Source organism: Hyperolius riggenbachi, chromosome 5 (assembly GCF_040937935.1).
Source record: "Hyperolius riggenbachi isolate aHypRig1 chromosome 5, aHypRig1.pri, whole genome shotgun sequence".
NCBI lineage: Eukaryota > Metazoa > Chordata > Amphibia > Anura > Hyperoliidae > Hyperolius > Hyperolius riggenbachi.
Window position 1 is genome coordinate 61,866,365 of NC_090650.1, and position 144,179 is coordinate 62,010,543.

General features: G+C 45.2%; 1 long non-coding RNA gene across 2 annotated transcripts; it reads right to left on the minus strand.

The window, feature by feature from the left end:
* Nucleotides 1-19,932: 19,932 nt before the first annotated feature.
* On the minus strand, nt 19,933-72,242 carry LOC137519625 (uncharacterized). Of its 2 annotated transcripts, XR_011021042.1 has the most exons (3): nt 72,167-72,234; nt 52,958-53,003; nt 19,933-20,901 (listed from the first exon to the last, which is right to left on the minus strand). It is a non-coding gene; the product is annotated as an uncharacterized lncRNA (long non-coding RNA). The 2 variants fall into 2 exon arrangements; XR_011021043.1 differs by lacking the exon at nt 52,958-53,003 and having other exon boundaries at nt 72,167-72,242.
* Nucleotides 72,243-144,179: the final 71,937 nt, after the last annotated feature.

Genomic DNA, 144,179 nt, shown 5'->3' on the forward strand with positions numbered 1-144,179 from the left:
CCTCCTGTATACATAGAGGAAGTTGTATCCTGAAGCACAATTCCAGGTTTCTCCAATAGCCCCCTACTGTCAGGGCCGGCGCTTCCTTAGAGGCAAAGGGGGCAATTGCCCCAAGGGCCCCAGAGGCTGCAAGTTCTCTCCTCTCCTCTCCAGGTATGGTGACCCTATATATTCCTGCAGGAATAGATTAAGTCCAGAGCATAGAGCACGGTGCTGCCTCCTGTGTCCTGCCTGGATTAGATAAGACTCTGCTATGTTTACACTCTGCATTTGTAGGTTAAAAGAGAAGGGAAATAATGGGGACCCCAACAATGCTTTTGGGGACATATGATGGACACCTAATGATATTGTGTGACGGGTGGGGGGGAGGATTTGGCTTGGCAGCCAGCACAGGGGCCCAGGGTGGTGAATTTGCTGTGGGGGGTGGGGCTGTGCTGGGGAACCCCCAGGTTATTTTTGCCCCGGGCCCCATTGTAGCTTGAAATAGCCCTGCCTACTGTGGTGACTTCGATCCCCCTTATTCTTAATGTACTATACTTTTTTTTAGAATGGTTGGCACTTCGCTTTAATAGAGTAGGATGCCCCAGATCAAGGGCTCACTTTGGTGCAGTTGGTCATCTTATAGGAAACACTATAGCTATATATTGCTGTATATTGGTATGTAGCCCCGGAGCGGGAAAAATGGGCGCATGCAGCAAGTAGACTAAATGGGCGTCGCCATAGGCGCCAATACAAAATAGTGATCTTTGGGTGCCAGAGCAGAAATTTGAGAACCCAATATATAGCGGGCACTGACAGAGCTCCAGCTATATATTGGGCATCGCGGCACCCCAAATGACGCTGTTTTGTATTTGCGCCTATGGCATTGGCACTACCCATAAGTCGACTTGCCGATCAGCAGCAGCAGCAGCAGACAGGCAGTCTCAGGCTGTCTCCTCCTCCCTCCTCCTCCTCTCAGTCTGTCTCTCCCCTCTCCCTCTTGTCTCTCTACATCAGCCTCCAGTGACAGCGGAGCTGGGCAGATAGAGGGACGGATGGAGGCAGCTGCCTGAACTCTCTGCGGGGGAAGGGAGGATCTCACTGCATGGGGGGAAGGAGGCACCGGCACAGAGGGTGAGGCACGGGGGAGAGGAGGCATGGGCACATGAGAGTAGGATTAGGTTTGGCCATAGTAAAATATCGGTATTTAACCTCCTTGCCGGTTATCCCGAACACAGTTCGGGGTAACCTGCGCAGGAGGATTTCTCAGGCCCCGCTGGGCCGATTTGCATAATTTTTTTTTTGTTACAAGCAGCTAGCACTTTGCTAGCTGCTTGTAACTTGCGATCGCCGCCGCTCGCCGCCGATTCGCCGCTACCCGCCGCGCCGAGCCGCCCCCCCCCGCCCCAGACCCCTGCGCAGCCTGGCCAATCAGTGCCAGGCAGCGCTAAGGGGCGGATCGGGGTTCCCTCTGACGTCACGACGTCCATGACGTCGGTGACGTCATCCCGCCCGGTCGCCAAGGCGACCGGGGAAGCCCTGCAAGAAATCCCGTTCTCAACGGGATTTCTTGCATACTCTGATCGCCGAAGGCGATCGGAGTAGGTAGGGGGATGCCGCCGCTCAGCGGCTATCATGTAGCGAGCCCTTGGCTCGCTACATGATTTAAAAAAAAAAAAAAAAAAAAAAGTGCGGCGCTGCCTCCTTGCCGGATTTTTTAGACCGGCAAGGAGGTTAATATCAATATTTTCGTCTTAATAGTAAAATATCGGCCCTAACTACTTGCTCAAATTTCCAGGTGCCCTTCATTCACGTATGCATGTAGTCCTCCCACTGAGGTTTAGCCTAGGCTGTTTACTGTTTGGAAACCTCCCCCCCCCCCAGCTGACTACAGTTCCTCTTCAAGAAACACTACTGTGGACAATGGTTTAATGACTTTAAAAGACATTGAAGTAAGAGAACAATGGAAAGGGGTCATTGTTTGCTTCCTTTTTAAAATACTGCTTGTCTGATTGCTGAGCTGAGCCTCTGCCTCCAATATGCAATGAATCACTGATCCAGAATGAGTATGCAGATAAGACGTTCTAACTCTATTCTGACTCCACTGGCAGTGTGCTTGAGCCAGGCACATGCCCGAATTTACAACATCACAAGAACCTGTTCTATTTGGTCAGGAGTGTTTTCACCACCCCCATAACCATGTAGTGTTCTTTACAAAGAGAGCGGCCGCCTCCAGCCCAACTGGACACCAGAGTGGAGTTGGGTTTGTGCATCTCCACTTGCTTACAGTGGTCAGTTGCCCATCTGCAACCTTCTTTTGTGAGTACCACAATTTGCATCTTCACCATTTTACCACCGTTGTGACATACTGCACTATTTGGGCTTCCATTGTCTAAGTGTTTTTTTCCACCAGGGTGTTCTTTGATCACCGTATACACCTGCATATGGGGGAGGGAGGGGGAAAGCATTAGACATAAGGGAACTGTTTAGGGGTGGGAGAGGGACCACTAGACACCATGAAACAGGAGACAGCTTGGGGGGAAAAGGTCCTTAAGACATCACTGCACCATAGACGCGCCAGGTTCTCAGATTTTTTCCCTCTAAACCTAGGTGCGTCTTATATTCCAAAAAACGGAAGGCTCTGGATCTTACAGAGCCTTCTTGGTCCTCTCTTTGTGTGCTTGGTCCACCGCTGTCTCCCCATTGAAGTTAATCGACCTACTGGTGAATAGGCTTTTGGGAGTCCTCATAATACTTCGGAAGCACTCGTGACCCGAAGTGCTTTCGAAGACGGGTGTCTCCATATTGGGCATGTGTGAGCAAAACCTTCCAAAGACTCCTCAAGGCATAGTCTTTCACAAGGGTACAGCGGTGGACCAAGTGCACTGAGAGAGGACCATGGCCTTCCATCTCCAGGTCGCTTCACATTTACTTTTATTAGTGCATCCAATATGCCTAAACCTTGTGCCTAACCTTAACCACATTCCAGTCAAGTGCCAAAGCACAGCCATACCTTTATCAAAGCTTACCCCAACTTTTAACCATCTAATTGAAACCAAACCCTAATGTATCTCTTATAGTTATTGTTAAACCTAACTTAATGCATAGTTGAAGTGAGAAGAGTATGGAGGCTGACATTTAATTTCTTTTAACCTATGCAAATTTCCTGGCTGTCCTGCTGATCACCTACCACTAATACTTGTGGCCACAGACCCTGAAGAAGCATGCAGATCACTTTCTAAGACAGAAGTCTGGCTGGATTAGCTGCAGGGGCGTTGCTAGGATCCTAAGAGATCCGGGGCACTTTTGTTGAAAAATGAGTTGGGCCATGCACCAGAATGTGGGTGTGATCATGAGTGGAGCCAAATTTACATTAGCTTAACAGCGGTCTAAGGAAGCCTGCCCAGCAAAATGTTGGATGAACATTAATGTCTCCATTAAATGCAGCATATCACATAACTAAGCAGTGCCACTTAAACATAACTAGGCAGAGACAGAGTTACTTGGCTTCTGTGCTAGCTGGTTTGGCTTTCTGTTGGGCAGGCTGGGTCTGCTGCCAGTTTTGTCTGTCAGTCCTCCCCCCCCCCTAGCATTCCCTGACCTTCTAGTGGTTCCCCTCCCATGCTCACACGGGCCTCCCATTAAGGCACTACAACTCACAGCATGCCCCCATAAAGGCACCACAGCACCCAGAGTGACACCACAGCACCCAACATGCCTCCATAGAGGCACCACAGCACCGGGCATACCCTCCATTGACGCATCACAGCTCCAAGCATGCCACCATAGGGGCTCCACAGCTCTGACTATAGCCGGAAGACATCCGGGTATAGTCACGTGCCACTGATATTTGGGGCTAGCAACGTCCCTGATTAACTGCATGCTTGTTTCATAATTGGTACTCAGACACTTCTGGTACCATAAAATCAACAGGACTTTCAGCCAGCTGAAGCTGTTTAAGAGGAAATAAATATGGCAACCACCATATACCTCTCACATCAGATTCCCTTAGAGGTCAAGCCATCTCCTAACTCTTACTTCAAATCATAGCTGAGCCCTAACCTCACCCTATGACTGGCTGCCCAAAAAGTTTAAATTAATGTTCCCAAACACTAACCTTATCAAACTTTAGTGGGCTGGTGAGAACAAAACATGGGAGTGTAGGGAGAATTGCTGCAGTTCTATACACATGCATAACATCTGCTGCGCTTAGCGATCACGCATCGATCATTAGGATGGCAGTTCGGGATGTGAATGCTATACAGATGTGCTTCTCGAGTATAGCTGAGCAGGTTTGCTGTTTAATGGGGAGGAGAGGAAGGAGAGGAAGGATGATGACGTGGCCCATAAGTGGACAGGATGGAGTAAGTATAAATGTAGTGCACTTGCTCAATGGTGCCGGGACTGATGGATCACTAAACTGTGTTGGGGCCAGCTAATGCTAGATTCAGGGCTAGATTCAAATGCTAGATTCACGTCCTACACAGTCATTCTAATGTGTGCACAAGGCTTTACTGGGCAGGGGCAGGACTATTCCCAACCATTTGGAGTCTGGGGTAGAGTCAGAATTTGATAGCTTGCCCATAGAGTATATTTCTCATTTTCATGATGAAAAAAGAAAACTACTGAAAAAAAAGAACTAGTGAGAAAAAAAAGGAAAGGATAAACAATGGTAAAACAAGGCGGACATCTTCAGCTATGAATGTACCGCAGCTCTGGAGTCCAGACAAGTGGTTAAAGTAGGCTGACAGCCTCTTCTGACATGCCATATTTTAGGTGTAGCCCAGCTCACTAAGCTTCATGTCTAATGATAGACATCTCCCCGCAGTGTTTGGTTGGTGGTTTGGTTGATTCACTGAGACAGATGGAGAAAATAGGTTGCTCTTGGCCCACATAGCCATTTGACAGCAGAATTCTCTTGCATCGTGTGTTTATGTCCAGCCACAAAAATGCATTCATTTCCTATTTATCTTATTCCTGCCTCCATCATTTTTCTTAAAGCTTCTGCCAATCTGGGTCAACCAGTAATTTCAATTTTCATCCCTTAGATTTGGAAGACTTCAGCGTATATTCTTCAGTAAATAATCTCCCTAAAATGTGGAAGATTCAAATAAGTTAGAAATGAAAAATATGGACTTTTGGAAAAATAATGAGGCTATTAAAGGGTTGGTCCACTGAAAAACAGTACTTCAGTTTGTGTTGATGCCAGAGGGATGAGTCATTCACTCCCTGCATTTTCTTTTGCCTTGGAATCCCCCACATAGTTCCATGTAACACAGGCAAGAATAATGTGGTGACTTTGTTGGCCAGTCCACAGCAGGAGATGCAGTCTCATGTAGAAGCATTATTATAATTACTGTCATGGTGCCTGGCCTCCTCCCCATAGGTGTGCATGCCAGTCAGGCCGCGCTCTGTTGTTCCTCTCCCGTAGGGTGATGTTGTATGGCGTCACATCCGGTGGCCATTTCCGCATTGGCGCAAGCATGAACGCAGACGATTGTAAGCCTTCACACGTAATAACATACACGAATGCACATGTGCAAGATTTGAACTTGGTGCCCAAATACAGGGGCTGGCCTATTGCAGTAGGTGCTGTCAGTTCGTGCAGCTTTGTTGGCTCAGTCCCAGTACTCAGCTCGCAGTTCCTGATTGACTTCCCGTGTTTTGACTCCTGGCTTGTTCCTGACCATTGCTTGTTTTCCACCTGCACTGACCATTGGCTTGTCTCCAAATTACGCTTGTCTGCTGCCTGTCCTGACCCCTGGCTTGTCTTATGATTATGCTTGCTTCCTGTTCTTGTACAGTTCCACAACACGATGTCAATTCTTCTCTGAACCACTGTTAGGGTTTCTTTAAGTGCAACCTGATGGGCACTAGGCAGCGAAGTCCAGCGTTCCTTGCGGGGGGTCTGGTGAAGACCCGTGGTCACTCAGACTTTGTGCTCGGGGAGACTCTAACCTCAGTGGGGAGGTCAAGAATGTACCTGAAGCATAGGGTCAAAGGAGCCCTTTGATCTTCATCAGAGAACCCACAAAGAATGATGAACTGTTAACCCTAAAGGCTCTCGCTTCTACTGAGCGAATGCGGTGATTGGTCCAATGACAGAGCCATCGTCCCGCTTCTGAGACCATCGCTGGATTGGCCGCAGGGTGTCTGGAGGCTGAAGGATGTCCTTTCAAGCTGGAGCCCCCACCTGCACATGGAAGAACTCCCTGGATAGCTCAGCTACTCATTGTGGGACTCAACTGCTGCCACTACTTCATGCCGATTGGTACAGTAAGTATGTCACCTACTGGGGGGAAACAGGACATGGGGGCATAGACGGGCAAAAAGAGGACCCAGGGTGGGGGACAGGCCAAAGGAGGACATTGGGGGCATAGACGGGCAGGAAAAAAGGAGGACAAGGGGGGGGGGGGCAGGGCAAAGGAGGACATGGGGCAAGGAGGGCACAGGATAAAAGGAACACAGGATAGAGGACAAAGGAGGACACTGGGGGACACAAGAGACTTAGGGAAAGAAAGATACAGGGGGATAGAAGAGACACAGGGGAACTGAGGAGAACACAAGAGGTACAAGGGGGAAATAATTGACGGGGGTGTTATGGGGAGCAGATCCAAAAGATGCCCCTGCACCATGGACCACCGGTTTTAGTTTATTTATTTCCTACCCTGGTTTTCGTCCTTTAAACCTAGGTGCATCTCATGATCTGGGGTGTCTTAAAAAAAAAATCCGAATCCGAAAAAATATGGTACTAGTTTTTTTTTACAAAGATTATTATAACAAAAGATGAAAATTATCTCCTAGGAATAACTTAGGAGAGAAAGTGAATTGGTTTGGGCCCAAAGTGCAAGTCAAATTTGGACTATCTATTTAGGTGCTCTTTGGAAGTAAATAGAATTCTGTGACAAGACTGTTGCCACTGATGATGTCTCCTGAGCAGGGATGCTTATCACAACCTTTTTTTGCGATCACGAGGTCGAGAGCCGATCACTAATGCCAATTACGAATGCACTTGTGGTTGCACTCGTTACCCGACTTGTGATCACGAGTTATGACTTTAGCGGGTAATAGCAAAGCCCTTTTACATGCCATAAACACCAAATTTGCCAGCTATGTTAAAAAAAAGTATACACTTAAATGCGGTAAATGACAGTTAATGTATTTACCGCATATAAATGTATAATTTTTTCCTTTGAAACTTTAAAATCGATTTTCTCAAAAACTATAAGGTCTTTTTGAAAAAAAAATGTTCTTGTTAACATATCTGGCAAATTTCGCATTCCACATGTAAGGGGGCTTTGATATCAACCATTAAAGTCAGTGGGTGTTTAATCACGAATACCACTCAAAACCACTCAAAACTACACTCGAGTCAGCTATCCCTTTCTACTCGTGACCGTGATCACGAGTCAATTCGTAAGTGGGCGGAGTCGAATTCGTGATCACTCGAATTCATGATAGGGGGTATCCGAGCACCACTGGTCCTGAGAGCTGCAAAAGATACGTTAGGTTGTAAAGATGCTGGATATATACTGTACATCTTGGAGCATGAATTTTGGATTTTATTGGATAAATGGACTGATTTCAGAAGTTCTTGTTTAACCCCCTAAGCCCAGTACACACAGGGAAAGATGTCAGTTGAGGGATCATTGCCTGATCTCTTGGGTGACAGTACAGGGCACTGTACAGATCTTTTACTTGCCTGCAGTGATGCGTTCTGTTGCTATGTGGGGGTTGGGGGGGATGGATGACGGAGGAGACTGCAAGTGATGTCACAGGGAAACAGGGTGATTGGAGAGTACATTGCTCTCGGAAAGTGATTGGTCAATTTAATCTGCCTGATGGATCGCTGGCAGAGGTGTTGGGACTGCTGCACACAGTAATAAGCGAAAATGCCTTTAATCTTTTCGCATTAATTTTCACGAAAATAATGTTAAATTTGACTTTCAAGCAAAAATCCAACTTTAAATCATTTTGTAATAAGTTTGTGATTTTTTTTTTGTGAATTTTCATGCTAAAATAATCGTTTTTGCATTCACAGTAAAAATAAAGATTTGTTGTGTTTTTGTGAATTTTCGACATATTAACGTAAAATGTATTTTCGAAAATTTTTCTCAAAATCCAAAATGCCATTTTCATTGCGAAAGTGACTTTGAAAATTCTCGAGCAACACTGGTACACACGCTCGATACTTGGCCGAGGTGGTTGCTAAAACTAAGAAGAAAGTAAAAGTTATATTTTTGTTTGAAAGATGTTTATGGAGGTGTTTGCAGAAAATATTGGCTATAACTCCAGTAAAATACAAGCAGGGGCTGTGACATTATGTTACAACAGTGGCTTGATAGCCACAAAAGAAATCATTGAAAGAAAGAACAATGAAAATGACCTTGCACTTTAGAACACAAGGAACATATAAACTCAGGAGAAACATGTGAGTGGTGGACCAGAGTAGCAAATAAAGTAACTCAGAATGAATGTATATATAGGAGAGGCCAGTATTCTCTAGCCATTTGACCCATGTGTCATGGAGTCCATGGGCTCGATTCACAAAGCGGTGCTAACCCAGTTAGAGACTTTAGGCATGATAACCATTGCACCATGCTGGTGAAAAGCCAGTTTAGGTGTGATAAGTTTAGGCATGATAAGTTTAGGTGTGATAAGTTTAGGCATGATAAGTTTAGATAAGTTTAGATCGCTTGCAAAGTCCCGCACGCACAGCAGCGCCATTAAACTTTATACGAAGTGCACCAGACTTTGCTAGCGTAAAACTTTTGATCAGCTGTGCACTGCGGTGCTAACGCAGTTGGCGCTTAAACTTATCATGCCTAAACTTATCACACCTAAACTTATCATGCCTAAACTGAGTTTAGGCATGATAAAGGGCTTTTCACCAGCGTGCTAACTGTTAGCACCGCTTTGTGAATCAGGCCCCATGTGTCATGGAAGCTTCATATTATCAGTTACTTTAGCAGTGATATACTGTAGGTTGCTAACATTACTTCCGAGAGCAGATTTAAGACATCCTCTACAGGGGAGAAGTGAGGTTTTTCAGTTATGTGCCAGGACTTGCCTGGGTGATAAAGCAATATGCTGCAAGAGCCTATGAGCAGAATATTGCAATGTTGAAGATTTATCCCCAATAGGAAAATGCTAGGGCTAAAAGGGAATGAGTGGGAAAGTATCTGCTGGGCCTTGTTTCAAATGGCACGCCAAAATGTGCAGGCCCTTGGACACTCCCACCAAATATGCCACAGGGTTCCCTTAACATTGCAGCCTCTAAAACACCCAAAAGATCGAGTGGGATCAACTCTATGAAGTCTCGTAGGTGTATAGCGTGCTCATTGTAATAGCTTAATGGAGGTCTCTAACGTAGAATAATGCATGTAAAAGTTATATTTTATTAAGAAAGTGTTTTGTATCAATGTAATTTAAAGGGAACATGAAGTGAGTAAAATTATTTAAAATAAACACATGATGTATCTGTAAATTAAAATTACATACTTAACTCACCGTCAGTTCCTCTCAGAAGCTCACCATTTTCTTCTTACAGTGATCCCTTCCAGTTCTGACAATATTATGTCAGAACTGAAATATACCAGTTCCTTTCAGTTATATATCAGCTGCTGTCAGTTACAACTGAATGTGCAAGGTACTGTCCATTTTTCCCTATGGCTCAAGTGGGCAATATTACAGTTTCACCGTGTGCTGATCAGGAAGCTGTTATGGGGTAATGGTCATTTTCAAATGGAGGACAGAGAATTCCATTGATCACAGTGGACAAACAGGTTGCAGGCAAGGAGAAAGAGATTGATGAGTAGACTACACAGGAGGTAAGTATGACTTGTTTATGTTTATTTTGACTTTTCATTTTCAGTTCAGGTTCTCTTTAAATATAGCATCCATTGAAAACTCAATTGTTTTTTTGGATTAATAATTACAGTAATAGAAGATATGTAAAGCCTATATAATAATATCTGCAGTGTTAAAGACTTACCATCTGTCTAACAACATATATTTGAATTTGAAAGGCTCTCAGCAGGTTAAGAAGAGAAAACAGAAGAACATGTCAGTTGTCTGAACATTTCCTGTCTTAACTGCAGCTATTTTACAAATATCCTGCTAAACCCTGTAATTACCCAGCGATACACAGTTAGCGTTATAAATATCCCGCTGCGCGGTGAAGGTATTTAGTGGTGCAGCGCCATGCGAGGATTGCCCATGCTCGCCTACAGCTTTACTCTTCTACTCCACAAGCCTCCAGGGGTTTTATAAGGTTTACCAGCATCAGATTTATTCAGCAGCTCAGCATTAAAACACCCACTCAGAAGAGGCTGCTATGTAGAAAGGGGTACGATATTGCTTGCATGAATCCAGCTCTTATGAAACTGCTACATTTAATAAAATACAGTATATTAACAGAATTTTTATTGTCAAGAAGAAAACAACATCAGAAAATTGTGGATGGTCACCACAGGTCAAGCTTGGATTATGTTTCATTATATAATTATATGTATATATATATATATATATATATATATTTATTTATATATATTCCACTTCACACTCCTGTTTTACATTTACTTTGCACTTTTGATTTGCACTCCGGTTTCTGCATGTTCTGTTATTTTACACTTCCTGTGTCTGCTACGAGCGATTGTAATGTGCCAAACCCAATTCCGGGCAAGACCCAGTCATGCTTGGCGAATAAAATTATTTCTGATTCTGATAATTCAGGAGAAAATGCAGCATTAAGCACCAGTCACTACAATGGGCTTGATTCACAAAGTGGTGCTAACTGTTAGCACGCTTGTGAAAAGCCCTTTATCACGCCTAAAACTTCTTAGCGCGTGCTTATTAGCGCTCACGCACAAAATCCCGCGCATAAGCGACCTTATAGGTGCATAGGATGCGGCATTTTGCGCGCACCAGCCTTTGCGCGCGATCTTGTTCAGCTTGGTGCGTGCTAACTTCTTAGCACCCTAGTTAGCACGCCCAAAGCCTTAAGGCGTGCTAACTAGGTTAGCACCAAATAGTGAATCAGGCCCAATATATCTCCCAGGATTGTCACTGATGGGATATCTACACCTAAGCATCTACATCTGTCCACCTGTCATGGTCATTAATAAAGAGGCACTTTGCTGAATTTAACTTAATGTAAAAAAATTGCTTAGATTTAACAGTATCACTTTATAAATTATTAAGTCAATGTTTGCCCATTGCAAAATCTTTCTTTACCCTGATTTACTGTACATTTGTAACTTTGTCACAGATGGCGACATCTTTACTGCTGGCAGCATGGTGCATCACTGTGGGAAGTTTGTTGGTTTGTTCTTAAAGTGAATGTAAAGGCAGTGAGTATATACTGTATCTATATAAGTTTATCCTCCCTATACCTGACGATACTGCACCATTGGGCTTCCGGTCACTCCCTACTTCTCACCTAGGTATTCTTGGCTATTATGAGAATCACTAAAGGACAGTGATGGGACGAAATTTTGCATATGCAAAATTTTGCATCGAAATATGCATTTTCGCATTGTAATCGTTATGTGAAATTTCAGGGAAAATCGTAATTGATTTAATATGTAATAGTGGTATTTCATAATTTTGCGTAATTTTTCGCGTAAAGCCCCCATACATGCTATTGCTACCAAAATTGCTACATATGTTAAGGAGAATATTGAGTAGAAGTCAAAAAAAAGAATTTTTTAAAGACATTGGCCTCTATTCATAAAGCATTCCCGCATACGGTAATGCTCGAAACAGCTGATTTTACCGACCATTTAGCAAAGTGTCCATTCATAAAAGCTGTTTCCGCATGAAAAGCTACCATTCCTGAGCAGTGCTGGAAAATACCGCCTTGAGATTATCACGACACATGTCACTGAAGGTTAATTCATAAAGATTAGAGCAGGCGGAATGTGAGCGGAGAAACCCGGCTGTTTAGATAATGCGATAAACCAGCGATAACAAGCAAGCTAATGGAGAGACAGACCTCCCTGGCAGCTGCAGTGAGAGCAGAACAAAAACTGCATCCCAGAATACCAAGGCTGTGTTTTTTAACCCCCTGGGTACCTGTTTTCAGATAAATTTCACATCAGAAAGCCTGCATGTGTAACATTTCTGGAACTTCTTCTAAGCTGTGACAATTAAATGTTTAGAAAGACTATATATACAGATTCAGAGAAGATTCAGGGCAAACAGAGGCCGTTTTAAAAAGAATGCACATGTAAAAGGATGCTGGGGCTGCCTCCTTTACTAACTTTGTCTCTGCAGGAGAAAATGTATCAACTCAGCCAGCAAATGTAACAACTGCGGGAATTCCCTGACCTTTTATCGCAAGTGTAAACTTTTCTATGAATTAGCACACAAAAGTCTAAAATACGATGCAGTGTTTTCCCTCCAAGATTTTTTTTACCGCAAATGTTTTATGAATTTGTGGTTTGTGAGAAAATCGATTTTAAAAATGCAAAGGAAAATGGTAATTTTTTCCAAGTTTAAAAACCATTTTTTTTGCATTTTTAAAATCGGTTTTCTCAAAAAAACTATATGGTCTTTTTGGAAAATTATTTTTTTCCCTTTAACATAGGTAGCAATTTTGGTGTCAGTAGCATGTATGGGGGCTTTACTATTAACCTCCAAAGTCAGCATAAAATTATGTGAAATTTCACGAAATTACGTGAATTTTTATGCCAAATTACAAATGACACACCAAATCAATTTAGTTTGCAAACTGTAATTACGTATAGGCGTAATTGCGAAAATTTATGCAAAATTTAGCAACATCGTAATTTTGCTGATTACGATCATCACTACTAAAGGAAAAAAACTCTACACCTATAGACAGGGAAGGCTCTAGATCCTGTAGAGCCTTCCCTGTCTTCTCTTCCTCCCCTTGTTCCAGTGCCGTGACCCCCGTTGTATGTACTCAACCAATAGGTTGAATACACATCTGTGAGCCCTTGTGTGAGGAAACGCGGAAAAGCCGCCGTCTCTCGAGGTGAGGCGGCTGTTTCCGCGTCCAGCATGGCGTCACAACGCGGAAAAAACGCCGCATGCCGCATGGGCAGTGCGGCGGAATCCGCATTGGTAACGGCGGAATCCACATCAGAGGCGACCCCCGCATTAGATACATTGCAAAACAGTACTGGTGTGGCTGGGACTGATAGTCCACCAAGATTCAGACTTACACGCGCGCGAGCACAGAGGCAGAGTTTAAATAGCAGTTAGAAGGGTGTCGGCTGACCAGCTGGGTCAGCTGACAAATTCCACTGCTCCCATTGGACCAGCAATTAGGGAGGTCCTGGAAAGGTCCTAGAGTATATATACTGCTGGTTGTTCACTTGCTCTTTGTCTGGCGTGCGATCACATACGTGGGAGCACCCAGATCCGTAGTCAGATCCTGAAGTGTGCCGGGACCAGCTGGAGCTGTAATCCTACACTTAGCTAGATATTTGATAGCTAAAGTACTAGTTTGATTGTGATTATATGTTATGACTTTTGCCTGCCTCGACTATCCTCCTGAACTCTGATCTTGCACCTCGATATTTCTGATACTCTGTTGCCGAACCCCGGCTCGTTCCTTGACTCTGCTTCTGCCTCCTGATTTTGTACCCCGATATTTCTGATACCCCGTTGCTGAACCCTGCCTGTACTTTGACTCTGACTTTGCCTCCTGATCCTGTACTTTATCTGTCCGTGTGTGTACGACCTGGCTTGTCCGACCTCGAGAACCGACCTTACCGTTAGAGGCGGTTCCTCGCTCTGTTAGCGATCCTTCCTCCTGAGGGTCACTTTCAGATATCCCTTCCTACTATCAGTCTGACTCCTCCCGTCTTGGAGAGCTCAGGTCTGCGGAAGGAATCTGTGCAGTACTCCTTACTGCATTGAGGCCTTGTCCTCTTAGTGTTACAGTTACACCAAACACTACACTCTACTCGGGTGATCAGAGGTTAGTTTGTATATCGGATTATCGGTGAGACTGCAGTTCACTTATAATCTGGTATATATCTGTATTTCCGGTGATACTGCAGATCACCGGTAATCAGATACTCTCTGCGCCCACCGATCGTTACAGAACGCCAGACCAAAAAACAAAATGGACGCAAACACTGGTCGTCTGGGTATGCTTGCCACTTCGGTGGATAACCTTCATCAAGCACTGGGCCAGCACAAAGCTTTGATTGATGCCCTTTCAGGCTCTGTGCAAACCCTCCAGACGTCAGTTGATTCAGTGCGATCCCCTCCTAGTGATGACATACGTATGCCTGTACCTGATAAATTTTCCGGCCACAAGTCTGACTTCCGGAATTTCAAGAGTAGAGTGTTGTCATACTTCGAGTTAAGACCCCGATCCTTGGGGACTGAGACCCAACGGGTCATTTTCATTAAAACACTGTTAACTGGTGATTCCCAGTCCTGGGCATACAACCTGTCCCCCACTAGTTTAGCTCTGACCTCAGTCGAGGAATTTTTTAAGGCTATGGCCGTAATATACGACGACCCTGACCTTGCGGCAACTTCAGAGCGGAAGCTCAAACTTTTGCGGCAAGGCAGAGGGTCGGTCGAGGATTACGCAGCAGAATTTCGTAGGTGGTCTGTTACCGCCAGATTCGACAATTTTGCTCTGATGGATTATTTTCTATCTGGGTTGTCGGAGGAGGTCTCTGATTTGATGCTAACCTTACCCGAGCCCGCAACAGTCGATGAGGCCATATCATCGGCCATCAGAGTCGATCGTCGACTACGCCATCAGAGGCAGACTAGGGGCAGTCACCGGGTCAGGGTGACTTCGTATGTGGCACCTTCTGGTACGCCCGCAGTAACGGCATCTCCACCGGTGTCACCCTCTCCAGCCTCACCACCACCCGAACCCATGCAAATTGGTCGATCAAGATTGACCCAGGTGGAACGTAGGCAGAGAATAACAGAACAACTGTGCCTGTATTGTGCAGAAGCAGGGCACAGGGTGCGAAACTGCCCTAACAAGTCGGGAAACGGGTCTGCCTAGGAGTAGTGGGGGGTGACACCCTAGGCACTTCATTCTCACCCCAAAAAGAGAAGAAGTTACTTCTCCCCTGTACTATTACGTGGGAGGATAAGTCTGTGGACACTGAAGCTTTTATTGACTCTGGCTCAGCGGCCAATTTTATGAACCTTGAATTTGCTCGGGAGTTGGGTATTCCTCTCACTCCAGTAAGTCCCCCCATTCAGGTCACGGCAGTAGACGATTCCCCGCTGCAACGGGATCGTCCCCTGTCTCAGACTCCGCAGGTGAGGGTCACGATAGGGGTATTGCATGGGTAACAGCTACAGTTTTTCGTTTTGAACATGTCAACCTCCACTATTATCTTAGGTATGCCTTGGTTACAGGCCCACTCTCCACAAATCGACTGGGCCACGGGTCAGGTAACCAGATGGTCTGATCGTTGTCACCAACAGTGTCTAGGAAAGGTGACATTGGGTCAGACCAAGGTGTACGTGGAGGGTGTTCCCGAGGTGTATTCCGATTTTTCTGATGTCTTTTGTCCCAAGTCTGCTGATCAATTACCTCCTCATCGCCCGTTCGATTGCCCCATTGATCTCCGTGCTGGTTGTATGCCCCCTAGGGGTCACCTGTATAACTTGTCCGGTCCCGAGAAGTTGGCCATGCAGGAGTACATTCGTGACAACCTGGCCAAGGGGTTTATTCGGCCCTCTCGGTCACCTGCTGGGGCCGGTTTCTTTTTCGTTAAGAAAAAAGACGGGGGTCTTCGACCTTGTATCGACTACCGAGGTCTCAATAAAATCACGGTGAAGAATCGCTATCCGTTACCATTGATAGACGACCTATTCACGCAGGTCACTACTGCAAAGATCTTTTCTAAGTTAGATCTGAGGGGGGCATACAACCTAATCCGCATTAGAAGGGGCGATGAATGGAAGACGGCCTTTAACACACCCGACGGGCATTACGAATACTTAGTGATGCCCTTCGGGTTGTGCAATGCGCCCGCCGTCTTCCAGGAACTAATCAATGAGGTATTCCGGGAGGTATTGGGTAAATTCGTACTGGTATACCTCGATGATATATTAATTTATTCCAATAACCTCCTTGAACACAGGGTCCATGTGAAATTTGTCCTAAACAAATTAAGACAGAATAGACTCTACGCCAAGTTAGAAAAGTGTATTTTTGAGGTGACATCCGTCACGTTTCTGGGGTATGTGATTTCTACCTCAGGTCTGTCAATGGACCCTGCTAAAGTCACAGCTGTCCTAGAATGGCCGCAACCTGTGGGTCTGAAAGCCCTCCAGAGATTCCTGGGTTTTGCAAATTATTATAGGAGGTTTATAAAAGGGTACTCCACGATCATTGCACCCCTTACCAGTCTCACAAAAAAGGGGGCAGATACTACCCACTGGTCTCCGGAGGCTCAGAATGCATTTTCTAGTCTGAAAAAATTGTTTTGTTCCGCACCAATCCTGAGACATGTCGACACCGCTTATCCGTTCATTGTTGAGGTCGATGCCTCGGAGGTCGGGGTAGGGGCTGTGCTGTCTCAGCGATCAGGGTTACAGGGAAGACTACACCCCTGTGCGTACTTTTCCCGTAGGTTCTCTCCGGCGGAGAGAAACTACGATATAGGCAACAGAGAGCTCCTGGCCATTAAATTGGCATTTGAGGAGTGGCGCCACTGGTTGGAGGGGGCAGAGCACACGATCACTGTTTACACCGACCACAAGAACTTGGAGTACATCGAGGGGGCTAAGAGGCTTAGTCCTCGTCAGGCCCGGTGGTCCTTGTTTTTTACGAGATTCAGGTTTATAATCACATACACTCCAGGTAGCAAAAACATCAAGGCAGATGCCCTCTCCAGGTGTTTCGAACCTGAGACAGCACAGCCTCACACTCCTGAATCCATCATTCCGCAGAAACTGGTGTTAGCCGCCACGGAGTCTTGGGAAGAGTGGACAGAGATCTTGGGTCCCTTTCAGCAGGAGGTTCCTGAAGGGAAACCCGAAGGGGTCTTGTTCATACCACTACCATTCCGGTTACAGGTTCTGCAACTCTTTCACGCCCATAAGAATGCTGGTCATCCTGGAGCTGCCAGAACGCAGGATCTGATTGCCAGGTGTGCTTGGTGGCCTTCCTTGGCAACAGATTGCAAGGAGTATGTTAGGGAGTGTGCGGTGTGCGCCCGGAGTAAGCCCTCCCGGCTGGCATCTGTAGAAAGGTTGCAGCCTTTGCCCACCCCGAGTGAGCCATGGACCCACTTGTCCATGGATTTTGTGGGGGAATTGCCCAGGTCTGAAGGCATGTCGGTCATTTGGGTGGTAGTCGATCGGTTTAGCAAAATGGCCCATTTTGTGCCCCTGAAAGGACTCCCCTCGGCTCAAGAACTGGCTGAATTGTTTATCATTCACATCTTCCGGCTGCATGGCATTCCGGAAGACATCGTGTCTGATAGGGGAGTCCAGTTTGTGTCTGGATTCTGGAGGGCATTTTGCCACCAAATGGGCATGAAATTGTCTTTCTCGTCAGGCTACCACCCACAGACCAATGGGCAGACAGAACGCATTAACCAATCCCTGGAGCAATTTCTGAGATGCTACGTTTCTGAGGCGCAGAGTGACTGGGTGAAATTTTTGCCCTTCGCGGAATTCGCTCAAAATAATTTAAAGAATTCCTCGTCTGGGTTTTCCCCATTTCAGATTGTAACAGGGAGGTCACCCAAATTTTCCCCTTTTCCAGTTGTCTCGTCTCCATTTCCAGCACTGGAAAATTGGCAGAGATCACTCAGGGACAATTGGGGAATTGTTAAGGGGAATTTACAGAAGGCGTTCCAGAGTCAGAAGGGTCAAGCAGATAAGAGACGGTCCGTGGAATGGAAGTTTCGGCCAGGGGATCTAGTCTGGGTGTCCACACGTCACTTGACCCTGAAGCAGCCATCTGCCAAACTGGGTCCCAGGTTTGTGGGCCCATTTTCCGTGACCAAGAAGATTAATAATGTTACTTATTCCATTGACCTTCCCACCAGCATGCGGGGGGTGAGGTCCTTCCACGTGTCCCTTCTTAAACCAGCAGTCCAGGTAGGTCCTACTCCTCCTCCTCCCGTGTTGGTGGATGCCCAACCCGAGTACGAAGTGGAGAAGATCATAGATTCACGTACTGTACAGAACTCGGTACAGTACCTCGTACATTGGAAGGGGTACGGGATTGAGGAGAGGCAATGGGTACCTAGGAACCGCATGCATGCGGACGAGTTAGTGAAGGAATTTCATGCTGTACATCCCGAGAAGCCTGGTGGGAGTTGTCCGGAGTCCACTCCTCGGGAGGGGGGTACTGTGAGGAAACGCGGAAAAGCCGCCGTCTCTCGAGGTGAGGCGGCTGTTTCCGCGTCCAGCATGGCGTCACAACGCGGAAAAAATGCCGCATGCCGCATGGGCAGTGCGGCGGAATCCGCATTGGTAACGGCGGAATCCACATCAGAGGCGACCCCCGCATTAGATACATTGCAAAACAGTACTGGTGTGGCTGGGACTGATAGTCCACCAAGATTCAGACTTACACGCGCGCGAGCACAGAGGCAGAGTTTAAATAGCAGTTAGAAGGGTGTCGGCTGACCAGCTGGGTCAGCTGACAAATTCCACTGCTCCCATTGGACCAGCAATTAGGGAGGTCCTGGAAAGGTCCTAGAGTATATATACTGCTGGTTGTTCACTTGCTCTTTGTCTGGCGTGCGATCACATACGTGGGAGCACCCAGATCCGTAGTCAGATCCTGAAGTGTGCCGGGACCAGCTGGAGCTGTAATCCTACACTTAGCTAGATATTTGATAGCTAAAGTACTAGTTTGATTGTGATTATATGTTATGACTTTTGCCTGCCTCGACTATCCTCCTGAACTCTGATCTTGCACCTCGATATTTCTGATACTCTGTTGCCGAACCCCGGCTCGTTCCTTGACTCTGCTTCTGCCTCCTGATTTTGTACCCCGATATTTCTGATACCCCGTTGCTGAACCCTGCCTGTACTTTGACTCTGACTTTGCCTCCTGATCCTGTACTTTATCTGTCCGTGTGTGTACGACCTGGCTTGTCCGACCTCGAGAACCGACCTTACCGTTAGAGGCGGTTCCTCGCTCTGTTAGCGATCCTTCCTCCTGAGGGTCACTTTCAGATATCCCTTCCTACTATCAGTCTGACTCCTCCCGTCTTGGAGAGCTCAGGTCTGCGGAAGGAATCTGTGCAGTACTCCTTACTGCATTGAGGCCTTGTCCTCTTAGTGTTACAGTTACACCAAACACTACACTCTACTCGGGTGATCAGAGGTTAGTTTGTATATCGGATTATCGGTGAGACTGCAGTTCACTTATAATCTGGTATATATCTGTATTTCCGGTGATACTGCAGATCACCGGTAATCAGATACTCTCTGCGCCCACCGATCGTTACACCTTGGAAGGCTTCTGAAGCAATTGTGTCCCAGAGTTTTAACCGAAGACGGGCGGCTCTGTACTGCGCATGCCTGAGCGCGCTTGCACATGCACTTGCATATGCATTGTATGGAGCTGCCAGTCTTTGAAAGCACTCGGGGGAACGAGAGCTTCTGAAGCTGCCTGAACCGGTAAATTAAATGGGGATGAAAACAATGGAAAGCGGCGTACAAGAGAGGACAGGAAAGCGCTATAGGATCCAGCGCCTTAACTGTCCATAGGTAAGTAGCTAAGGTTCTTAGCTGAGTGTGCCTTGGGTGGAGCATCATTACTTACCTAGAGGGTGGTGCTCCTCTTGTCTCCCGGTCCATTTGGGAATTTTCATCTTCTTGTTGGACTTGCAGTGATTGCAGTTTGTATGTTCCCGGGAGTGTTGTGAGCGCACTGTGCATGATGGGAGATGCAGTCCGTGACTGTGAGTACAGAGTTGTGGTGAATTTGTGGACATATTTTTTTTCAAAAATGCACTACAAGGATAGTTTTTATTTATTTATTTATTTATTGTATTTATAAAGCACCAACATATTACGCATCTATACATTTAATGATTATTATACAGCTAAGTTGTACAATGACAAAGAGATTCTTAACTCCACTGTTTGTTGTTTTAACAAATATTGCATTGGCCTCATGGGGAGGAGTCCCACTAGGAGTCTCATGGGGAGGAGTCCCACGCCCAGATCTGTTTTGTCTATATGTAAACGATCCACTCACACTAGCCATCCTATTCTCAACACCTAACTCTAACCTCACCTTCATTGCACCAAATACTAACCCTCCTGCCGCTACACCTAACACTAGCCTGACTACCTCAACACCTACCATTAACGCCGCCTGCTGATTATCATAGCCGTGGCACTACTGATTGCACCAAATGTAATCTCCCTGGTGCATCACAGCCATAATTAATATGCCAGGCTATGGTGCTGCCAAGTGCAACATACTGAATGTTGGTTGCATTGAAAATAAGCACTACGCTTCTTTTATCCACAAGGGAGTGGCTGGGAGATCCATCAAAAATAAGTTATGAGGTTCCAGGATTTGCAGTTATGCCTCTGGTATGTCGACTTCAGGCCCGAACCTATTATGCGATTTTTATGACAATTTTTCCAAAGACCAGCGATTTTTTCATTGACGAGCAATTGTTTCCATAATCTCCAGATGTGGGTACAGGTGCATGGTTATGCAAATTAACTTTTGGCAACACGCGGTGATAATGATGATCACGACTGATCTTTAAGATGACTCTGCACAAAGTACCGTGGTCGCTTCACTTCCTGTTTTCATCCATCATGTGCAGTTGTGTGACGTCCTATATACCCGCCAGCAGGAAGATGGATCGGGAGTGCTCATCATCAGGGGACATCACTAGGATCCATCAGCATTAGATTCTTTGATGGAAAAAAGAACCATAAGGATGGCACATTCATACTCTTAAACGGTACCTGAGATAAAGAAGGGAAAAAATGATACATATATGGGGATTCCTCCGGTTCCTCCAGCCCCTTCCAGGCTTATAGCTCCCTTGCCGTCCTCCTCCACCTTTTGGTTCTTCTATAATTGGCCCTCCAGTCAGTCCCATTCAGCGCAGACCCACTCCGTCCGTGTGCATTCCCCCGTCCTGCTCTGGTAGCCGGGAGCATGACGGGGGCGCACTTCCGGGCCGTGCATGTGCAGTTGGCCCCAGATCAGACTTACTGAGACCAATTGCAGAAGAAGCAGGCGTGGAGAAGAACAGCAAGGGAGTGATCAGTCTGGAGGGGGCTGGAGGAAGCTCCAACTATTTATCATCCCCCCCCCCCCCCTCGTCTCAGGTTTATTTTAATCCACAGTAACAATCCACAAAAACAACAATAACAATAAGTGATGGCGGAAATACACAACACAAATGCAGTGCATTAAGAAAGAATTTTCTAATTTTCTGCTATACCAGGTTGCTATTCCTCTTATTCTTTCCTGCTCTGGGAAGATGGGATAGGCTGTATGTTTACCTTGCATTCCTTCCTGTCAACACTTAACTTATTTTAGAGCACCCCTATCTACTTTCCTCAAAAACTGCCTGCAGAAAGCAAGCGCTGTCATATGAATATCCTGTTCTAAATTTAGTGGCTCCCAGTTTACATCCTGCCAGCAATCCTGGAATCATATTTTGCTGCTGTTATTATTGTCTTCCAATTTTAAAGTTTGCAGAGGCTTCCCATTGCGGCATATACTGTATATCCAGAAAGAGAACTCCAAAACATTATCTCAGATCAAGAATCACACAATCCTTTTAGATTTGTCTTTTGCTTAAGAAGAGACAAGACAGTGAAGTAAAAATAAGTTTTGCAGCTTGTTTGAGAAAGGGGTCTACTAAATATTGTAGGAAACTCATCATAGATGTTTTGCTTTGATAAGCAGATAGTATTTTGACAGGTGTAAATAGTTACCATTTACAGAGGTATATACAAAGTCAAAATGCTCTATGGATCCAAGTTGGTATTCACAGCAGGCAAAAAGAGGGACGGTTCCCACATACATGAAAAAAGGGGGGGGCCTGGAAAAATATGTGATATTCTACTATTGGATTCCGATAGTAAATTTGGTAATCTTTACTGATATTTTACTATGGCTAAACTTAACACTACTCTCTCACAGAACTCGCCATTGCTGATGCCAAACCCAAAGTCCTCCCCTCCCCCCTGGTGGTGCCAAACCCTAAGACCCTGTCTGGTGGTGCCTAACCCTAAACTCCCCCTAGTGTTGCCTAACCCTAAGCCCCCCGGTACGGCGGTGCTTAACCCCCAGGTGGCACCTAACCCTATCTAAATTTGGATGCCCAGATCCACCATGTGGCCAAATATCCCTTCTTTGCCGCAAATTGCAGGTTTTATAATAGGCACCTTATGGCCAGGCCATCTGTCCTGCGCTGTAGGACTGTACATTGAGGGACAGTATTCTCGGGCCTGAGGTTCACTCACTTTATAGGCCGCTGCATGCTTGACTGGGTACGTTGATGCTCTGCCTGCCATGATGCTTCACACCTCCAAATCCCCTGATCTGTTGTGAACTGTTACCAGAGTGCACACCAGAAGGGGTGTAGTGTTGGTGGATAGTGGAACTGTATTTTAGAAAGAACATTTTGTCTGAAGCGCCATTTCTTTTGTGACTACCATTCACAGAGAAGGATACATAAACAGTTTAAAGAGACACTGAAGTCTCAAAAAAAGTATTTTTATTTAACAAATTGTAACGATCGGTGTCAGCAACCAGAGAGAGAATCTGATCCTTGGCGATCCGCAGTATCCCCAAGAATACAGATATACCCGATTATTGAGGATCTGCGGAATCGTCAATAATCAGATATGTCTAACCTCTAGACACCTGAGAGAGTGTAAGTGTTTGGTGCAACAGTAACAACTCTGAGTGAGGACCACCAGAGGAGCTGGCGGCCTGACTCCTGAGGAATTCACCCCTGACTGTGGGTGATATTCCTGTAGCCTGTGGACCCCTGAGCGAGGGACCGAGGCTGGGGTTGCAGGAAGCCCTGCTGCTAATATAAGGTCTTGCCCTGAACTGGGCTAACGAAATACAGTAGTAGCACAATCCTAGTCTTGGGTGTGAGGTCCGTATTCACAACACCCTGGAACTAGTCTGGAGCATAACATAAATGATAATACAATTCCCTAGTCTTGGGTGTGAGTTCCGTGATCATCAACACCCTGGAACTAGTCTGGAGTATAACATAAATGATAATACCATTCCCTAGTCTTGGGTGTGAGTTCCATGATCATCAACACCCTGGAACTAGTCTGGAATATAACACAAAGACAATACAGTTACCTAGTCTTGGGTGTGAGTTCCGTGATCATCAACACCCTGGTAGTGGTGCTCAGCAGAGCTCGAATATTCGAGTAGCTCGAATATTCGAGCTCTTTTTCAGCTATTCGAGCTCGGTATTCGAGCTCCGAATAGCTGGAGCTATTCGAATGGGCTATCCGAGTACACTCGAATAGCCCATTCACTATTCGAGCTATTCGAGCAACCCGGCGCTATTCGAGCTCGGTACCGAGCTCGAATAGCGTCATAGCCCAGATTGATGTCCTTAGAGCCAATCAGAGGGCTCCCAGGCCCTCTGACGGCAGCCAATCACAGAGGGGGACCCTGGCCAGCCCCTACCCTATAAATAGCGGCCGCCATGTTACGTTTCTCCGTCCTTGCCTGATACTTGTACAGAGAGAGAGTTGCTCCTTTGTGCTTTGGCTTAGCAAGTGCTCTATTGTGGTCATTTACCTAGCGTTTTTGCTCACCTACACCTGCCATATACACCTATATTGTTGTTAGTTAGATAGACATTGTATTTTAGTTAGTAGCTTGTGTGTTACATTAGAGAACTGCAGGCAGCTGCTGCAAGCTTACAGGTTTAGGCCTCAGGGGGGCCTTGCCTCTGTGGGCAGCTGTCCTCTGTTTATTTCTCTCATCTATACCAGTATTTCTGCTGTCCTTTACTAATAGTATTGTAGTTATACTGTACTAGGAGTAGGACACTCACTGACTGTCACTGTTTATAGGCTACTAGCTAGCTCCTGCGTGTGTGCACTCACTCACTGTCTGTGTGTACACACACTCTATTTCCTTCTGATTACTGATTGATTATTGTTAGTTGTACTTACTTACTACTTACTCTTACTGTACCCGTAGGGACACTCACTGTCACTGTTCATATAGGCTACTAGCTCCTGCGTGTGCGCACTCACTGTCTGAGTGTACACACACAACACACACTCTATTTCCTTCTGATCGCTGATTGATTATTGTAATTAGTTAGTTCTACTTACTGTTATTACTTACTCTTACTGTACTAGGAGTCTAGGACACTCAGTCACTGTGTTCATAGGCTACTAGCTTCTGCGTGCGTGCACTCACTGTCTGAGTGTACACACACCCACACTCCATTTCCTTCTGATCGCTGATTGATTATTGTAATTAGTTAGTTCTACTTACTGTTATTACTTACTCTTACTGTACTAGGAGTCTAGGACACTCAGTCACTGTGTTCATAGGCTACTAGCTCCTGCGTGCGTGCACTCACTGTCTGAGTGTACACACACCCACACTCCATTTCCTTCTGATCGCTGATTGATTATTGTAATTAGTTAGTTCTACTTACTGGTGTTACTACTTACTCTTACTGTACTAGGAGTCTAGGACACTCAGTCACTGTGTTCATAGGCTACTAGCTCCTGCGTGCGTGCACTCACTGTCTGAGTGTACACACACCCACACTCCATTTCCTTCTGATCGCTGATTGATTATTGTAATTAGTTAGTTCTACTTACTGTTATTACTTACTCTTACTGTACTAGGAGTCTAGGACACTCAGTCACTGTGTTCATAGGCTACTAGCTCCTGCGTGCGTGCACTCACTGTCTGAGTGTACACACACCCACACTCCATTTCCTTCTGATCGCTGATTGATTATTGTAATTAGTTAGTTCTACTTACTGGTGTTACTACTTACTCTTACTGTACTAGGAGTCTAGGACACTCAGTCACTGTGTTCATAGGCTACTAGCTCCTGCCTGCGTGCACTCACTGTCTGAGTGTACACACACCCACACTCCATTTCCTTCTGATCGCTGATTGATTATTGTAATTAGTTAGTTCTACTTACTGTTATTACTTACTCTTACTGTACTAGGAGTCTAGGACACTCAGTCACTGTGTTCATAGGCTACTAGCTCCTGCCTGCGTGCACTCACTGTCTGAGTGTACACACACCCACACTCCATTTCCTTCTGATCGCTGATTGATTATTGTAATTAGTTAGTTCTACTTACTGTTACTACTTACTCTTACTGTACTAGGAGTCTAGGACACTCAGTCACTGTGTTCATAGGCTACTAGCTCCTGCCTGCGTGCACTCACTGTCTGAGTGTACACACACCCACACTCCATTTCCTTCTGATCGCTGATTGATTATTGTAATTAGTTAGTTCTACTTACTGTTATTACTTACTCTTACTGTACTAGGAGTCTAGGACACTCAGTCACTGTGTTCATAGGCTACTAGCTCCTGCGTGCGTGCACTCACTGTCTGAGTGTACACACACCCACACTCCATTTCCTTCTGATCGCTGATTGATTATTGTAATTAGTTAGTTCTACTTACTGGTGTTACTACTTACTCTTACTGTACTAGGAGTCTAGGACACTCAGTCACTGTGTTCATAGGCTACTAGCTCCTGCCTGCGTGCACTCACTGTCTGAGTGTACACACACCCACACTCCATTTCCTTCTGATCGCTGATTGATTATTGTAATTAGTTAGTTCTACTTACTGTTATTACTTACTCTTACTGTACTAGGAGTCTAGGACACTCAGTCACTGTGTTCATAGGCTACTAGCTCCTGCGTGCGTGCACTCACTGTCTGAGTGTACACACACCCACACTCCATTTCCTTCTGATCGCTGATTGATTATTGTAATTAGTTAGTTCTACTTACTGGTGTTACTACTTACTCTTACTGTACTAGGAGTCTAGGACACTCAGTCACTGTGTTCATAGGCTACTAGCTCCTGCCTGCGTGCACTCACTGTCTGAGTGTACACACACCCACACTCCATTTCCTTCTGATCGCTGATTGATTATTGTAATTAGTTAGTTCTACTTACTGTTACTACTTACTCTTACTGTACTAGGAGTCTAGGACACTCAGTCACTGTGTTCATAGGCTACTAGCTCCTGCCTGCGTGCACTCACTGTCTGAGTGTACACACACCCACACTCCATTTCCTTCTGATCGCTGATTGATTATTGTAATTAGTTAGTTCTACTTACTGTTATTACTTACTCTTACTGTACTAGGAGTCTAGGACACTCAGTCACTGTGTTCATAGGCTACTAGCTCCTGCGTGCGTGCACTCACTGTCTGAGTGTACACACACCCACACTCCATTTCCTTCTGATCGCTGATTGATTATTGTAATTAGTTAGTTCTACTTACTGGTGTTACTACTTACTCTTACTGTACTAGGAGTCTAGGACACTCAGTCACTGTGTTCATAGGCTACTAGCTCCTGCCTGCGTGCACTCACTGTCTGAGTGTACACACACCCACACTCCATTTCCTTCTGATCGCTGATTGATTATTGTAATTAGCTAGTTCTACTTACTGTTACTACTTACTCTTACTGTACTAGGAGTCTAGGACACTCAGTCACTGTGTTCATAGGCTACTAGCTCCTGCCTGCGTGCACTCACTGTCTGAGTGTACACACACCCACACTCCATTTCCTTCTGATCGCTGATTGATTATTGTAATTAGTTAGTTCTACTTACTGTTACTACTTACTCTTACTGTACTAGGAGTCTAGGACACTCAGTCACTGTGTTCATAGGCTACTAGCTCCTGCCTGCGTGCACTCACTGTCTGAGTGTACACACACCCACACTCCATTTCCTTCTGATCGCTGATTGATTATTGTAATTAGTTAGTTCTACTTACTGTTACTACTTACTCTTACTGTACTAGGAGTCTAGGACACTCAGTCACTGTGTTCATAGGCTACTAGCTCCTGCCTGCGTGCACTCACTGTCTGAGTGTACACACACCCACACTCCATTTCCTTCTGATCGCTGATTGATTATTGTAATTAGTTAGTTCTACTTACTGGTGTTACTACTTACTCTTACTGTACTAGGAGTCTAGGACACTCAGTCACTGTGTTCATAGGCTACTAGCTCCTGCCTGCGTGCACTCACTGTCTGAGTGTACACACACTAAATTTACTTGTGATTACTACTGATTATTGTAACTGCTAGTTGTACTTCCTGACTGTTACTACTTACTTACTGTACTAGGGGACACTCACTCAGTCACCTCACCAACCAACCCACTCCATTAAAGTACCCCACTTTTCATCCGCCCTTTTAAAAAAGTTTTGTCTATACGCCCAAAACATTGAAGATGTCTGGAAGTGGCAGCCAGCGCGGTTTGGGCAAGGGGAAGGGCAGCAAGGGAATCAGGAGGAGAGGGAGCAGCATTGTGGCAAGCCGCGGCCGCGGGCGCGCCACCATGCACAGTTCCGCAGCAGCAGCAGCAGCGTCAGTGGCTAACATTCCTCCCATAGCCACTGGCCGTGGACGCCTTGGGCGCCGCCCAGCAGGAGCATCTGCAACTCACGCTGCAGAGACACAGCAGCAGCAGCGTGTAGCACCTGCTCCGATTTTCCTCCAGCCGGGTCGGAAACGTCCCATTGAGGAAAAGGATGCAGACACTGTGGTGCAACTCATGACGGAGGATGAGCAGCCCGCCATCAGCTCTGCATCCGAGGCCTCCACCCTCACCACCACCACCACCACCACCACCCCTGTTCGCAGCAGCCGCCCAGCAGGGTCTGGGGAGGAGGCCAGTTCACCGTCAGTCGCCGACCTGTCATTCAGCACTCTTTTGACCCCAGGCATGATGAGTCAATTGTCTGCTGTTGTTGGCGATTTTGAGGAGGAGATGCTGATGGGCACTTTGGGGGATGAGGGATTGGACAGCAAGACTGTGGCGACAGTCAAGCAGCCCATCCATGCATCAGGAGAGGAGTTTGGGGGGTCATCATCCCAGCAGGACATGTTTCAGGAGGGGGAGGATGATGGTGATGACCCGGTGACAGACAGAGACTGGGTGCCACCACCTCCAGGGGATGTCGTCCTCAGCAGCTCGGAGGAGGAGGAGGATGCGCTTGTGGGCCTTGCAAGGAGGCGCATCATTGCAAGCATTGGCAGCGTCCCACAGCCTGCTGGTGTCTCAGGCTCAGCAGCAGCAGCAGCAGCATCAGCCAGTACCACCACCAGCCGCACCCAAGCCCCCCCCCCAACCACCACAGGGAGACAGGCAGCAGCGCTTCCATGCCGTAGGGGGATGTTTCTGTCACCAATCTGGCGCTTTTTCACCATGCCCACTGTGTACAGCAAGTACGCCACTTGCAACCACTGTCAGCGGAAGTTGAGCAGAGGTGCAGACCCCTTAAAGTTCAGCACCAGCTCGCTCATCAACCACCTTGCGGCTTAACATTTCCACCAGCATGAGGAGTTCCAGAGGCTGAAGGCATCTGGTGCTGGCAGTGGCACCACACCCATCACTGCACAGCCTTCAGCAGCAGCAGCAGCAACAGCAGCCACCCGCCCTCCTGCTCCTCCAGCAGCACCAGCAGGAGTGCGGAAATGCACTGCTCCTCCCCCCTCTGCAACTCCTGCCGCCGACACTGAGGCCTGTTCTGGCAGCCAGTCCTCAGTGGCCTCCTCCGCTGTGTCTGCTGATTCCCGTGTCAGCAAAAGGCCACGCCAGAGCCTTTTGAGCGAGTCCTTCCAGGGGGTGGTTAGGGCTCTGCCTCCCAGCAGCCGTCGCGTGCGGCAGCTGAACGGCTTGCTGGCACGGGCCATGTGCTCCCAACTCCTGCCGTACACGCTCGTGCAGGAGGGGAGCAACATGCGGGCGCTGCTTGCTTGCGCAGCCCCAGACTGGCAGCTCCCCAGCAGACACTTCTTCGCCCGCAAGGCCATTCCTGCACTGCACCGCTTTGTGATGGCCAATGTGGAGCGAGGGCTGGAGCACGCGGTTGGTGAAAGGGTCCACGTCACCATGGACTCCTGGAGCAGCCGCTTCGGGACAGGCCGCTACCTGTCCTTCACTGTCCACTGGGTCAGCTTGGTGGAAGGGGGTGAGGATGGGAGAGCAGCAGCGGGCACAGCAGCAGCAGCAGCAACACAGTGGGTGGTGCCACCCCGCAGGGTCAGGGGAACTGCAGCGGGTTCCTCCGATCCTCTGCCATCCTCCGCCACACCTGGCCAAACCCCCCGCCTCAGCAGCAGCGTGAAGGCCCGCCACTGCCAAGCGCTGCTGCACTTGGTCAGCCTTGGCAAGACCAAGCTGACGGCAGCCCACGTGTTGGCCAAACTCCAGGAGCAGGAGAGGATTTGGCTGACCCCCAGAGGCCTCAGAGTCGGAGAGGTGGTGTCCGACAATGGGGCCAATCTGGTTGCTGCCATAGACAGGGGAAGCCTGACCCACATCCCCTGTCTTGCCCACGTGCTGAACCTGGTGGTGCAGAAGTTCCTGCGCACCTACCAGGGGATGGGCGAACTGCTGGAAACGGCAAGGAATGTTGTGCGTCACTTCCGGCGCTCGGCTGCAGCCTGTGCGAGCCTGGAAGACGTGCAAAAGGAGCTGGATCTGCCACGCCATCGGCTGATCCTTGACGTTCCGACTTGCTGGAACTCCACCCTGGCGATGTTGGAGCGTCTGGTTGAACAGAGGCACGCTGTCAAACAGTACCTTGCCCTGGCCACTGTTTCCGCAGCTCAGAGAAGGGACAAGACCAGCAACATCCCGTCCATCGTCCCCGATGATGACTGGAGGCACATGCAGCAGGTGTGCTTTGTGCTGGCTCCCTTCCTGCAGGCCACAAACATGGTGAGCAGGGACCATGCTATGGTCTGCGAGTGGGTGCCCCTGGTTTCTCTGCTGAACAGGGCCCTCGATGCTTTGCTGGAACAGGGAGCGGCAGCCTTGGACCAGCAGGAGCGGCAACCAGCTGCGCAGTCCACCTCTGAGGGGGAGGAGGAGGAGGACTTGGTGGAGGTCCCTGACCTGGCTGCTGATGAGGGGGATCAGCACAGCGCAGCTGAGTTGGTGCGGGGGTGGAGAGAGGATGAGGCGGCAGAGGAGGAGGATGAGGACAGCACTGACGTCGATGTGCCAGCAGACGTGGCCCGCCTCTTCCCAATGGCAGCGCACATGCTGACGTGCCTGCGCAGGGACCCCAGGGTGATCCAGATGAAGCAGAGGGAGGACATCTGGATCAGCATGATGTTGGACCCACGCCTCAAGGGGAAGTTGAGCCAGTTCCTGCCGCCTGCAGGAGGAGACCCAGCGCAACAAATAAGGAGCTTGCAGCAGGCCCTTGTTGAGCGCTTGGAGGAAGCCTTCCCCCAGCCTTCCACCCCCACTGTCCAGCAGCCAGCACAGAGGCAGCAGCAGGTGCCTGCATCCAGCAGCAGCAAGCGCCCCACAGACCTGCTGTCTCTCAGCCACGAGCTCTACAGGACTGTAGAGGCTCCGGCAGCAGTGACTAGAGAGGAGATGCATGCAGCAGCATCCTCCTCCGGTCACAGCCAGCGCCTGACCCGCATGGTGGCTGACTACATGGGGTCGTACAGCGGGCTTGACAGCGATGCCCCTGTTGATCCCATGGAGTATTGGGTCAAGCGCATGGAGATCTGGAGCGAGCTAGCGCAGTACGCCCTGGAAGTGCTGTCCTGCCCCCCTTCCAGCGTGCTGTCCGAGCGCTGCTTCAGTGCAGCTGGTGGCGTGGTCACCGAGAAACGCTCACGTCTGTCTCACAAGTCTGTGGACAGACTGACGTTTCTGAAGATGAACCAGGCGTGGGTGGAAGGCGAGTTCCTGGCCCCTGTTGTCGGCGAGAGGGGGACATGAACTGGCTGCCGGAACCATCGTTAATGTGCCTTACCACCCTTTACCACCTCCTGGCTCCTGCTCACTAAGCCAGCCTGGTTCACTTTGACTATTACGTCGCCTGCAGCCACACATTTTACACCTACAGTGGGCTGCTGTGTACTGCCCTTCTGCTGTCTGTCTGTGTTTCCCACTGCCAGGGTACACAGAATTACCTTCTTCTGCTGCCACTCTGCCACCAGCTATTACGTCAAACAATAGCTATATTGGTTGCAAAACCAAAACCAAACAAACCATTAAAAAAAAAAAAAGGTATTCTAGGTTTTTTGGCCCTCATTCTACGTGGAGATGGTAAAATTGGTCAACCAAAACTGATTATATTTAGGCACCTTTAGGCATCAGCAAAAAATACACAACCCAGAACATCACCAGGTATTTCCACCAAATATGTCTTGCATGACCAACAACTTCACACTCTCTACAACATTCACCATTGTAGACTGTTGACATGCAATGCTCTTGATGGAGCTTTTAAAAGTTTTGTCCTAGATTTCTTTCCAGGAATCCAGATGTATTTCTTGCTGGAGATCAGTTTTCCACTTTACTTGGGAGTTATGTTTGGAATCTAGATTAGGTGTAGCCAAGCTATCATATATAGCAATGAGTATTCCCTAGAGCCCGGTGTCAGGCATTATTCTTTTCTCTAGGGTTGAGGTGAGAGCATAGATGCTCTTAATACGTAGGGAAGTAACAAAGTGTGAGGTTTTTGAATACCTATAAAATTCCCCTTGTGATATATTGAGTATCTCAATTAGTTGCTGGAATGAGATTAATTTGTTCCATTTAACAAGCTAGGAGAAGCTTGTAAGACTGTTTGACCTCCAGCACTTGAAATCTCCTACATTAAAGCCTGGTACACACTTTCAATTATAATTGACCAATCAATGACCAATTTTCCCACCTCCATACAGTATAAGGGTCTACCTGCCCAATCTGCTCACAGTTTTCAATATCTCTTGACCCTCATACTACGTGAAGGTGGTAAAATTGGTCAATGATTGGCCAATTATAATCTCTTTATATAAATTCCGCGTGTGCGCACGCGGCGTGTGCGTGCGGGTGCAGCGAGCAGGTGCGCGCGCAGCAAAAAAGGGAGAGAGAGAGAGGCCAGTTCGGGAGGCACGGCCACAGCCTAGCCCCCTTTTTTAAACTGGCCTTAGGTCTAGTTGAATATAATAATCATAATTGAAAGAGCGTACCAGGCTTAAGACCTGGAGTGAAAAAAAAAAAAAACACGGTTAATAAGAATGGGACTATGTACTGGTGGCGATGAGCAGGATAATTTAAATTTAAATGCTAATCTGTCTATAGCTTTAGTGAATGAATTGTGAATGGACTTATCCCACCTCCCACAATCTTAAGGGGCCCATACACCTAACGATTTTCCCGCTGATATACAGCAGATTCGATCACTGTGACCGAATCTGCTGTGAAATCGCTGCACAAACGCTGACAGAACGATCGATTTTCGTCCGAAATCAATTGTTCCCATCGATCCGTCCATGCGGAAGATTTTTCTCGATCGCCGGCGGGTCGAGAGAGCGTCGATAGCGGCGTTCGAATGCCCGACGACCGACGCAATACAGTGGAGATACATTACCTGTTCTGGCCGGCGTGACTCCCCCGGTCTCCGCTCTCTTTTTCTCCGCGCTGGGCTCTGGGCTCCAGGGCTGCAGCTTCACTGAACTTCCTGTCCCGGCAGGAAGTTTAAATAGTAGAGCGCCCTCTACTGTTTAAACTTCCCCTGGACAGAAAGTTCAGTAAAGCAAGCCAGCCAGACCGGAGACCAGCGCGGAGAAGAAGACAGCGGAGATCGGGGGAGTCGCGCCGGCCAGATCAAGTAATGTATAGCTGGAGGGCAGGCGGCGGCAGCAGCTCCACAGATTGTGATCGGTTTCATGCTGAAATCGATTCACAATCTCTTTGCAGTAAAGGCAGCCATACAATCCCTCTCTGATCAGATTCAATCAGAGAGGGATCTATCTGTTGGTCGAATCTGATGGCAAATCGACCAGTGTATGGCTACCTTTATGCTAGGTACACACCATACAATGTTCTGTTAGATTTTCTGTTAGATTTACCTGCCAGATAGATAATTTCCAACATGTTGGAAATTATCTATCTAACCATCTACCTGTCTATCAATTAGGCATTGTTCTACTCAGCAGGCGATAACCAGAAGACAATGCATCAGAGATAATGACCAGTCTCTACCAGTACTTAAAGTAAGCCATACACTCGTTAGATTAGCAGCAGATAGATCATCAGATAGATTTCTGATCTATCTGATGTATTTAGGAACATTTTTTCCTAGGAACAGACTTCCAATAGATTTCAGTTTGAAATCTATTGAAAATCGATCTGATGACATTTGTTTGCCATCAGATTTCCATTACGTCCAATGCAAAACGATAAGCAATCTCTATCAAAAACGGCCACAAATCGATCGATTGGTAAATCGATTTGCGATCGATCGGCTGATAATCGGCTCAGTGTATTGGCACCTTAAAGAGGAACTGTAACATGAAAAGATCCCCTGGGGGGTACTCACCTCGGGTGGGGGAAGCCTCCGGATCCTAATGAGGCTTCCTCTGCCGTCCTCCATCCGTCAGGGGTCTCGCTGCAGCCCTCCGTGGAGTCCGTGCAGCGGTGACGTCAATATTTACCTTCCTGGCTCCTGCGCAGCCGCTCTGACGGCTGTCGGCTCCGAACTACACGGAAATACCCGATCGCCGTCGGGTCCGCTCTACTGCGCAGGCGCAAGTGTCCTGCGCTAGTGTTGGGCGAACATCTAGATGTTCGGGTTCGGGCCGAACAGGCCGAACATGGCCGCGATGTTCGGGTGTTCGACCCGAACTCCGAACGTAATGGAAGTCAATGGGGACCCGAACTTTTGTGCTTTGTAAAGCCTCCTTACATGCTACATACCCCAAATTTACAGGGTATGTGCACCTTGGGAGTGGGTACAAGAGGAAAAATTTTTTTAGCAAAAAGAGCTTATAGTTTTTGAGAAAATCGATTTTAAAGTTTCAAAGGGAAAACTGTCTTTTAAATGCGGGAAATGTCTGTTTTCTTTGCACAGGTAACATGCTTTTTGTCGGCATGCAGTCATAAATGTAATACATATAAGAGGTTCCAGGAAAAGGGACCGGTAACGCTAACCCAGCAGCAGCACACGTGATGGAACAGGAGGAGGGTGGCGCAGGAGGAGAAGGCCACGCTTTGTGAGACACAACAACCCAGGCCTTGCATGAGGACAAGAAGCGTGCGGATAGCATGCTTTGTACCGCCATGCAGTCATAAATGTAATAAAGATAAGTGGTTCAATAAACAGGGACCACGCGGCAACGCTAACCCAGCAGCAGCAGACGTGATGGAACAGGAGGAGGCGCAGGAGGAGAAGGCCACGCTTTGTGAGACACAACAACCCAGGCCTTGCATGAGGACAAGAAGCGTGCGGATAGCATGCTTTGTACCGCCATGCAGTCATAAATGTAATAAAGATAAGTGGTTCAATAAACAGGGACCACGCGGCAACGCTAACCCAGCAGCAGCAGACGTGATGGAACAGGAGGAGGCGCAGGAGGAGAAGGCCACGCTTTGTGAGACACAACAACCCAGGCCTTGCATGAGGACAAGAAGCGTGCGGATAGCATGCTTTGTACCGCCATGCAGTCATAAATGTAATAAAGATAAGAGGTTCCATAAACAGGGACCGGCAACGCTAACCCAGCAGCAGCAGCAGCACACGTGATGGAACAGGAGCAGGCGCAGGAGGAGAAGGCCATGCTTTTTGAGACACAACAACCCAGGCCTTGCATGAGGACAAAAAGCGTGCGGATATAGCAGCAATGCTTTTTGCCGCCATGCAGTCATAAATGTAATACAGATGAGAGGTTCAATAAACAGGGACCGGAAACGCTACACCATCCCAGATGTTCATTGGTCATGTTACTTGGTTGGGGTCCTGGAGTGTTGCGCAGTCATTTCCAATCCAGGATTGATTCATTTTAATTTGAGTCAGACGGTCTGCATTTTCTGTGGAGAGGCAGATACGCCGATCTGTGACGATGCCTCCGGCAGCACTGAAACAGCGTTCCGACATAACGCTGGCTGCCGGGCAAGCCAGCACCTCTATTGCGTACATTGCCAGTTCGTGCCAGGTGTCTAGCTTCGATACCCAATAGTTGAAGGGTGCAGATGGATTGTTCGACACAGCTACGTCATCTGACATGTAGTCCTTGACCAGCTTCTCCAGGCGATCGGTGTTGGAGGTGGATCTGCACGCTTGCTGTTCAGTGGGCTGCTGCTGCATGGGTGTCAGAAAATTTTCCCACTCCAAGGACACTGCCGATACCATTCCCTTTTGGGCACTAGCTGCGGCTTGCGTTGTTTGCTGCCCTCCTGGTCGTCCTGGGTTTGCGGAAGTCAGTCTGTCGGCGTACAACTGGCTAGAGGAGGGGGAGGATGTCAATCTCCTCTCTAAAGTCTCCACAAGGGCCTGCTGGTATTCTTCCATTTTGACCTGTCTGACTCTTTCTTCAAGCAGTTTTGGAACATTGTGTTTGTACCGTGGATCCAGAAGGGTATAAACCCAGTAATTGGTGTTGTCCAGAATGCGCACAATGCGTGGGTCGCGTTCAATGCAGTCTAGCATGAATTGAGCCATGTGTGCCAGAGTCCTACCAGAATCCTCATCATCCTCTTGTGAGCGTTGTGATAGTTGTTGTGATGCATCATAGTCGTCACCTTCCTCCTGGTCTGCTTCTGCTGACCATTCGCGCTGAATTGTGGAAGTCCAACGTGCACCGCTCTGGCCCTCGTCAGTGGTGGCATGAAATTCCTGCTCCAACTCCAGCTGTTCCTCCTTCTCTTCTTCGTCATAGCTGCTGGGGCCAGCGTTCCCTGAGGCGGATGGCCTGATGTTGGTACCATCACGCTGATCGTTTTCTCCTTCAGATTCCCCCAGTTGCATCATGACAGCTGTTTCCTTGATTTTCAACATTGACCTCTTCAGTAAACACAGCAGTGGTATGGTAATGCTGACTGAAGAGTTGTCACTGCTCACAAGCAACGTGGATTGCTCAAAATTTTGGAGGACTTGGCAGAGGTCCAACATGTTGGCCCAATCGGATCCACAGAAGCTTGGCAGCTGTCCGGATGCGCCTCGGTACTGCGCCGTCATGTACTGGACCACTGCACTCTTCTGCTCACAAAAGCGTGCTAGCATGTGCAGCGTAGAATTCCAGCGCGTAGGGACATCACACAGCAAGCGATGGTGGGGGAGATTGAAGCGCTCCTGCATCTTGGCGAGTGCCCCCGAAGCAGTACTGGAATTTCTACAATGTTTGGCCACTCGACGCACCTTCAACAGAAGATCGGCCACGCCTGGGTATGTCCTCAGGAACCGCTGAACTACTAGGTTCATCACGTGCGCCAGGCAAGGGATGTGTGTCAGCTTAGCCAACCTTAAAGCGCGAATGAGATTACTCCCATTATCACACACAACCATGCCCGGTTTCAGGTCCAGCGGTGCCAGCCACAAATCCGTCTGTTCCTTTATTCCCTTCCAAATTTCCTCCCCTGTGTGCTGCTTATCCCCAAGGCAGATCAGCTTCAGCAACGCTTGCTGACGCATGCCAACAGCTGTGCTGCACTGCTTCCACGATCCTACTGCTGCTGGGTTAGCGTTTCCGGATGAGGTACAGCTTTGAGATGCGTTGGAGGAGAAGGAGTCAGAGAGGTAGGTGCTGCTGTTGTTATCCAGTGGGAGGGACGGCGGTGCAGCTGTTTGCGGCGTGGGCAACACCCGTGCCGTAGCAGGTGAGGAATCGCTGCCAGGCTCCACAAGGTTCACCCAGTCCGCGGTAAGGGAGATGTATCGACCCTGTCCGAACGCACTCGTCCAAGTGTCAGTGGTGAGGTGAACCTTGCAGGCAACGGCATTCTTCAAGCTTCGGGTTATTTTGCTGACCACGTGCTCATGCAACTCAGGCACTGCAGAGCGCGCAAAGTGGTAGCGGCTGGGAACCACGTAACGTGGGATGGCCACTGACATCATGCCCTTGAAGCTGTTTGTCTCCACCACTCGATATGGCAGCATTTCGCAGGCCAGAAGCTTGGCTATGCTGGCTGTTACTGCTACGGCCCGGGGGTCATTTGCTGGTAATTTCCTCTTGCGCTCAAACATCTCCGACACAGACAACTGAACCGTAGCGCTGCACACGGAAGGGCTGTTGGTTGTTGTGTTTGATGAACACTGGGAGACCTCAAGAGCACTACTCCGGAAAGTGACAGTGTCAGCGTCGTCTGATGTTTGTGAATGTTGTGAACCACGCAATGGCTGGGCTACTGCTGCTGCTGAGGCGGGTCTGGTGGTGAGTCTGGTGAACCCAAGGGAGGCAGTGTTGCTGGTACCCTGTCCTGCCGCGTTTGCCCACAGAGTGGGATGTTTGGATAGCATGTGGCGGCTCATGCTGGTGGTGGAGAGGTTGTTAATACTTTTCCCCCTGCTCAGGCGGGTCTTGCACACCTTGCAAATCGCCATGGTAACATCCTCAGTGCAGTCTTCAAAGAAAGCCCAGACTTTGGAGCACCTGCCTCCTTGCTGGCGATTTCTGTTTGCTCCTCTTTTGCCTCTCACTTGAACTTCCACGCTTGTGGTGCCTGAAATTGCGCGCCGCCTACCTTGTGGCACAAGGCGAACTCGTGCAGCAGTGGGTTCTTCAACAGACTCATCTGTGCTGCTGCTACGATGGCGATGTTCTCGTTCAGAAACAAAATCTGGGTCTATGTCCACATTGTCCATACCCTCCTCTTCCATCTCCTCAAACTCGTCATATGTCATTGTGGGGGGCCGCCGCCGTGGAGTAGAGCTCCCCAGAACAACCTCTGCGCAGCTCACTCCAACGTCGTCTTCCAGATCTTGTCGGCCGACCTCCTGCAATTGCAACCCCTCCTGCCCAACTTGCTCTGGGATTTGGGTTTCCGAGTCCTCCTCGGACTCGCCTTGTATTTCAGTGCGCGGTGCATTTCCCACAGTTAATGGTTGTGAATCCGGGCAAACATTTCTGGCTGTTCCTCCATTGACCTTTGAAAGGTGGAAGTTTGTTGGGCTGGGAATAGCTCCTGCGAATACCCCATTGTGTCCTGAGGTAATTCATCGGACTGGTTATCTGGCAGTTGTGTGCGTGGTGTCGCTGCCGGTTGTGTCAGCTTTGTGCCCACTGGCTCCTTGTAACTGGCTGAGGACTCGGACCTCATGTGTGATGTGCTGGTGCTGCTTAACCCACTGCTGGACGCTTGAGAGGTCATCCAAGTAATTATCTGGTCCTGTTCTTTTGGATCTGTGAGGGTTGTTGTCCTGGACAACATGGGCGGTATTGAGTGGGTTTTCTTGGGTGCTCCCCTGTGGCCTGTACGTGAACCGTCAGGGGAAACACCTCTTCCCTTGCCCCTTCCTCTTTCACCGGATTTCTTCCTCATTTCACTTATCCTTACAGTACACGCTGACTGGCAGCAGTACAGTGGCAGTACAGAAATGCTATACAGTACCACTATTCCCAGCAGCGACACAGAGCACAATGCTATACAGTGGCGGGTGAGCGGTGTACCACTATTCCCAGCAGCGACACAGAGCACAATGCTATACAGTGGCAGGTGAGCGGTGTACTACTGTTCCCAGGCCCAGCAGACACAAAGTGGAAGTAAACACAATGCTATATAGTCTGGCTGAGCGGTGTACACAGAGTGGCAGTACACACAATGCTATATAGTCTGGCTGAGCGGTGTACACAGAGTGGCAGTACACAGAATGCTATATAGTCTGGCTGAGCCGTGTACACAGAGTGTCAGTAAACAATGCTATATATAGCGTGGCTGAGCGAGGTACACAGTGGCAGTACACACAATGCTATATAGTCTGGCTGAGCGGTGTACACAGAGTGGCAGTACACACAATGCTATATAGTCTGGCTGAGCGGTGTACACAGAGTGGCAGTACACACAATGATATATAGTCTGGCTGAGCCGTGTACACAGAGTGGCAGTACACACAATGCTATATAGTCTGGCTGACCCGTGTACACAGAGTGTCAGTAAACAATGCTATATATAGCGTGGCTGAGCGAGGTACACAGTGGCAGTACACACAATGCTATATAGTCAGGCTGAGCCGTGTACACAGAGTGTCAGTAAACAATGGTATATAGTCTGGCTGAGCGGTGTACACAGAGTGTCAGTAAACAATGGTATATAGTCTGGCTGAGCGGTGTACACAGAGTGGAAGTAAACACAATGCTATATATAGCGTGGCTGAGCGAGGTGCACAGTGGCAGTACACACAATTCTATATAGTCAGGCTAAGCCGTGTACACAGAGTGTCAGAAAACACAATGCTATATATAGCGTGGCTGAGCGAGGTGCACAGTGGCAGTACACACAATGCTATATAGTCAGGCTGAGCCGTGTACACAGAGTGTCAGTAAACAATGGTATATAGTCTGGCTGAGCGGTGTACACAGAGTGTCAGTAAACAATGGTATATAGTCTGGCTGAGCGGTGTACACAGAGTGGCAGTAAACACAATGCTATATATAGCATGGCTGAGCGAGGTGCACAGTGGCAGTACACACAATGCTATATAGTCAGGCTGAGCCGTGTACACAGAGTGTCAGTAAACAATGGTATATAGTCTGGCTGAGCGGTGTACACAGAGTGTCAGTAAACAATGGTATATAGTCTGGCTGAGCGGTGTACACAGAGTGGCAGTAAACACAATGCTATATATAGCGTGGCTGAGCGAGGTGCACAGTGGCAGTACACACAATGCTATATAGTCAGGCTAAGCCGTGTACACAGAGTGTCAGAAAACACAATGCTATATATAGCGTGGCTGAGCGAGGTACACAGTGGCAGTACACACAATGCTATATAGTCAGGCTGAGCCGTGTACACAGAGTGTCAGTAAACCATGGTATATAGTCTGGCTGAGCGGTGTACACAGAGTGTCAGTAAACAATGGTATATAGTCTGGCTGAGCGGTGTACACAGAGTGGCAGTAAACACAATGCTATATATGGCGTGGCTGAGCGAGGTGCACAGTGGCAGTACACACAATGCTATATAGTCAGGCTAAGCCGTGTACACAGAGTGTCAGAAAACACAATGCTATATATAGCGTGGCTGAGCGAGGTGCACAGTGGCAGTACACACAATGCTATATAGTCAGGCTAAGCCGTGTACACAGAGTGTCAGAAAACACAATGCTATATATAGCGTGGCTGAGCGAGGTGCACAGTGGCAGTACACACAATGCTATATAGCCAGGCTAAGCCGTGTACACAGAGTGTCAGAAAACACAATGCTATATATAGCGTGGCTGAGCGAGGTTCACAGTGGCAGTAAACAATGCTATATATATAGTGTGGCTGAGCGAGCGGTGTACTACTGTTCCCAGCAGCGACACACAATGACTGGGGGGGACCCTGGCTAGCGTGGCTGGAGAGCGAACTACCCTGCCTGCCTACCCAAAGCTAAACCCACAGAGAATTGGCGGAGATATGACGTGGTTCGGGTATTTATTTACCCGAACCACGTGACCGTTCAGCCAATCAGAGCTCGTTCGGGCCCGAACCACGTGACCCGTTCGGCCAATCACAGCGCTAGCCGAACGTTCGGGGAACGTTCGGCCATGCGCTCTTAGTTCGGCCATGTGGCCGAACGGTTTGGCCGAGCACCGTCAGGTTTTCGGCCGAACTCGAACGTCACCCGAACAGGGTGATGTTCTGCAGAACCCGAACAGTGGCGAACACTGTTCGCCCAACACTATCCTGCGCCTGCGCAGTAGAGCGGACCCGAATGAGATCGGGTATTTCCGTGTAGTTCGGAACGGAAAGCCGCCACAGCGCCCCCGCTGGAGCCAGCAAAGGTAAATATTGAACTGACAGTCGGCACAGTCGCCGGCTGTTCGGAGGGCTGCGGCGAGACCCCCGTGGGACAGAGGACGGCGTGGGAAGCCTCATTAGGATCCGGAGGCTTCCCCCAACCGAGGTGAGTACCCCCCAGGGGATCTTTTTAATGTTACAGAGTCTCTTTAACAGAAAATAATCTAAAGGGGCCCATACACTGGTGGATTTCAGCCATCGATCGATCGATTCTACAGAATCAAATTCCCCATTTGATCGATTTGCGGCCGATTTCAGTTGATTTCGATTGATTTGATCTATCTGACAGGATGGAAAATCTAGGTCGATCTGCTGCTGGCAGCAGATCGATGGCCCATAAAGTTGCATTGGGTTTAATGGTGCAGTAATGCCTTTAGATCGATTTTCAATAGATTTCCAATAGATTTAATTCTGAAATCTATTGGAAATATGTTCCTAGTATGTGGCACACATCAGATAGATTCCTGTCCGATTGAACCTGACAGGCATCTGACAGAAATCTATCTGATGGTTGAATCTGCTGCAAATCTATTAGTGTATGGCCACCTGTAGCCTAACTATTTAAAGTTTTCATTCTGCCGCTAGGAGATTTCTTGAATATTCATCTGCAAAGTGCAGACTACAACTAGAAAGGAAAGCAAAGAATAAAATCAGGAAATGTAAAATATCACAGATCCAACGCTCATTATTTACTGGGCGATGTAAACACTGAAGAATGGTTGTCTATTGATGTACCAACAAGCCATGCAGTTTTGTATTTATTTAACGAAAGGATATAGAAAAATGATTTACACTTTTGGCAGCGCAGCAAAATTCGAAATGAAATGAACACAGATATTGGCTGCCTTAGGTTCTTCTAAAAGCATTTTTGGACTTGCTGAGCAAAATAAGAAGCAGAAGATTTGAAAACATTTTATATACAAAGCAGAAGCATACAGTGAGAAGGCAGCCGGGACTTATGCATATCATTACGCAGTTTACACTGTCACCTGACTGACTAATCAACCCTGTAAAGATTAATATAAAGTCAGAAACTCCGGAAAACATTAAAGTATAAAGGCCTGGTCCCGTTACAAAATGCAGAGTGTACAGGAAATGCTCTAACATTGTTTTCTTTGTGTTATGTTCACTTGTGGAACCCTATTTGATTATAATGAAGAATAGGATATAAACACAAGAAAAACGCAGTACTTGTGCTTATAATCAGAGCAATCAGATTAGGATCATCCACCAGGCCAGTGGTGGGACAAAATTTTGCATATGAAAAATTTTGCTTCGAAATTACGCATCGTAATTGTAATGCGAAATTTCAGAGAAAATCGTCGTTAATTTAGTATGTAATAGTATTATTTCATAATTTAGCGTAATTTTGTGCCGACTTTAGTGGTTAATAGCAAAGCCCCCATACAAGCTAGTGCTACCAAAATATTCGCATTTACGCTTATACATAATTTTGGTTTGTAAATTCACTTGATTTCGTATAGTGATTTTTAATTTAACCTAAAATTTTGCGTAATTTTCACGTAATTTCATGCTGACTTGGGCAGTGAATAGCAAAGTCCCCATACATGGCAGTGACACTAACATTGCTACACATGTTAAGGGGAATATTGGGTGCAAGTAAAAAAAATAATTTTTCAAAAAGACCTTATAGTTTTTGAGAAAATCGATTTTAAATATGCAAAGAAAAATGGTTTTTAAACTGTCATTGTTTTATTTAAATACCATTTTTTCTTTGCATTTTAAAAATCGATTTTCTCAAAAACTACAAGGCCTTTTTGGAATTTTTTTTTTTTACTTGTACCCACTGTTTTCCTTAACATATGCAGAAATTTTGGTGCCACTACCATGTATGGGGGCTTTGCTATTCACCGCCAAAGTCGGCACAAAAAGACGTGAAAATTACGTGAAATTTTAGGCAAAATTACAAATCACTATACGAAATCAACTGAATTTACAAACCGTAATTACGTATAAGCGTAGATGCGAAAATTTACACAAAAATTTGCGTAATCGTAATTAGCTGATGGGGCCTAGTGGGTGTGAGGGGCCCACCTGTCACCTTCCTTGACCTCTCTACACTTTGGCTTACCAAAAGGACTACAAGGTGGTGGCAACTCTACTACCTTGCCTAGGGCCACATTACATCTGAATCCATCTCTGCTTATAATACTGCCATACATGGAATTAGTAAGAATGGTTAAATGGTCTTTCTATAAGGCCTGGTGCACACCAAAAACCGCTAGCAGATCTGCAAAATGCTAGCAGATTTTGAAACGCTTTTTCTTCTTTTTCTGTAGCGTTTCAGCTAGCATTTTGCGGTTTTGTTAAGCGTTTTTGGTGTAGTAGATTTCATGTATTGTTACAGTAAAGCTGTTACTGAACAGCTACTGTAACAAAAAACGCCTGCAAAACCGCTCTGATGTGCCATTTTTCAGAGCGGTTTGCGCTTTTCCTATACTTTACATTGGAGGCAGAAACGCCTCCGCAGTCCAAAATCTGCAGCAGCCCGGGAGTATGCGTTTCTGCAAAACGCCTCCCGCTCTGGTGTGCACCAGCCCATTGAAATACATTACCCAAGCGTATCCGCAGCCGCAAGCGGATCGCAAAACGCAGAACGCAGCCGAACCGCTCTGGTGCACTAGGCCTAAGAGCACATTATTGTGATGCGCAAACCGCATGCATTCCTGAAATCAGATCACGTTTATTTGGAACATGGCCGCAGTATACTATATATATATTTCATTGTTTACAATGTCTATAAATAGTGTAATAAACTTACATTATTCATGTTTGTTTAAAGAGGAGATGTTAGGTATAAGGTCTCAGAGAAAATAAACACATATATCAGTAGCTAAATATTGGCTGTACTTACATTACATATGCATTTCACTGTCCACGTTTGGATTTCACAGAATTTTTATATAGTATATGCAGAGATTGATGCTCCTGACAGCTCATGGCAGGTTCCATGTTTGTCTGTCTCCTATGAAGCCAAATGTGTCGTCATGTCCTGCCTACCTCCTGATGATCCCACTCACAGAAAAGCTCGTACTGAATAACACTACTGTGCAGTGAATATTAATTAGCCATGTGGCTAGGAACAATAGCGGACTCCTGCAATGTACTCTGCCCAGAGATTTATCAGTGCTGTGCGCTGGACTGAGTTACATGCTGTTGTAACTTGACCCTGTAACTTCTCACTAGCAGCCGAGGGGAGGGCCCCAGAATGCTTTGCTGTATGTTATGCGGCCTCTCGTCCTTTTAAGAGCTTGGGAATACAGAGCCTTGCTGTCAGCACACATCAAAAGTAAGAGAGATTTTTAACTTCAGTATTGCCTTTTTGGCTTGCTTCTAAACTGTTTAACACAGGAGAATAGAGGTTTAAATTAGCTTTTGCAGCCTGACAGTTACTCTTTAAAGATTTTGGAAAGTGAGCCCCCCCCTCCCCCACACACCTTCAACTATGTTCATTTTTAGTAGGGATGGGACGAATCCACAATTTCTTCGAATCCGAATCCGGATCCGAATCTAAAAAGGTTCTCAAATATCTCGAACCTTTCGAATCCCGAATCTAACGAATCCTGCACATACGAATTGTGTGATCCGTGGTATAGTTGCCCGCAGTATAGGTAGCGAGGTAAAGGTGCCTTCAGTATAGCTATCTAGGTATGGGTGCCTTCAATATTGGTAGCTTTCAGTATAGGTAGCAAGGTATAGAGGCATGCAGTATAGGTAGAAAGGTATATGGGCCTTCAGTATAGGTAGCAGGGTATATGGGCCTTCAGTATAGGTAACAGGGTATATAGAGGCCTTAAGTATAGGTAGGTATGTAGGTAGGTATAGGGGCCTTTAGGTAGGTAAAGGGACCTTCAGTATAGGTAGCAGGGTATAGGGCCTTAAGTATAGGTAGGTATGTAGGTAGGTATAGGGGCCTTTAGGTAGGTAGGTATAGGGGCCTTTAGGTAGGTAGGTACATATAGGGGGCCTTTAGGTAGGTATAGTAGCCTGTAGGTAGGTAGGTAGGTATAGTGGCCTGTAGGTAGGTAGGTATAGTGTCCTGTAGGTAGGTAGGTAGGTAGTTAAAGGGACCTTCAGTGTAGGTAGCAGGGTATAGGGCCTTAAGTATAGGTAGGTATGTAGGTAGGCAGGTATAGGGGCCTTTAGGTAGGTAGGTATAGGGGCCTTTAGGTAGGTAGGCACGTATGCGGGGCCTTTAAGTAGGTAGGTAGGTATAGAGGCCTGTAGGTAGGCAGGGACGGATCTAGGGGGGGGCAAGCGGGTCTCTTGCCCCAGGCGCAGTTTGTTGAATTCTTAAAAAGGCGGCAAAATGTGGGTGGGAAATGGCAGTTTAGGCGCCAAAACCTGACCTTGCCCCAGGCGCAACTTGGGGCAACTTGGTCTAGATCCGTCCCTGTAGGTAGGTATAGGGGCCTTTAGGTAGGTAGGTAGGTAGGTACGTATAGGGGCCTTTAGGTAGGTAGGTAGGTATAGGGGCCTTTAGGTAGGTAGGTAGGTAGGTACGTATAGGGGGCCTTTAGGTAGGTATAGTGGCCTGTAGGTAGGTAGGTAGGTATAGTGGCCGGTAGGTAGGTAGGTATAGTGTCCTGTAGGTAGGTAGGTAGTTAAAGGGACCTTCAGTATAGGTAGCAGGGTATAGGGCCTTAAGTATAGGTAGGTATGTAGGTAGGTAGGTATAGGGGCCTTTAGGTAGGTAGGTATAGGGGCCTTTAGGTAGGTAGGCACGTATAGGGGGCCTTTAGGTAGGTATAGAGGCCTGTAGGTAGGTATAGGGGCCTTTAGGTAGGTAGGTAGGTACATATAGGGGGCCTTTAGGTAGGTATAGGGGCCTGTAGGTAGGTAAGGTATAGTGGCCGGTAGGTAGGTACGTACGTACGTATAGGGGGCCTTTAGGTAGGTATAGGGGGCTGTAGGTAGGTAGATATAGTGGCCTGTAGGTAGGTAGGTACGTATAGGGGGCCTTTAGGTAGGTATAGGGGCCTGTGTATATGAACAGATTGCGCTTGTCAAATGGAAAATCTAAAAAAGAAACTTTAATATGGTTGTCAGTAGCACAACCCCAATTAAGTGTGCATGCAAACGGAAGAAATCTTCCTTTAAAAACTTACATAAAAAATTATATATAAAATTATATAAAAAAAAGTGTGGCATTTCTTCCTGAGGTAGCAATATAGGAGTGAGTCCTACAAGGTGTCTGTTTAAAGATATTCACTCCCAATGTCTATTCCTTGCCTGATACTATTTGTATAGAAGCCTCCAAACATATAACATCCAGTTTGTATTGCTTTGGTGTATTAGTGGTCTCACCCTCCGTGGTTTTCAATCCGGAAGCTGGTATAATCTTCAGAGGAGCCGCTCAATCTCACCTGCCCCGGCCGGCGGCAGAGTGAGAGAGACTGACAGCTGCTGGATGGCATGCAGTGTCGGGCAGGTTTGCCCGACTCCCGGGGATCCGTATGGCGTAGATAGTAGCAGCCTTCAGCTGGTCGGGCTTCCGTCTTCCGCTAGCGATGGTACAACACGGAGCTCCGACACGCCTCCTTCCCCTATACGGCGTGACGTCACGACTGTTAGCCTCCGCTGACGTTTCGAGAGGAACGCCTCTCTTTCTCAAAGCTTGGCTAATGGGGATTAGGAGGGCGGCTTTTTGAGGCTTGTAATATGCTAATCAGCCTATTCAAAGGCGTATAGCTCCAGATCTTTATTGAGTCCATGTGGAGTTAGTGTATTCAAATTAAATATCCACATAGTTTCCCATCTTGACATTTCCAATATGTAATCTCCACCTCTCCAAGGTCTATTTACTTGTTCAATCACGCAATATTTCGATCCTTTAAAGGAACATCCATGTGACATTTTATAATGTGCCGACAATGGATGTTTTTGATTGCCTTTTTTAATGTTGGTGCAGTGTTCACTCATTCTTTCCTTCAGAGGACGTTTCGTTCTTCCAACATAATGCTTTGAACAAGGACATGTTAACACGTAAATTACTCCTTTTGTGTCACAATTTGTAATACTTTTCATGCTATATTTCTCTTCTCCGGCTGTTGAAGTGATTTCGTATATTTTTTCTATGGGAGAATTTAGTTCTCTGCAGGCTCTACAATATCCACATCTCTTGAAATATCCCTTAGACTTTCTCGTTTCTGACTTTTTAATGGTGGGTGCTAGTATGTTTCCTAAATTCCTTGCTTTTTTAAAAATTAGTCTCGGATGTTCAGAAAGTATGGGAGTGAGCACAGGATCTTCTCTTAGAAAGCCCCAATATTTCCCCACTATTTTTCTCACTTTATGGGCCTGGGAGGAATATTTCATAATTACGCTGGGTTGCTGGAAAGTGTCACAATTACGTCTCTCCTTCTCTTCCAATAATTCGTGTCTCACAGTACTTTTAGCCCTCTCCCTAGCTTCTAGAATGATATCTTGGGGGTATCCTTTATGTTCAAATTTTTCTTTCAGGATTTCAGCCTCTACTTCAAAGTCACCCATCTTGGAGCAATTTCTCCTAAGTCTTAGGAACTGGCCTTTAGGGATATTCATTAACCACTTTAGGTGGTGACAGCTATCTACCTTGATATAGCTATTAGTGTCCACCGGTTTTAGGTAAGTTTTGGTTAAAATTTTGTTTTCCTCTTTGTATATTGTTAAATCTAAAAAGTTAACCTGCTGTCTACTAAATTCTCCAGTGAATTTTAGGTTATACTCGTTCTCATTAATCCATCCCATAAAAGTATCAAGGCTTTCTCGTGTCCCGTGCCAGATAAAAAATGTGTCATCTATAAATCTCCTCCAGAGCACCAAGGCGGATCCGGGGCCCTCTGGTCCATTGAGAATAAATTTCTCCCAATGGGCCATATATAAATTAGCAAAAGAAGGAGCGAACCGGGTCCCCATCGCCGTCCCGGTGCCCTCGAGGAAATACTGATCTTCAAAAACAAAATAATTATGTTGCAGTATGAATCCAATACTCGCCAAAATAAACTCTACCTGGTCCTGCGGCACTGTTTGTGCTTCTTGCAGAAAAAACCTAGCTGTTTCTATACCTTTATCGTGAGGAATCACGGTGTACAGTGAACTGACATCAACAGTACAGAGCCAGTACCCCTCAGACCAAGAATAATCATCGAGGACCCTCAGGAAATGTCCTGTGTCTTTAATATATGTAGGGGTAGCTTTAACAACCTCTTGTAGGTATAGATCAACATACCCAGAGAGGTTCGATGTCATGGATCCAATCCCTGATATTATGGGTCTCCCCGGAGGATCAGTGAGGCCTTTGTGGATCTTGGGGAGATGGTAGTACACGGGGATAGGGGCCTGTAGGTATAGTGGTTGGTAGGTAGGTAGGTAGGCTTCGCTCTCCCCCCCGTGCCTCCTCCGCTCACCCCCACGGCCTCCTCCGTCCCCCGTGCCTCCTCGCTCACCCCTGCATAACTATCAACTCACCTGTCCAGTGGAGCGCAGAGCGGCAGACCTCGTCGTTACTTCTCGGTTACCTCTGGTGGCCGGACCGGCTTTTACTAATGACGTCATTGCAAAAGCCGTCATTAGAGGGAACCAGGAAGTCAGCGTGAGGTCTGCCGCTCTGCGCTCCACTGGACAGGTGAGTTGATACAAAGTATGCAGGCGGGTGGAGGAGGCACAGGGTGGGCGGAGGAGACGCGGGGGGGTCGGAGGAGGACGAGTGCGAGCGGCGGATGCGCGGCGATGCAGCGTCGGGATTCGGCGGATTCGTAAAGTGGAAAATGGCGTCGGGATTCGAATCCACGAATCTCGAATATTTCCCAATATTCGAGGGATTCATGGATTCGCCGGATTCGTCGTCCCATCACTAATTTTTAGCTGTCACGTTGTGCCTGTTTTGATAGTAAACTAATTGCATTCTCTTAGAGCAAATAAGCACATATATCATACCTCACAACTTTTTGAGATGAGAAAGAGGAACACTTAAGCCACACCCCTGCCACACCCCTAACCACGCCCCCGCCACACCCCTAGTCACACATGCCATAAAGATTTCATAAGAAAATTATGTTGTTTCTTAATTCAAACAGGATTAATATAATTGAAAATCTGTGGTGTGAGTTAAAGAGAGCAGCCCATGCTCGGAAGCCATCAAACCTGAATGAACTAGATATGTTTTGTAAGGAGGAATGGTCCAAAATACCTTCAACCAGAGTCCAGACTCTCATTGGAACCTACAGGAAGCGTTTAGAGCCTATAATTTCTGCAAAAGGAGGAGCTACTAAATATTGATTTCATTTCTTTTTTTGTGGTGCCCAAATTTTTGCACCTGCCTAATTTTGTTTAAACAATTATTGCACACTTTCTGTAAATTCAATAAACATCCTTTCACTACTCAAAAATCACTTTGTGTGTATATTTAACAGACATTTTTTATCGTAACAACCAACAATTTATACAGGAAAATCATGACGATTAACAACGTTGCCCAAACTTTTGCATCCCACCGTGCTTAACCTATTTTGGTCCCTGGACGTAGTTTCTACGTCCAGGAACCGTGCACGCGCACTCCCGGCCGCGGATTCGGTAGCCAGGGAATCAATGTATCGGGCTACGGAGCCCGATCATTGATTCCTCTCCCCCGCTGAAAAAGCGACAGCTTCTCTCAGAAGCTGCGCCTTTTCTGGCCGTTCCCTTCCCGATGCGTCACTGTAAGCGTATGTTACGTATGCATGTAAACAAACTCATGGCCGCCATCTTGTGGCCAAAAAGTAATACTACACCTATAAAAAAAATAATTTAAAATTAACACACATTTACATTATAAATCTATTGTTTACCTCCCACCCTCCCAAAACTACCCAAATAAAATGTTTACAATAAAAAAAAAACATTACAATAAAAAAACAAACAAACATGTAAATATTTACCTAAGGGTCTAAACTTTTTAAATATCAATGTAAAGATGAAATATTTCTATATTTTTTTATAAAATATTGTCGCCATACATTGTGATAGGGACATAATTTTAACAGTGTTATAACCGGGACATATGGGCAAATACAATACGTGAGTTTTAATTATGGAGGCATGTATTATTTTAAAACTATAATGGCTGAAAACTGAGAAATAATGAATTTTTTCCGTTTTTTCTTATTCTTCCTGTTAAAATGCATTTACAGTAAAGTGGCTCTTAGCAAAATGTACCCCCCAAAGAAAGCCTAATTGGTGGCGGAAAAAACAAGATATAGATCAGTGCATTGTGATAAGTAGTGATAAAGTTATAGGCTAATGAATGGGAGGTGAACATTTCTCACGTGAAAACGACGGAACCTGAATGGGTTAAATAAATAAAATAAATTGGTCCTGTGCTCATAATAATTACTTCTGTAGATGCTTTGAATAGTGGTAATCATTAACAAACTGTTCCCCATCCCATTCTTGCACCTCTGACACTTTAGTTGTCCTTGGCAGGTTTTGGTGCGCCATGTCAATTGTTATGTATAGACAGGGCCGGTTTAAGCAACAATGGGGCCCCAGGGCAAAATAAACCTGGGGGGCCCCAACAGATAACCCGGAGCAAAAATCGGCATTAAGGGACCTTTTTTGCAGCTGGTATAGTCAGGGTGTGAAGCCCCAATCGGTCGGAGCTCCACATTCTGGCTACCCCAGCCTGCATGGGGCACAAGGGGTTAAAAAGTTTCAGGAGGGGGGACCCCACATAATTTAAAAAAAAAAAATTCCCACACTCTAAACATAAAAATTTTGGGGGGAAAATTGGAAAAAATGCCAGGGATCTTCATGCAGCCATATTGCGGCTGTATAGCGATCCCTGGCCAAAGCGCTGCGGCTGCGTATGGGCCCCCTGGAAACCCCGTCAGGAAATTCATTGCTCTTTCTTTTGATGCATGTAAAATTACCCTACCGTTAGGTTTGCTACTAAAAGTGACATTTACCGCATTTAAAAGTATACTTTTTTCCTTCGAAACTTTAAAATCGATTTTCTCAAAAACTATAAGATCTTTTTGAAAAATAGTTTTTTCCTCTTATTCCCAATGATCTCCTTAACATATCCTGCAAATTTAGGGTTTCTAGCATATAAGGTGGATTTGCTATTAACCATTAAAGTCGGTTGGTTTTTAAATGTGTATTTTTTTTCCTTTGAAACTTTAAAATCGATTTTCTCAAAAAGTATAAGGTCGATTTGAAATTTTTTTTTCCTCTTGTAGCCACTGGGGGCCCCTACAAGCTCTGGGGCCCTGGGGCAGCTGCCTCCTTTGCCTCTATGGTAGCGCCGGCCCTGTGTATAGAGTGCTGGGGGGGGGGGGGGCATGTAGAACTTGCACTGCGGCCCATAGCTCCTTAGTTACCCCTCTGGATTTCATTGTGTTACCCTGGCATCTCTCATAATACTTAGATTGTGCTAATTACGCAATGTGCTCTACTCTGTCAGCAATAGTAATGGTAAATTTATTGTACACTTCTTGTGCCCGGCAATCTTACCGCAGGTTAATGAATCACAGCCATTGTTGCAAATGTGGTATTTGTGACTGGTTCTCTTAAAATTCCAGTTCTAAATGCTTACAACAAAAAGCAGCATAGAACAGCACAGACTCACAATCCTCACATTTTTATGCTGCATTTTTCGAGCTGATCCCAGCACTGTGTGACTGGCCTTGACGAATTCCATCCACAGCTGCACACAGAAGCGCCGGTGCTGAGTAAAGAAATATTTGTGACAAGGATTCTGCCAACGGTCAAATCCGAACTCCATATTTTTCTCCCTCTGGAAGAGTGAGAACATCTGTGTTATACCATACTGATGGTGGTCTGACTTCTTGCCTCGCTCTGTTTAGAAACTTGAACTTTTCTTTTCCAGCTTGATAATATTCTATTATTCCATATGTGAGATGGACCATTTACTCCATGCATCAAAATCTTCTGCTAACGTGAATTGTTTTTCCCCTTTAGTTTTCCACACTGAAAATGTTGTGACTTTGAGAACATGGCATACGCTTTCTTTTCCTTTAGCGGGATGGAGTTGGGAGATACTCTTTGCTGGCAGGGTATGTGCAGGGACTCTGTTGGCAGGGGTACCTATGCTGCTCATGCAGCATGGATGTAGTTCTCATATTGTGCTTTGTGCAGTAGCAGAATTGTACCAGCATCTTGAAGTGTACCCGATCCTATTGAGGCTTCCCTCTGTGTTCTGATATCCCCCATCGCTGAGTGTGCCCCCCCCCCCCCCCGAAGATTAACAAGGCATTGTTGCTAATCATATCGGGGCCGCACACCTTCAATCCTTCAGCAAGGCCACACAGCAGCCGCACGAGCAGGCATGTGCAGTAAGCCAAAGCTGCTCCGTGCTACTGCGCATGCGCTGCCGTGCTCGCGTGGCTATTGCACGACAGCTCTCGTAACAGAGGAGAGGGGCCATGATCAGAGAGGGGGGACTTAGGACCACCGAGGGAAGCCTCAAAGACCCAATAGGATCCTGAGGCTTCCCTCTCTTCAGGTTCATTTCTTATTTTGAACCCGAGCTTGGCTCAGGTTCGCTTTAAGCCTGTACTGAGCATACTCAGGTCTACATGGTGTTAAAGTACAGGGACCACAACAAACAAAGGCATAACTATAGAGGGAGCTGTGGGGTACCCCAGCTACTTATTCTCCCTCAATCTGATACATGAGTCCATCCTCTAGATCAGGTGCTGCTGTGGCCACACTTGTTATGAGCGTGGGATCATGATGGCCACACTTGTTTTATAACCCCTCAAAAAGGACCCCAGGCTGGGGGGGGGGGGGGGGAGGGTTGTCATCAAAAAGGGCAAAGAGGTTTTAGTGCTGATGTGAGCCTATCAATCCAAGTTTTGCTGAATCACCCCTCTTCCCACCCCCTAAAAAAACCCCGAAAAAAAACTTACAAACTCATCTTGATAATGCTGAAGACGAATGGAAGATGGTGTTAAGGTCAAAGAAAAATAAATTCAAACTATTTGGTCTTCACACCAAACAGTACATCAGAAGACTAAAAAAAAAAACTAAGAAAGCTAACACAGCTCACCATCTCCAAAGGACACCTTTTTCTGAGTGTTTCTTTGTTGCAGGGACTAGGGATAGAAATAAAATGAATGGTCAAAATAAAAGTAAATTCTTAAAGTGGATCTAAACGTTATCTGTGCTCTAATAGTGTAGCCACATGATAATCTTTATGGGAAAAAAATTAATTACAAATTATTAATGGAAATCCTACAAAAAAACCCTGAAGTTTAAACCTGGATTCATTTTCCAGGGAGCACAGGAAGGATTAAGCCTCAGTTTACTTAATAGCAAAGAACCCTGTCTTCCCAGGCAGAGCTTCACTGCAGTCTACTGATAAGGCATGTGGATCTGGGTATACAAAAAAAGAAACACACTGGAGTGGATTTTTTTCAGCAACTCTTTGGAATAAGACTTTTCATTGTGTGCTGTGCAAGAGTGCGAGTTAATTTTAAGCAAACCTGCCTTCAACTAAAATGTCAATGAGAAGAACACTCACCCTCCAATATGATGATGACAGATATATTGACCACATGGTGGCTGAAGGGAAAATAGATCAATGCCCTTGAATGGACTAGTCAGAGCCCAGACCTAAGCCCTAGTGGAAACCTGTGCAATGACTTAAAGCGGATGCGAGATGAAAAACTAACTATAACAAGTAACTTGTCTATATATTTTATCTAAAGTTTAGATAGTTTACACAGCAAATATAGCTGCAAACAGCTTTAATAGAAAATGATTATTTCTTCCTGTGATACAATGACAGCAGCCATGTTGTTTGTAAACATTACACAGAGGCAGGCTTATCTGTATCTTGATCACTAAGCCTGTGAAAAAAACCTAATCCCCCCTCCTCCCTCCTCCCCTCCGCCTCTGATATCAATGGCTAGTAACACCTCCTCCTCCTCCTGCCCAGACTGAGCTCCCATGAGCCCTTGCCACTGCCAAGGCTCTCTGAAAACCTGTGGGCATAGTTTATTTAGTTTATAGGGAATTAGGGTATTAAAACAAAAACAAAAAAGTATTTGGCTTGAGGAATGCTCTATAAACAATAGGAAAGGAACACTATTATGCAATGAGTAAAAGTTCACCTCGGATCCACTTTAACGATTGCAGTCCTGAGTCCACCAATCATAACCATTCACCATGCCCAAGCTTCACAGTTCAGTAAAGAAGAGAGAGCAAATATCACAAAGTGATCAAATAGAAAGTTGGTAGAGAGAAATATTCCAACAGGAGCAAGTAAATTAAAAGGTGGTTCCACAAAGCAATTTTTTTTAACTGTTGCTTTTATATATCAACCACTGGATTGTTATAAATTGCATTACATAAAGCTGGAAATTATTTTTTTGCTTGAGTGTTCACTTTAGGTTGCATGGTAACATGTAAAAAGGGTGATTTTTTTCTATAACAACTGCGTAGCCAGAGGATTAACATAAGCAAGCTGTCATTTTTATAATGAGGTTAGCTATGATGGCCACCATTCAGAGATGGATTAAAATGTAATGGGGCCCTAGGCCAGGTAGTAGACTTGGGGCTCCCTTGTAGTCCTTGTGGTAAGCTGAAGTAAGGAGAGGTCAATGAAGGTTGCAGGTGGGCCCCTTGACATTCACTAGGCCCCAAAGCCCCAAGCAACTGCCTGGTGGATGATCCTGCACTGCCACCATTGCACACAGTTGTTTGCTGAACCTTGTTGATGATGTCAGTGCTCCCCAGACTGACTAAGGCCCGGTTCACATTAGCTTTTTTTTCTGGATCGGAACTGGAACTTATACTGTACAAACGGAACGGATGTGAAAGGACCCAATGCTAACCTACGGATCCATTCACATGCGTCCGCTGGTACGGATACGTTCCATACGTTCCAATCCCTGGACCTAAAAATTGCTGCAGGCCCTAATTTTCCGGACCGTGCTGCTTAGCGGAACAGATCTGGACAAAAAAATGCAGTAGCATTGGGGCAATGTGAAATGGAATATTTCTTCACACTGGTGAAGAAACGGACCTTTCCACGGGGATGCGGACATGGGCCAATGCAAACCTGAGCGACGGGTGTGTGAGGGAGGGTGCAGCAGCCGGGCGGGTGAGGGAGGGTTTATACATTCCTAATCTTCCGTAGCAGCCGGCGTTATAGGCTTTCGTCTTCTTCCGCGGCATGTGACTAGACCCATGACACGCTGTGTAGTCGCAGCGGAAGAAGAGGAAGCCTCTACCGCCGGCTGCTACTGAAGATTAGGTATGTATTTGCTGAGTGAAAACAGATCCAATCAATCATTGATCAGATCTGTTTTCACTATGTTAACCGGGCCGCGGACAGAGCGCTCCGGATCCGGTGAAGTGGAGACCGGATCCGCTCACCGGATCCTTTTGGCTCCAAACACAGATGTGAACCGGGCTTTAGGGTAGAATTAGTGAAAGAGCGATGGAGGCAAATCTGGCATATTTATCAAAGAATGAGGAAAAAGAACACAGTGAGAAAACCATGAACAATGTACAGTGCCAACTTTCAAGGAGTCCTGCGATGGAGTATAGCTTTCAAGGAGAAACGTAAGATGCTAAAAAGTGCCATACATTAAAATGTACATTCAAAGAAACCTTTTTTTTTTATAAGCGATCCCCATTAAACATGCCATGCTTAATTCTCTGCTTGAAATTCCAGATTATCTTCAATTCTGGGCATAGTGGAATGTAAACCAAGACGTCTTGTGAAGTTCTGCCAGCCTCTGTGCCAGCAGTAGAGCCCCTTGATCCGTCTTGATATGGCATTTAAGGATGTCTTAAGGAAGTAGCGTATTGAACCTTATGGGAATGGAGATATGGCTCTCATCTCACACAGCAGAGTGCCAGTCACTGCTGGGTGTAGTTTCCCAGCATACATTGCTCTTTCTACATTTGCGGACAGAACCGTTGTAAGGGCAGAAGTGCAGAGACATTACATTTAAGCAGAGCTCGGGAGCAAGAACATTTGCACAATAGGCAGCATTTCCTAGGTTTGTAGCTACTCAGAGCTGATTTTGTCAGACATGCACCTTTGTCTTAAAGTGTACCTGGGACGATATATGACATGATGAGATAAACGTGTATGTACAGAGCTAAACATATTAGCAACCAGGCTGTTTTACTTGTTTTATTTTGCTTCCTGAAAGAGTTAATCTCTAGGCATGGAAGTGACAGCTTCTGTCTCGCTGATAACTTGTCGGGAATATAGTAAACATCACTGGTAAGCAAATTACAGCCATAAAAGTTTTCCTGGCAGAATACAACTTTTGCAGGCAGGGAGAAATAAAATACATGAACTATTGACCCTTTTCAACTCTGGGACACTTAATAGGCTGCCACTGATTAGAGACAGTAAAACATTCAACCTACTTTGTAAATGTATAAATATAAAAGAGAACCCTGGGATACTTAAAAAAGTAATTTTTAGGAGTAGGAGGATAAATGTAATTGTTTATGTCATCAGTTTATTTTCACCTCGAGTTCACTTTAATTAGGGATGGTAGGCATTGCTGAATTCCAAATCGAGGAAATTCTAAAGTTTTGCAAAGAATTCCAAATTAATTCTGAGTTTTGCAGATTCAGAAAAATGCTGAAATCGTAATTATCTACTGTTACCATAAGGATTCATATGGTGCACATTTTCATGCAACTGTGCATTATTACTATTACTTCAAAGGTTAATTTTGTACAAAGCTATGCGTTAGTACAGTACTGTTACTGTAAGGGTTAATGGTGTGCAAATCTGGACATTACTGTGCATTACTGCTATTGTAAAGAATGATATTTGTGCATTAGTACTGTGACTATAAAAGTAATATTGTTCAGAATCATACCCAAGGGCTAGTCCACACTAAGTCCGGAAACGTATCCGTGGCTGCATTTTTCAGCCCTGATGAAAAACGGAGTCCCGGATACTAATGTTAAAAATAGCAGCCGTCCTCACCCAAGAAAAAAACTGATCCGTCTGAGCTTGCAGGGACCCGTTCTCAAAACCTGAACGGAAGGTCCGGATCTGCTGCATTTTCACGCAACGGATCAGGACCCTGATACACGCAGGGGTAGTGAAAAGCAATGAGAAAATGCAACTCCATCTCCACAGGCAAAATAGGGATGAAAAACGGATAGCCTGAACTTTATTATTGGTCCAAAAAATCCTCACACTACCTTCCTAATGACAGAGACGTTTTCTGTCCGTGTTTTGGGGTAAAAAACTGAACGGAAACTGATGCAAAACTGATGCACTTTTTGTGAAAACTGATCAGTTTGCAGTCTGGTGGTACTTCCCCTGATCCCGGACTGCAGTGTCCGTCCTGCAACCGTGCCTAGTGTGGACCTAGCCTTACTGTGTGTTATTACCATTAAAGTAAAGATTAATATTGTGCAAATTTCCACATCATTTTGCGTTGTTACAGTTATAATAAAGTTTGATATTCTGCACATTTCCTCTTAATTCAGCATCATGTGCACATTTTTGTGAAAAAAAAGATGGATGCATATTCACCTACAGGTTTGCAAATCTTTTGGGGTAGTTTCATGAACAGTTTATTGAATCTGTTTTTAGCAGATTAGCTCATTCTTACTAAAAAGTAACGCCAATTGACATCAGAACTTGCAGCCATGTGGCCGCTCCCAGTTGGTACCCTCCCATCCCAGCCTTCTGCGTAATGGTTCACTGCTGTGGACAGAGATGGATTAAGATGTAATAGGGCCCTTGGCAACAGGGCTGAGCTGAGGCAGAGGCAAAAGAGGCTTCAGCCTCAGGGCGCAGTGTAGGAGGGGGTGCACAACTCACTCAGCTATCATTCCTCTATTGTGTTTGAAGCAGAGAGAAATAAGAAAAGGGGATACATGGCAGTGACTGCACACAGGGGCTTAAAAATAGACCCTGCAAAGGATGCAGCCGCAGGGGGGCCCAGAAGCCACAGGGGGCCCCATCCTGAGAGACTGACAACTAAGGGCAAGGAGAGAAAAAAATGTTCTGCTCTCTGTAAAATTGTTCTAATGACTGCATTTGCTCAGCCACTGATAAGGAATCATACAAAGTTTTGCACACAAAGATTTGTAGACAGAACCTATTCATTGTGCAGCAGGCTCTTCTGTACAACATCCAGCCCCAACCTCTCTACCCCTCCCCGAGTGCTCTGTCCTGACAGGAGGGGGCCCCATCCAATGTTTCACAGGGGGGCCAAGTAATTTTTAGTTACGCCCCTGACTGCACACCAGATAACGAGAGATTAAGGTGTTTAGGGGGGGGGGGGTGTTGGAGGCACTGGGGCACCTCTTAGTCTAATAGCAAAGAGTGTGTGATGGCTGGGTAGGGAGGGATAGAGGGGCGCACTTTAGTGCCTCAGCCTTGGGTGCTGAAGGACCTTGTCCCGCCTCTGCTAGGCAAGGTAATAGATTTGGGGTCCCCATGTCATGTTTTCAGTAAGCAGAAGTGGAGAGAGGTTGTAGAAAGTGGCAGGTGGGCCTCTTGATGCCGACTGGGCCCCAAGCGCCAGCCTAGATTGCCTGGTGGATGATCCTGTTCCAGCTGAGGACGTTTAGGTACACCCCCGCTGCTAGTTCTGTGGAGGACAGTTGGGTTCTGTGCAATAAGCTTGCAATACTAAACTCCTCCTCATCCTGAAACAGCGGGAGAGACCAAGTAAATCGCCCTGGGGGAATTCTTATTTTTTAACGTTATTCTGTGTTTGATTAGTAGAAGGGTGGAAATGGCTTATAAGTAAGGATGGAAAAATGTTCCAAAACCCATTCTACGCCTAGTTTTCAAGCATGCAGATTGGGCAGTGGTCAGGTCAGAAGTCCATCATCAGGCCACACTGACTCCACATCTTTAGTGTAGCTGAATCTCATCTTTGTCACTGAACTCAGGGCTATATTTACCATACAACTCTTATGAACCAGTCCCTAGGGCAGCCCAGTAGCTGGAGGCATCTTATTCTATTAGTATTCTATTTTTTTCATTCATTTTTTTGCCTTGTGTGGTGACTTGGAATAGTTTGGAGCTGAAATCCTGGTGCAAGAGAATTGTTGTTTGTTTACAGAATATGTCATTTTAAAATCATAGAGAGTAATGCAAATACTTTGATCATACCCCTGATTTGTAAGTCTCTCATTGGCTAGTTGTGACCTAGAGGTCATGTTGGTTAAAGCAGACCCAAACCAAACATTTTTTTAAATCAAAATATTTAGTTGCACCACTCTGACACATACAAATATAAATAAACACTCCTTCAAGCCTATGAGCATTTCAGTGCATGCTTTTCACCCTCCTCTTTGCATAACTAGGGTTATACAGGTGGCAGCCATTAGGAATTCCTCCTTTGCTGGACACCATCTACTCCACCAGTTTGCCGGATTCTGTCCCGGCAATATGAAAGAAAGGGAGGGGTTTCTCCAATAAATGTAAAATATTAATATGAAAAAAGGCTGCTATTTATTATTATAATTTAGAAAATAGATTTTATTTCTGAAATCTTGTATTTTTAACTTGGGTCCACTTTAAATTTCATTTTCTGTGTAGGCCAAAGTAGAGAGAAGTTGTAAGAAATGAACACATGATTTTGTGACTACTAATTGTTAAAAAAAAAATCTACAAAACAATCAACAGCTCAAATCAGTTACGTTAGTCCGTGACTTCTACTCAAGGAGAATTGCAGTAGACTTAAAGGACCACTATCGCGAAAAATTTTAAAATTTTACATAAATGTAAACACATGCAAATAAGAAGTACATTTATTCCAGAGAAAAATGAGCCATACATTTATTTTCCTATGTTGCTGTCACTTACAGTAGGTAGTAGAAGTCTGACATTACTGACAGGTTTTGGGCTAGTCCATCTCTTCATGGGGGATTCTCAACATGGCCTTTATTCTTTATAAAGACACTCCCTGAAAAGGATTTATACAAATATGCTAGCCAGCCTCCCTGCTTGCTGCAAGGTTTTTCGGTAGGTGGATGGTGCAACTGCCATTTACTAAGTGCTTTTGAAAATAAAGAAAACCCTGAGAACTCCCCATGAGGAGATGAGCTGGTCTAAAACCTGTTGGTTCTGTCAGATTTCTAATACCTACTGCAAGTGACAGCAACATGGGAGAAAAGTAATTTATCTCTCATTTTACTCTGGGAAAAATGTACTTCCTATTTGTATATGTTTACATGTACTTCAAATTTTACAATTTTCGCGAAAATGGTCCTTTTCACCTCCCCCAGCACGAGTATCTACGTCCCTGTATGTACACAAATACAAACAAATATAAACAGATGGTTCTGTTTCTATTTTTAGAACACACTGACTCTATATCTCCATCTTGTGGCCAAAAAGTAAAACCACCTCCAAATACCTTATTATACACCTTCCCATAGAAATATGAAATACATGTTAATTATTTTTAAAAACCCTTGGAAGTGAAAGGGTTAATGGAACATCTCTGGTACGTGTTAGGCAAGAAGCTGAAAGGAGTTACGGTACTTTTTGTGGTGCAAATCACAAGAGTCTATTTTCTCATTTTCTGGTGGACTCTACAGGAGTCTAAAGTAACATGGGAGAGAAAGCAAAGGGAAATGTCTGCCCAAAAGGGTGCCATCCCGTCAGGAGCGTCGGTGGCACGTGCTCCTGATCTATTTTGGGGTGCCCCGGATGTCTCCCAGGCAGAGTCAGCTGTGGTGCCTTAATGGTGGACATGCTGGGAGCTGTGGTGCATCAACTGAGGGTATGCTGGGTGCTATAGTGCCTCTATGTGACCATACTGGGTGCTGTGGTGCTATGCTGGGCACTGTGATGCCTTTATGGGGTCATGCAGGGAGCTGTGGTTCTTCTATGGGGGCATGCTGGGAGTTGTGGTGCCTTAATGGGAGGCCCATGGGAGCATGGGAGGGGGTACAGTACATTTTTGAGTTTTATTATTATTATTATTTTTTTTTGTATTAATGGAGAGGGGGCTTCATCCAACAGTTTGGTGAGCAGGCCTACTTAGACCGCTGTTAAGTTCATGTAAATTTGGCTCCACCCATGACCACACCCACATTCTGGTGCATGGTCAAACCCATTTTCTATCTGGAGTGCCCAAAAGTGTCTCCGATCTCTTAGGATTCTAGCAACGCTCCTGCATCCGGTGCATGACTATGTTATAAGACTTTCACCTACCAGCTTAAGGTGTCACTTAAAAGCAGCAAGATTGGGAGCAATGCACAGAAATGTCAGGCTAAAGATCATGGCAAGCAGCAATCAGGATAGTGAATGCAGGGTTGGCGCTTCCATCTAGGCAGAGGGGGCAATCGCCCCAGGGCCCAGAGCCTGTAGGGGCCCCCAAGATGTGTGTCCCCTTTTCTCCAGCTATGGTGACCCCATACATGCCTGCGGAGTCATAGTGTAAAATGTGGTGCTGCCTCCTGTGTCCTGCCTGGATTAGATAAGACTCAGCTGTGTACCCTCTGCATTTGTAGGGTAAAAGAGAAGGGGAATAATGGGGTCCCCAACAATGCTTTTGGGGGCATATGATGGACACCTAATGATTTTGTGTGGCTTGGAGTGTGGTGGGATGGGTCCTGGGGATTCGGGTCAGAGGCTGTGAGGAGGGAGGGGGGGTGGCGTCATTGCTAGGGGGCTCCCCAAATTACTTTTGCCCCGGGGCCCAATTGTAGCTAGAACCGGACCTGGATGGATGTCTGGCCGAGGTCAGGCCAAGCATTAATCAATAAGAAGAAAGTAGACAAGTCGGGATCAGAACAGGTATTAATTGGTATAAGTGATAAATGAGCTAGGTTATATGACAATGACATTAAATCAGAATTTAGGGTGTGTGCAGGAGTCATGGCAGAAAGTTTCTCTGAGGCTTAAAGTGAACCAGAGACGAAGCACCCTCATGTATTTTACCATATATATCAGTGGGAACAATAGAGAAAACACCTACCCTGCTCTCTGTTTCATTCTTCACTGCTCAGCCTGCTTGTTATCAGCCCTGATAAAATCCCTGACTGAGTATTCAGTCTGGCTCTGTTCAGGAATCATTATAGCTGAGTCATTATAGCAGAGCCAGAAGGGGGCAGGCTTGGGCTTGAAAAGACATCAGAGAAGACAGACTCAGCTATAATAATTCCTGAGCAAAGCCAGACTGAATGCTCAGTCGGGGATTTTATCAGGGCTGATAACAAACAGGCTGAGCAGTGAAGGATAAAACAGAGAGCAGGGTAGGGGTTTTCTCTAATGTTCCCACTGATATATTTGGTAAAATACATGAGGGTTCTTCATCTCTGGTTCACTTTAATCCTAGTGCGCACCTTCAAGTTTGATTGGCCAATCACTGACCAGTTTTACCCTCTTCACGTTGTTTGAGAATTTACCTACCCAATTTGCTCATAGTATTCAAAATCTTTTTGTCCTCGTATTACTTGGAGGTGGTAAAACTGGTCAATCATTTGCCAATCAAATATACACATTCACTTTTTATTGGGCAATTTTACCACTTCCATGTAGTATGGGAGCTTACCTACACATTCTGTTCATAGTATTCAAAGTCTGTTGCCCAATGCCCATCATACTACATGGAGGTGGCAAAATTGGCCAGTCATTGGGCAATCAAAATTTGATGTGTGTGCAAGGCTCTTGATTGGCCAATCATTGGTCAATTGGACCACTTCCATGTAGTATGATGGCCTACAGATTTTGAATACTATTAACAAGTTGTTTAGGTAAGCTCTGATAGTACATAGTGGTAAAACTAGTCAAACTAGTCAATCATTGGCCAATCATAATTGAAAGTGTGTACCAGCCTTTAGGTGCTTGATTGGGCAATCATTGGCCAATTTTACACCTTCCATGTAGTAAGAGGGCCAACAGCATTTGAATACTATGAACAGATTGGACTTGATTCACAAAAGAGTGCTAACTGTTAGCACGGCCGTTTTCGCGCGAATTTTCGCATTGTGCGCGAGTGCGAATTCTCGCGCTAAACGATAAGAATTTCGCGTGAAAACGATATCGATTTCGCGGTAAAATTCGCGTTTGCGCGCGAAAATGTTATCGTTTCGCCCAAAAATTCGCAATCGCACGCAATGCGATAATTCGCGTGAAAACGGCCGTGCTAACAGTTAGCACTCTTTTGTGAATCAAGCCCATTGTGTAGGTAAGGACAAAAAACGAGGGACATCGAGAGCCCAATATAGTGTAATATGTTGTAGTATGTATTGGTAAGGAGAGTAAGTAGTAAAGCAAGTATCGTTATACTCACAAATGTGGGTTACCACTCAGGCAACCACTATAAAGGCAGGTGGGAAGATTAGACCTGTTCCCACTCAGGATTAAGAAGTCGCTCTCTGTAGATCAGAAGAAGGAAGGTGGGATAAAGCACCCCTCCACCAGAGGTGGACTTGAGCAAGGTAGAAAACAGAGGCGCCAGCAGAATAAAATATGTTAAAATTAAAAAAAAAGGGAGAGGTGGTGGTGGACTTACCTCCTCCAAAGGACACAAACTAAGCGTAGTAACATTTAAACAGAAAAAAACTTATTTATACACTCCCCGATAATTTGCAACACGTTTCGCAGGCATGATCCTGCTTTATCAGGCAGTAAAAAAGGGAGTATACAGCTAACACCTTCCAGGTCCGTATTAAAGCGGATCTGAGATGAAAAACTAACTCTAACAAGTAACTTGTCTATATATCTTATCTAAAGTTTAGATAGTTTACACAGCAAATCTAGCTGCAAACAGCTTTAATAGAAAATTAGTATTTCTTCCTGTGATACAATGATAGCAGCCATGTTGTTTGTAAACATTACACAGAGGCAAGCTTATCTGTATCTTGAGCACTCAGTGTGTGAAAAAAAACCTAATCCCCCCTCCTCCTTCCTCCTCCCCTCTGCCTCTGAAATAAATGGCTAGTAGCACCTCCTCCTCCTCCTGCCCAGACTGAGCTCCCATGAGCCCTTGCTACTGCCAAGGCTCTCTGAAAACCTGTGGGTGTGGTTTATTTAGTTTATAGGGAATTAGAGTATTAAAACAAAAACAAAAAAGTATTTGGCTTGAGGAATGCCCTATAAACAATAGGAAAGGAACACAATTATGCAATGAGTAAAAGTTCACCTCGGATCCACTTTAAACGCCTCTATCAGATTGTGTAGGTAAGCTCTCATACTACTTACAAATAGTAAAATTGGCCAATCAAAAATGGATGTGTGTACCAGGCTTAAGGTGGAAGAGCTGAAAGATGAAAGAAACATGCACAATGTACATTACACCAGTACATTACACCAGGTAGAGGATCTGGAATCAAGTTTGAATGCGATGTATCTGGCTACAAAGGAGCCTTAGCAGCAGGGTGAGCTGAAGCCATGAGAGGTGCAGACCACATGGTGGCAGCAGGGAGTGGGGCAGTAGCACATGCAGCTAAACCGGGACAGAGACTGTCTATCTCTATTGCATTATAAAATGATTCCAGCCTTAAATCTGCACGCTTGAGTTTTGGAGGGAGGAAGAGAATTGGGAGCTCATCATTCTTCTGCTTCTCCACATTCTCCAGTCAGCAGATGGGGGAGGAGCTTTGGACTTACCTCCCTCTGGTAGTGGACATATACAGTGGCGTAGCTAAGGAGCTGTGGGCCCCGATGCAAGTTTTACATGGGGCCCCCCAAGCACTCTATACATAACAATTGATACGCACCAAAACCTGCCAATGGCAACTAGAGTGTCAGAGGTGCAAGAAGGGGATGGGGAACAGTTTGTTAATGATTACCACTATTAAAAGTATCTATAGAAGTGATTATTATGAGCACAGTACCAATAGGGAGCTAATACTGTAGTTGTGGGAGGGCCCCTCGGGGCCCCTCTGGCCCAAGGGCCCCGATGCGGTCGCTACCTCTGCACCCCCTATTGCTACGCCCCTGGACATATACACAAATGCAGAGTAAAAAATATACAATTTATTCACAGCTCCATAAAATCGCAATGCGTTTCGCGGTCAACAGTCCCGCTTCATCAGGCAGTACAGGAGCATATAAAACTGGTTCAGGTCCATAAAGCGTGTGAGCGCTCACACAGAGGCCATAAAGCGTGTGAGCGCTCACACAGAGGCGCTCACACGCTTTATGGACCTGAACCAGTTTTATATGCTCCTGTACTGCCTGATGAAGCGGGACTGTTGACCGCGAAACGCGTTGCGATTTTATGGAGCTGTGAATAAATTGTATATTTTTTACTCTGCATTTGAGTATACGTCCACTACCAGAGGGAGGTAAGTCCACCTCGACTTCCCTCTTTTTATCATTTTTAGAACATTGTTTTACTCTGCTTGGCGCCGCTGTTCGTACATATTACAGCGTGTGAAGGAACAGGCACTTGTGAGACGCATGCTCAAAAGTTTGCCTCAGGCAGCAAAAAGTCTAGAGCCATTCTTGAAGCTTGGCTTGACAAAATTACAAATCTTGTGGCAGGTAAGACCATATCTTATCTGTTTCTTTAGCTGTTTACTTGGTCTTTAGCTGTAACAACTCAAGAAGTATATCTTTATATTTTTCCGAGATAAAGTTGCTCACTCTACACATCCCTGAATAGTGTTTATTTTTCTTTATTTGCTGCCAACTTGGTACCACACTTCTATATGGGATGACTTCATAAAACAAGCAACACAAAGCTGACATGTAGGGCAAGTATTATCATGTGTCCAAGCAAGACGCCAATTAAAAACAACCCTATGTGTCTGTTAGCGATTTCAGGCTTCTTCGGCGGTACCCAGAGACCGATAACGACTCCCTCTGTAACTCCGTCTGGCAGATAGCGCTCTCCTCCTTCTCGGTCTCTTTTTTATTATTTAATGCGGTCTTACGCGCTGCACCTCTAGCTTGTCAGAACATTTTCAATTCCCCTAATGACATTATTTGTTTCCCGGCAACATAATAGTATAATTGCATCATAAGTCTTGTTTTCTCTTCGCTGCTCCTCGGGTTCATAAGCTCGGGCTGCTACAAGAGGAATAGATATTGACTTTGTTTTGTAGTTTCTATTTCTGTTGAGGCTTAAAGAATCCATAAGGCATCTCACACCTCATGCTGTGAATCCTAAATCAATCTCTTCGGCGTGGAAAAAAAAAAAAACCCTCCCTGCCTTCCTGTCTTCTTACAACTTAGATAAAAATTGAATTTCCTTCTATACATGGTATTGAACTCGCCATCATGTATTATTAATAATTCTTGTTCTTCGCTATTTTGCAGCTGAACCATTCATTAATTCTTCAGAGGTCATTGGATATAGATTTCCTGCTGTACATTGTGTCACATACGGTTCTCCCCATCCGGCTTCAGGGGAGGAATGAAGCCCGTGGAGGTTGTTATCTGCTGGAGGATTCCGGAGGTACACACTGAGAGGTGGCCGACGGCGGGTCATGCGGATATGCAGATGGCTCTTTTGTTTATGAAGATCTAGGTTTTGTTATAGTTGCTTTCAAAATGCTGTTGTTTTTAAAATACAACTAGTAGACTGTTAAAAGATCACTATCACAAAAAAAAGTAGTCAGTTAGAACTGGTTTTGGGTCAGTCCATCTCCTCATGGGGGATTCTAAGGCCTTGTTTCCATCTGTGTGCTTCTGTCCGCTTTTCAGCAACGTGTATCATCAATCTGTAAGATTGATGCGCTGATAAAAAGCGGACAGAAGTGGACAGAAGCGCACTAAGTAGAAATGAGGCCTAATGGTGCCCATATATGGTGCAATTTTTTTTTTCATTTTTTTGATAAGACAATTTTGTTTGCTTACTCTGTTAGTGCACATGTGTCGAACTCCAGTCCTGGAGGGCCAGATCCATGCCAGTGTTTAGGATGGACTGAGAAAGAGAGGAATGTGTTCTACCTGATGGACCACACCTTTCCTGATTCAGTCCCATCAATTCATTTCAGCTGTATAAAAAATGTGTGAGGATCTCGGCTCTCGTAGGACCGGTTTGACATACCTGTGTTAGAGCGAATATAAAGATTATACCAGCATGTCCGATTAGATTTTTTTGTTCTTTTAATCGTTCGTTTTTTTTTATCTAAAAAAAAATTGATTCTTTTTGACTTTCATTAGATTTGATCCTTTTATTCGAATAAAATAGAAAATCAAAGCTTTTTAGTATACCGGGTATGGGCACCATTAGGGCTCGTTTCCACTAGTGCGGTGTGCGTCTGCGAGACGCGCACCGGCCACTGAGCGGGTGGGCAGGATCGCAGGCGAATCCCATGATTCGCAGCCTCCACAGCGAATTCTGTGGCCAGTACCGGCCGAATCGCTACCCCAAGCGATTCGCCGGCGGCGCCAGTCTCCCCTATGGCAGAGTTTCCCCGTGCGATTCATGTGCGGGGAAACTCTGCGGAATCGCAACGGTTTCCGTGATAGTGGAAACGGGCCCTAAGGGTTTTGTTTGTTTTCAACAGCATTTCCTGAACAGCAGTTTAACTGCCAAAATAGTAAGATACCAGCCAGCCTCCCTAATCACTTGCACACTATTTTGTCAGTTCTTTGCACCAGGAAATGCTGTAGAAAACAAAGAAAACCCTGAGAATCCCCTAAGGGCTTGTTTCCACTAGTGCGGCGTGCGTCTCTCAGACGCACGCCGCACTGAGCGGGTGGGCGGGATCGCAGGCGAATCCCATGAGCCGTGCCATGCATTGCTATGGGATTCGCAGCCTCCGCCGCAAATTCTGCGGGGGGTTCCGGCCGAATCGCTCCCGCAAGCGATTTCGCCGCAGCCCCGTTATCCCCTGTGGCAGAGTTTCCCCGTGCGAATCATGTGTGTGGAAACTCTGCAGAATCGCCGCCGAAACCGCCCTAGTTGAAACGGGCCCTAAGAGGAGATAGACTGGCCCAAAACCAGTCGGTACTGTCAGATTTTAACTGCCTACTTTTTCCGCGATAGTGGTCCTTTAATGAGTGCTAGCTACTGCAGGACTTTCTGTGTTAGTAAAACTGGCCAGGGCCAGATTTATATTCTCTTTAGCCCTCTAGGCCATCATTCTTGTGGCCTCCTCCTTTTTATGTGCAGGTACTACTTTTATCCACAGCAGTCTCCAAATTTGCAGAAGAAAACCCAGCTTGTTTTGTAGCTATTATTCTGTACCATGTTGATGTGATCAATTTGCAATGCCTGTACTATGTCAATTGCCATGCGCCCACAAATAATTCTGGGTGCGGCCTCAGTCGCACTTGGCGAATAAAGTTGATTCTGATTCTGCTCCTTCCTTGTGCAGCCCCTCGATGTGCTGCTTCCCCTTCCCATGCCATTTACAACCCCAATGTTATTGTCCAAGCTCCAGATGCAGCAAACCGTTATGTCACATTCTATATAACCCTCCTCCCGTTCCCTGTACATCCCTCTTCCAGTGGTGTAACTACAATCCATGAGGCCCCCCAGCGGAGGTTTGATGGGGCCCTCAAATCTTCTCTTGCCCTCCCATTGTTGCACCTTACACTCTTGGGGCCCATATCACAAGGGTCATTAACCTCCTTGGCGGTAACCCCGTGTGTTACACGGGGTAAGCCGCCGGAGGGTGCCGCCCAGGCCCTGCTGGGCCGATTTACATAATTTTTTTTTGCTGGACGCAGCTAGCACTTTGCTAGCTGCGCAAGCACACTGATCACCGCCGCCCCGCGCCCGATCGCCGCTATCCATTGCAGCGCGCCCCCCCCAGACCCCGTGCGCTGCCTGGCCAATCAGTGCCAGGCAGCGCCAAGGGGTGGATCGGGACTCCCAATGACGTCACGACGTCGCTGACGTCATCCCGCCCCGTCGCCATGGCGACGGGGGAAGCCCTCCAGGAAATCCCGTTCTTTGAACGGGATTTCCTGATCGGAGATCGCCGAAGGCGATCGAAGCGGGCGGGGGGATGCCGCTGAGCAGCGGCTATCATGTAGCAAGCCCTGGGCTCGCTACATGATTTAAAAAAAAAAAAAACTGCTGCGCTGTCTCCTGGCGGAATTTTTCATACCGCCAGGAGGGTTAAATAATTGTGGCCATCATGATCTTCACAACCATAACAAGTGTAGGCACAAAAACACCTGATCTGGAGTATAGTCCCCTGTATCAGAGGTAGGGAAGGTTACCAGTTGGAGCCCCCACAGATTTGGGACTCCCTTTGATCGCAGGGGCTGCTCCCCTCTAGTTACGCCCCTGCTATACCTCCATGCCAATAGCTGCTATAAATGAAAATATGGGCGCCAGAGGTGCCCAATGAAATAGCGGTCAGCCCCTTTGCCACCTTGTACCCTCAGTTTGTATTCAGTTTCTAGAGCGGACGGCCCTGGGAGCTCGGTTAGGATTAGGCATGGGGCGGTGGGGTCAGGTAGGGTTCATGTGAGAATAGGGTGAAGTTTAGTGATAGTTTAATGTAGGTTAAATTTACTGATTTATTACTATCAGAATTAGCAATGCCCATTAGTAGAATATCTGTAATTTTACCAATATTCTACTAGTGGCTATTTTCGGTGCCCCTTTGCATGTATGCAGCCTTAAAGGGACTCCGAGCTCAACAAAAAATGCAAAATAGTACTCACCCGGGGCTTTCTCCAGCCCAGCGCTGGTCGGGAGGTCCCACGACGGCGTCCTGGCTCCTCTCCTAGTCCCCGCTCCGGAATGGCTGACCGGCGGCAGCCCGAGCGACACTCGGCCGAGTGCCGGGCTTCTTCTTCCGCGTATGACGCGGCTGATGACACACGCCAGCCGCCTCGCGTCATCACGGCCGGCATGGCAGCATGGCGCATGCGCGCTTTAATCGCGCATGTGCAGTACTTTCACGCCGGCCGCCATGATGACGCGAGGCGGCTGGCGTGTGACGTCAGCCGCGTCATACGCGGAAGAAGAAGCCCGACGCTCGGCCGAGTGTCGCCCTGGCTGCCGCCGGTCAGCCATTCCGGAGCGGGGCCTAGGAGAGGAGCCAGGACGCCGTCGTGGGACCTCCCGACCAGCACTGGGCTGGAGAAAGCCCCGGGTGAGTACAATTTTCATTTTTAAGATGACCTCAGAGTCCCTTTAAAGAGGGATGGACAGCCATAAAGTAAATTTCCAGTTACCGATTCCTCTATGTTTATTAAGTAGTCTACAACATGATTCTGCATTGCAAGCATTCCACTATAATCATAAATGTGTCTGCTGTAATCAATCTTATCTCAGTCTTCCCTGGCTCTTTTCCAGGGTTGCTCGTAAACTACACCAGCGCGAATCTACGCGTCGTAGTACGCAACTACGCATCGTAGTTCATAGGCGAAGTTTAAGAACTACACGTACGCATTTCCGCGTAGTCGTAGTCCCGCTATGCGAAGCTTCGCCCACAACGCGTAGTTGACGTATGTATTGCGAAGTCAACTACGCGTGCGGTAACTGCATCTATATGGATCATTGCGCATGCACAGAAATATTATTGCCCTTTTATACGCATACAATTCCACATTGGAAGGTGGAATGTACGCTTATATTAGTTTATATATGCACATAGGTAGCAGATTATTGCGGAAATTTTTCCGCATAAGGGCATAAGCGGTCGCATCAACTACGCTTCGCACTACGCGAAGCTTGCGTATTTTAACGCGTAGTCTACGGAATGCAAACGTAGTGAAGTTTCTGATTACATAGCCGTAGATTGCGAAGTGTATTTGCGTAAAAATACGCGTAGTTCCAGCGTAGCGAAGTTGGCTGACTACGACCATCCCTGCTCTTTTCTCCTACATTGTTGGAGAGAGGGAAGCTAAAAAAAAAGCTTTGTTATCTCCCCTTCTTCTCCTCCCGTATGATTGGCTGAGGGCAGTTCAGGGAGATTGTGTGACTCAGAAGGGAAATAGAAGCTAAATTACCTCCCCAGAAATCAAATGTATGTACTGCACAAAAGTGTTTACAAAGCAAACTAGATATGACAGTGCAGTTCCTAGTACAGAGCTTAGTGAGGAGGAGGGTGGTCAATGCATTGCATATACCATTTTAGGCAGAGGGGAAAAAAGAGTAAGGGAGGAAATGACATCAGGATTTGCTTCAGTCTGAGGCAGTAAAGATGGAAAATGTATGGAATAGTTTCTCTTTATTTACTATATAAAATTCACTGAAATAAAAAATGTTATGTAAGTAGAATAGAACAAGTATTTATCTACTTATATATGCTTTTTTTTAAGTATGGCTGACCCTCTTGCTTTAAGACCCTCTGTGTAAAAAAGTCAACATATTTAGCCTTTTGTTAAGATGTAAAACAATTGTTTTTTTTTTTTCAATTTCAAGTGAAACTGAAAAGCCAATATTTCCTGCAAAACTTACAGCTGATTCCCCTTTATGGTCAACCAGGGATGGATTTCCCATAAGGCACTGTAGGCACGTACCTACAGGCACCTGTTGATGGAAAGGCGACTCACTCCCCTCTCCTGGTACCTCCCTCCTGTCTTCCCTATGCAGGGTCCTGATTAGAATGTAAATGAGAGGTTACTCATGCCGCTCTTGGCATTCCACTGACCAGGTCACCCTTTAGTCACACTTTAGTTACACACTCCAATGAGTTCTGGGTCACCATGAGCTTGCTGGTTAGTCTGTGCCTCTCGTATTTACAAGCCCTACTCCATAGAGCCAAATTAATCCATGCCATGCACTGATGAGGATCAAACAATCCGAAACAGTCTGTATGCATGATGGATTATTATGGCTCTGTACATATTAACAAGCTGACACATCATTGCATTCCAGCGGTTCTGGAGGTGTGTTTAGCTTCTAAAGGTACAATGGTTAATTTGCATATATTCAGCAGTGATGCCCTGGGAGACATCTCAAGCTCACTCCAACCTGAATTATCGCAAATTCTTTCTGTTTTAAGAAAGCAAACTTTTGTTTTTACCCTTTAGTCAGAGGCACATCTTGTTACTTAATACTGAAGTTCCTCTAGCTACCTAATACTTGGGGGCACCTCTAGCTTCTTCATATTGAGGGCATCTCTGGCTACCTAATACTAAGCGGCACCTGTAGCTTCCTATGACAGGCAAGGCAAGTAAGAGAGATGTCACAGCTGGGAAAGCCAGCACATTTGTGGTGTGGTTTAGCGGAAGTTGAAGGTTCATAGAGGGTAAAGTCTGGGGTGCCAAGACATCTGTGGCTATCGGCTTCTGTGATGTAAATCCGGGCCTGTGGTCAACTAGAATTTTTTTAAAGGAGATCTGTAAACAGGTCTGGATTACAACACTGACCCCCCCCCCCCCCTCCACCCCCTCCCTTGGCACAGCAATGTAGCGCACTCTACTTACAGTTCACAACCCCAGGTGCCGTCTTCAGGATCTGAACATTTGTAGAATGCTGTAAATCAGCTGCAGCAGCAACATCTGTAACTAACCCTCTTTCTCACAGTCTCCGATAAATTGACACAGTTCCAAGGTCACTTTGCTCACACAATAGCTGCATTGTGCAGCAATAAATTTAACATGTTACTTTTTTATGCCGTATACTACATTGTTGTAGCAATAAAATCTTCAGTGGCATGTGTTACAGAAAGAGCTGTGGAGGAGGAATAGCTGTTGGTGTCAGAGTTAATTATGTGGCAGGGGAATTGGTCAACACATGGTAGCATATGGGGAGGCTGAGATATCATTGTTCTGAGAAAAGTAAAATTGAATATACAATACTATGCAAGTGGGAATGTGAGGAAGAGAGAAAGGGATAGGAGATGTTTGTTTGGGGAAATTCAAGTGGCACATTGTAAAATATGGAGGTAGCTGAGACCCCTGTATTGTCACATGCAGTCTTATGAGCCAAGCCATTGATGAGTCTACAGTACTTTAAAAAAATATATACATTGCTTTCAATTTTTCAATGATTAATAGTGTTTATTGAAAGAAAATATTTGTAAAAAGTTTTAGTAGGCTTTAGGTTGTAGATAAAAGTCCCCCCCTGCAAAATATTGATGGGGCCTTGGGCCCCCCCCCCTGTAGTCACACTCCCTCCATGGTAACTGACCTGACCAGGATGAGGAGTTTCCAGGAATGACGTAACAACTGCAGTCACCACTACTGCTTCAAACTCATAACAACTGTGGCCACTATGACTACCCTCCAACCATAGCAAGTGTGCCCACGATGACTGCTCCAACCCATAACAAATGTGGCTATTATGACTGCTCCATTACCCATAACAAGTGCAGCCACCATGACTTCCCCCACTTATAACAAGTGTGGTCACTATGACTACCTCCAGCCGATAACAACTGTGACTTCTATGACTGTCCCAATTGGCCACTGGCCACTATGACTGTCCCAATTGTGACCCACCAAGTCTTTCTTATTTGCTCCGAGGTCTCTTTTAAAAAGTACTACACTTGTCCTGCAGACCGTGACTGGACTATCATGTGCAACACTACAAGTGTTATGAGTTTATATCTTACAATCACATCTCCTGTGATCTTCACTGTAATTTGTAACGGTTATTGTGTTGTCTCGCACACACTACAGGATGTATCTAGGGGGAGGGCATCAGCTGGAGAAAATCAAAAAGAGCTGGCACACCCAAGGCAGGGGCGTAGCAATAGGGGGTGCAGAGGTTGTGACCACATCAGGGCCCTTGGGCCAGAGGGGTCCCAAGAGGCCCTCCCTCAACTACAGTATTAGCTCTCTACTGGTCCTGTGCTCATAATAATCACTTTTATAGATCCTTTGAATAGTAGTAATCATGAAAAAACTGCTCCCCATTCCCTTCTTGCAACCCTGACACTGTAGTTGTTATTTGGGGCGCCGTATCAATTATGTATAGCGTGTTTGAGGAGGGCCCCGATGTAAAACTTGCACTGGGGCACACATCACCTTAGCTACGCCACTGATCCAATGTGAATCTTTATTGATTCCATATAAAACATGTAGCCAATGTTTCGGAGCCATGTAGGGACCCTTTGTCAAGGCACAATTTGCTTGAGGGCACAAATCTGTCTGCCACTGTTATAAAGCTCCTGTAGGGTTAATGGGAGAAGACTCCTCTAGACACTCGCTCACAGCGATGTGTACTCAGCGGGTGGCAGCAGCACCTTCTTCATGTAGTTTGTCCAGGTGTACATGTTTTGGAGGATTAAAACTGCTCAGAACAAGAACAGGGAGGCTTGATCCTAAAAGTTTTTTATAGGTTAACATTTTGGAGGTATAACTGTTTATAATTTATTATTGCTGTTTTTTGGGGTACTCTGAATATAATACTAGGCCTAGTAAGACTCTGAAGTCTATTTCTGTTTTATAATATTATAGTACCACAAGTGTAAATCTATACAAAAAAGCTTGTTGAATTCAGTCTGTTTCCTGAAAAGTAAATAGAGCATAGAACAGCTCCAAAACAGTGAAATAAGGCTTCTAATGAGTTTTATGTGCAGGAAAGTTCAAGGGGTCATTACTTCTCTTTCTGCTTAATTTCTGAGGATTCTAAATGGCAACCTTTACAGTCTAATTCAACCTTAAAAATTAAGCCATTAAACTGAAAATAGAAATATTAGACTCTTTTCCATGTTACTAATGTTCTATTTATCATCCATACTACACATAGAATTAGTTTTCTCATAAATTAATTTTCACTTCAGGTTCACTTTAAGGGAAGCAGAAAAAAAGGGCGCATATGGCTGATGGACAATAAGAGCGCACCATAGGCTGCAGTGCAAAATATCGGCTATTGGGCGCCAGAGAAGAAAGTAGGGCGCCCGACAAATAGCGGTTGCAGGGATCGTGATAACAAAACTTTTCGTTTACATAATAAGGTTTATGATAAATATCGTCAACAAATTCGCTTTGACTTTCAGTTTAACTTATTTTATCATTTTAAAATTTGTTTTCATAAGTATAATGCTTAAATATTGTTTTAAAGCTTATTGTATTATGAATATATCGCTTTTGGTATTAACCTTGTTTTCAGGATTACAATGTGTAATTTATACTTTTCAGATTTATTTTCTTACTAATATATCGCTTTTAATATTACCATTATTTTAAGATTTTTAATGCGTACGTGATTGTAAGGCTATTTATTCTATTATAAATATGTAACCTTTTCTATTTATAATATTTTTAATGTGTACGTGATTGTAAGGCTATTTATTCTTTTAAAAAATATGTAATTATTCTTTTCATGTTATTTGTAGTGAAGTTAAATATTTTACTGTATCAAATATATTATTGTTTCTATGTGTAAGGGTAGTTGTGCAGTGGGAATGGTTAGGGTTAGGCAGCAGCAGAGGGTGGTTAACCATCTTAGCGGTATGGACGAGCTCAGCTCGTCCATTACCGCCAGAGGGTGCCGCTCAGACCCTGCTGGGCCGATTTTGTTCAAATAAAAAGCAGCACACGCAGCCGGCACTTTGCCAGCCACGCGTGCTGCCTGATCGCCGCCGCTCTGCGGCGATCCCCCGCGAGCAGCGGCGAAAGAGGGTCCCCCCAGCCGCCCGAGCCCTGCGCAGCCGGAACAAATAGTTCCGGCCAGCGCTAAGGGCTGGATCGGAGGCGGCTGACGTCAGGACGTCGGCTGACGTCCATGACATCACTCCGCTCGTCGCCATGGCGACGAGGAAAGCCAAACAAGGAAGGCTGCTCATTGCAGCCTTCCTTGTTACTTATGCTTGCCGGAGGCGATCGGAAGAACGCCTCCGGAGCGCCCTCTAGTGGGCTTTCATGCAGCCAACTTTCAGTTGGCTGCATGAAATAGTTTTTTTTTAATTAAAAAAAAACCCTCCTGCAGCCGCCCTGGCGATCTCAATAGAACGCCAGGGTGGTTAAAGTTAGGCACCACCAGGGGGGTGGTTAGGGTTAGGCACCAACAGGGGGGTTTTAGGGTTAGGCACCACCAGGGACTAGTTAGGCACCACCAGGTGGGTGGCTAGGGATAGACACCATCGGGGGGTCGTTAGGGTTAGGCACCACCAGGTGGGTGGTTAGGGTTAGGCAACACTGGGGGGTTATTGTATTACTATGCTTAAAGGACCACTCCCGCGAATCAATACATTTTTAACCATCTAACAGTAGATATATATATAGTATATATGAGCTTTGCTGTGTATTTTTTTTTTTTTTGTGATGTCCCTTTAATCTACTGTTTGTCACTGAAATCGGAGTCCGTCAGTCCATTGCATAACGTTGACGGACTTTTGTATCAAAATAAACATTGCAGGGGGAGCCTTTGCAGGGTTTGGTAAAAAAAAAAGACATATGGTTTAGCCCTGAAATCCCAACAGTGAATATTATTGTGCTCGTGCTTACCCCCCAGTAGTAGCCGTTACTCTGAAGGACCCCCCGCACTCAGACATCCCGCAGGCTTTTAGGGAGGCAGCTGTCAGCGCAGACTTTGCTGCGCAATGAGCCGCTCTCCTTGTACCTTGATTCGCCTGCGGGACTGCCAATCATGCCGTGGAGCCGGAGCGGTGGTAGAGTCAGTATGGGCTTCCCGCTGTGTCTATCGCCGCGGCTCACGTCCTTATGACGTGCGGCGTAATGAGCGCAGAGCTCGCTCTGCTGTACTGACAGAAAGTGCAGCTCTGCGCTCATTACGCCGCACGTCATAAGGACGTGAGCTGCGGCGATACACAGAGGGAAGCCCATACTGACTCCACCACCGCAGAGTCCCTCAGCTCCGGCTCCACGTCATGGTTGGCAGACCCTCAGGCGAATTAAGGTAGAGGGAGAGCGGCTCATTGCGCAGCAAAGTCTGCGCTGACAGCTGCCTCCCTAAAAGCCTGCGGGATGCCTGAGTGCGGGGGGTCCTTCAGAGTAACGGCTACTACTGGGGGGGTAAGCACGAGCACAATAAAATTCACCGTTGGGATTTCAGGGCTAAACCATCTGTCTTTTTTTTTTTTACCAAACCCTGCAAAGGCTCCCCCTGCAATGTTTATTTTGATACAAAAGTCCGTCAACGTTATGCAATGGACTGACGGACTCCGATTTCAGTGACAGTAAATTAAAGGGACATCACAAAAAAAAAAAAAATACACAGCAAGGCTCATGTATACTATATATATCTACTGTTAGACGGTTAAAAATGTATTGATTCGTGGGAGTGGTCCTTTAACCGGTTCAGCACCGCAGTCCGAAAATCTCATGCATCCGAGCAACGTTCACCTCCCATTCATTCGCCTATAACTTTATTGCTACTTATCACAATGAATTGATCTAGATCTTGTTTTTTCCGCCACTAATTAGGCTTTCTTTGGGTGCTACATTTTGCTAAGAATTATTTTTTTCTAAATCCATTTTAACAGGAAGATTAAGAAAGAAATGAAAAAAATTCATTATTTCTCAGTTTTAGGCCATTATAGTTTGAAATTAATATACGCTACCGTAATTAAAACTCATGTATTTTATATGCCCATCTGTCCCTGTTATTACACCGTTTAAACAATGTCCCTATCACAATTTATGGTGCCGATATTTCATTTAGAAATAAAGGTGCATTTTTTCAATTTGCGTCCATCACTATTTATAAGCTTATAATTTTAAATCATATAATAACATACTCTCTTGACGTGCATATTTAAAAAGTTCAGACCCTTGGGTAACTATTTATGTTGTTTTTGTTTTTTTTTTATTGTATTTTTTTTTATTTATTTTTTTAATAAAAAATGTATGTGGGTAATTTTTGGTGTGGGAGGGAAACTGTTTGTTTTACATGTAAAATAATAGTTTTCTTTAATTAAAAATGTATGTGGGTGCAGTTTACTATTTGGCCACAAGATAGCCACAGTGAAAAAATTCCTAGATGCGAACGATTTCACATCCAGGAACTAAAGATCAGAGGAGTTGTTTCCTGGGGGCAGAAATACCGCGCTCTCTGGAGAGAAAGCGTCGGTATTTCTGCGGGGAGGTTAGATCGGTGAATGGGAATTATATTCCCATTCACTGATCGGGGGGCTAGCGGGGGTCGGCTGGTACGCGCGCGGGCGCGTGCCCGATCGCGCGCACCACGCAGCTCGTCCAGATAGGCCGAACTGGTTAATACAAGTGTAAATATCGTTGCTTGTTATAGAAGGTATTTTGCCATTTCATTACCGTTTATTCAACATATTTAGCACTTAATTTTTGTTTATAATATAGAAACTAAAAATATTGTTTTAAATAAAAACTTATAATTTCGTCTATATCCCGCATCCTTTTTTCCAGACGCCCTTTTTGCATTTACTCCACTTTAAGTTTTATGGAAATCATTTTGTCAGCTGAACCGTAAACTAGTAAAAGTTTATTGAACTACCAGTGGCGTAACTACAATTTATGGGGCCCCCCAGCAAAACTTTGATGAGGCCCCCAAAATATTCACACCGCTTTCCGTTTCTTCACGGCTTTGGGGCCCATCTCAGATGGGTCATAAAACAAGTTTGGCCATCATGATGTTCACAACTGTAACAAGTGTATTCACAAAAACACCAGATCTGTATCAGAAGAATGGAGGTTAGTAGATAGGGCCCCCAGCTCCAGGGCCTTTCTACAATCCCAGGGACTGCTCCCCTCTAGTTACGACCCTGAGAACTACTGCAGCTGAAAACTGTAAAATACGTCAATTAAAAATTTTACTCCCCTTGAATCTCCAATTTATAGACACTTCCTGAAGTTTTTTGGTAGCAGGAAAAAAGGGCGCCAGCTGAGGTTGGACGAAAAGGGCGCCACCATAGACGTTAATGCAATTATCGTTAATACAGCAGAAAAAGGGCGCCGCAATAAATATCATTAAGAACATTAGAACATTATAGTTTTTGAAGTATGTTATTGTTTTAGAAGCTTGCAAGGTTATAGTTTTTGTCATATTATTTCATTTGTATGTACAGATTTTACGTTACCAAAGATATTATTATTTTTATGTGTAAAAGGGTGTTTCTGCAGCGGGAGTGGTTAGGTTTAGGGACCACCAGGGGGAGTGGTTGGGGTTAGGTACCAACTGGGCGGTGGTTGGTTTTAGGCAACACCTGGGGGGGTTAGGGTTAGGCACCACTAGTGGGGTGGTTAGAGTTAGGCACCACCGGGGGGGTTAGGCACCACCGGGGGGTGGTTAGGGTTAGGCACCACCAGGGGAGTGGTTAGGGTTAGGCACTACCAGGGGAGTGGTTAGGGTTAGGTGCCACAAAGGGAGTGGTTAGTTTTAGGCACCACCGGGGGAGGGTTCTGTGTGAGCGTAGGGTTGGGCTAAGCTGTATTGTTGAATTACGTAACGATTTTTAACGTTGATATCTTTTAGTTATTATTTCCTGTCTATTTTTACAACAGTATTTATCGTTAAACAGGTTTGACAATGATGTTTATCGTTATCAGATTTCATTATCCACCGGCGCCATTTCGTTATCAAGCCGAGCCCTTTTTTCACTGCGCCCTTTTCTCATGCGCATGTTTTTTTTCTTGAACTCATCCAAAGTGAGGAGGAAAACTATATAAAGATCTTCCATTTTTAGCCTGCCGGTCCGTTTAATCTGCTCCCTGTAAATTTGCAGCAGCCTCTGTGAGCGCTTCTTTGTCTTCTCCTTCACCTATATATAGTGCTAACTTTAAAATAAATGTAAGCTATATAAAAATAAATCACAGCCTATAACTACGCATATAAATTACATTACCCCGTGAAGGTCATGTACTTGTGGTCATATAAATCTCTTTCATTGACAAATAATGAAGAAAAGAATCTATTCTGAATGAATGATTATTTGAAGCTGTGCGCTAAAGGCCATTCATCAAGCGCAAATGTAAATAGGCTGCGAGAATCGTCAACTTGCGTTACAGGGTGTTTATAATTGTTGTAGCAGTAGAGTAAAGCAAGGATTAATATTGTTTCCATTAAGTCCCGCAGGCTTTACAATAAGCGAGATGTGCATACCTTTCCAGCATCTGGGGAAGAACACTGCCAAAAGACGCATTTAAAAGGCCCTGTGAAGTGCTAAAGACCAAAGTGGGGTATAGAGAGAGGGCAAGACACTCCACGAGAGGCGGAGCCACGCCCAACTTCCCAAGAAAGAGAATAGGGACATTTTTGCAAAACCAAAGCAAGGAAAGTGTGGCTGCAAAGTGGCATCAGGAAGTAGTTTAAAGCAAATTTGCAACTCTAAAAATACTCAAGCAGACAAACATCGCAAAAACTGACCTCAGTGTAAACTTGGGCAATATGATCAGCATATGATGATACATTATGTAAACAGTGATTGCATACAGTGAAAAGGGTATGTCTAATTTTTCGGCAGTCCCATAGATTGGGGCAGAAGATGTGAGTGCAGCTGAGATTAAAGAGAGATGAGCTTCTGAGCTTCTCTGTTGTTCTGGAAAGCTATTTATCACATTAATGCTAGAAGTGTAGCGAACGGTTCGCCGGCGAACGGTTCCAGGCGAACATTGGTGGTTCGCGTTCGCCTGCGCCAGGCAAACTTTTACGGAAGTTCGATTCGCCCCATAATGCACTATGAGGGTCAACTTTGACCCTCTGCATCACAGTCAGCAGGCACATTGTAGCCATTCAGGCTACAGTAAGCCCTGGAGCCCCACCCCCCCCCTTATATAAGGCAGGCTCCGGCGGCCATTACACTCACTCGTGTGCCTGCTAGTGAGAGGAAAGGGACAGCTGCTGCAGACTTGTTCTTCTAGGGACAGATTAGTTAGGTTCTTGGCTGCTTAGTTTTCTCCTTGGCTGATTGTTATTGCTTTATAGCACCCTAGCTTTTGTCAGAGCTCATCCTGTACTTTTTTTTTTTTTTTTACTGTGTGTCAAACTGACACTTTTGTTGCATGCACAGCCTTGCTAATTGATAGTGTGTGTGTGCCACTGGCAGCAGCCCAGCACATTCAGTGACTGACTGCCTGTGTGTGTGTGACAGGGAGCTGCACATTGTACTACCCAGTACTGCATATACCCCAGTACCTGTTGTGTTTACTTAACCCACCTCATCACTGCACATAACTACCTGTAGTGGTGAGTGAACCCAGCTCACTGCATACACCTAATACCTGTTGTGTTTACTTAACCCACCTCATCACTGCACATAACTACCTGTAGTGTTGAGTGAACCCAGCTCACTGCATATACCTACTACCTGTTGTGTTGAGTGAACCCGGCTCACTGCATCCTACTACTACCTGTTGTGTTTACTTAACCCACCTCATCACTGCACATAACTACCTGTAGCGTTGAGTGAACCCAGCTCACTGCATATACCTTCTACTACCTGTTGTGTTGAGTGAACCCAGCTCACTGCATCCTACTACTACCTGTTGTGTTTACTTAACCCACCTCATCACTGCACATAACTACCTGTAGTGTTGAGTGAACCCAGCTCACTGCATATACCTACTACTACCTGTTGTGTTGAGTGAACCCAGCTCACTGCATCCTACTACTACCTGTTGTGTTTACTTAACCCACCTCATCACTGCACATAACTACCTGTAGTGTTGAGTGAACCCAGCTCACTGCATATACCTACTACCTGTTGTGTTTACTTAACCCACCTCATCACTGCACATAACTACCTGCAGTGTTGAGTAAACCCAGCTCACTGCATACACCTAATACCTGTTGTGTTTACTTAACCCACCTCATCACTGCACATAACTACCTGTAGTGTTGAGTGAACCCAGCTCACTGCATATACCTACTACCTGTTGTGTTGAGTGAACCCAGCTCACTGCATTCTACTACTACCTGTTGTGTTTACTTAACCCACCTCATCACTGCACATAACTACCTGTAGTGTTGAGTGAACCCAGCTCACTGCATACACCTAATACCTGTTGTGTTGAGTGAACCCAGCTCACTACATCCTACTACTACCTGTTGTGTTTACTTAACCCACCTCATCACTGCACATAACTACCTGTAGTGTTGAGTGAACCCAGCTCACTGCATACACCTAATACCTGTTGTGTTTACTTAACCCACCTCATCACTGCACATAACTACCTGTAGTGTTGAGTGAACCCAGCTCACTGCATATACCTACTACCTGTTGTGTTGAGTGAATCCAGCTCACTGCATCCTACTACTACCTGTTGTGTTTACTTAACCCACCTCATCACTGCACATTACTACCTGTAGTGTTGAGTGAACCCAGCTCACTGCATATACCTACTACCTGTTGTGTTGAGTGAACCCAGCTCACTGCATCCTACTACTACCCGTTGTGTTTACTTAACCCACCTCATCACTGCACATAACTACCTGTAGTGTTGAGTGAACCCAGCTCACTGCATATACCTACTAACTGTTGTGTTGAGTGACCCCAGCTCACTGCATCCTACTACTACCTGTTGTGTTTACTTAACCCACCTCATCACTGCATATAACTACCTGTAGTGTTGAGTGAACCCAGCTCACTGCATATACCTACTACCTGTTGTGTTTACTTAACCCACCTCATCACTGCACATAACTACCTGTAGTGTTGAGTGAACCCAGCTCACTGCATACACCTAATACCTGTTGTGTTTACTTAACCCACCTCATCACTGCACATAACTACCTGTAGTGTTGAGTGAACCCAGCTCACTGCATATACCTACTACCTGTTGTGTTGAGTGAATCCAGCTCACTGCATCCTACTACTACCTGTTGTGTTTACTTAACCCACCTCATCACTGCACATTACTACCTGTAGTGTTGAGTGAACCCAGCTCACTGCATATACCTACTACCTGTTGTGTTGAGTGAACCCAGCTCACTGCATCCTACTACTACCCGTTGTGTTTACTTAACCCACCTCATCACTGCACATAACTACCTGTAGTGTTGAGTGAACCCAGCTCACTGCATATACCTACTAACTGTTGTGTTGAGTGACCCCAGCTCACTGCATCCTACTACTACCTGTTGTGTTTACTTAACCCACCTCATCACTACATATAACTACCTGTAGTGTTGAGTGAACCCAGCTCACTGCATATACCTACTACCTGTTGTGTTTACTTAACCCACCTCATCACTGCACATAACTACCTGTAGTGTTGAGTGAACCCAGCTCACTGCATACACCTAATACCTGTTGTGTTTACTTAACCCACCTCATCACTGCACATAACTACCTGTAGTGTTGAGTGAACCCAGCTCACTGCATATACCTACTACCTGTTGTGTTGAGTGAACCCAGCTCACTGCATCCTACTACTACCTGTTGTGTTTACTTAACCTACCTCATCACTGCACATAACTACCTGTAGTGTTGAGTGAACCCAGCTCACTGCATATACCTACTACCTGTTGTGTTTACTTAACCCACCTCATCACTGCACATAACTACCTGTAGTGTTGAGTGAACCCAGCTCACTGCATACACCTAATACCTGTTGTGTTTACTTAACCCACCTCATCACTGCACATAACTACCTGTAGTGTTGCGTGAACCCAGCTCACTGCATATACCTACTACCTGTTGTGTTGTGTGAACCCAGCTCACTGCATCCTACTACTACCTGTTGTGTTTACTTAACCCACCTCATCACTGCACATAACTACCTGTAGTGTTGAGTGAACCCAGCTCACTGCATACACCTAATACCTGTTGTGTTTACTTAACCCACCTCATCACTGCACATAACTACCTGTAGTGTTGCGTGAACCCAGCTCACTGCATATACCTACTACCTGTTGTGTTGAGTGAACCCAGCTCACTGCATCCTACTACTACCTGTTGTGTTTACTTAACCCACCTCATCACTGCACATAACTACCTGTAGTGTTGAGTGAACCCAGCTCACTGCATACACCTAATACCTGTTGTGTTTACTTAACCCACCTCATCACTGCACATAACTACCTGTAGTGTTGAGTGAACCCAGCTCACTGCATATACCTACTACCTGTTGTGTTGAGTGAACCCAGCTCACTGCATCCTACTACTACCTGTTGTGTTTACTTAGCCTACCTCATCACTGCACATAACTACCTGTAGTGTTGAGTGAACCCAGCTCACTGCATATACCTACTACCTGTTGTGTTGAGTGAACCCACCTCACCGCATCCTAGTACCTTTACTGTTCAGTGAACCCAGCTCACTGCATCCTACTACCTGTTGTGTTGAGTGAACCCACCTCACTGCATCCTAGTACCTTTACTGTTCAGTGAACCCAGCTCACTGCATATACCTAGCATCCCCCCGAGATGGACAAAATGGACAAACCAGGTAGAGGAAGAGATAGAGGCAGACCCAGAGGAAGGCCACCAGGCACCGGCAGGTCTGTGCGAGGTGGTGTTGCTGTGATTTCGTGCGGACCTGCCCCAAAATACAGTGCTCAGAAGAAGGCACGTGCCATCACTTCCCAAAATCGTGAGGAGGTGATTGAGTATTTAACACAGAACACCTCATCTCCCGCAGCCACCAGCGCTACAACAAGCACCACATCCGCTGCATTTGACACTTCGCAGGAGTTATTTGGTGGTGGTGGTGGTGAAATTACCGATTCACAGCCACTACTGCAACAACAAGAAGAAGGCGCAGGTACACCACCTCCTACGTCTGAGTTAGGTGGCGATAGTATGGACGTAACATGTGTGGAGGGGGCTGATGAAACACCTGAAGTTGGTGCAGTTGAAGAGGTGTCTGAGGAAAGTGCAGCTGGCCAGGAGGATTATGATGACGATTATACGGATACCACATATGTTCCCGGTAGAGGAGATGACCAGGGGGACAGTTCAGAGGAGGAGCCAGAGAGGACTAGGAGGAGACGACTCCATGATAGAAGCAGAGGGAGCTCGTCCTCAGAAACAGCTGGGGGCAGTGTCCGGCGCCATGTATCGCCAGCTATGGCCAGACAGCCAACATGCCCTTCAACGTCAGCTGCTGATGCCACCGTAGCGCCATCACCCCAGGGGGGCTCAGCGGTTTGGAAATTTTTTAACGTGTGTGTCTCAGATCGGAGCAAAGCCATCTGTTGTCTCTGCCAGCAAAAATTGAGCCGTGGAAAGGCCAACTCTCACGTAGGGACAAGTGCCTTACGAAGGCACCTGGAGAAAAGGCACAAACAGCTATGGCAAGAACACCTGAGGAAAAGCAGCACCCCTCAAAAGACAAGCCACCCTCCTTCTCCTCTTCCTCCTTCAGGTGCATCGTCTTCATCCACTTTCTCCCTTGCACCTTCACAGCCACCCTCCTTCCCTTCAGCGGTTCCTTCTCCTCTGCCCACAGCAGTACCCAGCTGTCCGTGAAGGAAGTATTTGAGCGGAAGAAGCAAATGTCTGCCAGTCACCCTCTTGCCCGGCGCCTGACAGCTGGCGTGGCGGAACTATTAGCTCGCCAGCTATTACCATACAAGCTGGTGGATTCGGAGGCTTTCCGTAAGTTTGTGGCCATTGGTACACCGCAGTGGAAGATACCAGGCCGCAATTATTTTTCACAAAAGGCCATACCCAAACTCTTCCGTGCAGTTGAGAGGCAAGTGGTGTCATCTCTGGCACACAGCGTTGGGTCAAGGGTCCACCTGATCACGGATGCCTGGTCTGCCAAGCACGGGCAGGGCAACTACATTACATACACAGCCCATTGGGTCAACCTGGTGACCGATGGCAGCAAGCAGGGAGTACGTGAAACAATGTACAGAGGCGCCAGTAGGATAAAAGGTACTAAAAAGGTTAAAACATCTAGGTGGTGGTGGTGGACCAGCCGACCTAAAGCAGACGCGATGCTGTCGATTCAAGTCAACAAAAATGTATTCACATACTCCAAGGAACACTGCGACGCGTTTCACAGGTACAAAACCCGCTTCTTCAGGCATTAAATAAACAGGAGTATCTCACAGCTATAGGTCCTGATAAGGCTTGGCACCTCTGTAGCAGGGAGTACGTGGCTGCGCAGAGGACCGACTTGTCACACCTCCACGGCTTGCAGGCAGGCCTCCAGCCACCTCCTCTCCACCTGCTATCACCGCTTCGCTGTCGTCATCCTCCTCCTCCTTGGCTGGTGCCGCCATCTCCTCTCCAGCTACACAGCCCCAGCACCCCAGGGCCTATGCTGCATGCCAGGTGCGACGGTGTCATGCAGTGTTAGACATGTCTTGCCTAAAAGCGGAGAGTCACACTGGAGCAGCTCTCCTGGCTGCTCTTAACAAACAGGTGGAGCAATGGCTGACCCCGCACAAGCTTGAGATCGGCAACGTGGTGTGTGACAACGGCAGCAATCTCATTGCTGCGTTGAATTTGGGAAAGCTGACACACATACCCTGCATGGCTCATGTGCTTAATCTGGTCGTGCAAAGATTTGTGTCCAAGTACCTAGGCTTAGAGGACGTCCTGAAGCAGGCCAGGAAGTTGTGTGGGCATTTCAGGCGCTCTTACAAGGCCATGGCACGCTTTGCGGAGATTCAGCGTAGAATGAACTTGCCGGTGAGACACCTGATTTGCGATAGCCCGACTCGCTGGAATTCCACCCTGCTGATGTTCTCTCGCCTGCTAGACCAGGAAACAGCCGTCACCCAGTACCTGTATAATTACAGTACAAGGACACAATCTGGGAGGATGGGGATGTTCTGGCCCAACAACTGGACACTGATGCGAAATGCATGCAGGGTCATGGAGCCTTTTGAGGAGGTGACCAAACTGGTGAGTCGCGATGAGGGCACCATCAGCGACTTGATCCCCTACGCCTACTTCCTGGAGCGTGCCGTGCGTAGAGTGGTGGATACAGCTGTGGAGGAGCGTGAACAAGAAGAGTTAGGGCAGCAGGAGTCGTGGGAGCCATTTACACACGAACCCGATGTTTCCACAACACCGGCGGCAGCACAGAGGGGGGAGGAGGAGGAAGAAGGTGAGTCGTGTGGGGAAGGAGAGGAGTCAGACTCTGATGATGGTGATGATGAGGAAGGTGTTTCTGTGGAGGAGGAAGAGGCGGCGGAAGGAGAACAACCGCGGCAGCCATCACAGGGGGCTTCTGCTGCTCCACGTTCCCGTGGTATTGTTCGTGGCTGGGGGGAGGAAGAGGAGTTGCGTCCCGTCACTCAGGAAGAGCAAGAGGAGATGGAGAGTACGTCTGCATCCAGCTTTGTGCAGATGTCCTCTTTCATGTTGTCCAGCCTGTTGAGGGATCCCCGTATCAAAAAACTCAAGACGAATGACCTGTACTGGGTGGCCACGCTACTAGACCCTCGGTACAGGCACAAAGTGGCCGACCTGTTACCAACTCAACAAAAGGCGGAAAGGATGCAGCACTTTCAGAACAAGCTGTCGATGATGCTTTACAATTCATTTAAGGGTGATGTGGCTGCACAACGCAATCAAGGTACCACTGGCAGTAACCCTCCTCCTCCCAAGTCCACGCAGGCAAGAACAGGACGCTCCAGCGATCTCAGGGTGATGTCGGACATGCGGACGTTCTTTAGTCCAACTCCTCGCCATAGTCCTTCCGGACCCACCCTCGACCAAGGCCTGGACCGGCAGATAGCCGACTACCTGGCCTTGAGTGTGGATGTAGACTCTGCGAAAAGCGACGATGAACCCTTGGACTACTGGTTGCGCAGGCTTGACCTGTGGCCAGAGCTGTCCCAATTTGCCATACAACTTCTCTCTTGCCCTGCCGCAAGCGTCCTGTCAGAAAGGACCTTCAGTGCAGCTGGAGGCATAGTTACTGAGAAGAGAAGTCGCCTAAGTCATGACAGTGTTCAGTACCTGACCTTTATCAAAATGAATGAGGAATGGATCACGGAGGGCTACTGCCCGACCGAAGACTAAGTCAGTCCCCACACACAGCATCTCTGCCTGCAGGCCGCTTGACTGCCTTCTCCGCCACCACCAACAGGGTCCAGGACTCTAGGCGGATTCCTGAATTTTTAAGGCCGCTGCTAGCAGCGGCCGCTACACTAATTTTTCTGGTGCGTGTACATGTGCCCATCCCCCTTCGTGATCTTTACCTTGCCGCGGTTAAGGGGCTTGCGCATCACAATGAAGCAATGACCGCCGGCTATTTGAGTGTCTCTGGTGGGGGTGGCACACAAAAGATAATAAGGTCGTTGCTTCATTGTGGGCAGACCAAATTTGATCAGCTGGACAGTCACTGTTCTGTCATTCAGCTACATCAGCCGGGCGAGCATATGGGCTGAAAAGCCACCATCACCTGCACTCTCGTCATGGTGCACACCAGTCCAGCACGGCCGTCACTACACAAACGGCTGTTTGCAGTCACTGCATACCTTTCACTGTATCTGTGACTGCACATTATACCTGGCAGTCAGTGCATAACTTGCACTTGCATGGATACACTTTTAAACAATTTAAAAATACAACCATCTAAACTTTCAAACAATTTAAAAATACAACCATCTAAACTTTCAAACAATTTAAAAATACAACCATCTATCATTTTCAAACAATTTAAAAAAAGGGCAAAAAAACTTGCCCTCCGTAAAACATTCTTGGCAAATGCTTTCGACTTGGTTTGTCTTCCGCTGGCTCAAGGGTCCATCTGACCACAGATGCCTGGTCTGCAAAGCACGGTCAGGGCAGCTACAGCATGGGTCTCAGCAGGCTCTCACTTCGGGCCGCAATCCAACCTTCATTCCCCGCGGTGACAATGGCAGACTTGCCCTCCATAACGGATTCCCGTTAAAGGATTTAAAGTTAATTAATTTCAATTAGGGCCGCAAAAGGTCCTCCTGAGTCCTGTATTGTTATTTTTGGTCACTACCTCGGGGCGGGCGTGCATGCCTGCCTGCCTCCCTCCCTGCCTGGATGTGTGGTGGTAACCGTTGATCAGGCTCCAACTCTGGAACGCAATACAAGAGGGAGCTCGTCCTCAGAAACAGCTGGGGGCAGTGTCCGGCGCCATGTATCGCCCGCTATGGCCAGACAGCCAACATGTCCTTCAACGTCAGCTGCTGATGCCACCGTAGCGCCATCAGCCCAGCGGTTTGGAAATGTTTTAACGTGTGTGTCTCAGATCGGAGCAAAGCCATCTAGTGTCTCTGCCAGCAAAAATTGAGCCGTGGAAAGGCCAACTGTCACGTAGGGACAAGTGCTTTACGAAGGCACCTGGAGAGAAGGCACAAACAGCTATGGCAAGAACACCTGAGGAAAAGCAGCACCCCTCAAAAGACAAGCCGCGGAGAAGAACCGCGGCAGCCGTCACTGCTGCTCCACGTTCCCATGGTATTGTTCGTGGCTGGGGGGAGGAAGAATGGCTACACTTAAACAATTTAAAAATACAACCATCTAAACTTTCAACCAATTTAAAAATACAACCATCTAAACTTTCAACCAATTTAAAAATACAACCATCTAAACTTTCAAATTATTTAAAAATACAACCATCTACATTTTCAAACAATTTACAAAAATGCCAACAAAACTTGCCCTCCGTAAAACAATCTTGGCAAATGCTTTCGACTTGGTTTGTCTTCTGCTGGCTCAAAGGTCCATCTGACCACAGATGCCTGGTCTGCAAAGCACGGTCAGGGCAGCTACAGCATGGGTCTCAGGCTCAGCAGGCTCCCACTTCGGGCCGGAATCCAACCTTCATTCCCCGCGGTGACAATGGCAGACTTACCCTCCATAACGGATTCCCATTAAAGGATTTAAAGTTAATTCATTTCAAATACACAGCAGGGCCTCAAAAGTCCGGCTCCTGTATTGTTATTTTTGGTCTCTACCTCGGGGCGGGCATGCATACCTGCCTGCTGCCCTCCTTGGATGTGTAGTGGTAGCCGTTTCTCAGGCTCCACACCGGATTCCATCCCTCATTCCCCGGCCATTACCCGGGGTCACAAATGGCAGACTTGCCCGCCTCCATATGATTCTCGTGAAAGGAGTGTGGTGTCATCTTTGCCCGCCATAACTGGTTCTCGTTCAAGGATTTAAAGTACATTCATTTCAAAAACACAGCAGGGCCTCGAAAGTCCGCCTCCTGTATTGTTATTTTTGGTCACTACCTCGGGGCGGGCGGGCGTGCATGCCTGCCCACTGCCCTCCTTGGATGTGTAGTGGTAGCCGTTGCTCAGGCTCCACACCGGATTCAAACCCCTCATTCCCCGGCCATTACCCGGGGTCACAATGGCAGACTTGCCCGCCTCCACAGGATTCTCATTGTAGCGGTACTGAACCAGTACACAGCAAGTAGAAAATGTAATTTAAAAACAAAACGTAAGCTTTTTAACAATGCCATGGAAAGTTGAGAAGGAAGTCACACATTACCTGACATCACTGAGTGAGGAAGAGCAATCTCGCCATGTTGCGCAGTAGTCCAGCATGGCCGTCACTACACAAAGAGCTGTTTGCGGTGCGTTACACAGTGAGTTTGGTGTGTCAGTGTGAAGCAGTACTCTAATTACACTCCCTGATTGATGTATACACATGCAAGATGTTTTAAAGCACGTTAGGCCTGCAATTTAGCATTCAATGTGATTTCTGACCTTAAAACGCTGCTTTGCGTCACGTCCAGATTTTTCCCCGGGACTTTTGGCATGTATCCCACTCCGCCATGCCCCCGTGCCCCCTTGAAACATCTTTTCCATCACTTTTGTGGCCAGCATAATTTTTTCTATTTTTCAAAGTTCGCCTCCCCATTGAAGTCTATTGCGGTTCGCAAACTTTTCCGCGAACCGAATCTTCCGCGGAAGTTCGCGAACCCGGTTCGCGAACCGAAAATCGGAGGTTCGCGACATCTCTAATTAATGCAGACCTCTACTTACAGTCCATCTCAAACACCATCTAACATTTTAGTAATCAGAGTGCTTAAGTGTTAGCATTTTTTTCAACAAGAACCTACTGTTTTAAAGGACACCCGAGGCGAAAATAAACAAATGAAATAAACTATTGTATCTATCTTCTGTCTCCTAAAAATGACTTTTTAATATATTTCACAGTTTTATTTTATTTTTAAATCTACTTTTTAAGTTTTAACTTTTTTATTGTGTTTGCTCAATGACACATTCATTGATGTATACCAGAGCTACCATCTATGAACCGTTGACCCTTTTTATCTCTCTCCTGCTCTTAGAGGCCATTTTCTGCTAGGAAAGTGTTTTACAGTTGGAATTTTTTATCAGTGACGGTCACACTGTAGTCACTTCCTGTCTGAGTCAGGACTGAGTCAGCCACTTACATACCTGATATTTAACTCTTTCAGGCTGAGAAAGAAAGAAAGAAAAAAGAAACAAAAATGAACACAGCATAGTTATTTGTGTGCTAGACACTGTACATGCACATATCTTGATCATGTCACATGTCACCTCGGTTTTCCTAAGAAGGAAAATCACAGCAAGCATTTTTTTCAGAGTAGACGCTTTTTACAGCTAAAATTAATGCAGTAAAACTTTGAAAATTAGTTCAAAAGCTGTTGTGAAAAAGAGTCAGATTTCAGGCTTTGAGGGTGTGGCTACTTCTTATGTTTAGATTACATACCTTCTACTGTTAAAGCTGCAAGTGGGGCGGCACAGTCTGATACTGTCTGAGAAGATTTCAGCCTACATCACAGACAGTATGTGGTGCAGAAAGAAGCAAGAAGTACTTTTTATGCCCAACCAACACTGGGGCTAAAGTTGCGCACTTCGCACTTTTGGCCTGGCATAATAATGCACTTGGACATAATACGAAATAAGGTAGGTCCTATCCTTTGGGAGGTGGGTGCGGGCGGCCCTCCCTGGCGGTGGCAGCGCTTGAGGGGGGGGGGGGGGCGCCCCGCACTTCTTAACCTCCCCCCCAGGGGGGCGGCTGCAGAGTCTCTGAGCAGTGAGTGTGCTTGGAGTGCCCTGTTGGCTCCCCTTTTCCTGGGATCCTGGGGGGGCCTCCACGTGGTGATCCTGAATAAGTGCTAAATGCTGCGCGAACTAATCCCCCGCAGGGCAAAAAATTTGCGGTGAGTTAGTTGGCAAAATCCTGCATATCCTGGCATGCAAAAGTGAATGCAGATTTGCTTGAGCAGTGTCTCATGAATAAGCTAATTAGGCCTTATCTGCAAAGCCAGGTATATAAGGGTTCACTGGGTGTTTGATGCACACACCCTTTTTGCAATACATAAAAAGGGGTTATGTTTGTCCATAGTGAAATGTATGTTGTGTATGGGTGTGCGGCGGGCGCGCGCGCGTGGCGGCGGGTTGCGGTCGCACGTGTGGCGGGTGGCGTGTGCGTGCGCCGAGAAACACAGACCTAGAGTCTGTTTTTAAACGGGCTTAGGTCTACTAGTAATAATAATAGTCTAATAACAAAATGAAATACTAATTGGATTGCTAAAGCACCGAACACATGCTTTGATTAGGAGCAGTGATCAGTGGTGGGCAGAAATTATGCATATGCGAAATTTCGCATAGAAATTCGCAATTACGCATCGTATTCGTAATACGAAATTTTGTGCCAACTTTAGCAGTTAATAGCGAAGCCCCCCTACATGCTATTGCTACCAACTTTTCTAAGTATGTTAAGTAGAATGTTTGGTGCAAGTCAAAAAAGGAATTTTTCAAAAAGACCTTGTAGTTTTTGAGAAAACTGATTTTAAATATGCAAAGAAAAATGTTTTTTAAACTTTTTTTCTGAGTTTAAAAAACATTTTTTGTTTGAATTATAAAATCAATTTTCTTAACCTCTTAATGACCACAGGACACATAAATACGTCCAGTTTAGTTGTGGAAATTGCACCACCAGTTTGTTACTAAATGAGGCACATGTAGTATTATTTTAATTGTGACGAGTTGTAGAATACATTTTGGTGTGTCTTAAAGCTTGGACACACTTCACATAAAAAATAGGTAGGGACAAACTCAATCCAACATAAAAAGTCATTTTCAAAATTATGATCAACCTTGGGAAAATTTTAGCAAAACTACAAGAGACATATGTGGTAACATTTTAACCGTGATAAGTAGTAGAATAGAGTTTAGAAAGTTTTAGGGTTGAGGCCCATGTCTTGTGTATTCTTTTTAGTCGCAAACTAAATCAAAGGCAATACAATTTTCACATATTCTGTACAAAAATAAAAGACTTGTAAAATGAAAACAAAGTGACAGAATATGAAAGAAGAAACATACATTGTTTCCTTAGGAACTTGGCTTTTTAAATATGCATGCCATAAGGGTATATTACTATAATTTTTCCAAATAAGGTCTTATAATCATCAATGGTGTACAATGAGAAAGCAAAAAAACGAAAAACAGAAAAAAGACGCTTTTATTTCCAAACACAATATAATAATAATTGCAGTATTTGTATAGCACCTTTCTACTGTCTGATTTAAAGCGCTTGTGAGGCAGCCACTAGAGCGCACTCAGTAGCAGTGTTAAGGAGACTTGCCCAAGAAACTCCTTACTGAAATAGGTGCTGGCTTACTGAACAGGCAGGGTCAAGATTTGAACCCAGGTCTCCTGTGTCAGAGGCAGAGCCCTTAACCATTACACCTTCCAGCCACTGCATATTGTCACCAACCACCATACATTGTGCTAGGAACATAATCTAAACATTGTTATAACCACGATGGATAAGCAAATACAATTTGTGGGTTTAACTTATAGTTAGTACTGTTTATTGTAAAGGTATAATGGGTATAAATGGAGAAATAGTGTTATTGGCGAATGAATGGGAGCAGTGCGAATATGTGAAAAATGCGTTGGTCCTGAAGTGGTTAAAAACTACAAGGTCCTTTTGGAAATTTTTTTTACTTGTACCCACTATTCTCGTTAACATATGTAGCAATTTTGGTGCCGCTAGCATGCAATGGGGCTTTGCTATTCATTTCCAAAGTCGGCATGAAATTACATGAAAATTACTCAAAATTTTAAGCAAAATTACGAATCGCTATACGAAATCAAGTGAAGTTACAAATCGTAGTTATGTATAAGCATAAATGCGAAAATTTACGAGAAATTTTGTGTAATCGTAATTCGTAATTAGCTGTCTGATTACGAATTTACGATCATCACTGGCAGTGATGTTCCTAAAAATAATGCAAAACAAATATTTTTTTCGATTGGCATTAAAGCTACATAAATATAAATAAATAAATAAATAAATAAAAGCCAATATTTAGGTCACCATTAGAAAAGACACATCAGTATGGTTCATGTTACTGTGCATGAGTGTGATCATGGAGGATACTGGTGGACGTGATTGGCTTGTAGTTTACAGTGAAGGATCACATACTTTTCCTTTCTGAGTATTAGTAAATTCAGGCCCACAGTGTTTATTACTGAGTGGTTTCCATGCGGCATTCCCTTTTTATCAGCAGAGAATGTGTAAACCCATCTGGTAAAGTGACATAGAATGCACTTCTGCAGAAGACGTGCCGGTATCACAGAAGACACTTGTGGATGGAAAACGTTCCCTATGAATAATGGATTCTTCTATACAGCACTAAACCTGTATTGATTGTCTGTATTCCATGTATGGCTTTCTACATGTCAGGCTATTGACGGCAGACCATTAGTTTCTTGTTTGTCTCGTTAAACCAACACTAACTATTTCCACTCAAGTGTATTTATTTACATGTGCATTATTAGTCCGCATCCGCAACATATCACAATAACAGGTGTTTCTGAAATCAATCCTTTCATGTTCGACCAGAGGCAGCTCCCATGGTATTCTGTGCCTAATGCCTTGCGGCTATATGGAAAGCTCCTGGAAAGGAATATATTCTGTATATGTAGAGATATATATATATATATATATATATATATATATATATATATATATATATATATCTATATCCCTGAATCTCTGCATCTGCCTGCATCTGTGGCAATGTCTGCCATTGTGCTCATGCACGGCCGGTCAGCCGCTAGACGACGCGCAAGAGCTGAGTTGGGAAAGGAGAGCACGCACATCAGTTGACGTTACCTGCAGATGCCACTAGATGGTGCACAGGAACTGAGCCAGGAATGGAGACTGGGATGAGTGCAAAGGATTCTGGGTGCCGGGAAATATGGCTGTTGCCACAATGCGCCTGCACAGTGGCATGGAACCGCTTATGAAGTTGTGCACAGCTTTTTCTTCCATGCATTAGAGGCCCCGGCTTCTGTGTGCCTGCGCAGTGCAGCCACACTCAAACATGAAGGGAGGTGCAGCCGCGAGCTATCTTTAACTTTAATCACGAATATCGTTTAGGGGGCCCCAGCACAGCACAGGAGGGTTGTAAGATGACCGGGGAAGCCTCTGGACCAACCAGAGGCTTCTCTCTACTGAGGGAAGTATCTTACAGGCAGGGGCGTAACTAAGACCCACCGAGCCCCCCTCCCTCACCTCGGGCTGTCCCCTCTGCGCTCCCCTCCAGCTTTAATAACCATATGTGTGCAGCAGCAGCAGCTACATACCTTCTGTGCGCTCTCTCTAGTGTCTGACGCGACTTCCTGTTTATACTTCCGTCCCCCCTCCCCGTTGAATAAGGCCATAGCTTTCCCCAAATGCTGCGACCCCTTCAGCCCCCCAAACGGCCCCAAACGGGCTGCAGCCCCCATTGTTACGCCCATGCTTACAGGTACACTTTAAATATTTTACCTAAATCAGTTTTTGTTTATGGATATTTTATACCCGTAGTGTAATACACCTTTAAGTACTCTCTAATACTTTAAACTCTAGACTGTCTCCTGGCTGCATACAGTAAGGAGACACACACTGGGATGTTCTATCCCGCAGACAAGCTACATTGCTAACCCCATGCAGGAGCAACACCCCTGTAAGCCACAAACAGCCATTTGGGAAATCGCTTCTAATTCACAGATCTTGTTTCTGCCCTTGTAGCACATGTGGTTTGCAAATGATTCAGTGCTAAAATGTCTCTGTGGGTGCTAATGTGAAAAAGGAAAAAAAAAAACTCTGGGATGGAAATCCGTCTCAGTATCATAACAGATGTGCTATTGTGTACGCATTCTGTAATAGGAAACTTTCCCAAAAGGGGTGCATTTGTTTGGAGAAAGTTGCTTTGCTTAGTAGCAATTACTAAACAACCCGGCACAAGGCATTTCGTAAGGAAAACAATAAACGGCCAAATGTGACCGCAGTGTAAAAAATATACAGCTGTTGGGCCTGGGAGTTGACAAACATAGTTTTACCCATTCATAATCTGAAGTAGGTTATGTCTGTATTTTTGGTGACTGTTAGAGATGGAGGCGGAGTGGCCGGAAACCGGAAGTGGACTATTTCTGGATCTGGTTATCAAAGCTGGCCTGTTACTATTTTAAAACTGATGGCTATCTCCTCAAGGTCCTTCTACCCAACCTGAAAATAGTTCCCTAATCCCCAAGACCTGCATACGCTTTATATCCTTGGCAAAGCTCCAGTGATGACTTTTATTTTGGTCGGGGTCACAATCTCTTTCTGACATCAAAGTAGCTCAGCCTCCCACTGTCATGATCTCACCTCAGCCTGGTTCAGTGTCAGGGGTCTTCAGGAATCAGCGCAGATAGATGCTCAGCTCCCGGTGTGCATATGGCATCTCCAAAATTCTGTTAAATTCAGGCTCACGTGAACGGGCTTCCTCTGTCATTGCTAGGCAACATACACTTTCTGGTGCCATCACTAAACTAGGAAGTGATTGACTAGCGTAGAGTCAATCACTAGAGGCAGGTTGTGCACTCCGTGGGCTGGCTTAATGAATGGTGCCTTCTGATTGGCTACTAACACTATTGGGCGGGGTGCGGATGGGCTTGCCCAGCGGTGGCAGCGCTTGGGGGCTTGTCTGCGCCCGCCCCCCCCCTCACCTCACCAATAGGTGTGTTTCCTCCCAAACTATGCAAATGGCACCACAGGTAAGTAAATTTGCAAAGGTAGGGAAGCTATCCTTTGGGGGGGCAGCATGGGTGGTCCCCCTGGGCACAGGCCATGTCTGGGGGTGCTGGCCATGCTCTCTCGCTCCCCCCTCCCGTGGGGGGCAGTTGCAGCGCTCCCGGGCAGTGGATGCCTTGTGGGGGTGTCTGCGCTGCCCTTCATTTCTTGGGGGTACAAGGAGGCCTACACGCGGCACCCCTGTTGAGATGCAAAATTTTGAGAGGGCCAACTCCTGCAGGAAGTTAGGTAAACAGGTTAGATCCTGCATATTCTGGTGGGCAAATGCAATTTGCATACGCTTTGCCATTTTAATTAGTCAGATGACTTGAGGCAGCCAGTATTTAGTCAGGAGTTGACTGGTCTGAGCACACATCTCTTTTTTTTCTTCTGTGAGCATAACACTATTTAAACTTGAATGGCACATTTTTTTAGTTGCCATTGATAGTGTTAAGTTGCTAGAGCTAGCTGCTGGGCATACCTTTGTATCTCCTGCCTGTTACCCTGCCTGAAACTTGCCTGCTACCTGACTATCCTTCTAATTGCTGCCTGGACTGACCATTGCTAGTTTTGACCACTCTTCTGTCTTATCCCTTGTACATAATATTGTCTAGGTGTTTGTTGTCTTGCTACTTGCTTGCTGACTATGATATTGTATATTCCTCTGATTGAATGCCATCTGATTACTGTGTATGACTCTGGACTGTTTGACTACGTAATTTGCCTGTATCACTGCCTAGTTAGTCTTGGTGGTTCAATTGGAAGCAGTAGATTTGGGCGCATGAGACAAGTGGACAAAAAGGGCGCCCCATTCACTTCCATTATAAATATCGTTTAATGGGCGCTGAACAGGGAAAAAAAGGCGCCGGAGATTTTTAAGGATTTATAACGGCGCCCGGAGATTTTTAAGGATTTATAACTATGTTTGTGATGATTTAAGTTTACAAAATGAGCCCGTGACGAATAACGTTTATGAAGATAATAAATCACTATTTCTAAAACATTTCTAAAACATTATTATCCACCCAAAAAAATAATTTACATTTTTTTCTTTACATTTTTTATTTATTAATGTCTGTAAAACATTATTATCCATAGGGGGTTTTAGGTTTAGGCACCAACAGGGGGGTCTTAGGTTTAGGCACCAACTGGGGGGTCTTAGGTTTAGGCACCAACAGGGGGGTCTTAGGTTTAGGCACCAACTGGGGGGTCTTAGGTTTAGGCACCAACTGGGGGGTCTTAGGTTTAGGCACCAACAGGGGGGTCTTAGGTTTAGGCACCAACTGGGGGGTCTTAGGTTTAGGCACCAACTGGGGGGTCTTAGGTTTAGGCACCAACAGGGGGGTCTTAGGTTTAGGCACCAACAGGGGGTCTAGGGGTTAGGGATAGGTACAGGGAGGGTTTTTAATAAACGTAAATATAAGTTTCACTTTACAAATAGGGAAGATTAACGTTTTAAGAATTGCCGATCTCATACACATTATTTAGTGATTTATAAATTCTTAAAACACTATTTATAAACGAAATTCTACACAATATTTCTATAAACGATATTTTCCATTTATCGTTTATACCACGCGCCCTTTTTTCCCGACGCCCTTTTCGTACGTACGCGGTTCAATTGTCTTACGGCTATCAGTTCCTATACCTTGCTCATTTAGTCCTGGGTGTAACCGTGTGCTGGGTAGAGCCTAGAGGCAACTTGTCTCAAAAGGGACGTGCCACACAGGGTAAACTTTGTGATGAAGGTTGAGGCACAGGGACTGATATAAGATGCTGAATCCACTAGGCCTTGCAACCACACAGAAATCTGAGAAAAACGTGTTTGACACACACACAAACACACACACAGTTATATAACTATATAAAACCACTGATACTACTCCATATTCAATGCCAAGTAGCAGCAGCTAAGGTAAATAAAATTCTGGGATGCATAAAACAGGAAATAAAAACACAAGATCCTAGTATACTACTCCCTCTGTATAAATAACTTGTGTTGTCACTGCCGGAGTATGGGATATAGGTTTGGGCACCACACTATAGGAAGGTCATTAACATACTAGAAAAGGTACAAGGACAGGCATCTAAATGAATCAGACGGAAGGAAGGTCTCACTTAACAAGAAAGGTTGGACAAACTGGATTTAGTTAGCTTGTAAAAAAGACGGCTAAGGGGTGACCTGATTAACATATATAAATACAAACAGCTTGGCAGATGAGCTTTCTGACCCTAGGCCTGTACAAAAGACAAGAGGACATGATCTGCGTTTAGAGGAAAAAAGGTTTTGTCATGTATTTAGGAAAGGGTTCTTTACAGTAAGAGTTGTTAAAATGTCAAACATTTTACCACAGGAATTAGTTATGACAAATTCTATATCTACATTTAAAGGAGTTTTGGATGCTCTCCTTGCATTCAAGGACATCCACGACTATGTTTACCAGGTTATTCCCAGCAGGGTTGATCCAGGGATTTTATTTGATTGTCACCTGAAGTTGGGAAGAAAGTGGTATTGTCAACACAGTAAAAATGAATATGAATCATTATGAGACCATGTAACGATTGGTGTCAGCCAGTAGATGCCGGCTGAGTAGCGGGAACCGCTGCCATGCCGCCGGCCGCGGCGGCGGTGTCCGTGCTGCCCTGAGGCAAGATGTCACAAACTGACTGTGCGGTGGAAACCGCCGGCTGAGGCGCAGAAACCGCCGCCCTGCTACCGCTTGCGGCGGCGGTTTCTCTGCTAACCTTCACAGACCACTTTGTTGTCTTTTGAATGCATGTTTGCATCCCACTGAAGCTGACTGATATAACTGCTGGCTGCAGGACATATCAGATGTACTCAGCAATAATTAGTAAGCAAATAGAACAGATAAAGTTCTCTGCTCCCCCTGGATACAGCAGAAGCTATTCTGCCTTGTTTACACAATGTATACACTTCCAGCACATCCTGATGGATCTGCCTGGCGATGGTAGACTTATCAATTAGCAGCTAAGCGAAGTGTAATGCCTGGTAACCACAATGCAATTTTCTGACAGATTTACTGTCAGATTGATTATTTCCGACATGTCCGATCTGATTTCCAATCGATTTTCCATACAAGTAGATGGAAAATCGATCAGAAGTCAGATCGGACATGTTGTAAATAATCAATTTGACAGTAAATCTGTCAGAAAATTGCATCGTGTGTACCTAGCAAAAGGCTGCATTCACCGTCTCTCCTTATGTCACCTGTCGGGGGCAATAGCGATGGGCCAGGCCACACAGACGTGTCCCGCTGCTGATTGGTTCCTGTAAACAACCCAGGATTTACATTGGATTGCAAAAGATCAATGGGAATCCTCAGCTGCAGGGGTACCATAATTCTCATTGCTTCATGGTGCGCCAATGAAAATTCTCCCTGTTGCTAGGAGCATTGGTGTGTTGCTTCCTATGGAGAGTCCCATGCTCCTGCCAGCCTCCCAGCAGAGTGAAGAGGGACCGATCAGCAGCGATTGGTGGCGGGACACGTTAGCGTAGCGGCGATCACTTTGGACAGGTGGGAAATTACAACAACAACAAAAAAAAAACAACGCACACAAATGTTAGTTGAAAAAAAACAATACAAAAATTGCAAACACGGAATTATGGATTCAGAAAATCAAATGATTTTTTTATTTTTTCTGATTCTGAAAAATGCTTAGGTTCTCTTTTTATGTTTGTTCTATACATATCCTCATTTCCCTTCACATAAAGCAAACATGAAGAAAAAAAAATGTATGATATAATGAACTGTATCGGTGGTACCACATTAGTAGCAAAGAAAAAAGTCTCTTTAATCTTCAGTTATCTAGCTTTTTTTTTTTTATGACATTGCATCATTCTGTCATATCTGCAGTTTATAAAGCACACTCTGTCTTTTAAGCTATAAAACAAAGCAGAAATAATGACCTTTTGGAATTTCCAGCAAAAAAACCCTTATCTCAAGCTTTCTCTCACTGTTTCTTTGATATTTAAGTGTTTCAGAAGACCCCATTGGGTTGAATAGCTCAGAGACGTTCTTTTGCAGAGATAACAACTGTATTCTTTTAACTCTTCCTGTACTGGAAAACAATATGAGACTCTTTTCTTTGCTACTAATGTTCTATTTCTTAGCTGTACTGCCAGGGCCAGGCCAAGGCAGAGGCGAGAGAGGCTCCAGCCTCAGGGTGCAGTGTAGGAGGGGGTGCAAAACTCACTCAGCTATCATTCCCCTATTGTGTTTGAAGCAGAGAGAAATAAGAAAGGGGGATACATGGCAGTGGCTGCAAGCCAGATAACTAGAGATTAAAGAGTTGGGGGGCGGGGGTTGGGGGCCCTGGGGTGTGGCCATATATCAGGCAGCTTGACAGCCAATCGACCATCCAATTCGATTATTATAATCGAATTGGATGACAATTGGCGCTGCCAAGTGTATGCCTGATTGTCAAAGCGACCAATTTCAGGGACGGAAATTGGTTGTATGATCGATCGCGCATGCCGCAAGATGTCGGGCTGAAGTCGGTTGGTCGGGCGTGCGGCGGCACGGTGGCCGACTTAGGAATGAGCGACGAGTCAACAAAACCCCCGCCGCAATGTGCCCCCCATGTGTGCATTTATACGTTACCTGTCCTGTTGCAGCCTCCGCGCGGTGTCCGTAACCTCCGTACACGCTACTGGCGCATATTGTCTGACATCAGACGCTATGTGCCGACATCAGACGCTACGTGCCAGTAGCGTGTACAGAGAGCCGCCCGGAGGTTATAGACATCGCCCGGAGGCTGCTACAGGACAGGTAACGTATAAATGCACTCACTGGGGGGAAGATTTCCCTGAAGATTTCATGCTGAAATTGGACGGGAATCGGCCTGTAGTGTATGGGCAGAATCAACTAAAAGACAAACTTATCTCTAATCAGATTCAATTAGAGATAAATTTGTCTCCTTGTCGAATCTGCCCATAATCTTTAGGTCTATGTGTGTGACGGCTGGGGTGGGAGGGATGGAGGGGCGCACTTTAGTGTCTCAGCCTTGGGTGCTGGAGGACCTTGTCCCGACTGTATACTACACATACAATTCACTATCTCATACGTTTATTTTCAGGGATGGTCGTAGTCAGCCAACTTCGCTATGCTGGAACTACGCATAGTTTTACGCAATTACGCTTCGCCAAACTACGGCTTCGACATCAAATATTTGCTTCGTATGCATTTCGTAGAATATGTGTTAAAATACGCAATTACGTGGAGTGCATAGCGTAGTGTATGCGGATGCTTATGCCCGTATGCAGAAAATGTTACGCATTAATTCCTCTGTAAATGCTTATCCCGGGAACTCTTCTATGTGTACATTCCCCTTTCCAATACGTAAATTTGTAAGCATACAATCGCATGCGGAAAATTACACGCGAGTAACGCATTCGTAGTTCACTACGCAATACACATGTTATCTACGCATAGTTGGCGTAAGCTAAGCGTAGCAGTACTTCGCTACGTGTAAATCCGTAAGCGTAGTTCTGAAACTTCACCTACAAACTACGATGCGTAGATGCGAACTATGATGCGTAAATTCGCACTGGCATAGTTTCTGCTCATCCTTGTTTATTTTCACTTCAGGTTTGCTTTAATTGAGGTTTCAGCAACAAGTGTGCTTTTTACGGTAAGTTTCTTATAACGACAAAAAAAGCCTATTTTATAGACAGTGTTTTTGTATGAGATATGAGGTGACCCTCATCAGATTTTGCTACAGGGCATTGTGCCTTTCATTTGCACCTCAGCTAATGTGTATGGACAAGAGAGGTACACTGGGAAATATTCTCCCTGTCACATGACCTTGGCGTATGGACAATCCTGGTGATGATGGCTCTCAGCGAGATGTAACGTGAGGAGAGAAGAGGAATACATATTTATACACACGTGTTGTATGTTTGGTTTCCATACAAGCAGCAAATTATGGATCTATTCTTCTGTCACTTCAAAGGATATAATTGCTGCTTTTTCCCCTCCACTTACAAAGTAGAAAACAGATAAATATTTATGAGATGCAATTAGGATACCACAGGAGAAATCACACACAGATTATATTTATACAGGCAGATAAGGCTGAGGAGCTCTTGCTGAATAAATAGCTGCTGTACACAAGTGCAGTGGAGTAACTACAATTCATGGGGACCTCCAGTGAAATGTTGAGGGAGGCCCCCAATGCTTACACCCCTTCCCTTGCCTCCACTTGGTGCCCTACAAGGCCTTGGAGCCCATCTCACAAGGGTTATAAAACAAGTGTGGCTATCAGGATCTTCACACCCATGACTAGTGTAGTCACAAAAACAACGGATATGAGATATAGTCCCCTGTATCGGAGGAAGGGAAGGTTAGTAGTTAGGGGCTCCTAAAGCCTGCGATCATAGGTGCTGCTCCCTCTAGTTACACCCTTGCACAACTGTGAAAGTGAGAATATGTCACTCAAGCCACTGACTCAATCCAAGTGGATAAGGTAAATAGGGTCAGATTTATGACTTTGCTTTGTGAGTTAAAGAGAGCTTGCAAGACATATTACATACAAATTCTATGCAGCTTGGGATTGAGCCAATCAAAACCTGACAGGAAATTCATTTGATTGGTCCAGTTTCAAGTTGTAACTTGCATACATATATATCTGTACACAAGCCAAAACGATTTACACCTTGGTGACCATCTCTACTAGTGGAACTGGTGCCCAACAAAAAAGAGGTGCTTGGTTAGCTATGGACCTACTCTACTCTCGAAGTTTAGATAGATACATTTAGGTAAACACAATGTAACAAGTGGTGAATGTTACACACTCTTTGGCTGTCCTCCAGCTCCTGCACAGTCAGAGAGAGTGAGTCACATTCACCACTTGTTACATTGTGTTTACTTAAATATATCCATCTAAACTTCGGCTGCGGCAGCATGTCTCTCCATGGAACTTTAAAGCTCTGTGTGTAACCCTTCCAATGCTGGTCTAGTAAAAAAACATGCTGGTTGCATATAATATGCTGTAAATAATGTTTTAGAGCAAAGTTGAAGTGCAGGGTTATATTCTGCTTTAAACAAAAAAGTCACCCTTTCCTGTGGTGTAGTGAGGTGAGCAGCCTCCTACACCACTCCAGAGTTAGGACCATAGCAGAAGTAACTCAGTCCAGTGACCATAGTTCCCATTCAGGCCCGTTTTTAGTCAGTGGCAAGCCAGGCAGATGCCTATGGCCTAGGAAGAAGCCTACAGAACTATTCTTAGCACACTTGTTTCAATTCTTTACAATTTTCCTGACAGTGTTGTAACCCGTAAGGACCCATGCAGTCATAGACATTATAAATGGCTACATACACCTTATAACAATTATAGTAGGGGTGTGTTATTATTATTTTTTGTATTTATAAACCGCCAACATATTACGCAGCACTGCACAATAGATAAATGGGTTAACATACAAGGTAGGACATACAGGAAACTCACAACAAAAACAAGATCATGCAAATGATTTGATAACAGTACAGTGTCATAGGTCAAAATAGAGATTGTTCTAGTCCACAAGAGGGGTGATTGACAGTAAGATTGCATAATCAAGATGGAAGCACTAGGGAGAAGGGCCCTGCCAGAGGCTTACAATCTAAATGTCGGTTCAATGGGTTTGGGAGGGTGAGGGCATACGAGAGGAATCAGCGCCGGTAGACTTGGGCGCAGGATACAGCCGGTATATGGCTGATCCTGCTGCTGCACAAGTCCCAGCCGTGTTAAATACTATCCCCGCTCCAGGTCCACGTGGACGGTGATGAACGAAATAATTCAGCTTCCAGCAGTTGATGGAAGCAGAATTATTGTGTTTTAAAAGTAACTTCAGCTCCGTCTTCTGACGGCGCCAAAGTTACTGCCTGTGCGCCCAAGTCTCCTGTGCTGGATTCACTGTGTTCTTGGTGAGGTGTATCTTGCCTGGTAATAAATTGTGTATCCATTTTAGACTTAATTTTAGAAACAAAATCATTTCTATATGTGAAAAATCAATTCAATATTGGTGCCTACAGAACTAAACATTGGTCAGATTGGTGGGACAAAAGTGGTCTTGCCTGAGGCAGGAAAATGTCCAGAAACGGCCATGCTTCTAATTACTAATGCCACATACACACATCCAATTGCGTTTGGCCAATGATTGGCCAATTTCATCACTTAAATCTCTATAGTACTCAAAATCTGTTGGGCCTCATACTACATGGCGGTGGTAAAATTGCTCAGAGATTAGCCAATCAAATTTGGATGTGTGCATGCACCCTTACTTTGAAGACAGGAGCCTGGCAGTAGAAGGAGGGTAGATAATGAGTCATCGCATGTTGAGTTGGGTACCAAATGATGCCAATAGAACATCTGTAATACATTATTACCAATATTCTACTATCGGCTTCCCTATTATCTACACCTAACACTAACACCTGGTACACACTGTCAATTATGATTGGCAAATCATTGACTAATTTTACCACCACCATGTAGTATGAGAGTTTACCTAAACAATCTGCTTATAGTATTCAATTTCTGTGGACCCTCATAATACAGGGTGGTGGTAAGAATGGTCAGTGATTGGCCAATCATAATTGAAAGTGTACCAGGCTTTACCCACCGTATGCCTAATACTATACTCCCTACAATTGCCTGACACTAACTCCTCTACCTATGCCTCTACTCTTAACTTCTTAGTAATAGCCAAACTCCACTGCTCACTTCTGCCAAAATCTGGAGCTAGGATACTGATAGCTGATGCCCGTTGCTTGCTTATGCTGATGTCCAGAGCCTGATTTCTCCGCTAGCATAGCCCGCTGCATGGTGATTGGCTGGCTTCACTGCACTTGCTAATTAACCAGGAAGTGGAGGAGACGCGATTGCCGGAACAGGTAATTTATAAGGCTTCCGGCGTGCTTTCTGCATTATTACATTAGGCACAATATTGGGCCCACCTAGCTCTTGGCCTGCGCCACTGCCACATACCAGATGGGGGGGGGGGGGGGAGGGCTGCCGACAGATCTTGCTAGAGGGTCCCAGCCAGCTATAGCCAAGCCCCTGAAGAGGACACTGTTTTAAAAACCTAATCCAAGTTTACTGGATTGCCTGTGCGCTTCAGGGTTCCCCAATTTTAGTTCAACAACCCTTACAAATGCTAAAATACACAGTAAATGTGATGTCTACATGAGTGGGAATGTGAAGGGTCAATCAAGAGAAATCGCTTTACCATCTGCTCCCCGTGACAGATATTGTGCATTGGGGATATAACGCTAGTGAGCAGCAGGAAAGGCAAGCATAGTTCACAAACTGTAACTATCCATGGGCAAGTGAGAGGCAATGTTATCTCATGCCTGAGTGTCAGTCATCACTGGAGCTACATCTATAAACTCTGCTCATTCATCATTGGGATAAACCCAGAGGGATGCATTCCTTATGGAAAGTCGCTTTCTTGACTAGCCGTAACTTTGTTTCAAGCAATGCCTGACGGGCTTTTGAATTATGCTATGGAAAGAAACACAAAAGTTCATATATCACCATGTCATGTCTGGGGAGTCAGTCCTCCTGTGTTTATCCATATTTGTTTATCTTCAGTGTCTTTTTTTTTCTAGGTTTTCTCCATTGGACCGTGCAAGTATGGTGCACATTTGGATTTTTGCTATCACGAGAAAAAAACATAAGGTTAAGAGGTAAATTCAAGAACAACACAAACAGGTCAATTGCTCTCTCCTGCTTATTGTATGCCATGGTAATATTGAAGCATTTAAAGTGGATCCGAGATGAAAAAAGAACTATAACAAGTAACTTGTCTATATATCTTCTCTAAAGTTTAGATAGTTTACACAGCATATCTAGCTGCAAACAGCTTCAACAGTTTATGATTATTGATTCCCGTGATACAATGAGGGCAGCCATGTTCTGTTTGTCACATTGTCACAGGCTGGAGATGCTATCAGCTTGCCTGTGTGTAAATTCAGTCCCCTCTCCTCCTCCTTTTTCCCCTCTGCCTCTGAAATCTTTGGCTAGTAACCTCCTCCTCCTCCTGCCCAGACTGAGCTCCCATAAGCCCTTGCTATACTGCCAAGGCACTGTGAAAAAGCTGTGGGTGAGGCTTGTTTACTCTATAGGGAATTAGAGTATTAAAACAAAACAAAAGAAGTATTTGGCTTGAGGGATGCCCTATAAACTATATGAAAGAAACACAATTATGCAATGAGTAATAGTTTATCTCGGATCCACTTTAAAAAAATTAGGGTTACATTATAAATGTAATTTTAGGGTTCTCCATGTGGCCTCCGCCAAGGTTGGATATTTCATTTTCTGTCCTTAGGTCAACCTTCTTGTGCCCCCACAGCTGTGCAGCAGCCCCCTCCCATTCCATTTTCATCCATTTACATCTTCCTTGGGCAGCAGTTCCCATTTCCCATGTGTTTTCTCCCCATTTGCGGCGTCCTTGTCCATATTCAGCAACCCTTCTGCTATGTCCAAACATCCCCCTCTACAGTAGCCGCCCAAGGCCTGGGGCTTCATGGCCATTTCAGAAATCTGCCACTATCCTCTGCACCCTTACCACCACCCACTTGTGCACTGTAAAATTAGACAGCCCCTCCTACCTTTTAAGTTGTCATCTAGAGATTTGAAAACCTGTGGCCTGATGCTTCCTATCATGCCATCTCACTTGTAAACGATATACATATATTATGCAGATTGATGCTGAGAGGTGAACCAGTGGTTGGATTTTCTGATGTCACAGCCATGATTATCTAAGATCAAAAGGTTGGAAGAAGAGACTAGCAGTCATGCATAGTAGCTGCTAACCTGCCTACAGTGGCTAGCCAGAAAATATTTTGTCTATAATTATACATAGACCTTTAGACCATAGACTCTGTAACAACATTTTCAGCCTTATTTCTTCTATCCTATAAGTTCCTATAGCCGTTCTAATGTGGTCTGGATTACTGCAGCCTTTTCTAGTTGCACTGTCTCTGTAATATATCTTATCTTCTTTCCTTTGTCAAGCTTTGTCGACCCAGAGAGGAATGCACTGCATCTGCTGTGATAGGGAGAAGTTATGCACGCCCCCTGCAGGCTGTGTGTGTGTGTGCTTTGTTTATTAGTCACAGACAGGTCTCTGCTCTCAATTTCAGCTTGTCTGAGGGACGAGGGAGCTGCCTATACTGAGAAACTGTAAGAATCCCTGACTGGAGTGCAGACAATTCACTATGTAATACATACTTGTAGTATACTGTAACATTATATATATATATATATATATATATATATATATATATATATATATATATATACATATATACATACATACACAAACATCACTTCCTGGTTAGCGACTATGTTTTTTGTTTGTAAACACTGACTAAAACTGCTGATTAAAAGTCAGGATCGTGCCGGGGAGCGGCTAAGAGGGATCCAGGAGATCACAGTGACTCGATTGGTATGTTTTTTATTGTACAAATTGGACAGTACAGATTCTCTTTAAACTACTAGTTACTGCTGGTCTGATACTTACTGAGGCTGCTTTAATTTCGTTAATCTAGGTATGCTTTAAAAATAAGAAAAACTGCTTAGTATTTTCTTGTGTTATAAAATGAAAGCAGCTGAGTTCCAGATATTCAAACTCTGGACATCTGCCACGAGCACGGGAAATGTCATCAATAATTTCAGTTAGAAGAGGAAATTAGCACTATGTTGGCAGTTTATAAAATTTCCTTTATTTGTTAGTGTTCCAGAATTAGTTATATCTTGAAAATTGCGCTAGGATCATGTAAGCATTTGGCAGGCGGTGTGACTGGTGTAGCTCATGGGCCTGTCCTCACAGTGCTGCATGCCGATCCCGCCTTACTCTGCACCTGGTTCTGTCGGCCCACTGGGACAACTTGTAGGAAATAATTTGGAAAGATAAGCAAACATACTTGGAGGGATCCACTTACTTCATAAGCAAGCATTCAGTCAGTATCTTGGAAATAAATGTGCATAAGACAAATGCAGTCCAAAGTCCCATTTGCCTTTAATTAACTATGATATATCTTTTTTTTTCTTTTGATTTGATATATCCCACTCATTTGTCTTAAATGTATGTTGTACTTAACTTTTCCTATTTGTCAAATGAAAGAGACCCATATGCAAAACAAGTACAGATACAATCATGAGAAAAAGTAAGTACCTTCTTTCCTTTTTAAGGTTTTAGGATAACAAAAATAATAATAAAAAAATCTAACACATTTTTGAGCTGATATGGTCTAGCTTTGCGTGGCTCTTTTTCTTACCCCCCTTTCTGTCTTTCCTTTTCTGTTTTTCATTTTTGTTTTTTCTTTTTTGTCTCTTTTTCTTTTTTCTCTTTATTGCTTTATCTTTGCATAGGAGTTATTGGAGTTATGAATACAGCTAAGATAATTATTTTTGGGTTGATAAACCAACGATGATGCAAAATAATAACCTAACCAAAGAGGGTACCTATGAAGCTTGTATTAGATGGTTGGGTATAGATTACAAGAGCTGAGTTGGAAAAAAAAAAATAATAATAAAAAAATCATCTGCCCCTTAGTAGGTTCTTCTAAAGGTGGCCATACACTTTTTTTTTATATATATATATATATATATATATATATATATATATATATATATAAGATTTTGATCTATTTAATTATTTTACCATACCTGATTTTTCCAACACATCTGATCACATTTTTATAAAAAAAACAAAACAAAAAAAATGGAATAACCGACCTTTTTTCTTTTTTTTAGCGATTACAAAAATATTCTTTTCAATATTTTCTCTATTCGATTTTTTTGGGTCGAATAAAAAAAATCTAACTATTTTATTGTACTGTGTATGAGCACCTTAACCCCTTCCCGACTGCCAAACGCTGATAGGCATCAGAAAGGTGGCGCCCCCAGGATCTCCTAATGCCGATCGGCATCAAGTCCTGGGGGCGGAGATTAGCAGGGATCCTGCACCCAGATGGGTGCGCATAGCAGCTGAGTTCAGAGCCGCAATCGGAGCTGGCAGGTGATCGGAGCCGCATCCCTGCTGGGCCATGATCAGAGCTGGCAGGCTATTAAAAAAAAAAGCCACAAATGTACAGTGCTGAGATCTAGTGCAGCGCTGTATGGGGGGAAGTTCTGTCACTGAGCTGTTCCCTGGAGAGAATGACAAAGTGATCCCTCTCATAGACTGATGCCTATGAGAGGCGATCTTGGTGATTGGGTCTCGGGAGGGAGGTAGGGAGGGGAAAAGCATAAATAAAAATTACAAAAAAAATAGCCATTAAAAAAAATACAATTAAATTAATAAAAAACAAAACAACAACAACAACACACGGCCGCAGCAATCAGATGCCACCAACAGAAAGCTCTGTTGGTGGCAACAAAAGGAGGCAAGATTAATTTGTATGCTAAGTAGAGATGGCCTGAACTGTTCGCCGGGCGAATCTCTCTGTGTCCTGTACTACTTCCCGGTCGCTATGACCCGGAGTAGTACGCCTGCGCTGACCCGGCGGTGCGCGTCCTAGATCGCGCGCCTGTTGCCGGGCACTCTCTGCGTATGAGCGTGACATCACTCATGATGTCACGCACATGCGCAGGACACAGAGAAACTGAGATGTTCACCGGCGAACGGTTCGGGAACCATTCGCAACATCTCTAATGCTAAGTTGTATGGCCGTATAGCGAGCTGCTAAAGCTACAGTGGCCTGAAATGTAAAAAATGGCCTGGTCACTAGAGGGTTGTAAGCTTGAGGTCCTTAAGCAGTTAATATTGCCCATACATGGCACAATTTTTTTTTTTTTTTTTTTTTTAATCAGAGAGACTCGATTAATTATTCCATTTGGTTGAATAGCTTTTTAAAAAATGTTTGAGGTACCATACGCGAACGTTAAATTTTTCCAGAAATCCAAGAAGAACGATTGAATATGAAGAAAAAGTTGATTTTTATCTAATAGTATTTTCTTATATAACCTACCATACACTATACAATTTCACAAACGATCGCCCAGATTTTTCCAACATGTCCGATCAGACTTTTATCAAAAAAATTGAATAATTGTTTGTTTTTTCTTGATTAAAAAAAAAAAAAAAAAAGATTATTTTTACTCTATTCGATCATTTTGGTAGAATAAACGTGAACATCAAGCGGTTTGATTGTACCCTGTATGGAAGCGTCAAGTCTAACCTCAGGTATAACAGAACACACTCCAAATTCCATTTATTTAACACAAATAAACCCAAAATAGGGAAGTCGTATGTAAAGAAGTATGGTAAGTACATTATTCAGTCGCTTGTAGAACTACTATTAGCAGCCCTACCTTGAATACCGGTAGTTTTCTGCATGACTTTATCAGTCTCTCACATTGTTGTGAAGAAAATTTTGCCCACTATTCCTTACGATATTGCTTCATTTTATTGAAGGTTGTGGGCATTCATTTATGCACAGCTCTTTTAAGGTCCCACCACAGCATTACGATCAGGTTGAGGTCTGGACTTAAACTCAACCAGAACAACACTTTAATTATTTTTCAGCCATTCTGTTGTTGAATAGAGAGTATAGATCATTTTCTCATGACTGCACATGGGAATGGCTACAAGGAATTACAGTAAATCTGTATTGTGAGAAATCAGGAGCCTGGCATTGCTAACCTTCTTGTTTGAAAGTACCAGTTTATAGCTGATTTGGACTCCAGGTACGCAAAATTGCTTGGACTCCTCGACTCCAACTCCACAGCCATTGCAGGGCTATGGAGTGGGTACAAAAATCATCCGACTCTGATTCTTCACTTTATGAAACCACCGCTCTCACTCCAGGTATGCAAAAATTGCTCTGACTCCTCGACTGACTCCGCAGCCCTGCTACCCTGCTAGGAACACATGTAATATTATTGTGGCTGCCAAAAAAGGTAATTTCATAAACCCTTGCAATTTTCAAAATGTGTGGGTGTTTTACTTTTCAATAGCTTCTTTTATTGAGGTGCTTACATGTCTCAAGCATTTATATTTTCAAACTATTTTTCAGCCTACCTGAACGCTCCAGAGAGGCATTTGTCCATGAATGAAAACCGTCACTAGACAGCTTGATCCTGCTCATGCAGCACCATGGACACTAGAGCTCCAGGCTAAATGCAGTCACATGGCAGTGGGCTTGGAGCTCCAGTGGCCAGTTTAGAAGCTTACGGAGAAACACATGGACCAGAGCTGGAGCAAAGAGAGGTAATAGACACGCTGCAGCATTCTCCAACATGCACCCACCAGCGTGCACCAACGCACTCTCTGCATTTTTGCACTTTATGGTTGACACCATCATGGGATCAAACCTGAAGCCATGTAGGTTGTTCTTCATCTTTAGAAATTTGGAGGTGCCATCGGCAAGTTTGAGAATTTCATATTACTAAGAGTTTCACTGCGTTGAGTATTGTTTACATTGCCATCCAGCCCTTGTACTGAGGAGGACCAACAGTCCGAAACAGGCTGTCTACATGTGGGGTTGATGTAGCTGTGTAAAATGTAAAGCTATAGTCATGCTATACACCAGTGGTTCTGAATGCAACCCTGGCTTCAGGGGCATAAAAAGATATTTTGCATATTCAGTAGCGGTGCATTGTGGGTAACCACAGATGTTCACTTAAAGCTGAAGTACCTTCTGTTTTAAGAAGGTTAATAGAACCAAGCATTGCTTTTTAGTAGGAATACTTTTCAGTCTCTTATAGTCCCCTATACTTTCCTTGTGGTTTGAGGCACCTCGAGCTTCTTGGTTACTCCATTGTCATCTAGCAACAGCACTTCACTGGATGACATCGCAGGCCTGTTGAGTTGAACAGGTTCTCTTCATTTGATTGAAAATGGCTTGTTGAGCAGTATAATTAATTATTTTGTAATGAAGCGTGGTGTCCACAAGAAACACACAATTCATGTCCCAAAACATAATAAATGAGATTTTTCTCAGGACTGGTTGACATTTTGAAATTGACGGGATTTGCCGTATGCTTGTTTCAGGTGTGGGAGTCTGATGCATGAAAGATCAGCAGAACTGCCAGGCAACTGGTATAGTTTAAAACAAATCAATATGTCAGCCTTCATATAGGCAGCACAGTGGCGTAGTGGTTAGCGCTCTCGCCTTGCATCGCTGGGTCCCCGGTTCAAATCCCAGCCAGGTCAACATCTGCAAGTAGTTTGTATGTTCTCCCGTGTCTGCGTGGGTTTTCTCTGGGTACTCCGGTTTCCTCCCACATCCCAAAAACTTACAGATAAGTTAATTGGCTTCCCGCTAAATTGGCCCTAGACTAAAATATACATGCACTACACAATACATACATAGACATATGACTATGGTAGGAACTAGATTGTGAGCTCCTTTGAGGGACAGTTAGTGACAAGACTATATATACTCTGTACAGCCTGTGAAAGATGTTGGTGCTATATAAATACTAAATAATAATAAAATAATAATAATATCCCTCTAACTTCAGGTGTCCTTTAAAGAAAACCCGAGGTGGGCTAAAAAAGAAAAAAAAATAGGCTACCTGATCCGTGGGGCTGAGTGAATCAGGTAGCCATAAAAAAACCACCGCTCCCTGCCTCTCCCATGGGCTGCAATGGCTGCGTGTCTCTCATAGTGTGCAGGGAGGTGGTGGAGCAGCTGGAGGCGTGGCCATGGAGAGAAAGCTGCCCGATGGCAGCTCGGGAAACCCTGCAGGACCGCCCCTGGCGGGCGTTTTAAGCAGGAAGTTCTTCTCCCCTGTGTTTACCTCCGAGCTAGTGACAAATCTTGTTGTTAAACTTGGGGGGTTATAGCGCGGCGGTGGGGGGGGGGGGGGCAGAGAGCGGCGTTTGGGGGACACAGCGCCATGTCATTAGGCAGGGGACAAGCCTCTGTGTCCCATCTGCCCCCCGAAGATCCACCACGGGTTCTCTTAAAGTACTTTGAACCCATTAGCAGTCCCCCTTGGAGTGCACACACCACTGATTTAGTAAGTGTAGCCTAAAACATCAATACCTCCAGCACTGCGTAGTCAGGAAGTCTGAGGCTGCTAACCACTGCTCTATTTACTTTCACACCATAAGTCTTCCAGCTTGCCTCCGTTGTATCAGTATCAGATTATTTCTTGCCAAGAGCCAAAGTGGTTGCACTTTATATATGATGCTTCTTACCACCCAGAAAATGATTTACACATATGATGTGAGTTTCACACATGACACCAATTTAAAAACAGGCTAAACTTCTCGGCGACGAAAGAATTCCTCTGAAGTAGAGCTAATGCAAATAGAAAGAGGGTAAAACTGTCCTGCATGGCTAGCCGCAGAGGCAGGGCTGGAACGTGGGTAAATAAATCTTAACTGTCATTTTCTATTTTCAGTACCAGGGCAACTCTATAATGGAAATAATAACAATCGCTTGGCTTTATTTGAGTTCTGTCACTGGAGATGTTCAGGGGCTCCAATAGAGGGAGAAGAAAATTCTCGCTCAGGTCCAGAGTTTACTGTAAAATAAATAAAACATGGCTTCAGATCTGTTTTTCTGTCAAAACAGTTATTCAGTTATCTTTGTTAACGTCTTTATCTTAGGCAATGGACGTTGGTGCAGAGCCGTGGAACCAGGAACCAGGAAATGTGGGTGACCAGCGGCTAGTGGACTATATGGGTTCCCCATAGGCACTAATGCAAATATTGGCTACTAGGAGCCCTAAGCAGACATTTGGGGCATGGTAATTATTGTTTTGAAAATTACAACATTACAGTTTTTGATTTTTTTTTAACATTTAGAAGGTGGTGGTGGTGGTGGTGGGGAGGGGGGGACCGGAAAGAAAGTTTTAGGGTTAGGCATCAAGAATGGGGGTTTTAGGGTTAGGCATCCGAAAGGGAGGTATTAGGGTTTGGCATCATGAAGGGGGGTTTTAGGGTTTGGCATCATGAAGGGGGGTTTTAGGGTTTGGCATCATGAAGGGGGGTTTTAGGGTTAGGTGTCAAGAAGGGGAGTTTTAGGGTTTGGCATCAAGAAGAGGGGTTTTAGGGTTAGGCGTCCAAGCTGGGATGAATTAGGAGGTGAAAAAGGCACCTTAGTTAGAAGGGATTGAGTGGTGGGAACAGTACAGTAAGTCTCCGATGGGTCGGAGACTGCTCTCTGCTGCTGCAGAAGACTAATTGGAAGTCTTTGGGAGTACGAGTGCTCCTGAAGACAGGCCGCTCCGTACTGCGCATGTGTTCCCATCTTCGGGAACACTCGCGCTCCCGAGGACTTCCGAAGCCTGTCGCGGTGGGATAAATGAATGGAGTCAGCTCTGGAACAACGGACCGTGAGGGGAATGGGAAGGCTCTATAGGACCCAGAGCCTTCCATCTCCTTAGGTAAGTATCTGGGTTTTTTTAGTTCTCTTTTCAGACTCACTTTAAAGAGACTCTGAAGTCTCTTAAAAATCCTTTTTTTCCCCCAAAAAATATTGTTTAACATATTAGCCCTAACTAAACCGCCGCATCCCTGCCACTGTACACTATCTAAATCCAACTCGCCGGGGGGCAATCCGGGCAGCGCTTCCGTGAGAGGTAAAGCTATGAGCCGCAGCTCTGCCTCTCAGCGCTTCTATCAGCCCGGATCGCCGCCTCTCCCCACCCCTCACAGTCTTCCTTCGCTGAGAGGGGCGGGGAGAGGCGGAGATCCGCCGCTGACAGACGTGTGTGAGGCAGGGCTGCAGCTCACAGCTCTGCCTCACACGGAACAGTGGAGGGCAGCAAAATCCACGACCAAGAAAGTAATGGATTTTGCAGGGGAGAGGGAGGGCGAGTTTGGGGGGATTTAGATAGTGTACAGCAGCGGGGATTCAGCGGTTTAGTTAGGGCTAATATGTTAAACAATATTTTGGGGAAAAAAATTGATTTTTAAGAGACTTCAGTTTCTCTTTAAGTAGTGGCTAGTGGCGGGGGATTGGAGGACAGCGTGGGAAGTGTAGCATCCAGAGGCTTCCCTCTCCTTAGGTAAGTACTAGTAATCCTCCGATTCTTTAAAAAAAAAGAATCTGATGAGCCTGCCATGTGAGCGCCCTCTCCTCTCCCTTACTCGCCATGAGCACAGTGGGCAGCTGTAATATGCGTGAGCCACACTGCGTCCATGCCCTATTACAACTATTACAACTGACTTTAAGGCTATGTTGTATGCTCAGTTACATTGCATCATAACAAAGGTTTTTTTAACAGAGAATATCGCACAGCAATGAAAATTAAATGCAACGTTCACAGTGCATGCGTTGAGATGCACGTCAATGGGGTATGTAAAAATAATGCAGATGCTGCTCTGCGTTTATGCAAATAGATGTGTTGACTCACTGAAGGTTAGTATATGGTAATGCTGGCATGTTTGAATATTTGCATCCCGTCACACTACGTTACAGGCATTGCACATGCGCAAATCTGTTTTTTAAAAAGACAGAGCTTTTATGTCTTAAAAAGTGCAACACAAACAGTGCACATCTATGATACAATTTTGATTGTTATGCCTCTGTTACATTGCATGCCACCGCAACCACATTACTTGCTACATTGCGTTGCGCTGTATCTGCGTTGTGTAGCAACCAGGGCCGGATTTGTACTTTTTACTGCCCAAGGCCAACTATATCATCTGTATGGTTGTTAGCTCTGTGTGCCCCAACGAGAATTCTCCTTACTTTCCGTCATTGGTGCCACAGACAATAGCTATTTTAGTAATATGCGTATAGATTATATGTTACTAGCCGACCCGCGGCGTAGCATACGCCGCATACGAGGGCAGGAAGGGGGTATTGGGCACAGCGGTGGGGAGGGGGTTGGACCCCCCTTCAACTGGGTCCCCCATGTGTGCTCTACCTCCAGCTTAAGCTCAGCAGGACCCCCCCCCCCTAACCTTGGTCCCCCATGTGCACTCCCCCTCCTGCTTAAGCACAGTAGCAGCCGCCACTATTAGTAAGAGGCAACGGGCGGGGATGACTCACTTCTTCCGTGTTCCATCGTGCGTTCCACTGTCGTCACTTCCTGCAATGCCGCACACTGTATTGGTGCAATTTTCCTTTTTAAAACAGAAGGAACTCTGCAATAATTCAGCTATATGTGAACATTTGTGGTTACCCACAATGCATTGCTACTAAATATGAAAATTACCCCTTTTCCCCCTCGGTAAGTCAAGCAAGCATCCAGAGCCGCTGGTGTATAGCAAGCATATAGCTTTAAAGTTTACACAGCCTGTTTCAGACTTTTAATCCTCATCAGTACATGGCAGGGATTGATACAGCTGAATGAGATAGGGCTTGGACCAGTACAACAGAGTACCCAAGCAGCTCAGGGTGACCCAAACAACTCGTAATGTATAGGGGGATAAAAGGGACCAAAAAGACCTCCTACTAAAAAAAGCAAAGCTTGGTGTAATTTGCCTTCCTAAAACAGAAAGAAATATGCAATTACTCAGCTATAAGTGAACATTTGTGATTACCCACAATGCACCGCTACTAAATATGCAAATTATTCCTTTTCACCCTTAGTAAGCCAAGCAAGCCTATAGCTTTAAGTTTTACACAGTCATATCAAACCCACATGTGACAGCCTATTTCAGACCTTTGGTTCTCATCACTACATAGGCTATCATTCATAAAGCATTTCCGCATGCGGAAATGCTTAAAACAGCTGACTTTCCCGCACACGTAGCAAAAACTGCATTCATAAAGGCTCCTTCCGCATCAAAAGCTGACATTACCGAGCAGAGCGATAAATCACCGCCTTGTGCGGTGATTGTTGTAAAAAATGTAGCAAAATATTTAATCATAAAGATCACCGCAAGCGGTGTGAGTTCGGGAAGTACCGCTCCCTCTGATGTGGCGATAACAATGTTAAGTGAATGGAGACACAGAGACCTCCCAGGCAGATGCAGTAGAGCGGAACACAGAGAAATGTATCAACTCGGAAGCTTCCATGTCTCCGCAAGCCTAGTTCGGGGAATCTCCACACTGCTACCGCACCTGGATACTTTTTTATGAATCAGCAGCCAGAAGTCTAAAACACCATCAGCAGTGTTTTCCCACACTGATTCTCCATACTAACAGTACATTCATGAATGATAGCCATAGCAGAGATTGGTATGGCTGTGTGAGATAGGGCTTGGACCAGTACAACAGAGTAACCAAGCAGCTCAGGGTGACCCAAACTTCAAAGAATGTATAGGGGAATAAAACAGACCAAAAATCCCTCCTACTAAAAGAAGCAAAGCTTGGTGTAATTTTCCTTCTTAAAACAGAAGCAAATCTGCAATAATTCCACTATAAGTGAACATTTGTGGTTACCCACAATGCACTGCTACTGAATATGCAAATTATCCCTCTTTGCCCTTGGTTTGATATGACACTACTTCTTCTTCTTGCTTGGACCAGCCCCTTATTCTTGCTTGGACCGGCCCTGGGGGCAGGGCGCTACTTCTTCTTCTTGTTTGAAGGTTGAGGCACTTACTCTATTATATATATAGATGTTTTGAACTTTTATGTTATGTTTGCCATCTCGTTAATGATGGAACCATTGTGTCACCATGAGAGTTGGGCTGATGCGTACCTGCAGGATAGAGCTTACAGGTCTTGCAGGGACGACACAAGTACAGGACAGAGAGTTCAAAGGTTAAAGCTGTCTTTGTAGATAGGGATGGCTGAATAGAAAAGCTTTACTGCCACTCACTGAGCCGCCCCTAAACTTATGGTGCCCTAGGCCATGGCCTATGTGGCCTTGCCAGAAATCCGGCCCTGGTAGCAACACATGTTGGCACTATGAATCTAGCTGGATTCACAGCTTCCATTGCATAATGCATGCGCTATAATGTGTGTGAACTGCAATGGAGACTGGACATAGACTTTAATACAAAGCCTGCATGCAGCAAGTTAGAATAATCCGTTAAAACTTAGTACTGTGAACAGGCCCATTGAATTGTATGGGCAGTGAGTTGACATGCAGAATTATTCTGCAACACAACTGGAGCACTGTGAACTAGGCCTTTGTATAAATGATTAGCTTTTTTAATTTTTGACGCCTCCAGTTGTCTTGAATCCCCTGGTGCTGTGCCAACTGCAGTGTGTATAACTGTTTCGCTCTGAGGTTATTCCGGCAATGTTAAAGAGAACCCGAGGTGGGTTTGAAGAATGTTATCTGCATACAGAGGGCAGATCTGCCTATACAGCCCAGCCTCTGTTGCTATCCCAAACCCCCCTAAAGGTCCCCCTGCACTCTGCAATCCCTCATAAATCACAGCCACGCTGCTGACAAACAGCTTGTCAGAGATGGCTGTGTTTATCTCTATAGTGTCAGTCTGCTGCTCTCCCCGCCTGCTGCATAACTCCGGTCCCCGCTTGCATCCCTTCCCTCCCTGCTGATTGGAGGGAAGGGATGGGGGCAGGGACCGGAGCTATGCAGGAGGCGGGGGAGCAGCTGAGACAGACACTACAGATGTAAACACAGCCTCACAGCACGGCTGTGATTTATGAGGGATTGCAGAGTGCAGGGGGACCTTAGTGGGGTTTGGGATAGCAACAGAGGCTGGGCTGTATAGGCAGATCTAGCCTCTGTATGCAGATAACATTCTTTAAACACACCTCGGGTTCTCTTTAAAAGGGTAGCAGGAAAAAAGGGCACTGGCTAAGGGTGGACGAAAAGGGCGCCCCATAGACTTTAATGCAATTATCGTTAATACGACGAAAAAAGCAGAAAAAAGGGTGCCGCAAAAAATTTCGTTAATAACATTAGAACATTATAGTTTTTGGGGTAGTTATCATTTTAGAAGTTTACAACGTTATAGTTTTTGTCATATTATTTTGTTAATAAGTACAGATTTTAAGTTTTCAAAGGTATTATCGTTAATATATGTAAAAGGGTGTTTCTGCAGAGGGAGTGGTTAGGGTTAGGCACCACCAGGGAGTGTGGTTAGGGTTAGGCACCACCTAGGTGGCGGTTAGTTTTAGGCAACACCAGGGGTGGTGGTTAGGGTTAGGCACCACCAGGGGGTGGTTAGGGTTAGGCAGTAGGCACCACCGGGGGGTGGTGGTTAGTGTTAGGCGCCACTAGGGGAGCGGTTAGTTTTAGGCAACACCAGGGGAGGGTTCTGTGTGAGGGTAGGGTTGGGTTAAGCAGTATTGACAAAAAACGCAACAACATGTAACATTAATATTTATTCGTTATTATATCTCGTTTGGTTTTTTGCAACAGTAAATATCGTTAATAGAGCTTGACAACGATTGTTCTCGTTATAAAATTTCGTTAATACCTGGCGCCAAATTCGTTAATAAGTCGGGCCCTTCTTTCACAGCGTCCTTTTTTCAAGCAGCATCACCATCGGTTATTACTGTGCGGCTAAAACGCCAAACTACACATTTTGAAACCAGAAGTCGTTCCTGATTTATACCCATCAACGCTGTGGGTTCTGGAAGCCTATTCTCTCTCTCTATAGACTGGAAAAACAGAAGCTGAAAAGGGAAGATTTTCTAATGCGTAACATATGTAGCATTGGTATTATTTTCCCTACCCGTCGCAGACTTCGACATTTCTTTCTTTGCTTTCTGTCTCGTTGATGAAGACTTCCAGTCCATCGTCTCTCGTTTTAGCTCTTCACTGCTATGGAACCTTGTGCTGCCGATACAGCGCTATTCCTCTTGGCAGGTGACAACGTATGACATCATCTCGTTTCATACTAATTACCATTAAATCCATCAACAGCAGCAACAGTCTGAGGCCCGTTATTTGACCCGACAAGGAGGAAACCAGCAGTAAACCATTAATGGTCAGTGAAACATTTTTGGCAACATATTTATAAGGGAGATCAGCTTTAATTTACTTCACCTCTCATGTGTGCAATGCATAGGAAAGATTTATCACGCCAGAGGTACAGGCCTGGAGCCTCTAGGTTTTGCATTAACTCCACTTTAAGATCGTTGAACTGCAGTAATCCGCACACCAATTTGCTTTCTGCTCCCAAAGGAAGGAAGTTGTTGATTTTGGCTCCACAGGCTTTTTTTTCCCCCCCAGCAAACAAATGCAAAATTTTCCAGGCTGGCTGGTTCATAAAATCACTGGAGAGTTGGAGGGAAAAAAAAGTCTGCCCTAGGCAGCATGAGCAGTTTGTTGTGTTTTAGGAAACACTTCAGCGCTCCTTGCAGCTGTTTGGGGATAATCCACAATTTTTAAAAGAGGGGAAAAAAATTAAAGGAGATCCTTGTCTACTGTTTTAAAGCAAACCTGTAAGGTTTTAAAAGCAAAAAGTTAGATTCTTATATCGCTATCCTCTAGAGAGGCTTCCTTTGCCTCCCTCCACCTCGCTGTTCCAATGCTGTGTCCTCCTGAAGCATGCGGCCGCGCTCCCATATCAGAATAGCTGCACATGCGTGACCCGTTGACAAGCGGAGCAGAAAAAAATGGTGCAGGGCGAGAGCTGATAAAAATGGTGTTGCCATAAGCGGTAATAGTAAAAGCTGCAATTAGCGGCGAGGAGGTTAAATAAGGGCTCCCGATAAGTAGCCTAGCTCCCGCTAATTCTTGAGGACCATAACTTAACATCCTAGCCGCTAACTGTGGCTTTTACTATTGCCACCTATGGCTGTAGGGAGTATGTACAATTACGCAGGGGGGTTAAGGTTAGGCATGGGGGTGCAGTGGTTAGAGCTAAGCAGCCGGGGTGGGGTGGTTATGGTTAGGCATCAGAGGGGTCTTAGGGTTAGGCATAGGAAGAGGGAGGGTTGAAGTGATATATTAACTAGTCCCTGGTGAGCACGTCTCCTCCACTTCCTGCTTAGTTTGCAGCTGTTCTGCAGCCAGCCAATCACCATGCGGCTTTAGTCTCCACATGGATATTGGCTGCTTGCAGGACTTCTGCAACCTAACCAGGAAGTGAACGAGACGTGATTGCCAGAAGCAGATAATTAATGTATAATAATGCAAGATGCCGGTAATGACATCTTGTTACTAAGGTTATTTTTTAGGACATTTCTAAAACATTAAATAACCTTCGTTGCAAGATGTAATTATCGGCATCATTCTGCACCATTTTTGCGGCGCTATTTTTAAATGTATCCGTTGACAACAGCTTGTCAATGTTTCTCCTGAAGACACAGCACTGGAACAGGCCACTGGAGGAGGACAGTGGAAGCCTCTGGATTATCCAAAGGCATCCCTCTATTGAGGTGAGTACCCATTTCGGGAACTTTTTTCACATACACATTAAAGCAAACTTGTGATGAAAAAGTAAAAAAAATACAAATAACCAAAAAAAAAAAAAGTTACCTAAGTGGTGGAAAGCTTCTGGATAGTCCAGAGACGCCTAAGATCATCTTCAAGCCCACTGCTGCGCCCAGGACCTCAGTGATTGTGCTCCTGTCCATGTACGAGCATGGCCGTACTGTACAGCTAGCACATGCCCAGTAGCACAAACCCATGCACAAGTGACTTGAAGCTACTGGGCATGTGTGGATCATGCTCTCATTGATTATGTTCAGAGGATACCAGCATTGGAATGGCGGTACCAGAAGGATATAGGAAGTCTGTGGATTATCCATAGGCTTCTGTCTACTGTGGTAAGTTTCTATTTTGAATCTAACTTTTTAAGAAAACCCAAGGTGGGCAGGGGAATGGAGTTTTACTTACCTATGGGATCTTCCAGCACCCCACAGTCTATTGGTCCTCTTTGAGTCCTTTAGATCGGCTCCAGTGTGCTGCTGTCCACCTCCAAAAATTTGTTGACTCCACATGTGTGGTCCCTGTCTCGTGCCTTCTTGATCGTGCTCCTGTAGCCTGGAGCATTCTTTACTTTGCTAGTACAGAAGTATGAACACAGGCGCCAAAAAGGATAAAAATGTTTAAAGCTGTTTAACAGGGGAAGTTATGGACCCACCTCCCTCGTAGATCAACAGACATAAGACATTTATTGGATGCTCCGCAATGCATTCTTTACTTTGCGCACGTGCAGAATGTTCCCGGCTACACTTTTTAGGAAGGCAAAGTAGTATTTTGCATTTTACAAATCCTTCCATAGAGCCATATCAATCCATATCTTGAAGACAAAAAAGACAAAAATGCTTAAAAGAGATGTGTTCTCTGTTTCAATGAAGGAAAAAGGTCGTGCATGTCAGAAAGGAGCGTTATGAGAGTTAAAATTGCAAAATGAAGGCTGGAACAATTCCTCTTAAGTAAGGGGTGTCCAAACTTTTTGGACCAAAGGCCATAACACCAGTCTTGAGATAGCTAGGGAGCCGAACTAGCAAAATAAAGGTAGCCATACACTGGTCGATGTGCCATTAGATCGACCAGCTGACAGATCCCTATCTGATCGAATCTGATCAGAGAGGGATCGAATGGCTGCCTTTACTGCAAACAGATTGTGAATCGATTTCAGCCTGAAACCGATTCACCATCTGCTGAGCTGCTCCTGCCGCCTGTCCCCCCCCCCTGTATACATTACCTGACGCTGGCTCCCGGGCATCTTCTCCGCTTCCTGTGTTACTCCGTGACCAGGAAGTTCAAATAGAGCGCCCTCTATTAGAACTTCCTGGTCACTGCAGTGACACAGGAAGCGCCAGGATGGATGGAGCCGGAACAGAGCCGTGCAGCACGGAGAAGACACCCGGGAGCCAGCCTCAGGTAATGTATACCTGATCGGATCGGCCGCCGCTAGCGACGCGCACTTTACCCGCGGGCGATCGAGGGTAATTTCCCGCACGGCGCGATCGACGGACCGATCCGATTCCGGGAGGGAATCGGATCGGCGGCTGCGTTTACCGCGAACGATTGGCAGCAGATTCGATCCCAGGATCGAATCTGCTGTCGAAACGGCCGGGTATCGAGCCAGTGTATGGCTACCTTTAAACACATTTTTTTTCTGACTGTCCCTAGGTAGAGCATGCCTATTATAGTTTTGTCGTTATAAAACATTTCCACAGGAAATAAATACCATGTACGCAGTCAGCATGTCCCCTTCAGTGTACAGTGGTGGCTGCTAATGAATGGCTGCTGCTAGCATAGTGGTATCTGCTAATGAGTACCTGCTGTTAACTCAAGTCACTGTTCTGTCTCCCTCCCCACCTGGACTTCTGCTACCATTTTCTGTAGTCCCATATAGAACTGCAAAAAATATACTCACTATGGGACTACAAAAATGGCTGACATTTTCCAGTGTATACTAACATACACTCCGGCGGCCATTTCTTTGTAGTTCTATACTCCTATGGGACTAAGACAAGGCGAGGGTGCTAACCACTACACCACTGTACTGCTTATGATTGACCCATGCTGTCATTTAGTCGATTACCATGGATGGTCGTAATTGCGAATTCCATTTTCCGCCAATGAATAACAACTCCGCGATTTCCGTTTTCCAATTCCGTTTTCTGAGATGTAGTTTTTTTGTCATTTTTTGCATTCTCTGATTGCCCAAATACTTCTGAGTTTTGTGACTGGGCCAGAATTACTGAGTTGCGGTAATGCAGTATTTCCGCCGAAATCTGATTTCCGAACATTTCATTCCCGTGGAATCTGCTGCAGTTAGAAGGGACAGCCAGTATCACATCCAGAAATTGCAAGCATGCCGTACCAATTTTTACGGAACCATGAAAAAAGAGCGCCAGTGGCTAGTCGACGAAAAGGGTGCCCCCATAGACTATAATGCATTTATCCTTAATATGGCGCCAAAAGCAGAAAAAAAGGTCACCTGATAAATATCATTAACAACATTAGAATATAAGTTTTTGAAAGATGTTATCATTTTAGAAGCTTGCAACGTTATAGTTTTTGTCATATTATTTTATTTGTAGCCTGTGAGGCCCCTCAGCGTCCTCTGGGTCCCCTCCGTGCTCCCGCTGGCAGCTCCATAAGGTCTGCGACTTTGCCAATGCACAACTGTGCATGCACCAGCTGTGCAAGCGCAGTTGTGAACAACTCCGGGCAAAGTCGCGCACCTTACGGAGCCACCAGCGGGAGCACGGAGGAAGCCCCTAGGTTAAAAAATAACATTCTGAAGCTAGGTTCAGAATGTTATTTTTAGCCACTGCTCTGGGTCCCTTTAAGTCCATACTTTAAACATGTGCCCATGGTTGCTTTGCTATTTATTTGGGGGCATTCTTGAAATATTTTATTCCATTTTTTTCAGCTATAGCACCTAGTCGCTATCCCCTTTCAGTGATCTGACTGCTTTGGCCCTGCGCAAGAAAAAACTATACTTAACGACTAATGAATCTGCCAAATGGCCAGTTAATCTTTCAAAGTGGAACGTCTGTCATGCTTCTGGCCTCAGCCGCGACCGCTTCTGTTGCCGACCTAATTCCATCATTCATATTTAATATCGATCTCATAAATGACAATGTGGCCTTGTGCAGCGTCCGGCTAGCAGTAAACATTTCATGCGTGTGGATGTGTAAATTCGCAGGAGAGCACAAGCCAGGTTGGGGGAAATGCGTAACCTGAAACCGCCAAGCTTTCCAGGAGAAATCTGAACCGCTCCAAATAGGCCCTGCCAGATGTCTCTTCTGGGACTCACTGACTGTTTTGGAAATGAATTTTATATAGACGGAAATTAACAGCTGCCCAGCAAACATTACAAAAAAAAACAAAAAACAGGTATTAGATATTTCTGGCAGAGCTCTCTGAATGCTAGGGAAAATAAAATAGGTCATTATACCAGGGAAATAACCTGACAAATGAACTGCCTGACTGAGTCCAGAAAGGTCTGTGGAATGTGTGATGCAATGTTATTTTATCTCGGTGAACCTTTAGACTGTCTATAATCTTTTTTTAGTTTTTTTTTATAGTATTATGTGCTAGTATTAATTTAGCCCGTAAAGATAGGATTTTAGAAAATTAGGTAAATGTGAAATTTTAGATAAGAATATTGCATGTTACTTTATTTATCCAGCAGGTGGCGCTCTTGATTGGTTAAGGGCTCTGCCTCTCACACAGAAGACCAGGGTTTGAATCTCGGCTCTCCCTGTTCAGTAAGCCAGCTCCTTCACAGTAAGGAGGTCTAGGGCAATACTCCCTTACACTGCTTCTGCCTACAGAGCACACCCTAGTGGCCTTGAGTCTGCCAGGAGAAAAGCACAATATAAAAGTTATTTGTCCTGTCTTCTTTTGATTAGAGTTAATCAATAGAGAGAAGATTTATTTTGTGTGTCTGTTTAGAAAAATGGTAAGCTTTTGAAAAGGGTTATGGCCCCAATCCAATTCACTTGTTCTAAGTTTTCTCCTAATAGATAATTTTTCATCTTCTGTTTAAACTAACTTTTCAGCACTCTGCAATTATAAAATACCAAAAAGTAGATGAAAAAAAATACTGGCAGACTATTCTGAGTATTTTCTTGCTTGCTGGTGGCAATTTGGTTATAAGATGTGAAAATATCACCTTGGAGAAAACTTAGGAGAATAAGTGAATTGGATTGGGCCCAATATTTGCATAATAAGAAAAAAAGTGTGAATAGTGGACCTCACAACTCTTTCTCATGCAAAACACTACTAAAATGATGTTTAATGCCCTATTAATATCTCACACAGACTACTGAAATAATCTGTTCTGTGGTCTGCCAACTAATGTCTTGCATCCCTCTTATCTACACTGACCTCAGATGCTCCTTTACCCCACTTCTCGCTCCTCAATTGCTGCTTCTTCTCACTGTCAAGCTTTTCATTGGCTGTCAATTAACCAGAGGGTCCACTTTAAACTCCTAACTTACAAAGCTCTACATCGGGATCCATATTTGCATGTGCTGGTGGATTGTGCTAGCGATAGTCGCAATTGAATTGGACTTGTAAGTTATTGCTATCTTGAGACAACTTGATGACTTCTCACTCTGTTAGTATCTCTATCGGATAGGTTGGATACAATTCCAGATCCTAACTCTCAAGTACAAGGCACTTTACAACATGGATTTTTCGTGCATAGCTAGCCTTGTCTCCAGATACCACTCTGTATGAAACTTCTGTTCTACTAACAATATTCTCCTGTCTTCCTCTCTACCTCTCCTCATTCTCGTATAAATGACTTGACTTCTATAACAATACTCCCATGTAACTGCATGGGGACCTGGAGGCTATGAGACCCTCTCCTCTTCCTCCTCTTCTGCAAAATGGCGCAGCAGATCACTATAGTTCAATAAAGGGGGAAAGGGGAATTGGAAAGCGAATTTTAAAGCGAGTCCCATTCTAGTGAGTCATTAAGGTCTCCATAAGGTTTGGTTTCCACTATGACACAAAACAGACCTTTTTTAATTCCTTTTTGCCATTTCAGAAAACTGACAATCAAACGGATCTTATTCATTCATAGTATCCATTCACATTTGTCAACGCAATGGGATGGTAAGTGGAACACACTCTTGTGGAGTCTGTGATTTTTTCCAGAGCAGCAGGTGTATTTCCCATATAACCTGTGGTGGTGGAAATGCATTTGCTCCGGGTTCCAACTTGCGAATAAGGTAATTTTGGTGCCCATTGCTCAGCGCCGAGTTCAGGGCTCCGGTGATCGCCAGGCCCCAAATTACATCTCCCTCTAAGTTGCTACAACATTGAGGGGGAATAGTATTTAGTGCCGCCATGGTATTGAGCGGCCGTCACCCTGCACCCAGATCACTGGCGGCCAAATAATACGTACACCCAACCTGACCACAATAGACCATCAGAGTGGACTTCTTCAGCTGGAGGTGTGTCTCAGGTGGGACCCTGGCCTAACACAGCCTACAACTTTTCTCCACATGAAGCAGAAAGTAGGCCTAAGGACCAGACAAGATGACAAAGGTACTTAATCCTGAGTGCACATAGATCATCACACCACTGTTTACCTTAACTTATAGGGCAACTGAAGCAAGAGGGATATGTAGGCTGCCATATTTATTTCCTTTAAAGCAATACCAGTTGGCTGGCTATCCTGCTAATCCTCTACCTCTAATACTTTTAGCCATAAACCCTGAGCAAGCATGCAGCAGATCAGGGGCTTGATTCACAAAGCGGTGCTAACCTACTTAGCACGTCTAAAGTCTTTAGACGCGCTAACCAGGGTGCTAAGTAGGTTAGCACCGGATTTCTCAATCAGATCGCGCGCTAACTTTGCGCGTGCAAAGTTTTACGCGTGCAAAGTTTTACGCGCGCTAAGTCCCATAGGCTTTAATGGGCACTTCGCGCGGAGCACCCTGCGCTCTGTGCAGTATGCGCGTAAAGTTTTACGCGCATAAAGTTTTGCGCGCGTAAAGTTTTATGCGCGAAAAGCTTGTTTAGACGTTCTAAGGGGGTTTTCACAGGCGTGCTAACAGTTAGCACCGCTTTGTGAATCAAGCCCCAAGTGTTTCTGACATTATTGTCACATCTGAAAGTTTAGCTTCATGCTTGTTTCTGGCATTATTCAGACACTACTGCATCCTAATAGATCAGCAGGACTGCCAGGCAACTGGTATTGTATACAAGGAAATAAATATGGCAGCCTCCATATATTTCTCACTTCAGTTGTCCTTTAAGGTCATGATGTCTCTGGGAAGCTTCTTTACGCAAACTATACTCCAGCTGATTGTTCCCAGGAGGAAGCCCTTCTGGCCTGGTTCACGGCCAATACTCTCACTTCCTCCTGGGTTCCTGAGACTTGACAGGAAGTTACAGGAAATCTCCCAGTGGGAATACAGAAATGAATAACAAACTGAAAGACGGTCATCCTTCCTAAGGTCACCCCTCTAATGAAAAAAAATGGTTGGACTTTCACTTTTAAAGGAAAACGCCCTGGTGTTTTAAATAAACATGGATTTTCATCAGTTATTGTAGTTACAGTATATTCTGGTAGTTACAGTAATTGTGAATGTTGTTTCACCTTGGATATGCTTTAATGTTGTTGTTTTTTAACAATATTTATAATACTTTTTTTTCTACATCTCTTGCTTTGTAAACAGTGATACAGTACATAGTTAGGTATACATTCCTATGAGTGTCCAGTCCAATGACAATGAATAGTTACCCATTAAAAACAATTAATAGGGTTTTTCACGTTCTTTGTCCATATCACCTTACCCAGCCCCAGGACTTTGAGTCTCATCCCACAGAACTATCCCAGATGCATATTATTTCCTTTTGAATCTCCAGTAATGATGCCATGTTTGGGCTTTTTTGATGATGGTCCCAATGTCTTATGGAGAAGGGCCTCCTGTAATCATCTCTGATATTCATCCCCACATTTTGTGGATTAACCACTTCGTATCCAGACCTTGTTTTCAACATATTGACCAGAGCAGTTTTGACAGTTTAGCTATGTCCCTATTTAATCAGAAATAACTTTGTCCTTACTTATGACACAGAAATGAAATATACATTGTTTTTTTTCAAGACAAACTAGGCTTTCATAGTATGCCATTTTTTCCCTCAAACAATTTTGCTTTCTATGAATTTTAATGGTAAAACAAAGAAAAAAATAGAAAAAACATGTATTTCTCAGTTTTACCAATTCCCGTTTAAAAATAAAAAGTGCTACTGTAGATAAAAAACACACATTTTGTTTGGCTGTTTCTACTGTTTATCACAAAACTTAGATTATGTTCCTGTCACAATTTATGGTGAAGATATTTGATTCTGAAATAATGCTACAGAGTGTGTTTTTCACTATGAATGAGAAAATAAAAGTATTTTTAATGGTAAAAATCAATGTCATTAGCTCAGGAAACTTATATTCCCGTTCACCAATTAGTCCTGCATCAGATAGTGCCAGAAATGTGCACAGGAGCAAGCCCAATCCTGCACAGCACTGCTTCAATACAGGTCAGTAGATTCTACTGACCTGTGGCTTAGATGAAGTCCCAGAGGACGTATATCTACTGACCTGTGGACGAAGTGGTTAATCAATGGATGGTTTGGTGTAACTGTTGCAACCACTAACCTCACCTTTCATTCAGTCCACTTGCTTGGGGTGTGACTAAGGTGGGGGAGATGCAGTGACGGGGCACTGGGGCATTGGAAATTGGGTTATGGGAGGGGAAAATTTACCACTCAACCTCTCTCCTATTGTTTCCTGTGGGAGGGATACAAGGCCCAGAAACAGATGTGGAGTCCGGACAGTGAGCAGGTGTTTGAGGGGCAATGAGGATCTCTGGAGTAGAACATACCTATTAGTCTATGTGTGAGTGTGTGTGTGTGTTTGTGTGTGCATGTGTGTGAGTGTGTGTGTGTTTTTGTGAGTGTTTGTGTGTGTGTTTGTGTGTGTGTGTGTGTGTGTGTGAGTGTGTGTGTGTGTTTTTGTGAGTGTGTGTGTGTGTGTGTGCCTGTGTGAGTGTGTGTGTGTGCCTGTGTGAGTGTGTGTGTGAGCGTGTGCATGAGTGTGTGAGTGTGTGTGTGCCAGTGTGAGTGTGTGAGTGCGTGCGAGTGTGTGTGTAAGTGTGTGTGTGAGAGTGTGTGTGTGTGTGTGTGTGAGAGAGTGTGTGTGTGTAGTTTGTGTGTGTGAGTGTGTGTGTGTGCGCCTGTGTGAGTGTGTGTGTGTCAGTGTGAGTGTGTGTGTTTATGAGTGTGAGTGTGTGTGTGAGTGTGAGTGTATGTGTGAGTGTGTGTGTGTGTGTGTGTGTGCATGAGTGTGTGTGTGCCTGTGTGAGTGAGTGTGTGTGCCTGTGTGTGTTTAAGTCCTTAGGTTAGTTTGAAGGAAGGAGGGAAAAGAAAAAATAATTCTTGAAATTGGAGTGCAACATTTTACAATGCATTCCAGTACTGATACTGCATTTAACTCTAACCTCCCTTTTTTATGAAGAGAAACAAAAATTGAAAAAATTCCCATGGCTGGGAGAAATATTACATGTGTATATACAATATATATATATATATATATATACATACACAGTGGGTTGCAAAAGTATTCGGCCCCCTTGAAGTTTTCCACATTTTGTCATATTACTGCCACAAACATGAATCAATTTTATTGGAATTCCACATGAAAAACCAACACAAAGTGGTGTACATGTGAGAAGTGGAACGAAAATCATACATGATTCCAAACATTTTTTACAAATAAATAACTGCAAAGTGCAGTCAGTTGCCTATAGACATTGCCTGATGAGTGCTAATGACTAAATAGAGTGCACCAGTGTGTAATCTAATGTCAGTACAAATACAGCTGCTCTGTGAGGGCCTCAGAGGTTGTCTAAGAGAATATTGGGAGCAACAACACCGTGAAGTCCAAAGAACACACAAGACAGGTCAGGGATCAAGTTATTAAAAAATGTAAAGCAGGCTTAGGCTACAAAAAGATTTCCAAAGCCTTGAACATCCCACGGAGCACTGTTCAAGAGATCATTCAGAAATGGAAGGAGTATGGCACACCTGTAAACCTACCAAGACAAGGCCATCCACCTAAACTCACAGGCCGAACAAGGAGAGTGCTGATCAGAAATGCAGTCAAGACTCAAGAGGCCCATGGTGACTCTGGACGAGCTGCAGAGATCTACAGCTCAGGTGGGAGACTCTGTCCATAGGACAACTATTAGTCATGCACTGTACAAAGTTGGCCTTTATGGAAAAGTGGCAAGAAGAAAGGCATTGTTAACAGAAAGTATAAGAAGTCCCGTTTGCAGTTTGACACAAGCCATGTGGGGGACACAGCAACCATGTGGAAGAAGGTGCTCTGGTCAGATGAGACCAAAATGGAACTTTTTGGCCAAAATGCAAAATGCTATGTGTGTCGGAAAACTAACACTGCACATCACTCTGAACACACCATCCCCACTGTCAAATATGGTGGTGGCAGCATCATGCTTGGGGAGTGCATCTCTTCAGCAGGGACAGGGAAGCTGGTCAGAGTTGATGGGAAGATGGATGGAGCCAAATACAGGGCAAACTTGGAAGAAAACCTCTTGGGGACTGCAAAAGACTTGAGACTGGGGCAGAGGTTCACCTTCCAGCAGGACAATGACCCTAAACATAAAGCCAGGGCAACAATGGAATGGTTTAAAACAAAACATATCTATGTGTTAGAATGGCCCAGTCAAAGTCCAGATCTAAATACAATCGAGAATCTGTGGCAAAATCTGAAAACTGCTGTTCACAAACGTTGTCCATCTAATCTGACTGATCTGGAGCTGTTTTGCAAAGAAGAATGGGCAAGGATTTCAGTCTCTAGATGTGCAAAGCTGGTAGAGACATACCCTAAAAGACTGGCAGCTGTAATTGCAGCAAAAGGTGGTTCTACAAAGTATTGACTCAGGGGGCTGAATAATTACGCACACCCCACTTTGCAGTTATTGATTTGTAAAAAATGTTTGGAATGATGTATGATTTTTGATCCACTTCTCACATGTACACCACTTAGTATTGGTCTTTCACGTGGAATTCCAATAAAATTGATGCATGGTTGTGGCAGTAATGTGACAAAATGTGGAAAACTTCAAGGGGGCCGAATACTTTTGCAACCCACTGTATATATACAGTATATATATATATATATATATATATATATATATATATATATATATATATATACAGTGCGATGCGAACGTTTGGGCAATGTTGATAATCGTCATGATTTTCCTGCATAATTTTGTTTAAACAATTATTCCACACTTCTGTAAATCCAATAAACTTAATTTCACTTTTCAAATATCACTGTGTGTGTCTTCTATATGATATATTTACCTTTGACATTTTTTATCGTAACAACCAAACGATTTATACAGGAAAATCATGACGATTAACAACGTTGCCCAAACTTTCGCATCCCACTGTACATATATCACTAATATTATAAATGCGAAAGTTTGAAAGTCTTTAATGTTTGTTACTCAATAACGAAACAATGGCTAAACGGATTTGAATGAAATTTGCACACACATGGGGCTTGATTCACAAAGCGGTGCTAACTGTTAGCACGCCAGTGAAAACCCCCTTAGAACGTCTAAACAAGCTTTTCGCGCATAAAACTTTACGCGCGCAAAACTTTATGCGCGTAAAACTTTACGCGCGTACTGCACAGAGCGCAGGGCGCTCCGCGCGAAGTGCCCATTAAAGCCTATGGGACTTAGCGCGTGTAAAACTTTGCGCGCAATCTGAATGAGAAATCCGGTGCTAACCTACTTAGCACCCTGGTTAGCGCGTCTAAAGACTTTAGACGTGCTAAGTAGGTTAGCACCGCTTTGTGAATCAAGCCCATAGTATATTACATGGAATAACACATAGAATAATTTTTATCCCCATAACCAAAAAGTGGGCGGAGACAAATACAAATTTCACTAGGAAAATGTAAACTGCAGCCATTCTTACACTGTTAATGTCAGGGTTCTCAAACTTTACACAGTTGGTCACTGGGTGACTGGGATTAATATTCAGAAAAGTGTGTGAAGCCTACAAAAGCCAATCAAAATTCACCTATTGATTTTCAAGGGGAATATTTAATTGTTGCGTTCTTGCACTATTAATGGCACAAGCCTCAAACCTGGTACAGTTGGTCATTGGGTGACTGGGGTTCAAACTCAGGAAAGGAGGTGGAGCCACAGCCAATCAGATTTGTTTCGTTTCAATGCAAATTATTGATGCCAAAGACCGCAAAGCTCACAAACTTGGGCATTAAATAATTGAGTAATTGTGTATTAGGGTTAGAAAAAGTAGGCACAGCCAACACCAGCCAAATACATACCCGGGCAATCAACTAGTATGTATATATATATATATATATATATATATATATATATATATATATATATATATATATATATATATACATACACAGTGGGATGCAAAAGTTTTGGCGACCTTGCTAATCGTCATGATTTTCCTGTATAAATCGTTGGTTGTTACGATAAAAAATATCAGTTAAATATATCATATAGGAGACACACACAGTGATATTTGAGAAGTGAAATTAAGTTTATTGGATTTACAGAAAGTGTGCAATAATTGTTTAAATAAAATTAGGCAGGTGCATAGATTTGGGCACCATGTTCATTTAACTTATTCCAAAACCTTTAGAACTAATTATTGCAACTCAAATTGGCTTGGTAAGCTCAGTGACCCCTGACCTACATACACAAGTAAATCCAATTATGAGAGAGTATTTAAGGGGGTCAATTGTAAGTGTCCCTCCTGAAGACAAAGATTGTTCACCATCATGGTTTATGGGAAGGATACAGAAAGCTGTCTTAGAGATTTTAGCTGTCTGTTTCTACAGTTAGGAACATATTGAGGAAATGGAAGACCACAGGCTCAGTTCAAGTTAAGGCTCAAAGTGGCAGACCAAGAAAAATTTTGGATAGACAGAAGCGACGAATGGTGAGAACAGTGAGTCAAAGCACAGACCATCACCAAAGACCTATAACATCATCTTATTGCAGATGGAGTCACTGTGCATCGTTCAACCATTCGACACACTGTACACAAGGAGATGCTGTATGTGAGAGTGATGGAGAGGAAGCCTATTCTCCGCCCACAGCACAAATAGAGCTGCTTGAGGTATGCTAAAGCACATTTGAACAAGCCAGTTTCATTTTGGAATAAGGTACAGTGGACTGTTATTTGGGCATAACAACGGGCATTATGCATAGAGGAAAAAGAACAGGGGTCGAGTGGGGTGTGGACGCGGGTGGACGATGTCCACCTGCTTTTTTCAGAGGGTGGACGTCGTCCACCCTGGCATGTGTGGAGGGGAGCAGCGCAGAGAAGGAGAGCTGTGGGGACAGCGGGGAAGGGGGAACAACTCCCCCTCCTTCCCTCACCTTGGGGCTCCCCCTCCCTCACTCTCCCCTCCAGAACTAAAACTTGTGCAAGCGCTCGGAACTCACCTCCGTCTCACTCCAAGCTCCGGAAGTTCTGGTGCCGCTGCTCTGGTCTGGAATCTGGATCAGACCAGACTAGCGGCAAATCCATTAGACCATCCCGCGGCTGTAACGAGACGGAGGTAAGTTCCGCCCGCTGCTAGCCGCCGCACAACACTTAGTTCTGGAGGGGACAGCAAGGGATAGGAGCCCCAAGGTGAGGGAAGGAGGGGGAGACGTCCCCCTTCCCCACTGCTGATCCCACAGCTCCTCTTCTCTGCGCTGCTCCCCTCCTGCTGGGGGGACACCTGGCTACCTATTCTGGTGACATATACCCCTGTCTACATATACCCCTACCTACATATACTGGGGACATATACCCCTGACTACTTATACTAGGGATGTATACCCCTAGCTATACTGTATATACTGGGAACATATACCCTTGCCTACATATACTGGGAACATATACCCCATGACTACATACAGTATACTGGGGACATATACCCCTGCCTACTTATACTAGGGACATATACCCCTGGCTATATATACTGGGGACATATACCCCTGCCTACATATACTGGGCACATATACCCCTGGCTATATATACTGGGGACATATACCCCTGCCTACATATACTGGGCACATATACCACTAGCTATATATACTGGGGACATATACCCCTGAATACATATACTGGGGACATATACCCCTGCCTACATATACTGGGGACATATACCCCGGCCTACATATACTGGGGACATAAACCCCTGCCTATATATACTGGGGACAGCTATTCACCTGGCTACTTATGGAACATATACACCTGGCCACCTATTCTGTGGACATCTATACACATGGCTACCTATTCTGGGGACATTATACACCTGGCTATCTATTCTGGCTATTCTATTCAACTATGCTTCTTATACTGGGGACACCTATAGACCTGGCTACCTATGCTGGGTTTACCTATTGGGGGAACTGCTGTCAGATTATCTGTATTTTTGGGGAACCGCTGTTAACAGATTAAGTGTATTTTGGGGAACCGCTGCCAGATTATGTGTATATTAGGGGATCGGCTGCTGCCAGATTACGCGTATTTTGGGGGAACTGCTGCCAGATTGTATATGTTTGTGGGACCACTGCTGCCAGATTACATGTATTTTGGGTGTTACGTGTATTTTGGGTGATCCACTGCCAGGTTTCGTGTATTTTTGGGAACTGCTTCCAGATTATGTGTATGTTGGGGGAACTGCTGCTGCCACATTGTCTATTTTGGGGGAACCACTGCCATATTATCTGTATTTTGGAGGAACTTCTACCAGATTACGTGTCTTTTTGGTGAAATGATGTCAGATTACATTTATTTTGGTGGGATACACTACAGCAGAGTTTAAACTTCCCAGGCAGACCTTTTACATCACTGCTAAGGTCATGTATATTTGGCCTCACCCATGACCAAGCCCACGTTATGATTGACCACACCCCAGGGGTTTTCGGGGTGAGTCCACTCACCTCTTTTCCTAGGACTAGACCCCTGAAAAAGAACACAGCATTCCAAGAAAAACACCTGCTACTTACAATAAAATATGATATGGTGGTTCCATCATGCTGTGGGGCTGTGTGGCCAGTGCAGGGACTGGGAATCTTGTCAAAGTTGAGGGACGCATGAATTCCACTCAGTATCTACAGATTCTGGAGACCAATGTCCAGGAATCAGTGACAAAGCTGAAGCTGCGCAGGGGCTGGATCTTTCAACAAGACAATGACCCTAATTTCTGAAAAAGGAAGATCTAAAAATTGATTTCATTTCATTTTTGTGGTGCCCAAATTTATGCACCTGCCTAATTTCGTTTATACAATTATTGCACACTTTCTGTAAACCCAATAAACTTCATTTCACTTCTCAAATTTCAATGTGTCTGTCTCCTGTATGATATATTTAACTGACATTTTTTATCATAACAACCAACGATTTATACAAGAAAATCATGACGATTAACAAGGTTGCCCAAACTTTCTCATCCCACTGTATTTTCTATCACCAGACCTAACCATAAATAATTGGTTAGGGGATGTTTATCTGCTGTCTGTACGAGGCTCTAGATTCTTAAGGAGGCCATACACTGGTCGATATTTACATTGATATCCAGCTGATTCGATTTTTTGATTGAATGTGCTAAAAATCAATGCTGTCAACAATTCACGATCAATCGATTTTTGCCCAAAATTGATTGATTTGGTCGATCAAGCTGGAAAGTAGATAGCAATCAATCGTGCCAGACAGAAGATACTGCTTAAAGTGAACCTTAACTCAGAACTCCTCTCTGCACTAAAATATACACAACAACATAATAACCTTTAAACAAGAAACATTTCTTTGTTACAGCTGACACAAATCCTAAACTAAATCTGCCCTGTTTCTACTTCCTGATTCATGGAAGCAGACATATTGTTTACAACCTGTGCTTTCAAATGGGCATATCTGTTTATCTGCCATAGGCAGTCAAGTGACACAGGAGAGAATCAAATTACAACTTGTGATTAGACACAAATGGGGGGATTTAACACGCTCTCTAAATACATACAAGGTACATTTCTCTACTGTATGTTTTCCTTCTGTCTTGTGCAAGAGTTCAGGTCCACTTTAATCGGCACAATTAAATTAAAGATAAGCAGCGTCTCTTCCTTGGAACTAATATCCCACCATTGAGAGGAGGCTAACCAATACAGTAAGCTTATATCAAATGGATTGTTCAATGGTCACACAGCCTCGCAAAGTATACCAAGTTGCCATTTATTATATCAAAATTTCATAAGAGACACCAGGCCTCACATAGATGTAAATACCACATAGTAATTCATCACAGTAGAAAAAACACACATTTAAAAACAATGATCGGATTGCATATTGACGCAGACAGTATTGACGCAGACAGCGTTATCAAACCATGACATACCATAAGGGTTTGATTCAGTGGATGTAGAGGCAGATTTTATCTGGCCAGATAGTAAAAAGCTGCCACACTCAACTTCCGTCCGCGCACTCACTCATCACACATACATGTGCCATATGTCTAATGGTGGGGGGCCCCCTTTTGAGGGAATCAATATCTCCAGCAGTTCAGTCCACAGAAGAATGACATAGGGACTTGCAATGTCTGCCGTTAGTTGTACAACATGAGGGATTAACTCTCACCAAGACTTGCTCACGTAGGTATCTAGTCACTGGAACTCCGCTGCCACCTGCAATGTGGTCCAGACCGCTTGGAGGACTTAAAAACGTTGTGCTACCGGCTCCACTTTAATCGGCAGCAGACTGGGAGCATGTTGCTAGCGCTGTTTGATTTCGGGCTGACTGACACAGCAGAGGAGCTTACTCTCGCTTTCACCCTTGTCTTCTCTCCACAGCTAGGCACTCCTCCCTGTCTCTTCCCTGTCTGTGTACCATGACAGACACTAGAGGCCTCTAGTGGTCAGGTAAAGTACACGCCATGGTGGCTCTAGTGTTTAGCCTCTAGCATTTAATTAAGGGACACAGTCACCCTTTACAGAGTAACTGTCGGACATAAAATCAAAAATCAATTCTTTATTTTCATCTGGTAAACAAGTAATAAGGATGCTAACCAGGCAATCCAAAAGTTAAAATCACTATTACTTTTCTTGTTTATAAATGATCATTCCCCAGTTTACCTGACTCTTAAGGGGCCCATACACTTACCGATTTTCCCGCCGATATACAGCCGATTCGATCACTGTGATCGAATCAGCTGTGAAATTGTTGCGCAAACCAGGGATGAGCAGAAACTATGCCAGTGCGAATTTACGCATCGTAGTTCGCATGTGAAGTTTCAAAACTACGCTTATGAATTTACGCGTAGCGAAGTACTGTTACGAGTAGCTTACACCCACTATGAGTAGTTAACATGTGTATTGCGTAGTGAACTACGAATGCGTTACTCGCGATTAATTTTCCACGTGCCATTGTTTGCTCACAAATGTACGCATTGGAAAGGGGAATGTATGCATAGAAGAGTTCCTGGTATAAGCATTTAAATAGGAATTAATGTGTAAAAATTTCTGCATACGGCATAAGCATCCGCATACAGTACGCTTCGCACTGCGCGTAATTGTGTATTTTAACGCATATTCTACAAAATGCATACGAAGCGAATATTTGAGTTCGAAGCGCCGTAGTTTGGCGAAGTGTAATTGCACAAAACTACGCGTAATTCCAGCGTAGCGAAGTTGGCTGACTACGACCATCCCTGGCACAAACGCTGACCGAACTATTGTTCCCGTCGATTCCCGTCGTTCCTGTCCACTTGGAAGATTTTGCTCAGTCACTGGCAGGTCGGGAGTGCGTCGATAGCGGCGTTCGATTGCCCGACGACCGACGCTAATGGCAATACATTACCTGATCTGGCCGGCGTGAGTCCCCGCTGTCATCGCTGCTTCTTCTCTGCGCTGGGCTCCCAGCGCCTTCTACTGTTTAAACTTCCCCGGACAGGAAGTACAGTGAAGCTGGAGCCCAGAGAGGAGAAGAAGACAGCGGAGACCGGGGGACTCGCGCCGGCCGGATCAGGTAATGTATGCTGGGGCCCGGGGGCAGCGGTGGCAGCTTCACAGATTGTGATCGGTTTCATGCTGAAATCGATTCACAATCTGTTTGCAGTAAAGGCAGCCATACAATCCCTCTCTGATCAGATTCGATTAGAGAGGGATCTATCTGTTGGTCGATCTGATGGCAAATCGACCAGTGTTTGGCCACCTTTATTTGGTACACACAAAATTTGGTACACAAAATGGAAGTTGCAGGGCACGCTGGGTTGTCCTTTTTTGCTTCTCTACTTTCCTCTCAGATACTAATGCAGCCTGATTGGCTAAAGCCTCTTTCTCTCCAGTTTTCCCCTCCCACACCTCTGTTCCTCTCTGATTGGACAATATTTCTCATGCTGAGACAGTGCCCTTTTATAGTGAAGGGCTGGCAAATCAGGCAGAGGAGAGTAAGGGAGGAAATTACATCAGGATTGGCTTCAAAATAGCCACACTTAAAATGGGAATTTTTTTTTACTGTAGAAAAATCACTAAAATCAAACCGTAGACAGTACAATACATGTGTTATGTAAGTAGAGCAAGTGTTTATGTACTTATGTACGTGTTTTTTTTTTCTCTGAGATATTATGGCTGACAGCTCCTCTTTAAAGGGAAGGTTCAGGGAGGGTGGGCAAAAAATAAAAATCAAATTCCACTTACCTGGGGCTTCCTCCAGCCCGTGGCAGGCAGGAGGTGCCCTCGCCGCCGCTCCGCAGGCTCCCGGTGGTCTCCGGTGGCGCGCCCGACCTGGCCAGGCCGGCTGCCAGGTCGGGCTCTTCTGCGCTCCAAGGCCCGGAACTTCTGCGTCCCACGCCGGCGCTCTGACGTCATCGGACGTCCTCCGGGCTCTACTGCGCATGCGCAGAACTACTGCGCAAGCGCAGTAGAGCACGGAGGACGTCCGATGACGTCAGAGCGCCAGCGTGGGACGCAGAAGTTACGGGCCTTGGAGCGCAGAAGAGCCCGACCTGGCAGCCGGCCTGGCCAGGTCGGGCACGTCACCGGAGACCACCGGGAGCCTGCGGAGCGGCGGCGAGGGCACCTCCTGCCTGCCACAGGCTGGAGGAAGCCCCAGGTAAGTGGAATTTGATTTTTATTTTTTGCCCACCCTCCCTGAACCTTCCCTTTAAAAGAAGAGAAATGGAGAAGCACCAAGTGGTGGAGGAGAAGAAATGCATCGGTGGACAGGACAGGAGTACAGGAGTGTAAGCTCCGTTGCCTACAGAGGGATTCAATCAGATAGATCCCACTCTAATCAGATAACGATCTGAGAAGGATTTATCTGTTGACTACATGGACCCGTGCCTTATTATGCTGGCAATTTATTTTCTACTGTAAACAAACCTTGTTCATACTATGCTCTGACAATCAGCGCTGAAATTAAAACGACCTTAATGAGTCATCCTTGAATGGAACAACTGAGATGGGAGTCAGATTTACACACTTACAGTATGTGATAACAGTGTGATGCAGTGTGAAGTTAATGCAACACAACAGTATCAGCATAACTTCCCTGAAACGTGTAGTGAAATCACTGGCATGCAGAATCTTCGTACAGCTGTTTTACTGCACATCTGTTTGGGAAAACAGAAAACCAATTGTCCTAAATAACATTGCTGTAAGATGAGCAATGTTATATGATCCCATCACAGAATGTATACATCTGAGGACATGAAATATTCTGAATAAGCTCCACTGGCTCCATAAATAAAATTTAGCATTGAGTCAGACATCCCTGCTGATTTTTTCTTTAATATTTATCATCCTCTATTGCAAATGTCACAAATTAAAAAAAAAGGCCCCTTTTACACTAGCAGGGTAAACCTGTGTTATGCATGGCCGTTTCTACCACCGTGCGGGGCGTGCCGCCGCCCAGGGCGCTGCTGGGAGGGGGGCGCTGTGATGGAGGGGGGAGCCGCAGCCGCGGTGAGGGCAGCCCGACCTCTCCCTCCCTCTCCCCGGGCCGCCCTCCATGCGATCCCCCCTCGGACGGAGTGCAGAGTAATGCGCAGGGAAGCGCTATAGAAAACTACTCACCTCGCTGGCTCCAAGCGCTGCTCTCTCGCCGCCAGTCTCCTGTCTCTGCCTACACGCTGATACACACACACGCTGCTTCCTGTTTAGCAGCGTGTGTGTGTATCAGCGTGTAGGCAGAGACAGGAGACTGGCGGCGAGAGAGCAGCGCTTGGAGCCAGCGAGGTGAGTAGTTTTCTATAGCGCTTCCCTGCGCATTACTCTGCACTCTGTCCGAGGGGGGATCGCATGGAGGGCGGCCCGGGGAGAGGGAGGGAGAGGTCGGGCTGCCCTCCCCGCGGCTGCGGCTTCCCCCTCCATCATGGGGGGCACCTACCTAACCTATATTGGGGCAGCTACCTATCTAACCTATCCTGGGGGGCACCTACCTAATCTAACCTATACTGGGGGGCACCTACCTATCTAACCTATCCTGGGGGGCACCTACCTATCTAACCTATCCTGGGGGGCACCTACCTATCTAACCTATACTGGGGGGCAGCTACCTAATCTAACCTATACTGGGGGGCACCTACCTATCTAACCTATACTGGGGGGCAGCTACCTAATCTAACCTATACTGAGGGGGCAGCTACCTAATCTAACCTATACTGGGGGGCACCTACCTATCTAACCTATACTGGGGGGCAGCTACCTAATCTAACCTATACTGGGGGCAGCTACCTAATCTAACCTATACTGGGGGGCACCTACCTATCTAACCTATACTGGGGGCACCTACCTAATCTAACCTATACTGGGGGGCACCTACCTAATCTAACCTATACTGAGCGGGCACCTACCTAATCTAACCTATACTGAGGGGGCAGCTACCTAATCTAACCTATACTGGGGGGAACCTACCTAATCTAACCTATACTGGGGGGCACCTACCTAATCTAACCTATACTGGGGGGCAGCTACCTAATCTAACCTATACTGAGGGGGCAGCTACCTAATCTAACCTATACTGGGGGGCACCTACCTATCTAACATATACTGGGGGGCACCTACGTATCTAACCTATCCTGGGGGGCACCTAGCTAATCTAACCTATCCTGGGGGGCACCTACCTAATCTAACCTATACTGGGGGGCACCTACCTAATCTAACCTATACTGGGGTGGCAGCTACCTAATCTAACCTATACTGAGGGGGCAGCTACCTAATCTAACCTATACTGGGGGGCACCTACCTATCTAACCTATACTGGGTGGCAGCTACCTATCTAACCTATACTGGGGGGCACCTACCTATCTAACCTATACTGGGGGGCACCTACCTATCTAACCTATACTGGGGGGCACCTACCTATCTTATACTGGGGGGCAGCTACCTATCTAACCTATACTGGGGGGCACCTTCCTAACCTATACTGGGGGGCACCTTCCTATCTAACCTATAGTTGGAGCATTAACTTATCTAACCTGTATTGGGGGCACCTACCTACCTAGCTAGTCTATACAGGTGACAACTATACTGGCTACCTATATTGGAGGCACCTACCTAAATAACCTATACTGGGGGCATCTACCTATCTAACCTATGCGGGGGGGCAACTATTCTGGCTACCTATATTAGAGGCACCCACCTAGCTAACCTGTACTGGGGGCACCTAACTATCTAACTTATACCGGGGACGCCTGCCTATCTAACCTATACTGTGGGCAACTATACTGGCTACCTATACTGGAGGCACCTACCTGGCTAACCTATACCGGAGGCAACTATACTGGCTCACCTATGCCTGGCTACCTATACTGGGGGGACCTATAGCTGGCTACCTATACTGGGGTACCTATTCTGGGGGAATCTATACTGAGTGCAACTAGACCTCGCCCTGGGTGCATTTTAGCCTAGAAACTGCACTGGTGTTATGTTACCCTACTTTGTCACAAGGGGCCGCAAAAGCAATGAAATTCTATGGAGACTTTCTCACTTATTGATGTGGTGTACAACAGCCCGTAACATTAACGCAAGCACCTTGCTTAATGCGTGTGTGTTGATTCATGCACATCATTAACCCCAAAATGCATGTTCTCCGGTATATTTACTATAAGCAAATCATAACATAAAGTCAAGTCAGAAATATGAGATATGATATGAGATAACAGGCATTGATGTATTTAAAGCGGATCCGAGATGAAAAACTAACTATAACAAGTAACTTGTCTATATATCTTATCTAAAGTTTAGATAGTTTACACAGCAAATCTAGCTGCAAACAGCTTTAATATAATATGATTATTTATTCCTGTGATACAAAGGCAGCAGCCATGTTGTTTGTAAACATTACACAGAGGCAGGCTTATCTGCATCTTGAGCAAAAAAACATGACCCCCCCCCCCTCCTCCTCACTCCTCCCCTCTGCCTCTGAAATCTCTGGCTAGTAATACCTCCCCCTCCTCCTGCCCAGACTGAACTTCCATGAGCCCTTGCTACTGCCAAGGCTCTCTGAAAACCTGTGGGTGGGGCTTTTTTAGTTTATAGGGAAGTAGAGTATTAAAACAAAAACAAAAAAGTATTTGGCTTGAGGAATGCCCTATAAACAATAGGAAAGGAACACAATTATGCAATGAGTAAAAGTTCATCTCGGATCCACTTTATCTACCTAAAGACCACAAAACACCAGTGGGCATGAACATGGCAGCAGCCCCGAGATGCCTAACGCCAATTGGTGTCAAGTCCTGGGGCAGGGTTTTACAGGAGATCGTGCGCGCTGATGCATGTGCATCTCTGCTTGTATGACGGAGCTCTGCTCCGCCATCAGTCTCCTAGCGGTCTCTGCCATCAGTCTCCTAGCGGTCCCCGCCATCAGTCTCCTGTTAGACGGCGAAACCGTCTATTTACTGTGTACAGCACTGCGATTCACAGCAGCACTGTACGGGGGTGTGGACAGCCTGTGACATGGCTGGCCCCCTGAGGCAGAGAAGTGATCCGCTGTCATAGGCTGAAGCCTATGACAATTGACAGCCGATCACTGTCATTGGCTGACTGGGGGAGGGAGGTTGGTTAAAAAAAAACTAAAAGAAATAGTAAAATGTATTTAAAAAATAAACAAATAAATAATTATAAAAAAATAAATAAACATCCTGGGAGCGATCAGAGCCCACCAACAGAAAGTAGAAAAGGGGGGGGGGGCAAGAATCACTTGTATGCTGAGTTGTACGGCCCTGCAGAGAACCCTTAAAGCTGCAGTGGCCTAAATTGCAAAAAATAGCCTAGTCACTAGGTGGGTGTAAGCCTATGGTCCTCAAGTGGTTAAAGTACCCCTGAACCGGGTTGTGAATAATATACT